Genomic DNA, 142,791 nt, shown 5'->3' on the forward strand with positions numbered 1-142,791 from the left:
TAAATAACACATCAATAAAATAAATCTCAACTACTTGATGTCATTCATTCAACTTAATATTGTGCTTGAGAATATAAAGTAAAAGAATAAATAAATAAATAAAAAGATGCCAGAGATTACGTCAACCGGGCTTTTTACATCCCATACCAAGTTATCACATCCAATGGTGCGGGATCTGTGGTCTAACTTTAATCATGAACCGGGATAACTGATTTCGGCCAAATTAAGTAACCACACCTTAAAATCTCAACTAAACCATAACCCCCAAAATTAACTTGGGTCTAGAGAGGAGAGAGAGTACTACTTAAAGTTTTGGAGAGAGAAAATTAGAGAGGGAGAGAGAAAAATATGGAGGAGAGAGAGTGGGGTATACCCCTCTAGGAGAGAGAGAGAGAGAGAGGTTATGGGAGAGAGAGGGTTTGTAGAGATTGGGGGAAAGAACCTTTATTTATAGTGAATATTTAGGTTTAGGTTTTCTTAGGGTTTTCTCAAAGTTTGCCGTTTTCATAAGATTGAATCTAGACCGTTGATCAAGGTGACTTGTGGGGTGAGAGATCTGAGTCATCCATTCCATGGATGGGCCATCAACATTATGGAAGGTGCTTGAACCATTATCCCCCTTTTCTTAAATTATTTTTCCATCAATATATTTAAATAAAATAAATATCATGCATTCCATAAAATTGCATGATCCATGTCACATATTCCATAAAGATATATTAAATATTATCAAGTAAATAAATACTACCAAATATAAATAAGATAAGATCAATATTTACTATCTATTCAAATTAACTGTATCCTTTTAAAGCAAACTTGCTATAAAACAAAATATGCCACGGTCAATATTTGCCTTTCAAGATTTTGACCACATGCCACAAATCAATATTACCAAAACTCAAAGTCTTGAACACAAAACAATTAAAGAGTATCCAAAGGGTGGGGCGTGCCACCCCTTTGTGGCACATGTGGGCCCCCACCCACATGCCACATGGTGGGCCCATGTGCACTTTGAGCTCTCATGGAATTTTATAAAAAAAATTTGAAAAATTAATTAAAACGAATTAATATATATTTGAATTTTTACAACTTTGTAAAATTGATAACTGTATTTTTATAAGTCCAAAAATCATAATTTAAATATTGAGAGATTCATAAAAATTCAAATAATAAAATTAAAATTATTTCAATAATAAAATGAACACAATTAAATTAATATGATGAGAAAATGATCCATATGGTTTTAGAAATTCAATTTGTAAATATGTGGTACTACACCTCCAACTATGGACTACAGACCACACTAGCTTTATTGAACCGATCCAGTGTTTCCCATGACCCATAGTCCAAGCATGGGCTCATTGGGTCACCAAAGTTAGGTCGATGAATCAAGGGGTTGCAATCCCAGTCTGTAGATTACAGGTCCTCCCCAAGAGACGAGTCAAAGTCACCACGACATGATGTGACCAAAGCTATATGGTGCATAGGGGTATCTCTCGCATATGCATACGCTTCACCCAAAGGTGGATATCTATCTTTTCTGAACGATCTATCAATATGCATACCGTGTGATGGAATATGGATGAGGTTTTGGCCCCCGTCTCAGTAGGCCTACCATCACACACAAGGGTCACACAGTCTCTCGACTCTCTCATCTAGGCATAAGCTCCGACCTCATCAAGGGCTAACCAAACACCCTTCTCGATTAATTCTTTATGTCCAGATACTTTGGATTTTTCAATCGACTGCCTAGATCGATAAGCACAGTCCGGTATAAACAAACATCATTCGTTTATTTTGGTCCTCAAGGGACCACACTCTCACTGAGTTTATATTTCACTATAATAAAAGTATTTCAATACACACTCATAAAACTTTTAAAGGCCACATAAACCCAACACCAACCCATTCAAGGTAATTAACCTCATGGAGCTTCATAACCATAACTATCATATTATATGGGTTGTCTGAGAAACATAACAGCTTTCTCATGTTTGCGTTAGGAATGTCAGATGCCCACAAAAGTAGAAACGTTCACACTGCCATAGCACTTTGCAGTATTTCATGAGAATGTGGATTCATGTCTCGTAAGTATAAATCAATTTGTAACCTAGATATGCTCAAAATTTGTTTCCATTCTAACAAAGAATCTAGATTATTTATTTGGTAAATTTCAAGATCTAGGTCTTCACGAACTCAAAATCATTTTTATCTTTTTTAATATTATTCATCCAATGATAATAAACCCATTTAAAATTTTTAAAAAGGCGAAATGGTCTTTCTAAGGCCCAGATCTAAGAGTCTCGTAAAAATGAACAACTTATGTTAATTGAGCTAAAAAATACTTTCTAGAGTGTGTTTTCAAATTGCTTTTTCTGATTCTTCATTAAAATGAAAATAACATACATTTAAAAATTGAGGTCAAACATAATATAATATATTCATAGTTTTTTCAAAAATGTTTCTTTATAGAGAGAGAAAGTGTAGATTTTAGTTCCATATTGAAGAACGGAAAAAATATAGTGACATTTATAAAAAAGCACTTTCTAGCTTTGCTTTCATGGAACCATTAGAATCTCAAAATGCGAAGAGAACTCTATGTGTTTGATTGATAAAAGAATACACAAGACCCGTATAAATATATGGCTAATAGTAGTTTTGAATAGATACTAACATTTAAAGTTAAATACCAACGGTTATGGATAGACACCATCTACTCTTATCAAAAGATATATACCCATATAGATACATATCCATACTAATATATATCACTAATGATGTTTATCAATATAGATATCCATACAGTTTATCAATATAGATATCCATACACTAACACTCCCCTCAAACTCAAAATGTTTTGACACAAAGCAACTGGAGTTTGAACAATAAGTTGTACAAACGAATGAGTTGGATCTTCAAGCCTTCAGGTGCATGGTGTGACCTAAAGAAGTAGTGGTCTCCCTCAGATTGCTTGAACAACAAGCACAAAAAATAGTGGCGGATCAATAAGCATCTGGAACAGAGGGCCTCAAGAACAATATACATCCTCAGGAACAACAGACTTGAGCCATCAGACAAAAAACTCCAAATCTTTACCGGAGATAGAAAAATAGTCGAGACAACTGAGAAAACAGAATGGCACTTAGAAGAATCAATAAAACTCAGTTTGGATCAAAACCAATTTAACAGCTCATGCACCAGAACAGACATGATCAAGTAACGAAAAACTCGATCATAAAAAAAAAACATTCCAGATGGGTGTTTTCAAATCGAGTTTTAGAGGACAACATGATAGAATTTCATAAGACATTATCAGATCAGATATCAAAGTGGCTGGTGATATTTCAAAAGGATCTGGACCCTGAGATCAAGATCCATAGGTTGGTGAGATTCATAGTTAGCAAATCGGCAACTAAACGTCGATTTTTTCAAAAAAACGGAGCTTTTATGAAAAACGTTTAAAACATCATCCTTTTGAAAAGTTCGGGAAAAAATCACCTTTTTTTAGGAAAAAAGTTAAAAACGAGAGTTTACGGAAAAAACGAATTATACGGGACAAAAAAATTGTATCCTGTAATTTTTCTTTTTTTGAAAGATATATTTTTTTTCCCTGTTTTGTGTATTTCTATTTTCATGCTTTCTAAAAAAGGTGTATGGTTCAGAAGAAAAATTACATATTACAGACGAAAAACAATCACCTCTTCCTTTTCTCTCTCTAAAATCAGCTCCACATCTCTTCTTGCCTTTCCAAATCTTGCACGAATCCAAAATAAGAGTACCCAAATCTCTACAAAGAAAGTATGGTTAGGGTTTCTTTCTCTCTCAAAAATCTCTAAAATCAGCTCCACAATCTCTTCTTGCCTTTCCAAATCTTGCTAGAGCCCTAAAAATGAGTACCCAAATCTCTACTTTACCCGGTCCTGTTTAGGGTTTCCTTCTCTCTCTAAATACAAAGCAACGAAGTCCCATTGTTGCCTTACCCGGGCCCTGTTTTAAGCTTTTTCAAGACATTGTATGTGAGGATAGGAGCTTTTAATATTGCTCATTTCACAAAAATGAGGACAAAAAAACTATATAGTCTAAGGATCATAGTGTATTTCTACACTTAAATAGAAAACATTATTGGGATTATTGTTAAGCTACCATGCTATTTTATGTTGTTGGAATTATTATTAAGCTAGTATGCTAGAAAACTATCGTACAAATTAAACATATATTTATTCGATTTTTTGACTCCGAATTTTTTAGCCTAGTCCGATGTATTGACGATATCTTTACATGATGTATTTTTGCCAATCCGTATTTTTTAACCGATTTTTTCATCCGACTTTTAAAAATAAAAACTATTTATTTCCGATTTTATGGTGAGCCGATTTATTGATAGTCCCGACTTGCTAACTATGATGAGATTTCAGACAGATCTGGACCATGAAATCATGATTCAAAGGCAAAAGAGGCAAAAAAATAAAAGAGTAGTTTTTTGGATGGGGCAGCTAAGCCATTTCAGATGCCATTTTTCAGAGATGGATTTAGAGATGTGTTTCAGAAAGAATAGTTTGAACATAATCGGTGGAAACCAGTGGAAAGAATTAAAACAACGGACAATGATGGATGGCTTAGATATCACAGATCTCTCTCTATTGCGTTCAGGGCAACAACAATCTCAGCAGGGCAGCAACAAAGAGGGCAACAACAAAGCGGGCAACAATCAACACTTTTTATCAATATAGATATCCATACGCTAACAAGAACAGAGAGAAAAGTGTGGAGCCTTGTGTTTATGCAACGCATTGCAAGGCCAATTCAGGTGCAATTGGTTGGAATAGTGACCAATGGGTTTTAGTCGGTTAGTGATTTGTCAGGTGCTAAGAACAGTCAAATTAACAGTCATACTACCTACTTAACAACTCTTCACTTGAAAATGTAGATCTTGCAATGGTAACTATTAAACTAATCATTTCAACCTCACTAATTATCTGTCAAAAAGAATATAAATTTTTTAGTTCTAAATAATGCATTTTGCAACATATATCATTTAGAACTTTCTGATTTATTGTGTTCGTAAATCCACTGGATCTGCAATATTTTTGGAACTTCAAATTTTATATCAAAGGGTGAAAGTACATTTAAATTAGTTGTCAAATTAGTATTTCAGCGAGGAAATATGTGATATAGGGCTGGCAATTAGGCTGTCCTGGGCTGAGCCAACCCTGGTTAGGCCAGCCCTTTCCACATAGGGCCGGACTGGCCAATGAGGCCATGTCCCAAGCCCGCCCTCCCCGGCCCTCTGCCTATAGTGGCATGGATCTGGCCCAGACCTCAAGCTACGTATTGGCCCAGACACTAATTTTTTTTACTGCCGGGCCAGGTCTCCTTGGCCCATTGCCACCCTCATTGATATTATCCATATGTTTAGAAGTAAATAGTGTGCCTATACTCCCACATGCTTTCTTACCATGTGTATCTTGCTCCAGCGGGAGCATATTATATACTTCCTCCCTTAGTCAAAAGAGCTATTTGATATTTGTTCCGTTCAAACTTCCATCTAAAATCCCCAGAATGATTATTTTGAAAAAAATTATATATTTTTAAGGTTTCTAACTCTTGGATGTCAACCTTTAAAATTTGGATGGTCTTTATTCAATTTACAGAGGTTATGATGTTAGTCGCATGAGGAGATTATATCTCAAAATTTTGGTCCGGAAGATATAGGATTGTCTATAAAGAAACTACTTTTCTTTTATATAAGAAAGTCACAATTATTCTTACTCATTAGATGTGAAATTTGGATGGCTTGGAGTGAGGCATGAAATCGGAATTTTTTTTTTTTAACTTCATATCTAATCAATGACACTCTTACAACCACCCGTTTTGAAATCTAAGGGACATGAATTATTATGACCACATTGTATGTAATTTGTATAAAGCCGATGATCTAAACAATCAAAGTAAAGCGCACCCTCAAATAGTATCGAGAAATGTGGTTTCAGTACTAGAAATCTTTGTGATAGCCTTAAAATATATTTTCATATCTAATTATATAATTTAAAGTTTAAAATATAGTGTAGATCAAACAAATCTATGAAAACTTGAAAATCTTGAAAATTGACGGTCAAAAAATGTAGTACAAGATGCACTATTTTCAAAAGTTGAAATCCATTTTTTTCTTATGTTCATGCATTTTGAGGTCGAGATGATCAATTTGAGGATATTTGAGCATCAAAACAACCCCTTCTATTAAAACTTTTGAAGTACGCCCTAATTTGGTTGTAGCCTCGCACTTATATAAACGTTTTTAAAAAATAAATGATCTTTTTACGGACAATCCCATAAAATATTCCTGCATTCAATGAAGGAGTAAAATGTACAATACTCTTAGGCAGCATCTAATAATCTCTAGGATCTCATGCTCCTTAGGATGATATTCATTTACTCCCTATATCAAAACCTAATCTAGGGTGTTTGTTAGTACCCCAAATTTTTAGTATATAACCTCCTCTACACATAGAATATACAAAAAAAAAAGAAATCCATGTTACATTCTCTATGGGCTAAAAAAACAAGGGAAAATTTTGTATAGACCCTTAAATTCTCAAATTATTTCATGGCAGACCCTCATACCATTTTTCTTTCAAGCAAGAAATCCTTAAAGATTTTACCGTCCTCATCATCTCTCATCTCTATCTTTTATTGACTTTTGAATATAAAAATTAGTCTCAATAAATCTTTTTATACTATTTCAATCCAAAAACTTTTTAATCCATTTTTTTCTCTTTCCACCTATTAAAAAGTTTTTGAATTAAAATAATATAAAAAGATTTATTGGAACCAATTTTTATAATAAAAAAATCAATAAAAGAGAAAAATAAAAGATGATGGGGTAAGACCAAAATCTTAAAGATTTTTTTATGCTGCTTGAAAGGAAAATCCAAAAGAGGTCCACCGGTGAAATAACTCCGAAAATGAAGAAGTATAGGGGCTTGTATGAAAACTTCAAAAAAATTAATTCCTCAAGATTGAACCGAAACAATCCAATTATTGAAAAATGGGAAAAGATCAAAACTTTTCTCTTTTGGATATAAGCATCTCTAGTGATTTTCATTTCCGGGTGGTTCTCAAAATTTCTCATAAGAAATCTATCCACGTTGGTATTTTGCCCGAGGGCGTATGTGTACACTATGCTCCTAAGGTTTGAAATGAAAATACGGCCCCTGAAATTTGGCCTTTGGACTGCCATTGTTGAATCCCATGCATAAAATTTCCTCCCTCTCTCTAAAACTCTAAAATATCAAACCTCTGCGACTCCCTAAAACCCCGTCGTACTTCTCTCTCAATAAAAGCTTGGGGTTTTTATCTTATTTGAAATTCTTGAGCAAAACAAACCTTTAATTCTTGTCCGAGCGCCATTATTTCTGCCCCTTTGCGAGCCCTAGGGTTTTTTATTTCTAAGTAAGGGAATAAATGAAGGTTTCTCTAAGTCCAGGAGCCATTGATAAAGTCAACCATGGAGATTTGAATCTGAAGCCTATAGTTCAGGTACTCGAGGTGAAACCAATCGGTTCGAACAAGGACCGTTACAGTACTCTTCTTTCTGATGGCGTTCGAGCTCAAGAGGCCATGCTTGCTTCCCAGCTTAATCAACTGGTTAAATCAGGAAGATTAGTCAGAGGAGCTATCGTTCAGTTGATTGATTATATATGTAATACAGTTCAGAATCGGAGGTGAGATAATTATGTCGAATTTTTCATTTTTCTTGTGTTTTTAAACTCTGATTTTGTGCTTTTCTATCGATGCCCTAGAATTTTGGTGCGCATGCCCTAGAATTTTGGTGCGCTTACAATTGAATTCTTCATGCCCGTTGCCTTTTGTTGTTCATTCCTTTCCTCTCCAAATTTGTCCAAATTTGTTTATATTGGGTTTGTTTGTGTATCCAATATGAATGGATACAATACATTTTGCCTTTTTCATTGAAATTATGGTTTTTCGGTTTTAGCGGTGATTTGATTCCTTGTATGTGGTTTGAGGATCTGGAATAGATTTTTTCACATTCTCTTTTATTTGTGACATTTTGTTGAAGATGGTGCATATTGTTTCGTATTTCTTTGATGGGTGCTTTTGTTCATTGTGTAAACTTAGGTCGTAGATTATTTCAATTTCATTTTCACCAAATTTTCTGTTCTTTTGGTTGTTAATGCAATGGTATTGGATGGCATCGGCTCTTTCTGTTGAATTTAGTTTTTCCCTTCATTGCATATGCTGGACTTGAGATGATTCTTATGCCTTATAGTTCTGAAATATGGGAATAATGATAAACTTTATTGAAAGCATTCATGTTGAAACCCAGGCATTTGAGTAGCAGTATGATGCGATTTTGGACCTTGATTTTGAACTATTGATGAAGAGGCTGCTAGAGTAATTGAACATGAAATAGAGAAATTTGTTTTTACCAATGTTTTAAACATGGCTCAAGCATCGGAGTTGGCCCTGGCCTAAGACGAGGAACTTGGCCAAGTCCAACTGGACTCAACCGAGTAATGTACAGGGCCCAAAAGGCCCTAAAAAATTCATCATCAGAGAGCCTTTTCCTAATTATTTGTGGTCAGCCAAATTCAAGATTCATGGAAAGTTTTGGCAAAGTTTTACGGCGGACTACTTAACACAACCCACGTCCTTTACCTAGGCTAGGGATGGGTTAAAGGAAAGTTTAATGCCCAAAAAAAATTACAAAAAAAAAAAGAAGAAAAAGTTGTTAAAAATTCAAATAAAAATTTCCAAAGTGAAACAAAACCAAACAACAACATAAAAAGTCGAAATAAGCTGAAAAGAAATAGAGAACATGGATTTAGAAAAAAATATGATTTATGGTGGGAGACATTCCATAAAATCACGATAATACAAAAATATTGCATTTGACAAGAAAAAACTCACAAATCATTGTACAAAAAGCATACTATCTATATAATTTTGTACATTGATCCTGCAAATGTATATAATTTTATCTTGTCTTATTCTTTTTTTTTTAATAATGCTCCCAAGTCGTGCCGGGGTTCTCGGCTCGACCAGGCGGCAAGTCTGAGTAATCTGAGTGCACTAGACCGAGCAGTTAAACACTGGTTTTTAGACATCTTTCATTGAGGAACTTAAAGGGTCATCAAAACATGGAGTTCTTGGGGTTCCCCAGGTTTTGACCTCTATAATGAGAAGGGGTTTCTAACGGTGTCAGAGACAGTAAACAGGAGGGGAATGTGTGAGTACTCCCTTTCCCCTAGTCAGCATTCCCTCTGTGGAGTGTTTGGAAAAAAGAGCCTTATTTGGTTCTAAATATACAGATGAAACCACCCCTAATTGTCTAAAGTTGGGTTCTTTTTGCATGCAAAGTTAGGAAAAGCTTCTTGTGCTGTAGAAGTTAGAGAAGTGGCAGATCAAGCAATAGTAGGAACTCTAGGCAATTGTTGAGTTCATAAGTATGACAGTTGGTGGCTTAGTTTGCTGTGTTGGCATATTAGTATCAGTTGTAGTGTGGCCTGGCATGGATGTATTTCGAAGTTCACTCATCCTCGTGGCTTTACAAGTCGGAGTCATTCTCTCTTTCTCTATTTCACAAAAATGCTTTCTCACTAGTTAAAAACTTTTAACTTCAAACTTAAAACTAGTGATGAGGAACTCAAGACCATCAGGAGTGTCGCATTATTAGAGATTGCTCGGGAGATTAAAATTTGAAAATGCTTTGTCTTGCAAGGTACAAGTTTTGTGCAGCTTGTCGTAACCGTTAAATTCTTTCTTTCTTATCAATAAGAACAAACAATAGAAAGGATCATGATTTTTTTTTTTTTTTTTTTTACTGGTTTTATTGAGTTCTGGTAGGGTAATTTTGTTTGCTCCAGCTTGCACCCTCAATATGTTTAAAACCTTATGCAAGACACGCCTTGTAATTGTTATCAATTTATGATTCTTCTATTGTTTCTTCTCCCCCATCTTCTTCCTTTTTTCCCCTGTTTTTCCTTTATCCTTTTGTTTCTGTGCATCCATTTGTGGTTACCAAGATATGCCATTTCTATGGAATCTTGTCAACATCATTTGCCTTCTTACCCTTAGTCCCTTGCTGTAGAATAAGTTCATAAAAAAATAAAATTCTTCCAGTCTGCATGTGTTGTCCTGTAAATGACTAGTACATTATGCTCTTTAACTCCATTGAAACCGTTATTGATTGCTTCTCTTCCTTTTTCCCCAGAATTATCATTGTTCTGAACATGGAAATAATAGTGTCTAACTCTGAGATAATCGGGGTTCCAAAACAGTTCACAGATTTAGATATAGGACCTTCAAATAGAGATGCCCATAATGGAAGAAATGGTTCAACACCAGTGGCGACAAATACAAGTTCTCTCAATCTTGCAAATAATACTTCAAACTGCAGTGTTGGTCAAAAGGCTAGTCCCTCATCTGATGTTTTTGGGCGACCAGCTATTCAACCTCCCTATCAGCCTCCTCCAGTATACTCAAATAAAGGCCCTATAGCTAAGAATGAAGCCCCGCCAAGAATAATTCCCATCTCATCACTGAATCCATATCAGGGAAGGTGGGCTATTAAGGCTCGGGTCACTGCCAAGGCTGATATAAGGCGTTACAACAATGCCAAGGGAGATGGCAAAGTTTTCTCTTTTGATCTTCTTGACTCAGATGGTGGAGAGATACGTGTAACTTGTTTCAATGCTTTAGTGGATCGGTTTTTTGATCAGATAGCATTGGGTAAGGTGTACATGATATCAAAGGGAAGCCTCAAACCTGCACAAAAGAACTTCAACCATTTAAACAACAATTGGGAAATCTTTTTGGAATCCAGTTCAATAGTAGAGCCATCTATGGATCAAGATGACTCCATACCAAAACAACAGTTCTCTTTTAAGTTGATCAATGAAATCGAGGGCATGGAGAGTGGCTCAATGGCAGATGTTATAGGAGTTGTAATATCTGTTAACCCTTCAGTTACTATACTAAGAAAGAATGGCATGGAGACCCAAAAGAGGGTTCTTAATCTTAAGGACACATCAGGTCGGACTGTGGAGCTTACGCTCTGGGGTAGTCTTTGCAATAAAGAAGGGCAAGAGTTACATGATATGCTTGACTCTGGTGCTTCTCCAGTTTTAGCCATTAAGGCCTCAAGGGTCAGTGATTTTAGTGGTAAGTCTCTTGGTACAATCTCCTCGACCCAACTATTCATAAATCCCGACATACCCGAGGCTCGAAGCCTAAGAGTCTGGTTCGATTGTGAGGGCAAGAGGACCATTTCTCAACCAATATCGCAAGATTTTGTATCAGCTGATTGGGTTCGTAAAAATGTGAGTGATATCAAGTATGAACGACTTGGATTTTCTGATAAGCCCGATTGGATTGATGTGAAGGCAAACGTCACATTTATAAAAACAGATAGTTTTTGTTACACTGCTTGCCCTGTAATTGTTGGAGATAGGCAGTGCAATAAGAAAATCACAAGATCAAGAGGCGGTTTATGGCATTGCGAGAGGTGCGATCAAGATTTAGAGGATTGTGATTATAGGTATCTTCTTCAGATTCAGATTCAAGACCACACTGGCTTGACTTGGGTTACTGCTTTTCAAGAAGCTGGAGAAGAAATAATGGGCTTTCCTGCAAAGGAGTTGTACTTTCTGAAGTATGAAGAAGGGGATGAACAAAGATTTGGGGAAATTATTCGAAGCGTTGTCTTTAGCAGTTTCCTGTTCAAGCTCAAGGTTAAGGAAGAGAGATATAATGATGAGCAGCGCGTGAAGATCACTGTTATGAAGGTAGAGAAGCAGAATTTCCCATCAGAAAATAAGTATTTGATTGATATGATCAAGAAGCTCTCAGTTTGAGGACTCCATGTCTGTCAAATGAGCTTTATACACAAAGGCATTGGATTTGAAAATTTTCGGAATATGAACTCGCAGGCTTTCATTTCACAATAGAAAATTGTGGTTCCAAGGTTGGACATTGGCAAAAAATTGAGTCACTTTGGCATTGTGAATTTTCTCCTTCACCATGAAGTGTCTACGAGCAACAAGAGAGTGCTCGGGGCTTGATTGGCAAATTTTTCAGAAACGAGTTGGCTATTTTACTGTCATCTGATTCTTTCATTGTTTGAATGAATGTTACAAATGTAACTGGGCAGACGATACATCTTCCAGACTCGATCTACACCACATGCATTCGAGGAGATAACTGAAATTTTATTTATATTGTAGAGCATTTAGAATGGGATTGGTTTTTGTTGTGCTTTTGATTATTAAAATCACACTAATCAATCGCAGGAGTGATCCATATGAAGTCATGGGGTATTTATTGGTCCATTGCAGCTAAAATCTGTTCATGAGTTTGATGGAGAGAGAGAGAGAGAGAGAGAGAGAGAGAGAGAGAGATTTCATATACTTTCATTACAATCTGACCGGTCCATATTATGGCGATTGCTAAATTTGAGAAAAAGGTAAATGGGAAAAATGGAAATTTGATGGACTCGGGCTATGCTAGGGTTTTTCATCCCCAACATAACTAGTCTCTATGTCTGAACTTATTTCAGTGATTCCCTAGTCGGACAAGCGATTTTTAAATTGCTGGTCTAATTGCCACTCACTGTTGATTCAATTTCCTTGAATATCTCTCTATTTCCATCTCTCTTATTTATGCCATTGAAGATTGACAATTCTTATTACACATGTAGATTGCATTGTTTTCTTTCCATTGGATATAATGAGATCATTTGTTTTTGATACAAAGCGGTAACAATTAATCTTGACCATGCGACAAACTCAAATGGTATTTCGCAATTTAGAAGTAAGTTTCTAGTGGATTTACCAATAATCAAGTCTCAAATTTCCATTAAAATTCCACGAAACTCAAGTTTATATTTTGGTTAAAAAATGGAAACAGATAACTCTCCAACAATGACTTGATACGTAAAATACTTTGAACTGAATCCAATATAATTTGAACTGAATCCAAAAATCTAAATTCTCTATATTATTTTCTACAAAAGGGCAAACCATTCTAAGTTCTGTTTATTCTAATCCAATTGAGATTGGATAAAACTTTATAAATTCATATTGCGTATCCTTTCTAGAGAGAGAAACGCATCTCTCTCTTAATTTCTTGTAGAGAGAGATTCGTAAAACTGAAACTTGAAATTCAGAAAACAAGTTCTCAAGATTAATCTAAATACAACACGACCTAAAATAACGCCATATTACATAACGGTAAGAGAGAGGCGATACAGAAAAAAAGGAACAAAGAATGTGGCTTTCGCTCTCTCCTTAAGTCCGTTTAACGGGGTCGAAGTTAGCCACTCCAATAACGGCCCCCAGTAAAACGGCCAGCACAACGCCCCCTGCCACAATGCTGAGCAAAAAGTTCTTTAGAGAGGGAGAGATGCCGGGCTGAGCAGCCTCGGCAACGTCAGGAATCACCATAATGGCTGTTAAGGCAGCGGCCGTTAGGCCCGCCACCGCCTTCTCCTTGAGTGACGCCCTGGCGATGAGCGCTCCACCATGGGATCTCTTGGTGGCCTGGGCCCGGAGTGGGATCAGGGCTATCGGACTCAGGGGCTTGATGAACGGGGTCTTGGGGGTGACGGAAGTTACCGGCGCCGTTAGGGAGAGGGTTGATGCTGCAACTGCCATGCTCCTTTCTCTCTCTTCACTGTATTGTTTCTCTCTCTTCTGGTTTTTCGTCTCTCTCTCTCACTGAAACTGAGGTTTGGGTTTTTGGAGAAAGTTTGAAATAGATGAGGGCTTCCAGGTCAGCGATGATTGGTGATTTCCAGGGACACGTGGCGAAATATGATGTGCACATGAGGATAGGCTTATCTGTGTATCCAGTGGGAGGTTCTTGAAGTGATACGTGGACAAGTTAGGGTCTGTGGAGAATGGAGCATGGCAGGCCAAAGCATTCGGTGCTCCCGCGGGAGCACTGTGAGTTACACTATCCAAGTCTCTAGCGGAGTTTACTCTGCTGGCTGACTATGGCGTTCTTTACTAAGTTACCAGCATTATCGGATGACATTCTCTACAGCCAAAAGCTTTTATGTTCCCGATCGAGCATATTGTCTATTTCAAGGTTTAAAAAAATGGATCGGTGATAGCGATCGGCCATTCCAAAAACTATATCGAATCGATGGATCGGCAATCCGGATCGAATAATGGGTCAAAAAATCACTTTTATTTTTTAAAACCCAGTTTTTTAGATTTTTAATAGAAATTATAGCAATTGCATTATGTTTTTTTATTATTGTGTTAAAAAATATGTAAATGTCAGTACTAGTCTCATGTTGAGTATTTGGGGTCTATTAAATTCATTTTAAAGTCAAAATAAAGATTAAAATGCAACATGATGATGATAAAATAAATCTCTCTAATTCAATTTAATTTTTTATGTTTATATGAAAAAATTTTATATAGAGCCTAGGCTCTAAACAATCAAATTAGATCCTACACTAGAAGATGTTGTTTTGATGTCCAAATATCCTCAAAAATTGATCATCTCGACATCAAAATGCATGGACTTGAGAAAAAAATATATTTCAAGTTTTGGAAATACTACATCTTGTAATGCATTTTTGGACCATCAATTTTTAAATTATTCAAGTTTTCATAGATATGCTCAATCTACACTATTTTTGAAACTTCAAGTTTTATAATTAAATATGGAAATATATTCTAAGGCTATCACAAAGATTTTCAGTATTGAAATCGTATTTCTGGACGTTATTTGAAGGTGGGCTCTAACTTAATTGTTTAGAGCCTCGGCTCTATACTAACTGCACCCTTTTTATATTAACTTGGAAGTTTTGATTTTATAAATAAGCTACATGGAATAAATTTAATAGAACAGGTTGTTAATAGAGGGAGAGAGAGTAGAGGACATTAGATGCCGAGGGAGAGAGATTGTTAGTAGAAGTTCTGATTTTTTTAAAAAAGCTACATGGAACAAATATAGTAGAAGAGGTAGTTAATAGAGAGATAGATGCTAAGGGAGAAAGAGATTGTTAGTAGAAATTTTGATTTTTAGAAAAAGTTATATGAAACAAGTATAGTAGAAGAGGTAGTTACTAGAGAGAGAGTAGAAGACGTTGTTAGTAGAAGGAGAGAGAGATGTAAAGCGGAAGAGAGAGATTGCTAGTATTGGACGTTGTTAGTATAGAGACACCCAAAGACAATTTGTTCCACATGGAAGTTTTATTGAAGCTTAAACATTTATAAAACCATCCCATTATCTAGTGGGAAAGATTATATAGAGTCGAGGTTCTAAACAATCAAATTAGAGTTTGCTTAAAAACTTTTATTAAAAAATGTTATTTTGATATTCAAATATCTTCAAATTGATTATCTCGACTTCAAGATGCATGGACATGAGAAAAAAAATGGATTTCAAGTTTAGAAATAGTGTATTTTATAATGTAATTTTCGATCGTCAATTTTGAAGATTTTCAAGTTTTTGAAGATTTAAACTTTATAAATAAAGATAAAATATATTTTAAAGCTATCACAAATATTTTCAATATTGAAACCACATTTTTCGATACTATTTGAATGTAGGCTCTAATTTGAATGTTTAGAGCCTATGCTCTATATAAACTGCACCCTTGTTAAGTTTGCACACTTGTTGGTGAGGGTGACATCATTTGGTATGATTGGTTGTGTGTGTGGCCCCTTGTTTTTTTTTTTTTTTTTTTCAAAAAGTGTACTTACAAAGAAAAATTAAGAAAAATGCAATTACTAAAAATTTTCCATTAAAACTGGTTCGGACCATAATCAACTTGACACATTCGATCATAGAATTGGCTAGTTTTGTCAAAGATTCAGCCGGTTCGAAAGGGGACCTAGCCAATTTTTGATATATTGAAGGATCCGGATTTGTGTCAACGATTCCCGATCTGAATTGCCAAATTTTCAAACCTCGGTCTATTGGTTTCTTTGGGTGAACCCTAATATACATATATGTTTAGGACACAAATTTTGGGACTTTATAGGGTTTGGTTCACAACCCTATCGAAATAGTAAAGCTTCATCTCACTGCTCATTGAAAATTACAATTCAAGCATTGAAAAACCTTTACAATGATCATCTCGGCTTGAACATTATATTTGTGAAAAAAATTAAAATTTAAAGCTCTAAAAATAATGTATATTGCAACAAATTATCTAGGCCGTATATTTCACCATAAAAATAAGTGTTCATGGATCCACACAATTTATACCTTTTTTATTTTCAAATTTTATTGTTGGTTTTGAAATTGCTTTTAGAGCCATGGAGATTTCCTTTTTTACCAAAAGTGCCAGAGAAGGATTTAGAAACTTCATCAAAACTTAGATTTATAAAAGAATGATAGCTGCATAAAGACTAGCCCAACATAAGTAAAGCTGCATTCATCCACACCGTCCATTACCTCGAATGGTGCAGAATTTAGTCATAGGTCAACGTTGGGTATCCCTCCATGCCTCGTAAATAAGGACATTGGATAAGGATGAATTTTTATATTTATGGATTTGTATTGTTTGCTTAAAAAAAAAAAAAAAACAAAAGATAATGTATATGTCTCTTATATTTATTGTTATGACATGTTTACTTTTAATTTTTTTGGTATTATACGTATATCTATTTTTCACTATCCTAACAAAAAAAAATTTAAAAATAAAAATGAGATTGTTCATTTTCGATTTTTTAAAAACCAAAAAATTCAACTTTTCAAAAACATAATTTATATTTCTATGCTCAGACTCTCCCTATCCAAATCGCACGTTTCCCCTCTCTCTCTGGAAATTGCACTTTGATTTTCTCTCTGAAATTGCGTATTTCCGTCTCTCTAGAAATCTCACTTTCCCTCTCATCCTCCCTCAAATTGCACACTTCCCCTCTCTCTCTAGAATCGCACCCCCTTCTCTTGAAAGTCTTTTGGCCATTGCACTTTAATTTTCTCTCTGCCCATTTTCCTTTCTCTTGAAAGTCTTTTGGCCATGGCGGTATTGATGATGAAGAAGTATATGCTAAATATAATTCGGACCCTGAAAGGAGACATTTTCATGAGCCTGATCAATACTTTACCCAAAATGAATTCATTGTTATTGATCCTGAATATGCCCCATTTACTCATCAAAATGATCAAGAGCAATTTTTATTTTTTTTTGGGTAATTCACTTCGGATGACAAGCCCCTACCCGTTTTTTGAAATCGTTAGTAATTTGCGTGCATCACGTAAAGTTCATCCTCAGATTATGATGCGAGTGTTGGGTTTACGTGGCCTTTAAAGGCCTTGTGAGTGCTTGTAAAATGAAATAATATAGTGGAATATGAACTCAATGAGAGTGTGGTCTCTTGTGGACAATATTAAATAAACGATGGTTTGCTGATATCGATCTGTGCTTAACGATCTAGACTAGTCGGTTGGGAAAAACCTATGTTAACTGTGCATGAAGAACAAACTGATGAAGGTTTATGGGTTAGCCCTTAATAAGGTCGGATAACATGCCCTGATGAGTGAGCCGAGGGACTGCCCTTGTGTGTGATGGTGGCCTACTAAGACGAGGGCCAAAACGTCATCCATGTTCCATCACACGGCATGCATATTGATAGATCGTTCGGGAAAGCCAAATATCTACCTTTGAGTGAAGCGTATGCATGTGCGAGAGATACCCCTATGCACCATAGAGCTGTGGTCGCATCAGGTCGTGATGACCTTGACTCGTCTCTAAGGGATATGACCTATAATCCTGAGATTGTGACCCCTTGATTCATCGACTTGACTTTGGTGACCCGCTAATGAACCCCTGCTTGGACTATGGGTCATGAGAAACACTAGGTCGGTTCGATAAAGATAGTATGGTATGTAGTCCACAGTTGAAGGTGGAGTACCCCACTATTACAGATTGGATTCTTAAAACCATATGGATCTTTTGCCCATCATATTAATTTAATTGTGTTCATTTTATTATTGAAATGATTTTAGTTTTATTATTTGAATTTTATGAATCTCTCAATATTTTATTTGTGATTTTTGGACTTATAAAAATACAGTTATTGTTCTTACGAAGTTATAAAAATTCAAATATATATTTTCAATTGTTTTGTTCAATTTTAAAAATAATATTTTTTTTATAATATTCCATGGGGGCTCATAATGCACACGGCCCACCATGTGGCATGTGAGTGGGGGCCCACATGTGCCACAAAATGGTAGCACGCCCTACCTCTTTGGATTCTCTTGGTTGCTTTTAAGATAAGGTTAGTTTGATTTGTGGCATGTGGTCAAATCTTAAAAGAGATATATTCACGATGGCTTTATCTATTTTGTAGCAAGTTTGTTTTAAAGAGATATGGCCAATTTGAATTGATATGGATCTTATCTTATTTATATTTGGTAGTATTTATGCATGATATTTATTTTATTTAAATATATTGATGGAAAAATGGTTTAGGAAAGGGATAATGATTCATGCACCTTCCGTTGATGGCTCATCTATGGAATGGATAGCTCAAATCGCTCACCCCACAAGTCATCCTTGATTGACGGTCTATGTTCAATCTCACAAAAAAATACAAACTAAAGAAAACCCTTAGAAACCCTAACCCTTAGAAACCCTAATCTTATTCAAAGCCTATAAAAATAGATTGTCTCTACCAAAAATCTCTGTACCTTATGTCTTGTACCTAATTCCCATTTTTCTCTCTCATATCCCAAAAAAGGGGCACATACTAATCTGTCATGTTTGATTTGATCTCTCTCCCACATTGTGAAAGAACCTAAACTGCACCACTCTATCATGTTTGATCTCTTTGCCACATTGTGAAAGAACCTAAACCGCACCACTATGTCATGTTTGATCTCTCTCTCCCACATTGTGAAATAACTTAAACCACATTGTGAAAGAACCTAAGGGTTTAAGTTACGGAGTTTTTCTCTCATATCTCTCATCTCTCAAATATGGATTTATGGCTAAGGGTTTTAGGGTTTAGCAAAAAGAGAATCCAACTCTCTCAAACTAAGTTACTAAGAGAATTCACCTAAGGTTTGAGTTTGTGATCAAAAGGGGTTTCATGTTCCATTGGTGTGGCTTGACCGAAATTTGCTTTCTCAGTTCGAAATTGAAGCTAGACCGTTGATCCCGCGCCATCGGATGGTGGTGACTCGATGTGGAGTGTAATAAGCCCTCGGTGTGGAGTGTAATAAGCGCGGTTGAGTTAATATCCGGCACTCTTCTTTTTTTTGTTTTTTGTAATATTATCTTTTATTCTCAAATATAGTACATAGTTGTTTCAATGATATCAAGTTGTTAATATTGGTTTTATTGTTATGTTGATTTTATTTTAAAATTTATCTTATTATAATGTATTTCCTGATAAAAGATCACATAGGTCTTTTTTTCAGTGAGCTCCAAGAAAAAGACCATTTGCGAGAGAACCAAACCATCCATGTGGGTTCTGAGGTGAATTTGAATAATAAATCTTCAGGTTCTCCTAGGAACATCATGCCAAACTCACAAAACTGTATTACACGCGAGAAGGAAAAGGGGGCGGTGCATGATACTGGAGATGAATGTGATGCTGCTTCCTCAATATATGGAGTGGAGACCAAGGATTCAGGGCCTGTGGATTTTGAGAATAATAGGTTATTGTGGCTTCCTCCTGAACCAGAGGACAAATAATGGGTTATTGTGGCTTTCAACATGGATTTTGAGAATGATGGGTTATTGTGGCTTCCTCCTAAACCATAGGACGAATAATGGGTTATTGTGGCTTTCAACAAGTATTTGAACAATTCAATTCAATTTCATTTTAATTTTTGAAAAATCGAAAATAGTCAAATCCATCTTTTTTTTTAAAACAAAATTGTTAGTATGATTAAAAAAACAGGTATAAGTATAATAAAAACTTTGAGGTAATTTGATAATAACGGTAAATATAACGGATATATACGTTATTTTCCCTTCAAAAAATAACAATCATGAATCTTTCAATTATCATTTTTCCACTTATGCATTCCCTTTTTTAATTATAAACGTTTTACTGATCCAAAATAAGTGATTACAAAGTGACTTTGATCCTTATAGAAGCCTCACTAATGTGGGTTCCATACTTTTTAAATTTTGGGCCGAGCTACATTTAATTTTTTTTTTTTGTTTTTTGAGTTTTTATGAGAAAAAAAAAAACTTAATGAATACGGCATGTTTGATTTTTTTTATTCATAATTACAAATTTTTGTTGTTTGAATAAAGGGTATGGTTTCTATAAGGTTGCAACCTTAAACAATCCATTTAAGGTGCACCTCCAAATTTGATCATCATATATAATTTTGGTGTAAAAAATTCTTAAGATTATCTTAAAAAACCTTTTCATGTCTAATTATAAAATTTGAAACTCCAAAAATGGATAAAATCAAGTAGATCTATAAACATATGTAAATCTTGAAAATGAACGGTCTAGATAATGTGTTGCAAGATGTATTATTTTTGAGACTCGAAATCTTCTTTTTTTTTCATATTTTACATCCGGATGTCAAGATGATCAATTAGAAGGTTTTTCAACATAAAACAACATTTTCTGATGGATTTTTTAGGTGCATCCTTAATTTTACATTTTAAGGTTAAAACCTTATATAAACTTTTTCCTTGAACAAAAGGTACGGTTCGCATAGGGTGCCATGTTAAATAATCAAAGTAAGGCACATTCCAAATTTTGGCATAATATGTAATTTTCGTATCTAAAATTCTTAGGATGACCTGAGAATTTATTTTTTCATAATTAATTATAAAATTTTGAACTCTAAAAGTGGCTTCAATCAAGTAAATATATAAACGTATGGAAATCTTGAAATAGACGGTCCAAATAATGTATTGGGCGATGTACTATTTTCTAAATTTAAAATCATTTCTTTTCATATCTACAAGTGTCGACAAGAGATGATCAACTTATGAGGAGCACATTAATTCTACGATTTAAGGTGTCAATATTATATAAATTTATTTTTCCCTGTTTAAAATGGGTGTGGGTTGTATAAGGCTGAAGCCCTAAATAATCAAAGTAAGGCACATCTTCAAATATTGTCAAAAGATATTGGTTCAGTACTAGAAATAATTATGATGGCCAGAAAAATTATTTTCATATTTAACCATAAAATTTAAGAAAAAAGTTTATAAAGAGCCGAGGCTCTAAGCAATCAAATTAGATTCCACCTAAAAATTTTATTAGAAGAGGTCGTTTTGATGCCCAAATATCCTCAAATTGATCATCTCGGCATCAAGATGCATGGACATGAGAAAAAAAAAATTTAGATTTCAAGTTTTGGACATAGTGCATCTTGTAATGCATTTTTGGACCATCAATTTTCAAGATTTCATAGATATGCTCAATCTATATTATTTTTGAAGCTTTAAATTTTATAATTAAAGATGAAAATATATTTTAAGGCTATCACAAGGATTTCTAATATTGAAACCACATTTATAGACACTATTTTTAAGGTGTGTTTTACTTTGATTGTTTAAATCCTCGGCTCTATACAAACCGCACCCAAAATTTAAAGCCCCGAAGTAGATCCGATTAAATATATGAATACTTAAAAATCTAAAAAATTGATAATCTAACAAGAGTAATGATCCCCTGAGACCCTCCCATACCTATGTGTGTAGGATTTTAAATGATCACTATTAAATTTGATACAAATCTTTAAAAAAGTTATCACATGAATGTGAGATTTGTGCCAAATTTAATGATAATCATTTCAGATTCACGGATAAAATGCAGGAGGGTCTCCCAAATTCATGTCCCATATACAATATGCACTATTTCAACTCTTAAACATACTTTTTTATAAAGCCGTGCATCTATTTGTGTTGCACTATTTTAACTCTTAAAATCTTTTTTTTTTATATCCGTACATCTATTTGTGTTGCGGCGTGCCTCGTTTAGGGCTCACCCTTGGATAAACTTTTTGCTTTTAAAATGCCTCCCAAATCCCTTTGTGTATTTGCCGCCTCTCTCTCCCTCCCTCCCTCATTTATTTCTCTCTCAAAATATGATGTATTGGCGGTATCGTAGCCTCTCCCTCCTCTTACTTCGTTTTGCCTGTTTCTCTCCATTTGCCGCTTCTCACTCTACTCTTTCTCTAAACTTTCTCACTCTCTCTCCCCAATCTTGCCTCTCTCTCTCTCTACTTGAAGTTTGAGAGGTCTAGGGTTTGGTCCTTTATCTGATAAGGTGGTTTAGTCACAGGTTTGTCTTCACTCTTTTGCTGTTTTACTTCAGTTTTCATTGTTTCTTTCTTCACTGCACATTCATAAATTCACTCAGGAAATATAGAAAACAATCATCTGTATGTATTCTACTGAAATCAAGCGAAAGCACATTTCATACGTGAGTTTGCCTCCATTCTTTGATTTTCTTGATGAATTTAAATTGTTCTCTATGTGATTTTGCCTCCAGTCTATGATTTCTTGATGAATTTGAATTGTTCTCTATGTGATTTTGCCTCCATTCTATTATTTCTTGATGAATTTGAATTGTTCTCTATGTGATTTTGCCTCCATTCCATGATTTCTTGATGAATTTGAATTGTTCTCTGAGTATAACGGAATTACATCGAAGTTCTCCCTCTCTCTCTCTCTCTCTCTCTCTCTCTCTCTCTCTCTCTCTCTCTCTCTCTCTCTCTCTAGCGTAAATTGTTTCTAAGTCTTCCATGAAAGAATACTGGATAAAATGGAGGTAAAATTCCCTTTAATTGGTTTTCTATGACCATTGGTTGCTGCCTAGTCTTCATCTCTACATCCCAATACTCAAATTATTATTCAGAGCAGAGGATTTAATCTTGTATTATGCTAAGAACTCTACGATTATGTCTAAGATTAGACTTTCTTGGCTCTGATGTTAAATTGCCCCAAGACACTAAAACTATATAGGTGATCTATCGTATAGTGATTGTTAGTTAGAATAATCTACCAATTGTTTGGAATTTTTCATTGGAAACTTACATAAGGCTATATGAGCTTTTCACTATAAATCATTTGAATTTTATCATTTGTTTTTGAAGAAATGTAAAGGGACTTTGAATTTTTCATCTAATAACTCTTGATTGGAGCAAACCCAATGGATGTTTGCTTTGATGTTGGACTTCATCATTTGTATAATCTTGCTGCATCTATTGCAAGTAAATGTTTCTAGTTTATTTTGGTATTTCATTTTAAACATAGGTTCCTTTTCAAAAGCTTTCTCAATTTTGCTGTTTCTTATTTGTCCCTTTCATTTTTTGCTCTTTGTTATTTGTAGTGCAATTACATCTTATTGTCATTGTTTGATAGTCACTTCCATTGTGCATGGATTTTTTTATATCAATGAATCTTTGTTGCAATAAGTGCCTTAAAAACTCTTGGATGAATAAGCTGAGTATTGGGAAATACTGTTAAACATGTCATATTTTCTTGGGCTGTTGTTAGGCAGTTCTCATCTTACCTGCAAATTTATATTTGGATTTCTCATTTCAGGTTTGGAACTCATCTTGTGAGGGCATTCATTCTTGATTCTTCTATAGCATATTATAAATTTCCATTCTCCCCCAATCTTCTTTCTTCTCTTCGTTTCTTCTTTAGTTGTGTATACATTTGTATTGTATCAGTCTTATTGCTTCTTGATAATTCAACGTGTTTGGTTTTCTTTAGACTTGGTTTTCTCAATAAATGCCTGTATCTGGGGTGAACTTCTTGAGAAACCTCACATTGTCCTATTTTCATTGCAGATGTCTTAATCACCTTCATGAAAATCACTGATTTTTTTTAGGGCATTTTAAGATGATGTTGAAAGATTTGCACATGATTTTGCAGCATTGGTCATGGAAGACCCCATTTCTTGCATGATAATTGCAGTTCTAATTGTATGTAACTCTTCTTTCTTTATTTTGCTTTTCTTCTTTACTTTTCCCTTTTGTAAGTTTTTTGGATGAGTGCTTCGAAATATTGGTTTCCGTTTTTTTATGTTTGAAAACAATAATGTTGGCCTTTTTCTTCTTTCTTATAGATAGTAAGGTTACATTGATGCTATTTGTGTTTTTAAAATATTGTATTATTTGTTATGGTTATATAGACTATTCAACCACCCCTTGTTTATTGGGTGATTCCTAACTTTCTTGCAGAGATTTAAGGCAGCCTCCTTTGCTTTAGTGGATATTTCACATCTCATGGTAAGGTGACAAAAATGATGGATTTCTCAATCTCCATGAAAATTTTGGCTGGCATATTTTGTGTTTGTTTTTTGTGTCTGTATGCGCCTGTGTGCGCGTGAGTGGTGTGTATATCTCTCTATGTGTGTGTGTGTGTGCGTGTGAAAGAGAGAGAGAGAGAGAGAGAGAGAGAGAGAGTGCTTTTGGGTTAATTTTGGAAGACTGTCCTGCACATTTATAATGTAGAGATGGTCGGAAAAAGTTCTGAATGTTTTTTTACATATACAACCCTACATGCCTTTTGAGCAGTTGCATACTTCATATAAAGAGAATGGCGTTATTTGCTTGTGAGCTACTGCCTCAGAGATCATGTGATTTGGGCTTCGGGTTTACCCATACTCTCCAAGATTTCAAGCGAGTGCCTTGTTGTCGTCCCCTTCAATTCCCTGAGACTACCTTGGCAAATGGCCGAGTGTTTTGTTCAACCATTATAAAGAAAAGAGTAAGGTACAGGAAACAATATCCAGGCGAGTCAAAGGGCATTGTAGAGGAGATGAGATTTGTGGCCATGAGACTTCGAACTGAGGAAACAGAGGATGGACCTGAGGGGACATGGGAGCCCACGATTGAAGGTTACCTGAAGTATTTGGTGGACAATAAGCTTGTTTTTGTAACTCTCGATCGTATTGTTGATGAAGCTTCTCATGTTGCTTGTAAGCATCATTCATTAATAAGTATCCGAATTCTTCTTGTATTTTTTCTCAATTATGGTTTCTCCTCAATAAAATTATTTATCTACTGCCTTGGTACTATATACTGGATTGACTTGGTAATTTAGCTCTGGGAGAAACCTAAGTCATTTGCCACTTGTAACATGAGATCTTGTATTGGAAACAATTGTAGATTTTGTCTTCCAAAGTCTCTGCATGTGCTACTTCTAATGTGCACATATTGAAATAAGGGTATCGTTATTACACAACAAATCATGAAATTTCACAATTACATTATTTAATAACAATTGAATCATGAAATTCAAAACAACACTAAAAATTACATATAATATCCTGCTATTGGATCCCTACCAATCTGAAAAAGACGTATCAAGTGCTGGTTGACCCACTCTGTTTGTACTTCTATACATATAACTTAATGCATATAACTTCATCTCTGATAAAGGTAGTTATGCTTAGTTATTAATTTATTTGTGGAATTCTACTTACATGTATGTTTTATTTTATTTTTGCCATTTTGATCAAACTATTTCTGGCAACCTTTTAAGAGAATGATTAAACTTCATCTTTAACCCATATTGATTTTAGATTTCCATAGACATGTATAGAAATCCTAAAGATGGTGGCATTGGTGCATCCCAAATCTTGTGCCTTCCCCTTACCAGAATGGATCCTTGCTATTAATGCGTATCATGATGCATTTGGTGCTTCTTTACCTCCTGCCCAGAGTCCAAACCTCTTGTTGTTTCTTACCCAAAAGCTCTTGATTAATTAATGTTAATCAGGCTGCTACTGCTCTTCTAGAGTATTATCACTTTCTTTTAATTTTTCATGCCAGTTTATGGCATAAAAAACTTATGAAAATGAAAAAAATAATGGAAACTATTCAGAGTTCTTTGTCATGTTGCAGATGCTGATTTCAGAAATACTGGGTTAGAGAGGTCCATTGGTCTTTCAAAGGATTTGGAATGGTTTCGATTGCAAGGATATGTGATTCCTGAACCTTCCAATCCTGGAACTGCTTATGCGAAGTATTTGGAGGAAATTGCTGAAAAGAGTGCTCCTGCCTTCTTATGTCACTTCTACAACATATATTTTGCTCACGTAGCTGGTAGCCGAGTGATAGGGAAACAGGTATTTACCATTTCTATGCAAATGTTCATTTGAGTTTTCCTTCCATATATAAACATTTTCACTCGTGCTTTTAATAGTCATTTTCTTATGAATCAACTTTTGGGACCACTTAATCAAAAAATTTAGCACCAAAAATGTTCTTTGATGGCTTTAACTTTATGAATCTTGGCTGTCCTTAGTTCATTCAAGAGACTGAGATGACCTCCAGAATTTGATATTGGTATACATCATATTTTCTTTTAGCTTTTGTTTGTTGGTTCTCACCTTACCTGTAAATTGTTACTAATTCGGTTTTTCATTTCATGTTTTTGTCCAGCTTGCTGTAGATTTGTTTTCTTGCAAGTCTTCTTGAAGTAAACTGTTTGGTTTTTCACTCACCCCACACATACAACAAAAAAAAAAGACAAAAAGATAAAAGAAACACTTGGTGACATTTCTTGTGGCCTGCAAAGTATGTGTATGCCTTTGTGCTTTTTGTTCTTTTTGTTTTGGTTGGCCTCTCTCTCTCTCTCTCTCTCTCTCTGTGGCATCGGGGGACTTAAAGCTGTGTTTCCTATTGGGTTCAAAGATCATGATTCATATCTACGATGTCGTAGGTTTCTGAGAAAATTCTTGATGGAAAGGATCTCGAATTCTACAAATGGCAGGGAGATGCGGCTGAATTGTTGGGAAACGTGAGGGAGAAGCTGAACAATCATGCTGAGGTAATTTCCCTGGTTGAAATGCTTACAAACCCAGCCTCAATTTTTATAGGAAATATGATTGTTGCACATAATTTGGTAAAAAGAACATGCATTTCTATGTCATCAAGGTTCCATCGGTCTCTCTCTCACCTAGAACCTCCATGACATAAGAGATGAGGATTTTGATGGATCATATTCCCAGAGACATTTACCATCTCTTCCTCTCCATAACGTCATTTTCCTTGTCCCCAGAACCCCCAAGATATGAGAGATGAGTATTTTGACAAATCATTCCCAGAATTCAAACCAGTGTATTTTGTTGTTGTTCATGTTCAACTAGTGCAAGTAATAGGATTCACTGTGCTTGAATTTATCCTTAAAGGTCGATTTCCTTGCACTGAAAATTGTGTGCACTATGGATAAGGCTATTTCCTGTCATATGCCAAACCCCGGATGCAATTTTGTTACTAAATCATGGGCACACGTTCTAGACTGTTCATTTGAGCAAAGTTTAAGGATAAATGTTAGCAAATCGCTATACAGCTAAGTGTCTCTTAGTCTCTAGCTAATTCTGGTAGCCTTTTTGAAAATGTCAAGTCGTTTGAGACAAGGCCAACAATTCTGGTTTTTGTGGTGCAGTACTGGTCCAGATATGAGAAAAATAAGTGTTTGAGGGAGGCGGCAAAGTCTTTCCGCTACTCTTCGCAGATTCTTCGTCTAATCGTTGTTTAGCCCTGCATTGGGACCCAATTGAAGCCAATGAAAGCACAACACCACAATTTTTGCTCTCTCTCTCTCACTCACTACCATAATTTTCATTTTAGATTCTATGACAGAAACATTTGTTTCATGAGCAATGTGACGATGGCCCTTGCTTGACTGACAAAAATCACTCAAAGGTAACACCACAAGTTCTTTCGTTTTCCTTAGCTTTTCAGATAAATAGCACAATTCTTTCTCCATGATTGTACACCCAAACAGTTTGAGATTTGGCAATGTGATGACTGATATTGTTGCATCCATCATCAAGTAGCTATTGCACTTGCCGAATGCAAATCCCCTGACCCATAAGATCTTCAACAAGCAGTCTTACTCGGCCGGGCTCTTAAAAGTTTTAAGAGAAATTGAAAACGTGATGCAACATTGTTAAGACATAAAGTGTGTGTTGACTGTGGGTATTTAAGAAAATGGAATACATGATTCAAGATTGTTAAAGAAAAATTATTGGAGAGGTTTGTGGTGTCCGTTTTGTGTGAATGTCTGTTTGTGAGGTTCAGGAGCTTCCATCTTTGAGAAGAGTTCGAGTGTTTAAGTGATTTTCATTTAGTAGAGACTTTGTCCAGTTTCTAGGTTATTTAGGAAGTCAAGGTTTTGAAGGCAAGCTCTGCTTGCGGGTTAATGAATACCCTAAAATAGCTGTCAATTTTGTTTGATAACGGGAAGCTAGAAGTTTTAGACTTTTGGGAATCTGGACTTCTTGATGTCTGGAATTTGCTAATAGTGTTTTTGATAATGTAGCTGAAAGTTCTAGGAAATTTGGGAACCTGTGATAGAATTTGGAAATTTGGAGATCTGGAAAATAGTTAGTTTTGACCATTGTTATTAATTGATGAGTGGGTGATGTTGGTTAAAGGAATAAGATTTTGAAATCATAGCTCGTCCAAGGTAGGTCCGATAAATTGCATGGTCTAGATTAAATATGGTTATATGTCATGTTTTTTTTTCTTATATATGTATAGGGGGAAAAGATGGGATTAGCCACTAGGTCATATGAGTCCAACGGTTCAGATTGAATTTGAGCCATTCTGACGATCACAGATGTTTGGTAGTGTTTGAATTTTAATTTTTTTTCGAAAAAAACAAAATAACCAAAATACCCTTCAAAACTTTTCGGGAGTATTTTGGTCAATTTATTTCATATAAAATATTTTTTTGATATTTTTTGAAGATTTATCAATTTTTTATAAACACACGTTTAAAATTTCAAGTGAATTGGATTTATAAAAAAATACTAAAATTCAAACACTATCGGAAATTCATGATCGTCAGATCAGAGTCGTTGGGCTCGTATGTTCATGTGAGCTAGTGGCTTAATCCCATCTTTTTCCATATGGACATATGAATTAAACATCTCAGATTGATTTTGGGCCGATCGGATGATCATGAATGTCTAGTAGTGTTTGAATTTTAGTTTTTTTTTTTTTACAAATCCAAATCACTTTAAATTTTAGACATGAGTTTATAAAGAATATGTGAATCTTTGAAAAATATCAAAAAAGAGATTTTATATAAAATAAATTGATTAAAATACCTCTAAAAACTTTCGAAAAGTATTTTGATCATATGGCAAAAGACTTTTTACAATTTGAAGGGTTATTTTTGTCATTTATTTTATTTGAATCATATTTTTCAACTCGTCCATTCATCAAGTGCTCACACACCTCTATAAAATAAATAAAATGACCGAAATACCTTCAAATTATTTAGTGAATTGGATTTATAAAAAAATGCTAAAATTCAAACACTATTGAAATTCATGATCGTCATATCAGTTCAAAATCAATATGAGTCGTTGGGCTCATATGTTTATGTGTACTAATGGCTTAATCCCATCTTTTCCCATATGGACATATGAATTAAACATCTCATATTGATTTTGGGCCGATTTGATGATCATGAATGTCTAATAGTGTTTGAATTTTAGTTTTTTTTTTTACAAATCCAAATCACTTTAAATTTTAGACATGAGTTTATAAAAAATATATGAATTTTTGAAAAATATCAAAAAAAAGATTTTATATAAAATAAATTGATTAAAATACCTCTAAAGACTTTCGAAAAGTATTTTGATCATACGGCAAAATACTTTTTACAATTTGAAGGGTTATTTTTGTCATTTATTTTATTTGAATCATAATTTTCAACGCGTCCATTCATCAAGTGCTCACACACCTCTATAAAATAAATAAAATGACCGAAATACCTTCAAATTTTTTAGAGGTATTTTGATTATTTTATTATATTAATTTCTTACAACGCCACAAAGGAGCACAAACTCTTCAAATTTCACTTAAATTTGAGTTAAAAAAATATAAATAAAGAATAAGCCAACAATGTACAATATGATTGGCCTGTCCAAAAGGGAGAGACGGGCGAGCTCCCGAACTTTGGCTCTCCATGGGGCTGAATTGCAAGGTTCAGTAGCTCCCCCCTTCATTGAATTCCTCGTAGGTCTGCAATTGTTCTTCAAAAGGCCTACAGAAACCATTTCTTTTATTTGAAATAAAAAATTTGCTCAATTAATGGGAAAAAAATAGACTTTTCCAATCGTTCTTAATTCATTTAGAATTGAGCTAAATTCACGAGATGGGCAGGGAGTGAAAGAGTGCGCCAAACCTTAGAACCATCAAGTTATTGGATTGCGTCCCTTATCCATCCACACCTTTTTTTAATGGACAGCGGAGATCATATCAGAATCTTGATTTTTGAATGTAATTTTTGTTTAATTTCGGTTGTTCATGATAGGTCGATGGTGGGCGCGTCGGATGATGATGCAGTCCAATCACAGTGTCCCCTAACACATAAAAACCAGACCTCTAAAAGAGTATGTTGCGTGAAATCTGCGTTGTTTGTGCAAATAGCCACAAACCAAAAAGCAATGCAGATGCATATAAACAGGTCATGGTTAACAAAGTCGATATTAGCAAGCCTATATCTCAAATTCGGTTCATACGGCTAAAAATACAAAACAAAAAAGAAAATTCTAGGAATTGGGCGTGGGCTTGAGCGGTTAGTGGTAGACATAAGGAATGTTCCGGTTCAAGTTTTATTCTAAGAATTGGGCCTGGGCCTGGGCCTGGGCCTAGGCTTAATTGGTTGGTACTTGACAATTTGCAACAATACATCTTAGACTCAATTCCTACCAATGGTAACGGCTCTCTCCCCCATTGGCTCACCCCAAAAAAAATTTCTATTAGATATTTTATCAAACTACATCTAGGATTTGAACTATTTAACATCCTACCCATATAGTTTGATCTAATATAAGATAACCCATCATTTTTTGGTCAAATTTCAAATAGCCTATCAAATGACACGTCAAAATGGGGTTTGAAATTTACCAAATTTCACCTAGACTAACAAGCTAAATATTTTAACTTTTAAAAGGGCATTGGCATTCTAACGATGGCATCACTGTTATACCATTATAATGCCAATGCCCTTAGCCATGAGCATGGTCAATAAAATATTTTAGGACCATGACTATGAGCATCAACAAGGTATTAAAGCATCCTACAAAGTAAGAAAGTAGAAAATACTACATACATGATATGATCTGTAAATATATAACCCTGATATATTTTTACATTTTTTTAAATTTGCTCCTCATGTGACTAAAATATCACTTATCCTCCAATTTGCTTTCTACTATCAACGTATCGAAAACAAATGGGAAGCAAAGAAAAAACTCACACTGAAAAATATATTAACATTCACAAGAGCAAGCATAATGCAAAAGGGCCGAAAAGTGACCACAGTAACCCCCAAAATAATGCTTACTCAAAATCAGGGTCCAACTCTTTCTTTTGGGTAGTTCGAATGTAAGAATCAAACATGAGATGTGGCATTGCCAACATCACCTATGAAGCTCTCAGGCCCAAGCCGATTCCAAATATTATATTCCACCTTCCTATGGCCAAAATACATATAGAGGACACTTTTGCATGTTCCGATAAATCAGCAATGCATTTCGTAACCTAGCAACAGCCCACATATCATATCCCCTACAAAAATGAAGAATATAGATAAGCCCATAATCAAGCATCTTCACGTGGACACCGAGCATCACTATCAATAAGTATCGAAAGTATCCAGTATTTCAGCCTAAAAAGCTTATATGGTTAGATACGTCTATATGATTATTATTTATAAATAAAATATCATAGCTTTTTGGTATATATAAACTAATTCCCCTTTTTATACAGGTGAATGTGGAGATGGTAGAATGGATGAAAGCAAGTTAAAAATGACCCAATTTCAAAACTCAAAACTCATCATGTCCCCCTCTATAATTTTAAATTAATTTATCCTCAAATCTCAACTTTCAACATGTATCGAAGTGTCGACACTAGTGTAGGGGTGACACATGGGGATAACTCTCTCTCTCTCTCTCTCTCTCTCTCTCTCTCTCTCTCTCTCTCTCTCTCTCTCTCTCTCTCAATAAGTACCTCTAAAATGGGATGCGGCCTGTCATGCTAGTGATCTCAACTTCCTGAGGCAAAAGTCGGTAGCGAATGCCAAGTTCCGCGAATATCTTCTTCAACTCCAAAACCAGGTCTGACCTCCTGCTAGTCTTTTCCGCATAGTTCTGGTGGTTAATGGTATGTGTAACATAGAGCCCCATTTTCATCTTATTTAAGTTCTCTATATCTTTTACCACTACGCTGTGCTTTGGTTGCCAGTGCTGAGGTTTGCTCTCTAAATATCTGCAATCAACCGCCCCAAAAAAGAAAAGAAAAGAAAAGAAATAAGTACTCAATCATAATTACCTATATGAATGATTATGGGAGTACATAACAGTCTTAATGGAAAAACTCAATCTCTATCATGCAAAGCTTAGGTGGATGAAACATAGGCGAGTGTAGCATAACATAATGGACCATGGAAAGCCATAGTCCAATGCGACATCACAGTCCAATGAAATAATGGACAGCAAAGGAGAGAGTGAGAAGCAATGATGCTAATGGAAGGGGTCCCAATATCTCCATCATTGTCCATCATTTCACTGGATGGTCATGACCACAATGGACAGGCTTTTCTATATTCTGCTCATCCATTGGATTATTGTATATTTTCCCTTAAATTAAATGAAGCATGGGAAGAGAGAGAATTCTTACGACTGTATCCTGGCTTTGAGAGCTCCGATGCTTTCCATGGAAGTTGAAACATCAACACAGAACTCTACATTATCCCCCATCTCTGGGCTCCTATAAAAGTTGCTGATTGGTTTTGTCAGTAACACAGCATTTGGATAGTATATTTTCTCATTGTCGTATCGCAAGAAAATGGTCGTTAAGATGTTCATCTCTTCCACAATCATCTGATTTTGCCAAAGGCAAGAACAAATCAGCTCATATTAACTGTGAAGGGGAAAAATAAATCATGGTAATTACTCATCAATAAAAGCTAACTGTGAACATAATAGAAATACTAATGCGAATAAAACAACCAAAGCTCATGCATTACTTTCGATGAAAGAACAAAATTATTCAAATATACCTGGACTCCATCAATAACGCATCGATCCCCAACATCAAAGGGATGCATCACGAACACGAAAATGATTGATTCAAACATGGTTTTGCAAGTGTTCCCGAATATGAAAACCACTAATAAGAGCTGTGAGGATATGAAAAAGAGAACTTTAGTCGTTGCAAATCCCATGAAAAGCAGGCAGACAATTATAATAATGATTATTGCAGTTGCACTCGCTAGCTTGTGCAGTTGATTAACGGCTGTATTGGTATCATTCAAGGAGTGTGCAAGAGCTTTGCGATCTAGGTACACCTTCACCTGATCAGAACACCAAATGAATCATAAGCAAGATACTTTAGTAGTCATTAATGAATTTTATGCTATCACATTGGGCCTAATCCCATCAACAGTATGTGGAGAAAGCTAAGCAACCACAATAAGTTACAAAGAATGACAATCCTACAGGTGGAAACTAAATTAACATATGAAGAATGCTAACCTTTTTACATAAGAGAGCTTAGAGCTATCAAAAGGCGGGCCAGGTTAAAGCATTAAGCATGAGAAATAACTAGAGATGAGCTTCACCTTCAAAGAACTTGAGCTAATAGAAAAAGGGAGCACCTTCAGCCAGTCACTTCTTGTATTAAGTTACAACTTCCTTTTCAATCAGCAAAGGCAAATGACCAGAGTACATGCAGAATTCTAAGGAAGATCTCTTGTTAAGTTTTTTGTCTGCGGTACAAATAACCCGCAATACTGAAATTCAGGAAGCCAGCCAGGCTCCTTTCACCTCTGTTTTCTACTCTGAATCAGAATAGACAACCCAATTAAAGGGGAAAGTACCAATCAGAAACATATTTGATCCGTTATAACACTCTGTAATTTACGTATGACTAATAATATATGGTCAGGATACCAGATTTTCTGGATGCAAATACAGCTTCGATGGTCCACTCAGATGAATTAAAATCTGAAAAAGCATTTTAATTGATGTCTGAGATTCATCAGGGTAGCCTGTGATATGGGCATTTTGCAAGAGCATTTGAATTGATGTCTGAAATTCATTAGAGTAGCCTGAGATATGCGCATTTTGCATTCCTAGAATATCACCTAAACAGGTCTTATCTTAGATTTAAACCAAAATACCATGACCTTTTCCAAGATAATCAAAACAGGACTTCTTTCCTGAAATGACTATAGTACCCATAACTCATCCAAAAATAAAAAACCTAATACCCTAGAATGGCAGACCAGGCTTCGTGTAGCCGAACCCAATTAGTTGAGAAAAGGATTTGACGATGATGAAAATCCCTCTATCAAATAATGCTCCATTACTACAAATTTTAACAAGAATATAGGGATGACCATTTCCTTTTCTTTTGAATAAAACCAAAGAATCCTCATGGTTTTATTAGAGAAGAGTTTGAATCTTCTGACCATATTTTTCATTGCTTGAAAGGAAAGAATAGGTTGTACTTTTTTATTTTTTATCTGAGCAAAACTACAAAATCCTGATATTGATAAGTTAGGAATTCAGGTAAAAGATCAATCTGGAAATCATATGTACAAAATAAAATTTTAGGAAAGCCCTAAACCAATGTTAAATCCTCTTCATATGCCGGATTACTAAAATAAAATGAAGCAAATTCAATCATTTTAACAAGAATGAGAAAAGGGGTGAAATGATTTCCTTTAAAATCCTATACGATTATATTATTTTTTCTAAAATTAAACAAACGCAAAAAACTACTAAAGAGAGAGATATCAGGGACTTTAGCTTCCTTTACACTTGCACCTTATACAATTGTTATGATTTCAAACTAGTGTAGCACACTGGGCACTTAGATTAATTAGGAAATCCCCCAAATGAATATAATATTTAAAAGAAACAACACTGACAACATTATTTTCTGTGTTTACGCTAGTGGGTATAATAAAATCTAAGTATATTTCAATCATTTGAATGAAAATGAAAAGAAGAAAACAGTGACTTCTGAATTCAATATAATTATAAATTGTTCCTGAAACTAAACAGTGACAAAGGAAAAACAGTACTGAAAAAATATCAGTGACTCGAGCTGTCTTTTCTTCTTATATACTAGTTATAGTCCCAGAATTCGAAGTCATGTCAATCATTCGGAAAAGAATTAAGAAATGAGAAAGGAAACTAGTGTAGCATATGGGTCATTTCCAGTGATGCACCCAGGTGTCGAATTGATTCCCAGAGGAAGAAAGGAAGAAAGAAATTTCAGCAAAAACCCAATAAACAACACCCCAGAATGCAAAGGCCAGAATCTCGTACCACCCAGTTCCTCAGAGCCGATTTCTTGATCTTCCCTGTCTCTATCGCCCCTTCAAACTGAGGAAATATGCTATCCACCTCATTCTTCCTCAAGAATCTAAGCAAATCCTCTTCTTCAATATACCTACACTAATTGAGACAAGAAATTCAAGAAAAATTCAAATAACAAAGCAAAAAATTCAAAACACCACTTTACTTAAAGGCTCCCATTCATTAATTTGCTCAGGCAACCCTAGTTTTTCCCTTTCTGTGATGCCATTCCAAATGTCTGAATTCCTAGTTTTATATCATGTATGGTTGAACTACAACTTTTTAAAAGCATACAAGCACATCATGCATAAGCAACCCCACAAGCAATAGTGCGTGAGGGCACCCAGACTCACATACACACTGAGCTTATCCCACATCCAAATGGGCACATGCCGTTTGAAGCATAATCTGTATTACGATATAGCAAGATAACATAGACTAGCTGCATATTTTCAAATAAAAAAAATAAATGTTGGAGACTGAAGTCATGATAGACCAAGTGCAAACCAGCAACAGAAATAGCCAAAACCACATACAACAATGCAATCAGAAGTAAAACACTGGTTTGCAAGCAAAGGAGATAAGGCATAGACTCATAAAGACCAAAGGAGTTGTCAACTAGGCCTTTGCCCCAATAGAAAGACACTGGTTTGCAAGAGAGAAGTCCAGGCTTCAAATCTCCCTAACGTAAATCATGTTAAACTCCCCAAAGAAAAAGACCTAAGAAGATTGCACATGGAAACTAGAAGCACTTGCTACAATTGAGGGTGCTCTGGATATCTTCGGATAAGAACACAAGGGAAGAGCAAGAGAAAGAGAGCTTGTATTTCTCCTCATGTGTGTTAAAATTATATAAGCTTAAGCTGCAGAGCCCATCCAAAGTTGAATAGTATGATAGCTAAGTTTTACTGTTGATCAACAGATTCAGAAATTATCCTTACGTAGACATATAACTATAAACAGATTTATCTAGGCAAATGCATTGCCTCAAAATATACAAATAAACAACACCAAAGTACATTGCTAAAATAGTATAACCACACAGAAAATGTGGTGTGTGAAGGAAGTGAAAACTCAACTATTCAACCCAGATAAAACTGATAAAATTGGTCTGTCGAGCATACAGACAAACAGATGTCTATCTCTTTGTTTTGGGGGGGAATGGACATACAAATGTCTATTGAGCACAGATACATACATACATATATACATAGAGAAAGAGAGAGTGAGATATACTCACTTGGAACCAGGCTTCGCAGCATTCCTGAATATTCTATAAGCAGCAGCCTTGGCTTCCCACTCGCTGTTGATCTCCCTCTGCTCCTCCTCATCCACTGACTCATCAAGGGCATTTGAAATAGTAGACAAGCCAGAGCTTCTTATCACATTAACCATTCTCTTCATAGTCCATGCCGATACCTTGTCCTGCTCCATCTTATGGAGCTTATCCACATCTATTACCCCATCTTCGACCTTCACTTTCTTCCCTTGTGCCCCAGTTCTAAAACTCAATTTTCCAGCACTCCTAGCACCATCACCACCTTTACTTAATGTCTCCTGTAACTCCATTACAGGAGGCCCTGAAAGAGCCTCGAGAACATATTGATGAAATATAGATTCTTGAATTCTATCGAAGAAAGTGTTCACATGAAAAGAAGACGCCAACACTTTTACCAGAAGAGTTTTAACCAACCAAAGAGCAGCAGCAATAAGAAAGGCAACCAGAGCTCTTGAAACATGGGATAGGATCTTGTGGCTCTTGGTTGTTCGCTCTACCTTGTCATCGAATAAGAGAGACCAAGCCAGAAGAATAAGCCCAAGCCAAAGGCATTTTTGAACACTTTTCCTCAGTCCATATACAAAGTATAGCACCTTCTTTCTAAGCATGAAATTTTGCTCTATGAGCAATACCAGAAGGGTGATGAACCACCCTGAAACCAGTCTTCCACAGAAGATAACAAGAACCATTAGACACCATTTCCATATTTCAAGGCCCCAGATTGTCCGGTCCTTCAATGGGTTTACAGTTAAGCTACAAATTAAGCAACCCGTTATCAGAATAAAGGCAGTCCACTCTACTAAAACCCTGATGCTTGGTTTCTTTTGCCATGGCTTTTTACCAGGAAGATCTTCATCTTTGTATGTTTCTTCTTCTTCCTCATCAATGACAGAAGGAGTAGTGCTCTTTGGTGTTCCTTTTACACCTCCTTTTGGTGAACTTCTGAATGGTGAGCTTATACGAGCCCTAATTGTACTTTCTCGAGGGGTTGAACCCCTGTATGGTGAGCTTATATATTCTTGCTTCTGTTGAATCAATGGAGCATTTAAGGTTTCTTCTGCAGAAGATGGGTAGCTGGGTTCTACAAACCTAGATTTTGGCTTTGAAAATACAGACCTTGAAAGAACTCGATTGGGAGGATTAGTAGGCTTGGTCTCTGGACTCGACTTTGCCTTCTCTTTATGGTTATCTACTTTTGGCTTTGGTTGATCATCACAATGAATGTGAAAAGAAGCAACAGAGTCTTTGGAGAAGGAGCAGGAGCCATGAGAGTACTGTGAATCTCTTGCTGTGATCAAGTTCTCAGCTTCTGTGTTTTCAACTGTTTTTTTTTTGTTCGACACATCGCTAGGTTTGTCTATGAGTAAGACTACTTCATCTGCAACTGGTTTTGTTACCCTAGAGTCCTTCACAGGCTTACAATCCCCTTCTTCTCCCTCCATTGAAGGAAGAGTCATGAATCTTGCTACTGTTAACTTCAACTTAAAGATCTAAGGTCGGAGTTTGGAGTAGTATTTAACACTGGTTAGATATAACCAACAAACTGAAAAAGAATAATATTAAGCTTCACTGTGAAATGAATAACGGAAATAATGTGTTCATAATACCATATGGGAGCTCTATGGAGAAAAGGGGAAGACTTTCAAGCTAAAGTTGCAGAACCAAAACGCGGGAGAATAAGGCTTAAAAACCATCAAATACCTTGCAGAGAAATGCAATGCTCTGTATCTTATGCTAGGACAGGAAAATGTTACATAAGGAAAAGGAAACCGACCAAAAAAACTAAGGAAAACAAAGCAAAAAAAAAAATCAAAGGAGAAAATAGTGAAAGTTACATGTTTCCAGTGAATGAAAGCATTTTCCAGAAAACCAGGGAAACAGATGCCTGGAGAAGTGGTTTTTGTGTAAATAAATGCCTGCAAAGTTCAAATCCAAGAAAGATAAATAAAAGGTGAATCAATTAGAGAAACCATCAAGAATATGCCATTTGTCTGCAAATCTGAGCTTTTCCAATATAGTTTTGACCGGAAGATGGTAGTTTTATCAGAAAAGGCAAAGGAGGGGAGTATAGATGATTTTTTTTTTCTTTTTCCCTTTTTTTTTTTTTTTTTGCTTTTCTCTGTGAATATGCAGGGAAGGTTCTTCTGAACAAAATGGCCTGGAAATTATAAAATGTAGATGGGCTTGAGGCTTAGCAAGTGTAAATGGAACAAGTCTGCGTCGTAAATTACGTCATTAAATGGAAAAATCTGGACCAAAACATAGAAAGTAGAAAGCATATTTGCTGTGAAATGTGCTGTAAAGTTGCAGAGCAAGACACAGAGAACGAGACACGGTCTACAGTTCTTTGGATGTATATTAATATTTAATTGATCGTACCTTGCCTTATTCCAGCGTTTTGCAGGAAAAAACCAGAGATGGTATCAAAATTTCATACTCCCTACCTAACACGGAAAATATGAACCGTAGTTAAAGCTCTGCCACTGTATTCCGGCTTTATCCGGTCACATAAATCTTCTGGCGATTATTCCGGCCAAAAAGCCACGAAAAGGGTGGCGGGAAAAACGGGAACAAGGATTTTGTAATGTTGCAGAGATCAGAAGCTCATTCCACTCATTTTTAGCCTCGAAACTGTAACTAACACAATGAAGAGCTCTAAAATGGCGGTGAAAGATATTCAAGGGACAATATAATGGCGTTGTTCAGGATGATTTCTCGGGCATTATTTCGCAGGGAAAATGAGATTCCAGACTTCAGAGAAAGCTTGTCGCCGATTCCCAGCATCAATAGTGTGTTTTCCGGCGATATTTTCGGGCAAAGATGCCGGGAAATGAAAGGGCCGAGAATGTGCAATGGTGAACCTTGAGAGATATAAAGAGAGAGAAATAATATGTAAAATTACAGAGAAAAGTGTGCATAGCTCACCGGCTTCGAACTGGATAGTCAAAGACAAAGACGCGCTAATTGATTAAGGAAAAGACGACAAAGTAACGTATTATTATTTGAAAGAAAAAGTTTATATAGACCCAAGGCTCTAAACAACCTAATTAGAATCCACCTCAAAATTTTCACTATAAGGAGTTGTTTTGATTTCCAAATATTCGTAAATTTATCATCTCGACATCAAGATACATAAACGTAAGAAAAAATGAATTTCAATTTTTCAAAATAATGTATTTTTTATCGTTAATTTTTAATATTTTCAAGTTTTTATATACCTGCTCGATCTATACTATTTTTTTAAGCTTTAAAGTGTTTAATTAGATATGAAAATATATTTTAAAGTTATCACAAGTTATTACGAGATTAAAACCATATTTCTCGATACTATTTGAAGGTGAGATGTACTTTGATTGTTTAAAGCCTCGGTTCTATACAAACCACACCCTTATTTGACTGCAATTTAGATTCGAAAAAGTTTGCCTTGACGTGTGGAAGTGGATAGAAATAAATATGTAAAAATACAATTAATTTATCAACTATTAACTATTTATATAAGATTCAACTTTATAATGCACTAGTAAGGTGCACTTAAAAAACCACTAGGATATATGGTGTCAACTTTATAACGTACAAGTAAGGTGCGCTTAAAAAATCCACGAATGAAGGTTGTTTTTATGCTGTAAAACCCCAAAATCATTCATCTCAACCTCAGTGATTTATGGATAAGAAAAAATAGATTTTTGGTTTTAAAAACAATTTATTTTCTAACACATTATCTTGACCGTTTATTTTCAATATTTTCAAGTGTTTATAGATCAGCTTGATCATCACCATTTTTTAAAATTTAAATTTCAATGTAAAAAGTGGATTTTGTCAAAAACCAATCAAAACTAATTATTGACCGATTCGACCAGCCAGTTTTTAATTGGATCAAGCAACTAAATGAAATTGGGTTATTTTAAAACTTTATCATTTTTTTTTTTTTTTATATTTATTTTTAACAAATTTTATCTAATCAATTCAATCAGTTGTACCAGTTTTGACTAAGAGCAATCTAACTGGTTTAGTGTTCAGTCCGATCTTGATGACTTTAGTTGTAAATAAGTAAAATGTTAAATAATCCATCTCCCACTAATATTTTGATAAGTTTCCCTTAATTCAATTGTTTGTTTATAGGCGTGTCCCTTCCTATATGAGTATCACATTTCACGTGGGCTGCACTCATTTGAGACATTCTTTCCCCTCGTGTTTATGAGGGAAACTTTGACGTATTATGGCTTTAAAAGAAGAGTGCGATTTCTATGAGGTTGAGGGTATAAATAATTAAAGTAAGCGCACCTTTAAATAATGCTAAAATATATTGTTTTAATATCATAAATATTTATGATGTCTTGAAAGTCTATTTTTATCTTTAATTATAAAATTTAAATATTAAAAAATAGTGTAGATCGAGCAGACCTATAGACACTTGAAAAACTTTAAAATTGATTGTCTAGATGATGCATTACAAGATGAATTACTTCCAATACTTGAAGTCTATTTTTTCTCATATCAGTAAATCTTGAGGTTGAGATGATTGAAAATGGAAAAAGTTTATAAGGCGCCAACTCTACACTGTAATGTGTACCACAAAAAATCACCAAAAAAAAATGTTTTTTTGATATTGGAAAATCATCGAATCCACATTTCAACTTCGATGTATAGATATGAAAAAAATAAGACTTCAAATCCGAAAAATAATACATCTTATAACACAACATCAAAATAGTATATTTTCAATATTTTTATGTATTAATGGATCTAATCAATTTACAGCAATATTTAAACTTCATAACTAAAAGTGAAAATAGATTTTTATATCATCGTAAGGATTCTCGACCCGGAGCTGCATCTTCTAACAGGATTTGAAAGGTGTGTCTTACTTTGATTGTTTAGACCTAAATTATACTAAGAGCCAAGTTTGGGCCGCCCATATTTTATGCAAACAATGAGTGGCACAATAAAAATAACCGATCAGTTTACACCAAATGGATTTTGGGTTGAATAGTATTCATGGGACAACTGGAAATCACAAAATGGCAAATTCCATGTTTCCTACCAAAAACCTATGCTAATGGGCCCACATTTACAGTGTTTATAGCTCATCCAGCCACTTTTCTTGGCCCGGAGTTTTGTGTACAAAAACGTGCACATGAACGATTGATCATTCTGGCACCTAGGCAAAGTGCAAAGAATAATGGTTTTTAATTTCATACCTTTAAAGTTTTGGTAGAATTTTGGTAGGTTTCATATTTGAAATCAAATATCGAATTCAAGAGACCCTGACCAAAATAGGTACGGTGTTTATATCTCAGGATTAGAACCGGAGTCTGGCACAGTTAGAATCAGTATGAACGTTGGTCCAACTCGTTGAGCAAAAAGGAAAAAATAAATAATACAATAAAAAATATAGATATAGCTTTCAAATATAAAATATATTTAAAGGATTTGTTCAAATTTATTATGATGTACCAAAATCGGCTACTGCAAACAGCTAATTGATCAAGCATTGATTTTGACCGTTTTAGCTAAACATTTTTTTTCCTTCAAACTAAATTAACAAAGACATTGATGGGTTGTCCGACCATACGGACTAGCCAATCGAGTCCGATCTAACTACGGCTTACATTAGTGAATAACTAAATTGTCCAACTTAGGACTTGATTGTATCCAACTAGATCAATAGACTAGAAGTTCGGCGCCAAATAACTTAAAATCACACCAAGTTTATGGCACTACAAAAAATAAAAGCCATAAAATACCATTATATCCCATTCAAAATTTGCCTCCGTTGGTTGCATGAATCGAAATCAAAATCATAGCCCTAGTGAGTCAGAGCGCAATTAGGCTTGGGCTTGAGTGATTAGCAGTTGACGCACGCTGGTAGTTAGCGACTTGACGCATCAACCCCAGCTCAATTTTGACTTGGGTTTGGGCTTGAGTAGTTAGCGACTTGGAGCTTGATTTCAATTTTTCAAACACTTTTACGCTGTAGTTAACATAATGTTATCAAGATCATATTAGCTACCGAATTGTTGCAGGGTATGGTTCAGTCAAGTCCAATTACCGATTAGACCATTTTTACAAAATAAAAATAAAAATAAAAACAATACTTAAAATACATAAATTATATTAAAAAAAATACCCAACTTTATTTAGCATGTTAATTTAGTCAAAACTTATTGGTTCAACTGGCTAAAATTAGTCAAAAAATGATTTTAACAAGCTATCGAGCAAATATGAAATTGGCTTTTGAATTAGACTGGCTGAGGCATTTGTCCCACCTTAACATGCATTTTCTAAATTGAAATTAATCTTCGTTAAAAAAATGTGAATGTCTTGTGAAACCTGGCTCTAAATTTATAATGTATATGAATATTTTTACTATTTTACCGTCGCCATTATATGGAGTTAAGGCCATATTTATTGGATGGAAAGCGCCCTACATGCCATTTGATGAAAGCTACATGTCACACTATAGGGCCATACACCGTCGTTCTAGATGATAGACTGCTTAGATCAACATTACTCTCACCTATATTCACCAAGAACTATAGCAACTCTCCACCATTTTACCACAAGCATGCTACAAATTAAGAGTGCATAGTGTATTCCCATTACTCATTTTCCAAATTATTGAAGACATCTACTTGGTTTGGTTATCGGTAGCATCCTAAAATCCGAAATGGTGGGGTCGATCGTCCATCCCACATATCTATATCGGATCTTTGGACTTGTGAGTTGAATCAGTTCAATTTGGTCAGACTCGGTGATCCAATAAATATTTAAAACAAAAGAAAAAAATCAATAAGGATTCATAGGGGGTGGGATTAGAGGGGACCTAATAAAACAGTAGATAAACTAAAAAAGTGATGCAAACAAAATATTAAAAAATCTAATTTTTTATTATTGTTTTTTTATTTTTTTGTATTGGTTAGAATTTTTTTCATGTGGGATGGAAGGTGGTGGACATTGAATCTTTTGATGCATGAGTTGTTTAATAATAGGGTAGCAATTGAGTGTTTTGGAGTTATGATTGGTTTTAATATTAAACAAATGATTAAGTTGGTTGGTTTAAAGAGATAAATATAAATTATGTTTGATTATAATAAGGCTTACAATTAGGTAGTTTGATAAAGTCTATATGAATTTTAAAAAGAGTTTGTTTTTGTGGGTTATTTATTTATTTACTTTTTCTTCTAAATGTATTTAAAGGGAAGAAACCACTCATTTGTAAACAGAGATCGTTGGTAATCGAGTAAATAATTTGATATTATGAAAAGTTATTGAGGTGTACTCCATTGCAGACCCAAATAGAAAGTATAATATTTTAAATATTTTTTATTTTAGTTTTTATTTGTCTGTTATTAGTTTCCCCTTGATCAAAAGGTAAATCAGACAAAATTACAAAAGGAAGGTTTTTAAGAGGGGAATCGGGCCGGGATTGGTATCTTTTTAGAATATGTTCGGTCCCAACGAACTCATGGTCTAGATTTGCGGTTCACAATTCGGATATGTGGGTTTTAAAGCAAGGGTTGTAAGAGATCCTATACTTTGCAATATGATATTTATAATGCAAGGAGAAATGATACATCTTTACCGTCATTACATATAATGGATGGCGGAATCCACACAATAAAAATGGAAAATAAAGTACATGATAATAATTTTGAAGGGCATTTCACATCGACCGACCTTAGCTCAGTTGGTAGAGCGGAGGACTGTAGTGGGTTGCCCTCAGATCATCCTTAGGTCGCTGGTTCGAATCCGGCAGGTCGGATCATTCATTTGATATACGGTGTTTATTTTTTTATTATGGGAAAACTTACAAATATTCCATTCCTTCTGTTTTCCATTGAAAATATCCTTACTTTATTTTGGAAAAAAATAGCAAACCAATAAATTTATTTTGTAATGAAAAAAATTGCAAAATTTATCCTTTTATTTTTTTTCCATAACGAAAAGAGCTTTGTTTTATTTTGGAAATGAAAAACTTCCAAATTTTATTTTATTTAAAAGCCCCCTGTTTTATTTTGGACGAACTTAAAAACTTCATTTTAGCACGGCATTAAAAAATAGGGAAAGCTATAACCCCTAGCATATTATTCTACATTTAATTTTAACTTAAAAATTGACATAAAAGCAAAAAATACCGGAATTTAATATAATTTTTACCATTCAAGGAAAAAAAAAGGCATATCACGCCCATGACCCAAAGGGCATTACTATTTGTTGCCATTGAGGAAGGTGTGTGGGGTGTCCATAGCATAATCCCACGGAATGATACTGTACACTTACACCCTCTACCAAACTATCACCATATCGTTATTTTCTTGATTTGAAAATTTGGGATTGATTTTTTGTGGGAATTGGTTCGTCCCAATATTCCCGATTTGAATCGACCGGTTCTAGTTCCTATATTTTTTTAAACATTGATAAAAAGGAAAATACTTCATCTCGCAAAGTATTCAATTATTTGTGTTTACTTTAAAAAGGTGACCGAGTCGGTATATGTGAAGTCGGTCTAAAAAACATTGCCCCACACGAATAAACATTTATGTATGTGTCGACTTGAGATTGAACTTCACTTTTTTTTTTACCTTAACAGTCCGATTGCGTACAATCCATGAAAATAATTTGTGGGTGATTATTTTGATTCAATAGTTTTCATTAGTGATTTAAAAAACGCCGAGTCGGCACTCACTCGCGCAGTCCGACCTAGGAATCGATCACCCCGTTCCAATTTGATCAATATATAAGAAAATAGTCAGGTTTAGAAGGGAACCGACGACTCCGCATAAAACAATAATTTTCTACAATAAAGCGGTGATCCAAACCACCGATTCACTTATTCAGACTAATTTTTTGGCCGGTACACTGTTATATGTTTTTTCGCTAGTTTACTTTTTTCCACACAATAAAATGACGATCCAGACCGCCGATTCATCAATCCAAACCAATTTTTAGGGTACCCAATCCAAATCACTGATCCGTTTTTTAAATCATTGGTTTTCATGAATCTTCACTCATTGAAAAAGCAATGATTTGGGGTTCAAAATATGATCCAATGTTAATTTTCTTTTAAGTGTTGACCGTGAACACTCTGGGGGAGGGAGGACCACATCTAGGGAGCTTAAGAGTTCAAATCATTATTTTACCATCTAAAATGTTTCATGAGGTACATCGATATTTTTAACATGCGGGCTAAGTGATGCATGCAAAACCTGTTTGGGTGATGGAATAAAGAATAAAGTACTTATAAGTCCTTTACGAAAATGTGCTACGTTGAAGGATCAATTATCTCACATCATACGCCAGTTGTTCAAACCATAAAAACTTCAATAGACCTCCAAAGGAGTTCATTTTAGAAACATGACCTTACCCTTGATCGCTAGTCTAGACCAAACCCAAACCTTAAAAACAGTAAGACAAAAAATCATATCTAATTGTTGTGCAAACTCCCATACTGAATTCCTAAAGAAATGTACCAATCCACTTTCGAGAAATCTAAACTTTTATGTCAAACTCCCTTTTAAAAAGAATGAATACATCAACCCTACAAAAGCCTCCCACAGATGATTAAATCCTGATTTGTTAGAACAAGCCAAGCAAGAAATTCATGATCTGATTAAGGAAGGATTAAATGAAACGAGTAGTTCTCCCTGTACATGTGAAGCCTTTTATGTCAATAAAAGAGTAGAACAAACCCGAGGAAAACTTAGATTAGTCATCGACTATCAACCATTGAATACCTTTCTTGCAGATGATAACTTTCCTTTGCCCAACCAGATTGCTTTATTTTCTCAAATATCTCATGCTCATATATTTTCAAAATTTGATTTAAAGTCAAGATTTTGGCAGATAGGCATACACCCATATGACAGACCAAAAAAAGCCTTTTGTCTTCGAAACTGCCACTTTCAATGGACTGTTATGTCATTTGGTTTGAAAAATGCACCCACTTATTTTCAAAAAGTTTTAACCACTATTTTCGAACCAATCTCGACACAAGCTTTGATATATATAGATGACATTCTACTATTCTCTCCTAGTCTTGAAAGTCATGTCAATCTATTAGATAAGTTTTATTTCCTTTACTGTAAATATGGTATCATGCTCTCTGAAAAAAAGTGTCTTTGCTACTACTGAAATAGATTTTCTTGGTATGCATTTTCATAATGGTATGTACATATTGCAACCCCATATAGCTAAACATCTTTTAGATTTTCCTGATATTTTGATATCTGTAAAGCAAATCCAACAATTCCTAGGCATTGTAAATTACATGTCCCATTTTATTCTTAAGCTTTATTTGTTTACCAGTCCCCTTTATATTCTGTTAAAGAAAAAAGCACCACCATGGAAAAAAAAACAGACTGAGTGTGTTCAAGAGCTCAGAAGATTATCTCAAAACCTACCTTCTTTGAAAATACCTTCCAATGGAAAAAGAGTTTTACAAACTGACGCATCAGATGAGTTTTGGGCTTGTATTTTACTTGAGCAGATTGGAAAAGACATAATGATTTGTGGCTATAAAAGTGGAAAATTTAAAGAGTCAGAAATGCATTATCATTCTACTTTTAAATAAATATTGGCTATCAAAAGAGGAATTGAAAATTTTCAGTTTCATCTTATTGGCCACAATTTTCTTGTATAAATGGCTTTATCTGTTTTCCCCAACATGTTAAAATTAAAAAACAAAATACTTCAAAATCCTCAGTTACTGGGATGGTCAAATTGGTTTTTCCAATGGAACTTTGAATACAAACACATATTTGAGAAAAATAATGTTCTAGCAGACATATTTTTAAGGAAAAAGTTTTCAAACCAGTAGCTTCTCCCAGTAATTCATTTTTTAGGTGCCATCATCAGCATTGATGATAATGAACAAGACCTCCCTGATGAAATTTATGAAGTAATCCTCAAAAAAGCTATGAATTCAATGAATGATCTAATGCAACAGAAAATGCATGAAATAGTGTTAAGAAACCATGGAGATTGTTTTCAAGGAATCCGATGCCATCCAAACTACCCGTTCATTTCCTCATTTTAGACTAGACATTACTGTAATATGCCAAAAGAAGTCAGTTGCTTTCTTTGATATCTTACCCAAAACCACCACATATGGTTTATCTTCCATGTAAGAAAACTCTTATCCTACCTTCGACATTGCCATTTCCTACAATGGAACAATTATCAACATCTTAATCCACGAGCTTTAAACTTTTATAAATTTATTATAAAGCATTAGCATTATAACCAGTGGTTTGAATCCTTTGGATATCCTCATAAACCTTATATCATTATAGCCTTCCACCAAGATCTTAATCCCCAGATTTATTCTGAACATACTTACATTGCCCAACACGCCATTATTAAAACCATTGGATGGTATGATTCTAATCTTCTAAGTTTTTTGCTATTCCAGACTGATTTATGGAAAGAATTAAAGATCATCATATGTTGTATTAACATAATCCAGTCAGAATGGATTCTTTTGGATATTTATATAGGGAACACTGTTTGGACCGATGAAACACCCAGAGAAGCAGCTTTGCTACATCAGCTTCATTTATGGCTTGCAGATCATCCCCCTTCTGTAGAACCAGAAGACAGCTCAAGTGATGACACTTATACTGGACCATCACATAGCCCTCCCTCCTCATCAAGTTACGATTCGGATGGATACCCTTATGATCTTTATCCAAACACCGATTGATGCCGAACTTATCCCTGAAGCCGTACCAGTATGAGACCGCATTTATCCCTGAAGCCGTACCAGTATGAGACCGCATTTATCCCTGAAGCTGTACAAGTTTTAAGCCGTACCAAATTGAAGCCGCACTTGTCCTTGAGGGCGCAAGGCACTGTAGCTCACTATTTTGTCGGCAGGCACTGTTCATCAGCTTTTCATTGTTCATGTCGGAACACCTGACATTGTTCATCAGTTTTTCACTATTTATGTCGGGACAACTGGCACTGTTTGTCAGCCACCGACTACTGTAAATCACCTTTTCACTGTACATAAGGCCGCTTGGGCAGGCCAGTTGTACTGTTTTATTTTTGTTTTGGAATCCGCCTTTCATGTTCGGGGCCTATAAATACCCATTCCTAGCATTTGTAATGGCCAGAGTGCTTTTAGAGCCTCCCGGCCTTAGTTTTCTTTGGTGTGCTTTACTTCTTTACTTCCTGCCTTGTTTTCTTCCTTGCTTCTGTTTTCCGCTGTAATTTTCTTTTGTGCTTGGAAGATCTTTGTATCCCTTGTATGATATTGTAATTTATAGTGCGCATGTTTAAGTATTTTCTGATCTTCTGTCTACTTTTGATCTACCTTTTGATTTTCCTTGTTATTACTGTCTTTTGTGTATGATTGTTCATGCTTGTCTACATCTATATTGTTTATGCTTGTTTTTATGCTTGTGCACATCTATATTGGTATCAGAGCCTGGATTATGTTGTTGAGATTATATTAATACACTGTTGGCTGGGTTAATCTATAATATGTATTCAGATTAGTATGCTCTGCGTCTGTGTAGCTGGTCTACGATCTCTCGCATCAGAAAACAAGATACAAATTAAAGGTTAATTTATTAAAGTGAAGTTGATATTTCATTGTCACAATACTTTATGAGGTTTATTCGACAGGAACTCTGAAATCGGCAAGAGGCATTGAGTGGAGTTCATACTTTATAAACCAGAAAATGAAAGTTGACCTTTAACCTATCTGTATCTTTATACAGTCAACTCTGTACAACTATTTTTAAAAATGACAGATGATAGTATTTCTGATACTTTTGTAGATTTTCCTTCTTCTTCTTCTTCCCCAGATTTAGGACATATAAATCTTGATGAGATTGTTGTAGAGTTTTTGTGAATAGGAAAACGTTTCTATACTTCTCCTATTGTATATAAGTTGCAATACTTTCCTCCCATCTAATCGTCAAATTTAGATCAAGTGAGCCGCTTCAAAGTATTTTATTTTTATTTATTTATCTACAATCATATGAGTATGAAATTTAGTTAGTGTTATCATAAAATTTTCCAACATTTGCATTCTTAAGTGGGGTTTCGAGATGCATAGATACATATTAATGTAAAGCCTAGCCCCCATTGCCAACCACACCCATATTTAAGTATAAATATATCCGGATAAAAAGAAAATATCGCATACTATTTCAATCCAATTTATTTTTTTATCGAGGACCAAATTTTTTTAAATATATATTAATAAATAACAATTGAAAAGCATAATATTTTTATTTTAACTAGACACTATATTTATGGGAAAGTATATAAAAAAACCATTTATCTTTTAGTACAAGATGGTCACAATTAATCTTGACCATCGAATGTGAATTTAGGTGGCTGTATTTATTTCATTGACCAAGCTCAAATTTGTTTTAAAAAAATCTCGAACTTTGTGATACATCCAAGCTATCATATTTCACATCAGATGGTGGTAAGTAATTGTGCCCCCCTATACCAAGGGTACATGCTCTCATCTTATACAATTCTTATATTTATTAAGGCTTTTAAAATGCCTGCTTTTTTTTTTGGTAGTTTAGTGAGGAAGAGGTTGTCTACACTACAAAGCTCAAAATGTTATGTTGTGGCACCCCGCCAACCTAACCCCTTATCTCCAATTTTATTTTTATACAAGTTATAATTTTGTTTGTATATGAGTTAGAAACTAGGAGGACATGAAATTCGGTCGAGACTTGGTTGGATAAGCCGAGTCATGGTGTGATTCGATTGAATCGACATACGCAAGTGGAGTTATGCAAGTCGGTTTGGTACCATGCAACGTTTCTATAGGAAAGAGCGCATATGTTATGGTTTTATGGGAGTATACTGTTCATTCACTTTTTGGCAGAGAATCAATTTGGAATGACTTTTTGAATCTAAAATTTCAGGAACTATGCAATAATTATAAAACATAAAAGTTAATTATTTAAATTTTCGGGCACTTAGACCTCCCACTCATGGTCTTGATGCAATATTGAGATATTATATTTTCAAGTAGAGGGAGGTTTAAAATTTTTATTTTTTTGAGGTTAGTCCATAGGTTCACAATGTTAACTCCCCAAAATGTCAATCCTAAATTACCTTTAAATTTGGCCTTACTCCAGGGAGTAAATGGACAACATGCTCCTAAGGGAGCATAAAATATTTTGGCGAAATATTTTGGCTTATTGGAAATTCCAATAGGCGAGGTTTGTAAAAAATGTCCACCTTATACTATATAGTAAGGCATACCTCTAAATTTTGCTACAATATGAAGTTCCGGTGTTAGAAACCATAAATTCATGTTCAATCTTAATTATGAAATTTAAAAATTTAAATATGGTATAGATCAAATAAATATATAAACTCTTTAAAATAGACGATTTATATAATTTGTTACAAAATACACTGTTTTTAAGATTTAAATTTATTATTTTATTTATTTCAAAAAATCTTTATGTTGAGATCACTGTTTTAAAAAACGCCGAGTCGAACCGGACTCGCCCGGTTCGACTCGGAAATCGCAAAAGTGGATCGAATCGGTTGAAAAATCGGAAATCGTCCGGTTCTAGAGAGAACCGGACGATTTCTGTACAGTGACTCGCCGATTCACTATACGGGATCGACGAGTCGGAACAGTGAATCGGCGAGTCCGTACGGATTTTTTTTTTTTTTTTTTTTTGTAATCCATGATAGATTTTTTTGTAATACTTGATCGATTTTGTTGTAATCCATGATCGAATTGCTTTTGTTTTTTTGTAATCCATGATCGAATTTTTTGTTTTTTTGTAACCCATGATAGAATTTTTTGTAATCCATGATCGAATTTTTTGTAATCCATGATCGAAATGTTTGTTTTTTTTTCTTGTAATCCATGATAGAATTTTTTTTTTTTTTTGTAACCCATGATAGAATTTTTTGTAATCATGATCGAATGTTTTGTAATACATGATCGAAATGTTTGTTTTTTTTTTGTAATCCATGATCGAAATGTTTGTTTTTTTTTTTGTAATCCATGATTGAATTTTTTGTTTTTTGCTTTTTTTGTAACCCATGATAGAGTTTTTTGTAATCCATGATTGAATTTTTTGTAATCCATGATCGAATTGTTTTTTTCTTTTTTTGTAATCCATGATTAAATTTTTTGTTTTTTTATGTTTGTTTTTTTTTGTAATCCATGATCGAATTTTATGTAATCCATGATCGAATTTTTTGTAATCCATGATTGAATTTTTTGAAAATTTGTGATTTTTTTTTTTTAATCCATGATCGAATTTGTTTTTGTAATCCATGATAGAATTTTTTTAAAATTTGTGATTTTTTTTTTTAATCCATGATCGATTTTTTTGAAAATTTGTTTTTTTTTTTTTTTAATCCATATTATTCAAAGGGAAAATGAGAGAGATAATGATTCTGAGGCCACCCTATCTTAGCCATATTATTCACATATCGAGTCCCAACAGCAACAGTGTATGGATGAGCACGACAATGCAGGTGAGCATAAAGGATGGACAATCTCCAGGGATTTTAGATTGGGAACACAACAAAACACTAACACTCAGGGATTTGGGAATAGTCAGACGCCTGCTAATATCGATGATTCGTTTTTAGATCGAATCAATGAATTGTTAAACGAATTCAATCAATGGCACCAACGTGACCAAGAAAAACAATAACGTCGTCTATCATTTTATTTTTAGATCATATGTTACTAATTTTATGCTTTGTTGTAGTCCATGTATGTTGATATACTTATTTCATGATAATTATATGTTTATCCTTTTGTGTGATGTAAATTAAATGCTGAATGGCGGTTCATGCAGGGAAAGAACATATCAATATTCGCATATTCATTCAAAAACATGAAAATTCTTAATGGAGTACCTTCATTTCTTATTGAATTCCTAAAAAACAATATTTATAATGAATTTTAATAAATTTTTTGGATTTTTTTGAAGCTTTATTCTGACCGATTCACCCGATTCTCGATCCGGATCGCCGATTCTCCGATCCAGATCGGTTTTTTAGAAGCCCGATCCGGATCACTGATCCGTTTTTTAAACCAGTGGTTGATATGATCAAATTGAAAGGTTTTCCAACTTTTGAACTCATAGGATCATTACTCTTTTCTAATATACACTTTCCTTTTATAATACAAGTTGGAAACCTCACCTTAACTTTTTCTTATTCCAATCACGAGAGCAAAACAATATTTATTATTTAAAGTGCTTGTTTTTCAAATTTTTTTGGACAGTTTCTATGGGTCAATGTAGAAATGAGTCACCCTTAATAATTTATTTTTGAGATGGATTTTTGGACCTAATTTATAAGGACATGTTGTCTCTAACATGGAGATAATGAATATGAAAAAAGTAGAAGTTTAAAAATTAAAAATAATAAATATATTAAATTAATGGTTCACATTATTTTTAGATGGACCACTTTTAATATTTCGGAGACCGCAAATATAGAAATGCGGTCCCGCCGCATGAAATTTGTTTCCTTTTTTTTCGAGTTTCAACTTGAATCTTCCGCATATATTGTTCCCTTTTTTAAATAAATTTATCTGAAATAATGGGACTATCTGAGCCGTCCATTCTTATATTGCCCTTTGATTTTGGCCGTCGATATGGTGGACATAACGATTCTCCCGCCTCTTCAGGGTCGAATCAGTTATTTGATGTACGAATTGGGGGCAGAGTTGGCAATTTTGGGCCCACCAAGCCAATGCGGACTTAATGACTCACTATCAAATCGAGCCTACAACTATCTGGGTTCCGCTTTGTGTAATGGTCTATGAAAGCAGTAGTAACACTTTCTCTCTCTAAAAAAGTTGCAGGTTTCTTTTGCGGAAAAATGCTTTCAAATCCGTTCAAATTATATTTCTCTCTACAAACGAGTTGAAAGGTGAGGGGCAAAGGTCAACAACAGTCCACTTTCTCTGAGTTCGAGTTCTCTTCAGTTTCTCTCTCATCAGTGTGAGGCTGCTTTTCGGGTTAATTTCGCTAAAATTTGTGCAAGTTTCTCTGCATTTTGCGATTCCAGGGTTAGGGCATTTTTTTGAGATGAAAGTAGTTTTCTTTATTGCAGAGATAATGTGGAGGAAAGGATCGCAGTAATTTGGGTTCTGATCGCTTTACTCTATGGTGTGGCTCTCTTTTCATGGATATTCACTCTCTATTTTATTTCCAGTGCCTTTACATAGAAGAAAACTGATTACTGATTATTTATTTTATTTTTGGTGTGATTTTAGGCATAAAAATTGTGCATGGTTTCTTTCATGTCTGTTTTTTTTATTTTACTGATTAAAAATGTATTTTTTCCCCCTTATTTGATGTGTTTGTTTTTTTCCCTATTTCTTAATATGCTACTTGGCGTAGTACTATTTTTGTCATTATAGTTATATTTTGCTAGCTATGCATCAATGGATTTCCAATATTTCTGAAGTTTTATTTCATAAAAAGGGAATTTTTGGTTTCTCAGTTTGAACAATAAATAAATGTAAGATTTTGAAAATACAGGAAGGACTCTGTTAACGTTCCTCCTTAAATTTCTGGTCAACTAGACAAGGGAAATAAGAGAGTATCTGCGTCCTTTAAATTTTCTTAAATTTTAGTAAATTTAGGCAGAAATAATTCCTTAATTCTCTATGTTTTTAGTCATTGTCAATGGCGATCAATTGCTCTTGCTTTGTTTCTAGCCGGTAACCACATAAGCGAGAAATTTCTGCATCTTCATGGACTTTTTGGCACATGATCTTATTTATGTATACATGCAATCATTGTTATCTAGACATTTTCCCTTATTTATGTCACTGGACATGTGAGCAGCTTTTGTATCTTATTATTTATTTACTCTTTTCATTACCCTAATTGGTAATTAGTGCAACGAATTTGATGGGCAGGAAATTATTGGATTAAAACAAATATATTCCAATTTAGGGGAAATTAGGTAGAGACACATGTTGGCAATTGCCATCATTGTTGTTTATTTTGACAAAATTTATCATTTTCGAGCAGAACATAGATATTGTAAAGTATGGCCTTCCCATATTTTGGTATAATTGTTTTGGTTACTACTAACATGTAGACAACACCACCACCACCAACTACTACTAATACTACCTACTACTAATACTGCTGCTACTTCAACCACCCTTACCATGGGTGGTACCACCATTACACTACTATGACTACTGCCACCGCCACTCCTAAGACCACTACTGATACACTACTAATATTGTTGCTGCCACAACAATGACTACTACCCTCTGTACTACTACATGTACTATCATGATGGCTACTACTTCTTCAAGTGGTAGTCTACTGCTAATACTGCTGGTGCTGCTATTGCTAACTGCCTGTGATACTGCCAAGGTTTAAAAATCTCCAAGCTCACTTGGAACCGCCCGAGTCAGTTCGGGACGCGGTGGTGGGAAGTGGTTCGATTCCTCCCCTCGAACTTGCCCAAAACTTTCTTTCTGTTTTTTGTTCATGGAAAATCCACTCTTCCATTTTCAATCTTTGTACTTCATCTCTCCACCAAAATCACAAAATTAGTGTCAAAATGTTGGCGCCAATACACATCCAATTATTTTTCAATCAAAAACCAAAATAGAAGAAATTGAGGCTCCAAAGTTTGGGAGTTTTGAACCCAATATAAAAAATCTTCTCTTTCTCTCTTTGCTTCACCAAATTTTGTCAAATTTGTTCTATAATGTTCCTATCACATTGATCTATAGTAGCCCATCTTCTCTTTCTCTCGTTGCTTCACCGAGTTTTGTCAAATTTGTTCTATAATGTTCCTATCACATTGATCTATAGTAGCCCTACTAAAAAATCTCAAATCCAAACAGAAAATCTCTGAGACCGATTTTTGTTTTACTCTTCTGCTATTTTTTCCACCATTTTTTCTTTGATTCTCTTCTTTCTTTGATCTATTTCCTTTTAAGAAAACATGATTTTGTTATTTTTCAGTTATGCTGGAAGAAAATCAGTTTTTCGAATCTATGCAACTATTAGGTGGAATTAGATGAAGATCCCCCCGTGTGATACTACCAAGGTTTAAAAATCACCAAGCCCAATTGGAACCACCCGAGTCAGTTCAGGACGCGGGGGCAGAAAGTGGTCTGATTCCTCCCCTCGAACTTGGCCAAAACTTTCTTTTTGGTTTTTGTTCATGGAAAATTCAATCTTTCATTTTCAATATTTGTCCCTAATCTCTTCACCAAAATCACAAAATTAGCATCAAAATGTTGGTGCCAATACACATTTTCCAACTATTTTTCAATCAAAAACCAAATTAGAAGAAATTGAGGCTCCAAAGTTTGGGAGTTTTTGAACCCCATTTAAAAAATCTTCTCTTTCTCTCGTTGCTTCACCGAATTTTGTCAAATTTGTTCTATAATGTTCCTATCACATTGATCTATAGTAGCCCTACTAAAAAATCTCAAATCCAAGTAGAAAATCTCTGAGATCGATTTTTGTTTTATTCTTCTGCAATTTTTTCCACCTATTTTCTTTGATTCTCCTCTTTCTTTGATCTATTTTCTTTAAGAAAACACGATTTTGTTCTTTTTCAATTATACTGGAAGAAAATCAATTTTTTGAATCTATGCAACTATTAGGTGGAATTAGATGAAGACAACCCCCCCCCCTTCTTTCTTCTTCGCTTCCTTCCAAAAAAGAAAGAAAAAGAGAACCTCGATTTTTGAATCCAAATTAAATGTATAGTTGTTTGAATTAAATCTGATTTTTGAAAGTGGTTTTTTATTTTGATATGGATTTTCATGTTTTAGTTTTTTTTTTTTTTTTTTTTTCTGTTTTTTCTGTCTTTTTTTTTTAACACTTGCCAAATCAGCTCGTTCAAGTTGGAACCATCTTTTAAACACTGAATTCCACTGCTATTAGTGTTACTAATGCTACTACCATTTCTCACTACGACCTTCCCCACTAACACCACCCATTACTTCTATGGGTGCTCTTTGAAGACTATGGACGTGCATGACTTGGTTTGGTTTGGTCCAGTGCTCAGACTTGTCAACATGTAAAATGGGAAGAGGAACAATTACAGAGAGACTAAGCTGAGTCTCATTGAGACTGTTTGTATAAAATAAGAACAGAAAAAGTCTGGAAACTCAGATGACTGTTGTCAAAGACATTCTACATTTTCTTGTTTTCCAGCCACATGGAATAAATATCCATTTTTGGTTTTTCACCATATTTGTAGGCTGTAGGGAGGATCCTGGAGCTCTGTTTTAAGATTTCATATGTTCTTCATTTTTTTGGGATTCTAATGATCTTTCTTACTTTAAGGTTCTCCTTGTTTTTTTTTTTCCTAAAAGATTTTGTTGTTGAGACTTGCCAAGTTGGAGTTTTGGATATACTTTTAAACTTTGACATGTACTGCTACTGCTTTGGTTCTGCTATTAGTAATACTACTATGCTGTTACACTTACATGGGCAGTGTATGCACGGAATTGTGGTGATGCTTTCAAAGCATTTCTGTGCTCAATCTAAAGGAGTGAAGAAGGAAAAAAATTGGCATTTATTCTACCTTTCTGCTGTTAGAGGCATGTGCTTAATTTTTTTTCCTTCATTGACATTGTCCAAACCACTGGCCCCCCTTTTAATTATTTATGTTTGTTTTTGTTTGTAGCTTCATCTCCTTTGATTTTCAAATGGCTTTTACTATCGTTTTACTCGTATGTTTGTTGTTGCCAGTATTTATGTTTGGTCGGTTTTTTGAAGATTGAAATGCCATTTCGATGCTCTACAGTTTGTTTGCTCGAGTTGTATGTGGTTGGTTTTCCATGGAAACACTTGATACTGGAGCGGGTAAGGGCGATAAGCATGTAGAAGAGAGTCGTGGTGGAAAATCTGATACTTTGACGTCACAGGATATCGTCAATCCAGTTGTTTACAAACTTGTTCGGGTAATTTATTTCCTCCGATCACTAACTTCAAATTAGAATATTTTTTTTGCTTGTGGTGCATGTACCCGCATTTGGGTATGAATAATTGAAGGCATAAGTGTATGGATTGATTTGGAGTGACCTCCTTTAGGTCCCTTGGTTCAATTTTACTATTCTTATATTGGATTTGGGCTTAGTTTAAACATTCTTCTGGTATTTGAGATATTTAAGCAAGAGATGAAAGTGAATGGATGTGGCTAGAGAATGTATTAAGGTCTTTCTTTAGGGTTTTCAGCCCAAGTGAGGTCTTCCTTTAAGGTTTACAGTCCAAGCGAGGAAATTACATGAGAAAAATAGTTTTTGGTATTTTTTTCTCTTATGCTCATATTATGAACATTGGGCTTCTTCCTGTCTCTCTCTCTCTCTCTCTCTCTATATATATATATATATATATATATATATATATAAATTAAATATGAGTATGAGTTCTGTGTTATCTAAAAGCATTAGTTTTATGGGTGTTTGCGGTCCAATATTAATTCTAATTCTCTCTTCCTCCCACCTTCATTGGCTCTTCCTAGGTTCCCTTGCCATAGAAGTGTTGGAAGAAGGTGGCTCATGCTTTAACTACAGTTTGGGACCATGCATAAATTCTGTTGATTTGGAATCAATTATTTCAAGTTTTTCTGATCTTTTACCCTGTCTTCCATGGTGCAAATGTCACATTATTCTCAAGATACTTTCAAGGTTCATCTTATCATATGTCTGCATGATGATTTCTTTTCCTTGTTTCATAACCTCATAAATTCTACACAGAGCGCTGTTTTATCTTTTCATGACTTGCGTATGGTGATAGGATCATGGGTTTTTGTAACTGTGAATTCAATACCTGCTTTAAAGTTTGTTGTTGTTATGAATTTTGTAATATCTGATAGTAGGGCTTTAAACTGTAGTTTGTTGAGAATGGGATATGTCTTTGAAGTATGTAATATAATCAAGAAGACACTTAGAAGTATGCACACGAGGTATTGATTCGCTGGCCGGCTGCTAGTGATGGAGAAAAAACTATTTTGCTGGTTGCTATTGAATATGATTATTCTGTTGAGGTTGTTATGTTGCATCAAACACTCCCATATGCTTTACGATGAATCATGCATTTTTTTGGCCATTCCATTTAATATTCCTCTCCCATATGCTTTAGGATGAATCATGCATTTTTTTGGCCATTCCATTTAATATTCCTCTCCCATATGCTTTAGGATGAATCATGCATTTTTTTGGCCATTCCATTTAATATTCCTCTATATAAATATTTGTTTCGATTAGTTAAAAAATATTTGTCTAAATGAAATTACTTATACAAATAAGTTATCATATAATTTATCAAGGATTAAACTAGAGTCTAGAGATCAGTCGCAACTGACTGCAATTGCATTTGTGTCTTTATAGAAAATAATATATGTTCTTCAAGGATTGGACAAGATATCGGATGAGGTATCCACAGAAATTGGGGTCAGTCTGGTCTCCCTAGTGTAGACACCCCATCCTTGGTTGAGGAAATTTCAGGAAGCCAAAGACCCTGTAACCACTGGAACATTGATGCCACCCCAGGACCATAGGCCTTGGGATGACATGATACTTTAGAAACCAATCCGTATACCATTTTGACACCCGAAACCCTGAATGCTGACATGAAATGCAAGCCTCATAGTCTATTGGGCCCAAATTGGATTTTATATTAAAGTAGAGGTCATAAGCTTTCCAATGGTTTTAGAATTGCCCAAATACGATATGCGGTTTGGAATTTATAGCCCGGGGAAATTTGTTTGCGGAAGTGCATTTTGGTCCCCAGCATTGGTACCACGAATGTCGGTGTCAAGGCCATCAACATTGCAACAAAGGGGCTACTCCTTGGCGCCAAAGCAACCAATGCCGATGTCAGGGTAGAAAGCCAAAAGCCTGCCGTCATCCATAGTAGCAATGAATTGTTGGTCGGAAGACGGGCCTTGAGTCTAGCTAAGAACATCATGATTGCATCAGCTTTGGAGGCGTCAACGCCCAAGTCAGGGGCAGCAATGCCGTTGGTAGCGGTGCCCCAAAATCATTGGCCTGAGCCACTAGCTTGAAGACTCGTCAAAAAACAAGGCCCGAAGCCTCATGTAAACCTGGCGTCAATGGTACCCATGCCTGTGTTGGTGTTGCCCATGTCAGGAACCAGACAACCCCAACACGTGTGGAACAATGGTTTTATTAAGTGGGGCACGACAAATTATTGAAAATTGAATGACGAGGGCTGGTTTTAGTGGTGTCAACGCTGGAGTTAGGGGTGGCAACGCTGAGCAGAAACATCCCCCAACACATGTGCAATAGTGATTTCATTAAATAGGGAAGGACCAATTATTGTAAACGGAATGATTAAGGCTGGTGCTAGTAGTGCCTATACCTATATCTGTAATAGTAACGCTTGAAAAAAGACAAGCCCAAATCGTTAGCATCGTACAACGTTAAGAATGTGGCATCAGTAGCGACCATGTCAATGTTAGTGGTGGCCTCGTTGTCAATTAGTGATCCCAATCGTAAGCTGCCCATCGAAACAATGTTTTCATTAATGGGTGGAAGCGTGTTATGTACGTCGTAATGATTTGTCAACAGCATTAGCATTGATGACATGATTTGAAATGATTAAGTGGCGCTAAAGTTGCGGCATTGTTGGTGCCAATGCTAGCATTGGCTTCAATGTTGCTGCAAATCGATAGTTTAGATCGGTGTCGTTTGATGCTGTAGCAGTTTGCCCTTCGCTGGGATAAAAATTTTGCTTTGTTTTTGGTATCCTATTTCATATATTTAAGTGCGTGAATTTTGATGAATTCAACTTGTATTTCATAGGTCCACTTTCATCTTTCCTAGTATGTGTTGTCATAGAAGCTCTTGACTATATGATGTTCTTGTGAAGAAAAGGATGTTACAGAAGTGTGATTTGGACATTTTACTGCAAAAATAGTGGATATTTGCAGTTTCAAACCCCAAAAGTTGGATTTTGATGCTAGCAGAAATCTTGGTAAGTGACTTCTTCATGCACTTAATATTATTTTACTGGGCGTATGTTGCATTTTTTTTTCCCCACTAGGGAGTTCAGATGTTTCCAATAAGAATGAAAGAGTACCAAATTTTTTCTAATGGGTTGCTTGGAGTCTTCATTGGGACTTTCCATTTGTTAGGTTGGGTTGGGATGCAGATATTTACTGCAAATGGTTTCTTAATTGGAAGCAGCTAGCAAATGATTGCATAGTGGTGGAGCACCTCCCAAGCTGAAGTATGAGTTTGGTCCACCTAGAATCTCATGTCAATGGTCAACTTTTAACATTCCTTCTAAGAGAGTGAAGGTGGTATTCAATGGTGAATGGAAATCCATGTAGACTCTCTACGTGCCAAAGTCATTATATATAAAAAAGAAAAAATACATGATCGATGCATACCAATGAAGTTGAAGGGAATGTTCTATATAGCACAATTGTGAGACCAGCTTTACTTTATGGGGTAGAATGTCGGGCGGTCTAGAAACAACATACTTGTAGGTTGAGCGTAGTTGAGATGAGGATTTTGAGATGGATGGAGTGGCAAGATAGAATTCGAAATAAATCATTTGGGAAACTTAGGTTTGGCTCCAATAGGTGATACGATGAGAGAAAAGTAGACTTTGGTGGGTTGGCCATGCGCAGCGCAGTCCCAGTACAATACCTGTTAGGAGTAGGGTTGAGAATTGACTCTATCTGGATCTGAATCACGAATTTTGGATCTTATTCGAGTCTGGTTATGGATCCAAGATTTGGATCCGAAATTCGGATCCAAATCTAAAAATTAGATCCAAATAATAATTCGGATCAAATCTAGGTTGGGGTGTATCCGACCCAAAGTTTTAGAATAATGCAATATAATATATGCGTATTATTTGTTAATTTGTATTTATAATACATATTACACTTTTATAGTTTTTAAAACCTAATCCCTACTGTACTTTCAATAAAAACTAATCCTCACCGTTGATTTGAGAACCCATAACCCTTATATATCTCTCTCAATATTCAAATTGATATTAGGGTTTCTCTCCATGAATCCATGTTCTCTCTGGACTTTGAGTCTCTGTTACTTGGGATAAACCCATCTCTATCTCATCTCTCTCTCTCTAATGAAACCCATCTCTCTCACTATTGGAGTGCTCTGTCACGACATTGGTCTGTGGTATTGTTCTGCGCTATTGCTCTGCCTATGGCAATCATCTCTACTCCTCATCAAAGTTCTTCTCCTTTTCTCTCCCCTTTTTTCCTGTTAAATATTGAGAAGCCATCTTTTTCTTTATAAATTCCTCTCAAAATCACCTCTTGTTCATTGGCAACTTACCATTCTAAACATTTGAAAGAAACCCATATGGTTGCTTTGGGACCCAAATGTCCTCAACCTCCAAACACCTAGGGTTGGTCGAGCCAACAATTGGTCTCCACCCTCGATTGGTCTTACTAAACTGAATTTTGATGGGTGTTTGTTGGGAAACTCCGACCCAGCTAGTGTTGGAGGTGCCTTCCATGACCACGGAGGCAATATTCTGGCCACTTTCTCTAAGTCTATATGACACTATGGCTCCCAGACGGCAGAATCTTTGGCCTTCTTGTCGGGCCTCAAATTATTGGACCCATCTTGGGGCCTACCTCTGATAGTGGAAGGAGATGCTCAAAAGGTTATCACCTTGGCTTCCGGGAAATCAGCCCCCCTCCCTGGTATCTTGCTTCGATTTATGACGAGATTTCGCACATTTGCAAGGGTACGACCGCCTTATGGAGGCATATTTGGAGGGAATCAAACACCCTGGAGGACCAATTGGCTAAGGAAGGTGCGGCGTCTCACGTTGCGGATCTGTAAGTGTTTGAGGACTGAATAGCTCTTTGGGTCCCACACTTATTTTTTTGTGATCTCGACTTTTTGGAACCACTGGCTCCTTATGTATATCTTTTGTAATGGGCACTTTTATAAGCCCCACTCATTTTTTGTATAGGGATTTTTTGTTGACGAGAAGCCTGGCCTGTGGGCGGTCTCGCTGTTACGATGTATTCCCCCCCCCCTTGCTCTTAATACAATCGTTAACATTTTTTTAAAAATAAATAAAATATAAGAGATTATTAAAACCCCAAAAGAATGGGAAAGTGCTTTTGAGTTTCAGGCATTCAAGGGAGGAATCGAATGTATAAATGTTATTCGTTTGGTTATTGATCGCCTTCAAAATTTCTATCGCTTTAAGCCACCCCTTGGTATTGATAAAGACAATTCCTATGCGCCTCTATCGTTGGCTTTTACGGCTGAAACTGCTGATCTTGAAGCCTATGTTGTTGTGTCGGCTGAGATTGATTCTTGGCTTTCGAGCCTACGCTTGCTGGCTTTGAAAAGACTTGGCGTGCCTAGTCTTTTTTTGCTAGCTTAAAGCCACAGGTTCGCTTGCAGTTCGAAGTTGGTTAGGAAATCCTTCTATGCTCCGTCCCCACCCCAAGTTGGGTCTCAAGTTCTTTCATTGGGTCTCCAAGCATAGTGGCATTCGTCTAGATTCTCTCTCTTACTCTGCTCTTCCGAAGTCTTTGGCGTTCTCGAATCGATTCCAAGAAGAAGAAATGGAAGCTGAGTGCTTGCAACCGACTCATGCCTTGAACAAATTGATTCTTTCTCATGCTCAAGCTGGTCTCATCGAATGGTCCCATTATCTCCACATATTTGCAAAAAGTTTGGGTTTTTTCCTCGAGTTTTTATCTGCAACTTCTTGCTTGATACTCTCAAGAATGGAAAAATGGGTATTGCAGTAAAGATTTACTCAGAGATGTTAGAGAGAGAGAGAATGAAGGGAGTTCAGTGAGAGAAAATGATTCACAAGCAGTGGCTGATAATTACAATATTTGTATAATGGTAAGAGGCTTGTGCAGTCAAGTTAAAGTTGAACAGGGTCGGAAATTGATAGAGGATCGATGGGGAGAAGGGTGCATTCCTAATGTTGTTTCCTAGAACACACTAATCTTTGGTTACTACATAAAATGTGAAGTTAAGCGTGCATTTGGGCTTCTCAACGAGGTGAAAATGAAGGATTTTTTACCAACTGTTGGAACAGATCCGGATTCGGATCGGATCTAGATCCTATGTAAATCTGAATTCGGATCCAGATCCGATGGATACTATCCGGATTGATCTGGATTTGGGTGGATCTGGACCCGATCCAGAAAATTCTCAGCCCTAGTTAGGAGGTGCAAGTTGGTTCAAGTAGTGAGAAAAGATATGGCGATTTATGTCCTCACTGAGGGTATGGCCCTTTATATAGTTGAATGGCGGACCGGGATTCATGTGGCCTACCCCAAATAGTTGAGAAAAGGCTCTGATGGTAATGATGGTTTTTCGTCTATTTTAAGCTTTAGAGCTGAACTTGAAAGATTATAGGTGTTAGTTTACTGTGACTTCTATAGATATGTGATTTTATGTACTTTTTGGTCATTGTTTTGCAAGTTCCACTTGTAGAATTGTATAACAATATATTTTTGGTTTAAATTTTCAGGTTAAAGGTGATGGAACACTAATACCTGCTACAGATGATGAGGTTATGGTGGTGGTTGAAGATTTGCTTGACGATGACAAGGGTGGAACATCATTAGCTGTGGGCCCAGACAATAATGATGATTGTACTCCTACTGGAGACTGTACGAAGGGTGCTTTAGAGGATACTGAAGGTTGTCTCTTGGTTTCTTTTTCTTCTTACAGACGAGTTTGTTTGTCGCACTTATGCCAAGTTGCACCTATGTCTTATCTTTGAAGTACTCTAGGTTGTTACCATACTTTATTTGGGTCAGTCTAATGAAAAATCTCAACAGTGCTGTGATGTAATTTATCCAAATCACCTGTGCCTACAAAGATCTCTGAGATAGGCTTGAACACTTTTTTCATGTATGCTTATACCACTGAAGAATGTATTTGATCTTTACACTGAATAATGGCACTCTAAATTTTTGGCAAAGGGCAAAGAAAATTTGTTTTTCCTTCAACCACCAAAGTGGAAAATATCTCTCTCTCTCTCCTGTGCATGCACATTCTCTCCTTGCCCCCCTCTCTCTTATTTTTCATCTTGAATCCCCCAATCCCATCAGCCACATCACTGTTGAAGGTTCAGGTACCATCATTTGCTCCTCCAGACCCTAAAATAATAGTCGTTCACCTTTGCTTTATGAATTCTAATATGATAAGAAGAGTAGAATGGATTAGCAGCTCTCCACCTCTCCAATGAGAACTGAACCAGTAACAGGGCCCCAGAAGACATGGTAAGCACTTAATCGATGTTTCTGATATTTGAAAGGGTGAAATCCCTGTTATTGGAATCATTCAGATGTTTTACCCGAAGAAGACCCTCTCGGTGAGATCGGGCTCTAGGTAGAACTGGGTGGCAGGTGCCAGAACCTGATGCCTAGAGTTCTATTCTCATAAAAGTCCCAAGTTCACATTTGAGGAAAAAAAAAAAACACATCCCTTGTGGTTGCACAAATAAGTGAATTGAACACAGTTAAGTTCAAAGGGTGCTCTAGTGGGGTGTCTGAAGTAGAATCAAGGGCTTTTACTTTTACTGCCTCTTGTACAATGATCCTTTTTTTTGTGGGCTTATTCTTGAAAGAATAATTCCTTTTGGAAACAATCTCAGATTTATTGGCAAAAAGTAAGAGCTCTCAACTAAAAGCTTCTCAAGCTCGTCATTGATGGTGGAAATGGAATCAAGATTTGATTTGATTAGGGTTTGGTTTGATGAATTTTGGTTTCTAACGCATTTCTGGAATTGGTTTTTTTATGGTTAATGAAGAGGAGGCTAATCAAAAGAAGGCGCTGGTAGTGGAGATTGGAGAGGTGCTTAATCCAGTCTGTTTGCTTTCAGTTGATAAAAACTAACAAAGTAAATATTTTTGAGAATATACTAATTTTTAGACAAGAGTAATATATAGACAAGATGGCATTGATTGTCACCCAAACAGGCCCTTATATTTCCCTGGTTTTATCAGAATTGCACATTTATAGGCAATGTCGAACGTTAATTATGTGTCACAGATTTGTTACTGGATTAGTCATGTAGTTACTTCATATGAATCTTTTCTGTGTCTTATACATGTAACATTGTAGTTTTGCAGGCATATAAATGGTCTTTATGTACTTCTATCTGACCGTCAGTTTATGTTCATTTTTATCCCTTCTAGTATTATTGATAATTTTGAGTCATTTTGGTATTTGTTTTATTCACATGTGAAGCAGGTTAGCATGTTAAACAAGTTAAATATGATAACATTAGTCAATATGATGTTAATTTCTTTTCAATTTTGATGGCTGACTTGATATTGGGTCTATTGGTGGATTATTTTGTTACAATGCAGAGTGATATTTTAATGTGATTAATTTGTTAATGCAGAATGATATTTAATATGAAAGTTATCGTATGTTTCACTAATGAATGCTGTCAGTGTAATGCATGGTTTATTATTCTTGTTATTTGACGATGCTCTAAGCTTGTTTGCGCCATTTCATGATTTGATTTAGGGGGGTTGTGTGTTGGTTTGGTAGGATGTGATGGTTGCACATGGTAGAAATTTTGGATTGGTGAGTCATATGATGGTGAGCCTTGTGTCTCCGATTTACAAGAGTAAAATTCAGAAATCCTCGGTATTAAAAGTAACATATTAATTTGGAATCGCCTTTGAATATGAGGCTTCATTTGTAATATATATTGGTAATTGGGTATAATGGGTTAGCAGCAGGGCTGACTTGCATGCCTTCACTGTTGAAAAGGAAACAGGTCCCCTTCTTTCCTCCCCTTTTTGGGTATAATGTGGGTATAATGTATATCATGGGTATTTGTGGCATTTTGAATTAGGTCACATAACTGGTTATGTCAGAGAACAGGCTGAAACCTAGTGAGAACTGGCTAGTTCCCTATATATAGTGGGAAACAGACCAGATGCCACTGACTACCAATCGGCATATGGCAATTCTGATCTAGATCGGCATTTTTTTAAACCCTGCATTAAATGATGATTCTAGCAACAGAAGATACCAAATTGGTTCTTTATTGATGGGAGCACATTCCTATAATTGTCTCGACAGCAATGATTAAAAGCTCATGACTCAGCTCTGTCGTGGGTCCAACTAGGTCAAGTTCTTATAAAGAACACAATGAAAATCCTTGACTTGGGGTGGACTTGCCCTGGGAGCAGTTAATATTGGCCTGAGCTTAGCAATTTAGCAATATCTGGACATCATAGATTGCCTGGTGATTTACTCAACACCTGCTAGCGAGGAAAAAGTATACTTATGGTGTCTGTCCATTGCGAACTAGTGGTTTAGGTTCACTGACAACTCTCTCTCATAAATAATTTGCCGGTGCTCATGGCTCAACATGCGAACCTTCTTTTTTTCGTGCATATTTATTATTAAAGAATAAGGCACCTAAAAGTATATCTCTGGGAAGATGATTCTTGTGAATGTGTGATGTTCCTGTAAAAGAGAGTAGATTCCACATCCAAGGACCTGGATAACTTTATAACATATTCTATATATAAGCAACTGGGGCTCTCAAAGATCAGTGCTGGTACAGTGATACCTAGAGCCAAAATCTGTCGTCTGTGGTGGCCATCAGAAATTGGTTCTGTTCTTAAGGCCTCTCTGACCTTGTGTGCTGTTTTCTTAAGAGATGATTGAACTTGTCATTATGGATGAATACCCAATGGGGAGAATAGATACAGTGGCCAGACATTGTCTAGGAAATGGAGGAATACGTTTATTCTGCTTTTGCACTTGTGTCATTGATGGCCATGGAAAATTATTCTGAAGTGGCCCTTGAATGTGATACAGTGGAACCCTTTTAGATGCTCCTCTTCTAATTCTCTGTTTTCCGCCCACTCTTCTCTTTCATCTGAAGTGCTACTGTTGCATTTACCCAATTCTCTCCATTCTATCTAGGAGGAAGTTGCTTCTCTTTAATTATCAGTGATAAAAATGTTGCTTCTTTTTAGATGCTGGCTCTCCTTCTGCGGGCATTGTACTTGCTTTAAATTAAAGAGACAGGCCTGTTCACATTCCGTGCTCTCTCTTTTTTTCGATACACTGCTTGGTGCATTCAGACTGATATTAACTTTTGAAGAGAATCCCTTATGAGGATTGAGCTATCCCCTATGTAATCCATTCGTGCAAAACTATATATGTATATTCTTTTCTCTCACAATTGTTAGCACCCAATATATATTAGTTGGACTATTATTTTCAATTTGTTCTAAATATATTTGTGAGTTTTTCAACTCATTTCTTTTCTAATATCTGAGTATGTTGTACTTGCTGTTCCACAATTTTTTAGGCAAACTCCCTCTGTCTATTGTGAAATGTGCTTTGGGGCTTTGCAGTTCCATGAAAAATAGCTTTATTTTAGAAACTTATGTTTGGATTTTTTTTCTTATGTGTGATATCATTCTTGTGCTGCTTGTAAGGCATTACATTCGATTGAACTTTCAGAATAATTATTGACTTAATCCGCTATATACTTGTCAGGTTCTTCACAATCCGAGGGTTTGGACATCAACAAGAGAAAACTGAGCGCTAAACTTGAGGTTTGTTGTTGAGCATGCATTATGAACAGTCATTAGATATTTGAAATGGAAATGCAAATTACTTGCTTTCTATTTCTTTGCAGTCTTGATGATTTGAACTCCTCCATATAATTTAAGATGTCATGTCCTACTGATGTATAAATCATTGTTTCAAAGAAAAAAAACAGAAAAACCAAAAAAAATCGAGAAATCAGTTCTTGAGAGTACCCTACATGTTCCTTTCAAGTTGCTTTATTCTTTTGATACCTTGCAATTCATACCCTTAGGCTCTCTCTGTACTATAGGGTTGTGGTAATGATTTGGTGGTGGCATCATGGAAGATGTGCCAAATGAGCTTTACATCTTATGGTCGTGGATGGAGCTCTATCATAGGAGCTGGGCACTTGTAGAGATTTCTACATATGATACAAAGGGATCTTTTCAACTTGCTACTTTCACGAAATGTATATTGGCGTTAGGAAGTACATATATATTACATAGTTACTTTCTCTTACTCCAAAAATATCGCACTTTCGAGATTTCGGGTCGATAATTTAAGAAAATCGAGAGATTGAGGAAGATGTAGCACATAAAATGAGAGCTGGATGGGCGAAGTGGAGATGTGCAACTAGAGTTTTATGTGATCGCCGCATACCAATGAAGCTAAAGTGGTAGTTTTATAGGACAGTTGTGAGACCAGCTTTGCTTTATGGGGCGGAATGTTGGGCGTTCAAGAAACAACATATACCCATAAGACAAGTGTAGTTGAGATGAGGATGTTGAAATGGATGAGTGGCAAGACAAGAAGGGATAGAATTCAAAATGAATACATTCAAAAGAACTTAGGTGTAGCTCTAATAGGCGATAAGATAGAAATTGTAGACTTAGGTGGGTTGTCCATGTGTAGCCCAGACTCAGTACAACACCGGTTAAGATGTGCAAGTTGGATCACGTGGAAGGCTTAAAAAGAAAAAGGGTAAGCCCAAAACGACATGGTTGGAAATAGTGAAAAAGTTACGGGGACTTATGGCCTCACTAAGTGTATGACCCTTGATAGAGCATAATGGTAGACCAGGATTCGTGTACCCGATCCCAAATAGTTAGGAAAAGGCTCTGATGAAGATGATGATGGCTTTGTCTTTGATTGAAGCGCAACACATTCTTCTCATGTGGTACTCTTTAGATATCGGAAATTGCTCAGAGTGTAGTTATGGGCATATGCTTTCGTTCATGTAGCTAATATTTTTAGTGCATCTATCATCATCATCATCGTCATCCTAGCCTTATATTGATTATTTGCGATCAACTACTTGAATTCTCTTCCTCCTTTTGTTAGTGCATCTATAATTTGTCAAAATGAAATTATGCTATTAGCCGGAATATGCTATTAGTTGTTAGGAGGTGCACGTTGGATCAAGTGGAAGGCTTAAAAAGACAAGGGTAGGCTCAGAATGACATGGTTGGAAGTAGTGAGAAAAGATATGGGGAGTTATGGCCTCATTGAGTGTATAGCTCTTGATATAGCAGAATGGTAGACCAGGATTCGTGTAGCCGGCCCCAAATAGTTAGAAAAAGGCTATAATGATGATGATGATGATGACTTTGTCACTGAAGCTAAACACATTCTTCTCATGTGGTACTCTTTAGATATCTGAAATTGCTCAGAGTGCAGTTATGGGCATATGCTTTCATTCATGTAGGTAATAATTTTAGTGCATCTATCATCATCATCATCATCATCCTAGTCTTATCCCAATTATTTGTGGTAGCTACTTGAATCCTTTTCCTCCGTTTTTTAGTGCATCTGTAATTTGTCAGCACCTTCATTATTACAGTACTACAAAAGTGCTAGCTATGCTCTAGACATATCGGCCTCATTCTGTTTGAAGATGGTCAGATTTGTTACTGCATTGGCAATTTAAGGTTACCCATCAAACTATTGTTATAATCTAGTTCACAAAGTTTGGCGGTGTTCAATACTCTAATGCAGTTTGGTTTGTACGATGGTAGCTCAGTGGATGTCCAAGCTCCAATTTATTATGAGGTCCACTTCTCTTAACACTGCAAAATTCATTTCTCGATATTTGCTTCGATTACTGGTTGCTCCATCTACTTTTCTGGTGTGAGGTACCAACTGCCTTAAAAATTCCATGATTATTTTCCTTCTAAGTACGTAAAAGATCAACTGCACTCAATCTCCTTAGTACTTGCCTTCATGTTCTTCTAGTCATGATTGATTTTTTTTATTTAATTCTTTGTGAGAAGTATATTATTTTGGCTTTTTAGATTTGCATATAGAAGCATAAAACTTCAATAGATGACCCTGAAAAGGATTTTAATGTTGTGGAATATTTATTTCTTTATGTTATTATTGCTTTTTTTTATTTATTATAAATGCAAGATTGCTTAATGTTATGCATTAGGCTTGCACTGTTAATAAAATCATGACAGGACTGTGGATCCAAATTCTTTGTATAAGATGAATGTCTGCCGGAACCATGTGCATTTGCATATTTTTGCAGTGCACTAATTCTGAAAATATCTCTTTATGGCTATATACTTCTGAAAATGTATTACTTATTACACAAGCCGTGTTTAAGATCTTTGGACAGGGTATTTTATTGGTTTACTTTTGTTTCTCAGGTTGTTTGAACTTGTACCTTGCTACTAGAATGGCATTTACCATCTGTGTTCCGTATAATGTACTTTGTATTTTGTTCCATTATGATGTGTTCAACCTCATGTAGTTTGAATAATCTGCTTTTTTACTTTGTGTACCTTTTGAGTAGTTAACCTCAGTTTTTTTAACCAGCTGTAACAATGTCACTAATGATTTTTTGTTTTTTATTTTTTATTGTTTTGTAGTATATTGAGGGGATGCTACAAAAGGTCAAAGAGGAAGAGCGGTTGCTTTTGTCGTGTGGAACTCCTGATCCTTCTTCTAAATTTATTTTGGATACAGATGCGCAGTTGCGTGATCAGAATGAGCAATTAATTGTTGGTGATGCAAACTTCCTGTCTGAATACTCTTCACAAGTAAACTCCCCTCCATTGTTGCCCTGCTTAACTGATGACCAGGATTCCAAAATTGGCAGCCCTAACCTGTGCACCAAAACTATGGCAGAGAATGAAGGAAATGATTCATCTTCTCATAATAACAATAGTTTAAAGCCTGATTTTTCCACTGTAAAAGGTGAGATTTGTTTAGATAATCTATCAATAAGAGAACTTCATGAAACATTTAAAGCTACCTTTGGACGCGAAACTTCTGTTAAGGACAAATTGTGGCTGAAGCGGCGAATTGCTATGGGCCTTACCAACTCTTGCAATGTTTCCACCACCAGTTTCATTATTGAAAATAAATCCCTTAAGAAAACAAATGATGTGGAAGCAATGGAAGGTGTGACACCTAGTGGGAGAACCATTGAAGGTTGGGGTCTTGGTGTTGGTCACATGGGTAGGAATTTCGTTTCAGGAAAGAGGTTGAGAAAACCTAAATTAGAATATGAGGTGAAAAATGATGATCATGGGCCAGAGCAAACCGCTTCCAAAAGAATTCGTAAGCCTACTAAAAGATATATTGAAGAACTCTCTGAAGTGGAGGCTAGGGAATGCAGTGGTAAATTGGTTTCCTCTGTTCGAAATTCGGGGCATGGTCAGTCATCTCCAAAATCTCGTGTCAGGCCTGCGTATGATGGTGGATCAGTGAAAGCAGATATAGTGGCTAGGCAAGATTCTCTTGGGGGATCAGGTGTTCTTGTTCCATTTGTTTCTAGAGTGCGAAGAGGACGTCCTAGGAAAAACTTCATGGGTTTCATGGTATGAAATTGCAATTACTTGTTACCTTAACACCAAACACACACCCGACCCCCAACCCCCCCCAAAAAAAAAAAAAAAAAACGCCTCACATCATGAATTACTCCTGCTTTATTTACAAGGACATCCTAGCAGTAAGGTGAATGAATCAGAGAATTCTGAAGGACATCTATCCCACTTGTTTTCTCATAAATAAAGAGTGACCTCATTCGTCCTTGTAGCTATATCTTTAGTTATTAATTAATTTATTCATTTTTGGTTGAAATTGGAGAATGGGAAACTGGATTTATTGGTTCAGTGTAGATTGACTCGTTTATATGGGCTGTCCTGGGTATTACTTTTGTATATAATTTTCCTGTAGAATCCTTACCGTTCAACATTAAGCTTCATTGAGATTTATTTCCTCTTGTTACCACCAAAAGATTTTAGGGAAAAAGACAAACATAAACCCCCTCTCTAAAGTTGTAATCCCAAAAAAACTCCTTGTCCCTTAAATATCCCATGGAATCAACAAAAGAGGACATTTGACATCCTTTTGACCTTCTCATTGTCTAAATTACAGAATTTACCTTTCTTTTTTGTCTTAAATCACCATGTTAACTAAATTTTGGAAAAGCTTTCATTCTCTTTCTCTTTCTTCCTTCTTTATTTGCACACTAAATTGGCCTTCTTTATTTACACACTAAATTGCTGTTTCATTGAAATCTATTTGTTTTGGCTACCAGAAATATAATTCCAGTGGCATGGCTGCGAAACTGGTGAAGAAAGCCCTTGGTGTCCGTGCTGCTCGCCAGGATGGTGAAAAGGCAGGAAAAAGGTGGAATTCTAGATCTAATTCAGCACCTGCTGACCACTCGGTATGACAAATAGTTCTTTTCAGAAAAAAGGAGGAGCTTCATTTTATATGTTTTCTCCTATGGTTATAGTGCTTATATCCTTCTTTCCTTCCAGATTGGTGCAAAAATCCGGATCGAGAAGGGTGCAATAGTGCCACTTGTCATTGAGGGAGATACGGAGCATTCAGATCTCGATCCTGCTGATGATGAATCCGTCGTTACTGTTCCCACTGCAAAAGGTGGGATAAGAAGGAAGCATCACAGAGCATGGACTTTGTGTGAGGTCATGAAATTGGTTGAGGGAGTTTCTCGTTATGGATGTGGAAGGTGGTCTGAAATCAAAAGGCTTGCATTTGCTTCCTACACATATCGAACCTCTGTTGACCTAAAGGTTTGTTGTAAAATTTAAAATGCACCCAAAGAAAGAAAATATAGCTTCTCATATCAAGTCAACTATATACATGCCTTGGAACTGCTCGTACACATCGTATGTGAGACGATTTTGTTTTACCACATACATGCATACTTTAATCTGTCTATAAAGTAATGATGAGTTTTGCTGTGATTTTTGTGACCACTGTTTGGTGGTTTTGGAAGGATGTGGGGTTAGGGACCAAATCTCATTCCTCGTTTAGATTTGATCGTGTGACTCTGGTCTTCATTTACGTGTGTATGTATGTGTCAGTTCTGAATCTGTAGAAACAATGTGAAAATATATATGTGAATGAATGGTCTGATTGTTGTTTACTGAAATTGGTCGGAGTTGAGGTGCACTGGCCTCTTCGAAATCTGAATTGCCCATTGAAAGACTTGTCCAAAGATCGTAGCAGCTGGGTTTTATAGCACTACATCTCGAGTTCCATTCCTATGCAACCTTGTCAAAAAAAAAAAACAAGCAAGTGCGTATGGGTACCCAGCATCTCTGTGTCTTGGGTACTGAGAGGATGAATTTGTTTATTGACTTCTATTTTTTCTCTTTAGGTTTCTGGGATTCTGTAATTTGCATTTTATACTGAATATGTCATTTGTTGGTCCTTTATGTGCAAATTTGATTAGTTTGTTGGCACTTCACGGGTTTTGCAACGTCTGACTTGCAAAATGAAACAGAGAATAATCATGCCTATTTCACAAGTTGTGGATTAGTCGGAGGTTTTCTTTTCCCTTTTGTTTTTGCTTTAGATTAATATTCTGGGTTTGGGTTTTACAGGACAAGTGGCGGAATCTCCTCCGAGCCAGTTATGCCCAAGGGCCAACAGGCAGAGAGGTTAGGAGCTTCTTGACATGTTTCTTATACATTATTTGTTCATTTTCGTTTTGTTTTCATTCCCAGCTTCTACGCAGTCTTCTGTTTTTCCCCATGTCTTATTCATCTTTCACTTTTCTGTTCGCTCTCTAAGTCTCTATTTTCGATATGTTGCTTGAATGGAGAAATTTTATAGGCCAGGAATACCCGAAAGCACACAACACTACCGATTCCTGCGCCCATCCTCTTAAGAGTGAGAGAGTTGGCGGCAACACACTCCCAATCTGCACATGATCGCAGCTCAAGTAAGCCTGTCGGCCGAAGCGGAAGAAGTGTACATAAGAAAAGGGAGCCAGATGCATATAACTGTAAATGATATACATGAAAATAATTAGATATATTCTTACGTTTGCTTTTGTATGATAATTCCAAGTCACTCGGGACTTTCCGAGCCTTGACAAATAAAAATAGAGTTGGGGCAATTTGAAAACCTCATGGGTCTCTAGAGGATTGAAGACAGGGTTATTCTGCATCAAAAAAGAGGCAGAAGAGAGAAGGATCTGATGTTTTAATCGTGTCGAATTTTTAACAGGTGGGTTGTGTAAGAAACCTCATGTTCCTGCCCTTGATAGATAAATGTATACATATAATACATGAGAATGTGTTTATTGACAAGGCAGGGTGCTAATTGTTGGGGCTCAAGGGAATAGACTGTTTCTGAGTATCTTTGACCAGAGTATGCCAATTTCGCATGGCATTTTCTTTTTCATTTCGTTTCTTTTCCTGTTTTTATTTTCTTGTTTTTGTTTTTAAAAAAATTTGGTTTATTTTCTGTTATAGAAATGGCGCTTAATGTGAACTTTGCAAATTTATTTTACTTGCTAGCTTTATTTGTTGGCAATTTGCTTTATATTTTTGCAAGCTTTTTGTTGGAATTCAAGGGTTTGTTTAAACTGGTGTTGCTTATGCTCCGATGCCTTTGGATTTATTATTGGCAATTTCTGTGTACTTTCGCTTCTTCTTTTTTGTGTGTATTTGTTAAGTGTTCCCTATTATTTTAACTCTGGTATTGCAAAGAGGCCACATAATGTAGTTGCCGGAAGGGTGCAAGGACCCATCCATGGTTTTGATTAGAAGAAAATATGGATTGTCACAATTTAATTTAGGGTTTTCATTTTTAACTGTTCTTGCTAATTGAATTTTAAAGTTGTTTGTGCAGCACCTTGGCCCTCCTTAAAAAAGTATGAAGTGAATAATTTGTGTGAACTCTTTTTGAACAATACTTTTGGGGATGTTAAACTCTAGAGATAAATAATGATATTCTAGAGCAATTAAAGCCTTTTCCTTTACATGGCTCCATGGGATGAAGTGTGTTACAAAAACCACCTTGGTTTTGTGCAGGGAACAAATTGATCTCTCTTTATGGTGGGCTGCATGGATCCTGATCCGCCATTCTGTGCATCTCTCTTTATGGTGGGCTGCATGGATCCTGATCCGTCATTCCGTGCCATGGAAAGATAGAAAAAAATGTATTAAAAGCAAGCAAAAGTTGAGAATAAGACTTTCTCGGCTTTTGTTGTTTGTGCATATTTACAAGTTTTTTTTGACTTTCTTCCAAATATTTAAACAAAGTGCTCATCTTGCATCATTAGTGCTCATATAAAGTTCGTGGCTTCTAAATTATAAACAACTTTTTCTCATCATTGCCATCATCTCTAACCACCAATATCGAATCTCAAATCCAGCTACAACCGGGACTCTTCCTCATCCCTCTGTCTCTGATCTTCCTCCTCACCCTCTCTGCTTCTGCCCACTCTTCCTTTGAAGCATATATATGAGCCAAGAGTACATAATTCCCTGTGTTATCGGGCTCCAATTCGAACAACTTCTCAGCTACAATTTCACCCAATTCTATGTTTCCGTGAAGCCTGCAAGCTCCTAAAAGAGCACCCCATATTGCACTATCAGGCGTCTCTTCCATGTCCAAAATCAACTCGTAAGCTTCTTCAAGCATACCAGCTCTTCCAAGCAAATCAACCAAGCAAGCATAATGCTCCACTGATGGCTTCACTCCATAATCCTCCCTCATAATCTTGAAATACCTGCAACCTTGTTCTACCAACCCAGCATGGCTGCAAGCACTGAGGACACTGATAAAAGTAACCGCATTTGGTCTCAAATCATTTTTTATCATATTTTCAAAAAGCCCCAAAGCTTCGAACCCATGTCCATGATCAGCTAAACCAGCAATCATGGTGCTATAACTGATTATATCTCTGCTTTCACCCATTTCATCAAACACGTTCTTTGCTTTCTCCATAACCCCACATTTCATGTACATATGTATTAGAGCATTGGCCAAAAACACAGTCAATTCAATCCCGAAAACCTCTAAATACTCCGAAACAGAGTCTGAAACCTCTGGTTTTCCAATTTTTGAAGCAGCTGAGACAACACCCACCATTGCAATCTCATTAGCTCTAACCCCACGGTTTCTCATCTTATAAAAGAGCTCAATAGCTTCTTCACAACACCAGTTCTGAGCATAACCAGCAATCATAGCACCCCATGAACCCAAATCACGGCTACCCATTGAATCAAATACTTCTCTCGCTAGACCCACTTGCCCAATTTTGCAATAACCAGAAATCATAGCAGTAAAAGCCATGGCGCTTCTGTCAGGCATTTTATCAAACACCTCCTTTGCATTACACATATCACCATTTCTCACATAACCAGCAACTATTGCAGTCCATGAAACCACATTTCTCTGAGGCATATAATCGAATAAAGCTTTAGCTTCAGCCATGAACCCAAGCTTGGCCAACCCATCAACCATCACAGTCCATGAAACCACATCTCGTTGCAGCATTTCATCAAACACTTGACAAGCCTGGTTCATCAACCCACACTTGACATACATGTCCAGAAGAGAGGTTTCCAGAATTGGGTTATGGGCCTTGTGGGCTTTGTGGAAGCATGCGTGGGCACTCGAGCCCAGCCATATGGCCTTTTGGCTCGAGCATGCGTGCAAAAGTGAGGCCAGGGTGAAGTGGGTTGGGCTCAAGTGGGCTCGAGTCACTTGGAGGAAGGTTGCTAGGGCTTTGTTCGAGTGGTGGGCTCGAGTATAGGCCCGAATGAGAAGTGTCCATAGAAAGAGAGTGGAGCTATTGTCTTGGCCTTGGGCTTGGGCTTTGGCGTTTCGGGTGAGGTGGCAATGGAGTGGTTTGAGTTGGGTCAGGGTTTTGGAGGTTTGGAGTAGGGATTTTAGGGTTTTGGGGTTGGGGTTTAAGGTGATTGGGTGGAGGGTCATGCGTTGTTTGTGGAGATTAGGGGCCGTTGTGAGAGTATTGTGAATTTAAATTGGTTAAGGCAGTTAATAATAATAATAATAATAAAGGTTTATTTGGAGAACGATTGCTAGATAAAAGATGATAATGAATATTTGGAGAAGGATTTGTAGTGAAATGTTTTAATTCAGTCTTTGCACAGTGATATCACATCTTTTATTTTTAGGAGTAGACTTATAACCCCTCTCTCACTTTTCAGGCCGCCCAAATGAGCCCCTGGGTCTATAATTTAATTGATCAAATCCTCCGTCCCACCAACCACATTTCTTAAAAGGGAAACGCTTGACCTATACAAATAAGGAAAATTTTTGTATAGAACCCTAATTTCTCGTATTATTTCGTGGTAGACTTTTTTTCTATTTTTCTTTCAAACAACATAATTTCAAACATATAAAAATACCCCTAAACTTTCACCTCATCTCTCATCTCCCTCTTTTATTGATTTTTGATCATAAAAATTAACCCCAACAAATTTTTTTATACTATTTCAACCCAAATTTTTTTTTAATGGGTAGAAAGGAAAAAAAAGGTTAAAAATATTTTTTGGATAAAATGGCCTTTTTATACCATTTCAACCTAAAAACTTTTTTAATAGGTGGAAAGGGAAAAAGATGGTTAAAAACATTTTTTGGATGAAATAGTATAAAAAGATTTGTTAGGATTAATTTTTATAGTCAAAAGTAAATAAAAGAGGGAGATAAAAGACGAGGGGGTAAAGTGAAATCATTAGGGATTTACTTATGCCGCTTGAAAAAAAAATGAAAAGAAGATCTACCATGAAATAATACGAGGAATTAAGGTTCTATACAAAATTTTCCCTAAAAATAATATACACTAGAAAAATCTACTAGAAAATAGTGTTTTGATGTTGAAGAACCTTCTAATTATCATCTCGACCATAAGATGTATGTATGTAAAGAAGAAAAAAGAATTTCAAGTATTAACAATGGTGCATCTTATAACAAGTTATATGGACAGTCTATTTTCAAGATTTCTAAATGTTTATATATTTGTTTGATCTACGTCATTTTTTGAATTTTAAATTTGATAATTAAACTTGAATATAGGTTTTCAAGCCCTAGTAAGGTTTTCGAAATTAAAACTAGATATTCTAGTAAAATTTAAAGGTGCACCTTACTTGCATAGTTTAAAGCAAACCTCAGCTTTACTAAAATGTCCATCTTTTATTTTTTTATAGCAGGCCCATCCAAACTCAAAAGTCGCTCTCTCTTCTTTGAACCCCCCTCTGCCCTATCTGCTTTGATGGTATATTTCACAATGCGATTCTCCTTTCCATTAATGCTTAAGCTCGTCTAAAATCACAACCCAAATTGATTTGACTCTTTTGACATAACAGAACTCTGATGTGCCAATGCCAATATATGATTTATTGCTTGGGATGCATCCCCTGACAATGTCCTCAGCTAGAGGTGGGAAACAGGTCTGGTTTGCTAGTGGACTTAATGGGTTGTCACCGAGTCTAATCCTTAAATTTCACTTGGTTGGGTCCAACTTGGACCTTATTAATTTAAGTTGGGATCAAACACGATCGGACTTGACACAATTTTTTTTGTGTAAGGTAATTATGCACTATAAAACATGTCATCATTTTGTCCAAAAAAATAAAATAATACAACATAATAATTTTTTTAAAAAAAATTAGACCCGGCCTTGTCTAGACCCAGTGGATTGGGTCTGAGTCCAATTGACGTCCCCCTAACCTGGGCTTGAGTCGGGTCTAGGTCTAACCTTTGCCCAACCAGATCCATTCCTAACCCTATCCTGAGCCCCACGAAACCCTAATATTGATCAGTGTAACTTAGTGCAAACCTTGAAAAATCACTGGAAGAAGGCCTCGTGACCGCATGTGCCAACAAAGCTCGAGCTTGATCCTAGCTTTTTCTTAACAAATAGCTCGAGCTCCTTTTCAATTGGAAGAGACTCCAAATTCTTATCAAAACTTGCACTATCTTTGGAAGAGAAGAAATAGGAAAAATATATTGCAACTCCTTCCATGCCTTCAATTTTCCTGAAATTTCAATATTTAAAAATTATTTTTGATTTAAAATAAGTGAAAACAGATATTTTATCTGCCCAAGTCTTAAAAAATATAGTTGTTTAAGTCCTTTGAATTAAAAAAAAAAAGTATATATAAGATTGCAACCTTATACTATTGAAGTAAGGTGTACCTCAAAAATTATAGAGAGGAAAGTGTTATGGCAGTGGAGAACCCTCAAAGTGATCATCTTGACATGAAGAAAAAAAGAATTTCAAGTCTAAAAATTACTGCATATTGTAACAAATTATCCGGACCGTCTATTTTCAGGATTTTCAATTTTACAACTGAGGATAAAAAGAGATTTTTGAGCCATCATAAAGTTTTCGACACCAAAACAACATCTCTAAGGAAATTTTGCATGCGCACCCACCTTATTTATACAATATAACGAGGCAACCTTGTACAAGCTTCACCCTTTGTTTTTTTGGTATAAAGTGGTCACGCTCACATATACCGATCAATTTCAAATAGGTTCAAAGTTTAACGAAAAAAAAGAGAAATTATAAAAAATATCATTTTTTTAAGGTTAATAGAAATAAACTCTAAATTTTCCAAAACTTTATCCATACCCTTTTTCATTACTTTTCATTTTTTATTACTAAAATACCATTTACGGAAGTGTTAGGTCTGTGAATGCATCATGGTTAACCCAAAATCGTGATAGTTGTATATGCTTCAAACACTTTTGGTGAGGGGCTTAAGTCATCGTGATTCTATTAGAACCGTGATGATGAGGTAGCATTAGAACCATCACGTTACTTAAATAACTGTGACGATCACCTTAACTATTATGGATCTCGCACCATCGTGATACTATTAAGTTCAATTAGAACCGTGATAGTTAAACAATCCATTACAATGCTTTAATTGCTGTGGTGCGTCAAACACGGTTTTAGCCTTAAACCAATACAAATTTACTTAGAAGCAACTATCGCCATCACAATTTTGGGTTAATTATGATGCCTTTATAGATCTAAGACTACCGTGAATGGTATTTTCAACAGGAAAACAAATATTAACATGGTGAAAATGGGTATGAATGAGGTTTTCAAAAATTTGGTATTTATTTTTAATAATTTTAAAAAATATATTTTTTATGGTTTTAGATAAAATAAAGTATTTTCTAAAAAGTATATTTTCAAGATTTTCAAACAAACGCTCTTTCTCTCTCTTACCCAAAGCGCTCACTTCTTTTTCTGATTTCGCTTCTCCCTCAGGTTTAACACTCTCTCTCTATCTCTCTCCTTTCCTAACCCGAAGCCCTCTCTCCCCGTCTAAATCCCTAACCGAAAACCCTCTCTACCCGTCTTAAACCCTAACCTAAATCCTTCCCTCGTCATCTCAGACCCTAATCCATAACTCTCTCATCCCCTTCCCAAATCCCCCACCTCTCTCTCTCTCTCTCTGTCATTCTTGCTGTGTTGTGCTCGAGGTTAGGGTTTCTGGTTTTGTGCAATCTTTCCGCGAAAGCCTCCGTATTCCTTCTCTATCTAAAAGAGGTTAGTGATCTTATTTCTTTGATGAAACTGAAATTATTTATTCATTTTCCATGATTTATCTTCCTTTTTTCATGAAATTGAAAATAAATTGGTATGTTTTTTTTTTTAATGATTTTTCCCCATAAATTTATTTGCAGGCTTCATTTAATATAAACTCTTCCTTCTATTATCTTACTACCAACATAGTCGGCTTGAATGACTGTTTGATCAGTACATTTGTTCTTCTCCTATAATAAATTCAAAATTACGCCTTAAGATAATTGTAATTATGATTGTCATTTTTCGGTACATTATTACATTTAATCCTATTCAAGTACTGCTTTGGGTGAAATCTTGATAGCAATCAATACTTTCACGGGGATTCTTACGTCTGGCTCTCTGATTGTTAACTTCATGTCGTAGCATTTGTTTTCATTTCTGGAACGCATGAATTATTGGTTATACATAACTAGTTTGTTTGTTATTGTTTTTACTTTTTGGTTCCTTTTATATAACATGGGTCAACATGTCTGAATTAATCAATTGTAAGCTATGTAAATGTTGTCATCCTTGATTTGTTTATGTGGTTTCCCATGAACATTTATGTATTGGTGGCTGGTGAGGAAATCACTGGAAGTAAATGCGTTGTGGGACAAGTATGTTACTTGTTTGAGTGACAGATTCAACACTTTCCCTTCAGATAAGTTGATGAAGAAAATGTTAAACTATTTGTTTTTCTTGGTGTGCTTAGCATATTGTCTTCATGGAAGTGTTCCCAAAATTGAGTCCGCTTTTAGTGATATGAATTGCTTCTTTTATCTCCATGTGTAGTGTTGAAGCTTCTTATATGGTATATTCTTTGGATTGAAGAGAGATATTAGGAACTTAATAGCTAATTTTATTTGATCCTACCAAATAAAAAGTTGGCATTGTTTGAATAAAGTGAACTTTCATCAGGCGATGTTAACTTTATCAATCTTAGTTATCAAATGCAAAGTTAGCATTTGTTTGAATAATCGATCTACAATCAGTACATATCAGGAAACTACAATCCCCATACAACCAATCATTCAATTTGTGGCTTATATTCACTTTTAATTGTGGTTATGCAGGATATATTCAACATGGCTTTGTCAGATGAAGAAGATTTAGATATTAAAAAGTACTTACGAGGAGAGAATAAGGGCTTGAAGGTATATAGCTTCTTCTGTTCGTTTGATTACATCTATAAAACGAAGCTACTCTCAATTAAGTTTCTTAGTTCCTTCTTATTTTATAGAGCATGCAATGATAGTCGTATTCATCACTCTTATATAAAAGGATAAAGGTTCCTAACTTCATATATCATCAACCTTGGGCTTCCAATTTGCAGGCTGTAAAGGACAAAAAGCTGAGGGGCCAATTAACTGTTAGAGAAGAGTTATACAGTCAATCTGCCAAGGCTGCAGCTAAAGTTGAAAAGGTCACTGTTGTTATTTTATTCACATTTTTCAGTTGGATATGGTATTTCTTTTCTTGTGTTTTTGGAAATGATATTTATGTGTGTTCTACTCTTCTTATTGATTGCCATTTTTGGAGTTTTTCTTTATTTCATTCAAATTAATGGGTCAAATTTTTTGCTGTATGCCAATTTGATGCATGTTTTGTATATTATTGTTGAAGAGGTAAGCTTTGTTGTGCTTGTGCTGCATTTATCTTGTTTCATGTTTGCAATGCATTGTTGAATGATTATCATCTTTGGTCCATTTACATGCACATAGAATGGTAGGTTGTTGCATGATATTCAGGGGTTTAATTGTTGATTGACATACTTTAGTAAAGATGAGAAATTGAGAACATTTTCGAGTCTCTAGTGTGAATTGAAAAATTCATGTATTTTAAGCTTGAGTATCTTGTCTTGATTTTTCTTTTCATTTTGGGGAAGGCTTTGTAGCTTACATAATGGTTACTTTCTATAATTGTAGATAACCAAAACACCTTGTTTGTGGCTTGCTACCATGCTTTGACCTTTTCCTTTAACAGCATCTGATGCTTTTGTGCTAATTCTCGTTTTAGAGACTAAATAATACTCATTAGCATATCTTTGATCTTGGCTTTTTAATCTTGATCTCATCTGTTCTTTGGTTTTGAACTCCACAAGTTGATGAGGATTTTCTATGAAACTTGTGAACATCTTGATTCAGGTACTTACATGGAAAGGTTAATGATTTGCAGTGGTTGTTGCCCAGTGAAGGAGGTTACCTAGAAACTGAAGGTTTGGAAAAATCATGGAGGATCAAACAAGAAAATATTGTGCATGAAGTAGACATTTTAAGTTCAAGAAAGGCATTTGATATAGTCCTACCAGGTGAGTTTTGTTTCTTTATAACCTGTTTAAAAAAAGCTATTTTCAGAAAAATTATTTCTCAGTATGGTATTAACTTGATGAATTTCAATTTGATGATGTGAACAATGCAGATCTTGGTCCGTATGTGTTGGACTATACCTCTAATGGCCACTATATGTTGGTTGGAGGGCGAAGAGGTCATCTAGCAATGATGGATGTGATGAGTATGAACCTAATCAAAGAGTTTCAGGTTTGTGTGCATTTCTTAGTTGTATGGATCCTTTCATATTTGCATTGTGGAGATTCTTATGAACACAGCCATGCAGGTCTTGGAATTCCTACTTAATTTATAATTGAGAACCTTGGACATTTGTGCTCTCTTGTTTGTTGCACATTTGGTACTGTTCATTGGATTCTTTGTTATGGTTCTTTTGTTTATAGCCATTGTCAATTGCATCACACATCAATGAAGGTAGGTTTTCTGAAGTGTCAATTGTCGCTCTAGAACTCATGCACAGAAACACTCAATAAAGGACCATTTTGTGTCATCTTGATATCCTTTCTTCATGAAAAGCATCGTTCTTCTTAAATCGACATAACATAGGTCATCATCCTGTCTAATATCTCCTTATAGAACTTTGGTTTAATTGAAATAGAATTTTTTTCTACATCAGAATTTTTGGCTGGTCACAACTTAGGGTTAGACAACTAGCAATCCTTCCCTCAACCTGTTCCATCCAAAATGAGGCACTCACAATCTTTCATAATAACTCCAATAAGATGGCGAGTTCAATTCCGCTACTTGTGTGTTTTTATCAACATTATGTGCGCCTTGTATCCTCTGTTCTATTTTCTCAGAACCATGTTCCTCTTAGGGGCCTCAACCTTCTAACATTCCAATTCACAATGTGCATGAATCCCTTATAATCAATACCTTTATAGTTTGAATATTTTTAAACTATATTTATTTCAATTTGTTTTATCGTTATTTTTTAATATTATGTTGTTTTTGATGTTCTGCAATTTTCTAGCTGCTGCTAGGACCTGTTTGCTCAGACTAGACCCCTTTACAGCATGTTTCATCCTCATAACGTTGATTCAAACTCCATGTATCAATAACAGTTGTCTTCGTTTTTCTCTTTTTCCTTTTTTTTCTTTTTGATAAATGTGTATCAATAGGTATGAAGAATGGGGTTGGGACATCGGTGGTTAGGGGGCCAATGCCTCAACATAATGTCCAACCCTCCATTCCAACCATTAACTTGTTATTAAAAAAAATTTGTACCAATAGGTATTCAATTTACATATGTTTTCACAAAAGTGCTTTGGAGAATCTGGTTATGTGGATTGGTAGTTTTCTTTTCTAGATAAATGTTTTATGATGAACTCATTGTTTCAGGTCAGAGAGACCATCCGTGATGTGAAGTTTTTGCACAATGATCAATTTTTTGCTGCAGCTCAAAAAAAGTAAAGAATTTCACCTTCCATACATGATTCATATTTTACATTAGCCTTTTGAAGAGTGCAATTCATCTGCTTTTCAGAGAGAAGCAGAGAAGCATGTCTCTAGCTGGTTATGCATCTGTATTATATAAAGAATTACAGTTATTCTTGGCAAGCTCTGTTCTGATGTTTGTTCTCATCTTGGAAATGTATATGACTTCTTATTCTCAAGAACTGTCAAAGGTTGCTGATGCGTACTAGTAAAGATTTGTTTTTGTTTTCAATCTGCTCTCTTGTTGCTATAAATTTATACTGAATTTTTGGGAAGAGAAATGGCAGTAGAAATACTGAGACTTTGTACGGTAGGTTATTCCATGATATGGAAAACTTACTAGATGGATTATGCACACAACTTTGCATGGTTTTTCTTTTCTACCTGTTTACTATTCTATAAAGTAAAGATCTACACACCATTCTCGTCATAAAAAACTAGGCGGCGCACAACTCAGGAGCTCTATAAAAATATCACCAAGAGGGCAAAAAATTGTGTACATCCAAGAAAAATCAAAGCTAAAAGGCCAGATACCCAACAAAGTGGAGGTCTCTAGACTCCTGCCATAGCTGCTGCTCCTGTAGTGAGAGCGTCTGCCGTGTGGTTCGCCTCCCGCCAAGTATGAGTTCATGAAATGGGAATATGCCTGCAAATGTGAAAAATCTCACAAACACATGAGTGAGTCTCCAGGGTGTGTGGCCTCCCCCAAGGCTGAGAGGATGGCATTTATAGAGTCTCCTACCACAACCAGTTCTGTGCTCCAGTGAGGATTGAAGTGTTTGACACCTTCCAATAGCGCGAGAGCTTCTGCCGTGGTGGACTTAGCTTGACCAATAGGTTTCGTGAAGGATAAAAGGGAGAGGCCATGGTAGTTACTGAAGATGCCCCCAATCCCCTGATGCCAGCCAGTTCTGGGTTGCCAAGCAAGCTATCGTTGAAATTAAGTTTGGTTTTGTTCAATTCTGGAGGTCGCCAAAGAGCGCTCGATGGATGGCATTAGGCTCGAGAAAGTGAAGTGATTGTCAGTTAAGATGGAGGTCTGAGGCTGAGAGGTGCTTGAAGCAGCTGTGGATCAAGGCCCAAAAGATAACTGTGGATTTGATGTTGTCCCTGAGGACATGGACTCGAGAGATGCGACCTTGGAAAATGCGGTTGTTGCACTCAATCCAAATGGCTCATAAGGTAGCCACTACTAATGCCTTCGATAGCAAAATGCCTGATTTGGCTCATGGGAGAAACTTCGTGTATTCGACGAATTGGGGTACTGATCTGGAGGTGACCCAAGACCAGTTAAACAGTAAGAATAGGTCCTTACAAAATGTGCTGGCTAAGCTGCAGTGGATGAAGAGGTGTAAATTTGTTTCCTCATCAACCGCACACATCATGCAGCGGTTAGGAATAATCAGGGCCCTCCTTTGCAATCGGTCTACTGTCAAGACCCTCCTGGAAAGGGCAATCCAATTGAAGACTTGGATTTTGGCAGGGATGAAGGAGAGCCAGGCTTTGGTGACAATGGAAGGAGATGAGGTGGAGGTTGGGATGGAATGGAGTTTGCGGTAGAAGGAAGAAACTGAGAGTGTGCCATCTGCAGTTAAGGACCAAATAACTTTATCCTCACCATGGGGAGACAGATAGACGGAGTGGAGAAGGGCTGAGAGTTCAAGGAAGGCTTCAACCTCTCTGTCATGGAGGTGTCTTCTGAAATTTGGAGTCCAGGAGTGTGTAGTGCCTGCCACTCGGAATAAATCCGCAACTGAGGTGTTGCTGTCTCTGGCTAGGCAGAAGAGGTTGGCAAAGCAATCTTCAGGGGACTGTGGCCAATCCAAAAGATCGAACCAGACGTTAATTTTGTTGCCCAACCTTGCATGGAAGTGAATGTTGGCTCTGAAGGGGTGTAAGCAATGCAAGATAGGCTCATGAGCATGAATTGTAGGCTGTGTTGTGGGGTAACCAGGGAGGATGGTGTAGGCAATATTATGGCAAAGTACAATTTTCCACAGGTGGCCCTCCTGGGTGGCCAAACGCCACCACCATTTGCCCAATAAGGCCAAGTTGTTCTGTTTGAGAGTGCGAATGCTCAGGCCACCTTGGGATTTAGGCTTGCAAACGGTGGTCTAAGTGATAAGGTGATACTTCTTGGATTCGCCATTCACCATCTTTGGACCTCAGAAAGTTGCGCATGAGTTGTTCCAGGCATGTGGCAACAACCGCAGGCATATGGAAGAAGTACATTTGGAAAATGGGGATGTTGGAAAGAGTGGCCTTGATGAGAGTTACTCTTACCTGCTGGGAATAGGAATCTCCCTTTCCAGGTGGCCAATTTTCGGTCAAATTTGTCAATGATATACCTCCATTGCCTGTGTTTATGCTTGCCGTGGCCCAGGCGGAGGCCCAAGCAGGTGGATGGGAGGGTGTCCACTGTGTAGCCCCACCTATCGGGAAGGTCCTGGGTGGCCTGCAGCTCCATGCCAATGCCAATCATTTTCAATTTGGCCATATTGACCCTAAAGCCCGTGGCCAGCTCGAAGCACTTGATGAAAAGTAAGGAAATCAAGTGATAAGTGCTCAAATTTCTAGGTAACTCCAATAATGATTTGCGAATGAGCATAATATCCATCTAATCCTCTACAGTCTTTAATAACTTTGTTGTGATTTTGGTAACTAGGGGTTTATTATACAGTTTGATAATCACTTGATTTAGTGAATTAACTCTTCCACAACCCTATAATTGAGTAGAGTATCTCAGTCCATGGCAGTGTTTTGAAACTTGGACTTGGCCCCTGAACCTGGCAGGGGCTGAGTCCGAGTCAGCGTTTCAGATTTGGCTGAGTCTTAAAAAATATAACAAATAACCTTGTGAATAGGTAAGACTTGGACTGTATGCAAGGCTTTGCACGTGGACGTCGTACCCTGCCAAGTCAAGTGACTTGCTCTGTTGAATGTGTCATTAGAGACATCCTTTGCTCCAGATTAGTCCAATTCAACTGTTGAGTGTTATTTTAGATTTGATTTCTGATTTACATTTCAGAATATTTTGATTATGGAGATGTATTGTGGGCAAAAGTCTATATAAGTCAGGTTTAGAGGTGTGGGATTCTTCCATAGGGTGGTTAGTGTTACAAAAAGTCGAAACTTGACAGAAAGTTTAAAGTTTAATGAGAAGATGATTTCTGATTTAGGGAAGACGGAAGAGAGTTGTCATTGGTTCTTTTGAGATATACTGTAGGCAAAAAGTCTACACGAGGGATAATGCCTCTGTAAGTCGAACTTGACAGAAAGTTTAAGTTTAATGAGAAGATGATTTCTGATTTAGATAAGATGAAAGAGAGTTGTCATTGATTCTTTTGAGATGTACTGTAGGCAAAAAGTCCACACGAGGGATAATGCCTCTGCCATCTTTAGCCTCTGCTGAGTTCCTTACCCTGCCCAATTATGTTTCACCTAGATAGGGTAGAGGTCCACAGGTCTGTGATCGCCTTATCTTGATAGTTTTCTATGTGCCTTTTGTGATGTTGTCTATTTTCGGGGTTTATTGGAAACGTAATCACGACTCTACTACCTGCAATTTCAACAAAACTATAGAGGACTTCATCAATGACCATATTCAGTTCAAAGATATTACCTTAGCAAAGAAAGGCAATTGCAATTTGCTGGTTAACAAACTTACCTAGCCTTCTATTTTCAATATCTTAATCTTGCATTCCATAGCACGATGCTTACCATGCATACACGCACACATGCACACACATGTATATAACATGCTTAACAATTAAGAAATGGAAAAGGAAATCATTCACAGAAATCATAGAAGTGTTGCAACTCTTGGGATATTACTTGTGTTAGCTGTTCATATCTGTGGTATGCATGAAATTAATTTTGAATTAGCATTTAGTACATGTAGTGTGACTTTTAGAACCTATGCACATTTGTGAAGAATTCTCATAGGTTGGTCTAACTGAGGACCTTAAATTTCCCTTAACCCATCCCAAGCCCAGGTAAAGGAGATTGGTTGTGTTAGGTAAGCAGCCAGCGTAAAACTTTGCCACATCTTATCATGAATCGTGAACGTAAAAAGAATGAAGGAACAAAATTCATGTAGCCGACCTTGAATAATTCGGTTAGGGCTTCGATGATGATGATGACGATGAATGAAGTTGGGGCATTGAGATTTTGGGAAAAATGCAAAAAATATATTCCTGCCATAATCTGTTAAGACTTTGGTGCCAAAGATATGAGAAAAACAATTAGAAGAAAAAAAATATATATGAGAGAAGCCTGGTAGGAAAAAAAAGCTTCCCCCCTTCCCCGACCCCCCCAGGGTTGGGCGACTGACACTCCTTATTCAACTAAACTTTTTGTTCAAGAACTAATTATGTCTAAAGCACTTGGGGATCTAGTGAGTATGACGCTTTGAGAGCATATAGAGAGCTTTGGGGCTTTCATATATTTGTCTAAAATGCATGTGAGCTTTGGAGCTTTCATCTTTTAAGGTTTTCTTTTGGCATTAACTCTGTTTAGGCCTGGCAGTGGGCCTGGCAGCCTGGCCTGGCCTGGCCTCGCCCTAAAAGACTTGGGCCTAGGCCACAAGATATGGCCCTATGGCCAGTCTGGACTGTTTTTTCTTACTTTTTGTTCATTTATTTGGTTGAATTGTGTTTGGCCCCACCCGGTGGGGCACGAACAGGGCCGGGCTGGGCCAAGGCCTTTTTGGTCTGGTTGGGTCCAGGACAGGCTCGGGCTGGCCTTATAGGGACTAGGGATGGTATAGGGCCAAGGCTGGCCCAACCCATTGCTAACCCTAGAGTTTTATTCTTAAGGTCTACTTTTTCATCTCTTAACTTTCTTTCTCTAAAAAAACTTTAGTTGATAGCGATTTTGAATCTTCAAAATTAGTAGTTGCACAGAAATTAAATTCCCTCATTTTCTTCTCAAGTTGCATCAGCCTCTTAATTGACGGCTGGGTTCCATAAGATGCTCAAAAGGTTGTTCTAGTTCTTTCTTTCTTTCTTTTTTTTTTCTGTAAGGAATTTGAAACCCATACTGATTGTTTCTAACCCCACTGCCCCCCCCTTCAGCAACTTGATCAGAAAGATCTGACGAAGATTTTAGTAGCTGCTGCATGTTCTGCACAAGTAGTTGTTAACAGTACATTGTACATGTGGAATTTCTTTTTTATCCATCAATATAAAGGAATGTATACTATGAGACCATTTATCTTTGTTACAAGGTGCTTACAATTATTTGTAGTCATTAGATGTCAAAGTGGATGGCTAGGGACATCTGTTATGAAGTTCGAGAAATTTTTCTTGAATTTTGAGTCTAGGAAATGATAGTCTTGTAACCACCCAATTTGAACTGGCGCAAGAATGTTTGTGACATCCTTGTACCAATAGTAAATGGTCTCTTATTATACTTTCCTTGATATAAACTGTCTTTTGTTTTTAAACAATGATGACAATCTTGACCATCTTGCAGGTATTCATATATTTACAACAAAGTTGGAACAGAAATTCACTGCCTCAAGGTTAGCCTCCCATGGTCATTTTTGTTTTTGTCTTTTTAATGTTTGGGGAAAAGACATTGGTGAAAATAAAATTTTGATGATGATGATGATGAATTTTAGGGAAAAGACATGGTGAGAGAATAAAATTTTGTTGACTTTTCGCTATTCCTCTTTATCTGAATGATGCAATCATAATGTTTGTGTAATTTGTTGACAATATCTAATCAGAACCTCTGCTTTTGAAATTCAGGAAAACCTGTTTCCCCTAAGTCTTCAATTCTTGCAAAACTACTTCCTCTTGGTGTCGATAAACAAATATGGCCAGCTTCTATACCAAGACACCACCACTGGTGAGATTGTTGGCCATCATCGAACAGGCTTAGGTCGATGCGATGTGATGAATGCAAACCCCTTCAACTCAGTTATAGCCCTAGGTCACAATTCAGGTAAAGTCACACTGTGGAAGCCCACGAGTGCCAACCCTCTCGTCAAAATGCTATGCCATCATGGTCCCATCGCAGCCCTAGCCTTTCACAACAATGGCCATCTCATGGCCACAGCAGGCATGGACCACAAGATCAAGCTTTGGGATCTACGAAAATTTGAGGCTGTGCATACTTTCAAAGGCCACGCCAAAACCCTGGATTTTAGTCAGAGAGGCTTGTTGGCCATGGCAAGCGGTTCATTAATAAAAATATGGAGGGATGATTCAGGCAATTCGGATTATCAACTTTATATGAGCCACCGTATGTTGAAGGGGTATCAAGTTGGGGAGGTTAGGTTTAGGCCTTATGAAGATGTGTTAGGGTTTGGGCACTCAACGGGTATTTCATCAATTCTTGTTCCTGGTTCTGGTGAGCCCAACTTCGATACTTTTGTTGCGAACCCATTTGAGACTTCCAAGCAAAGGAGAGAGAAAGAGGTTCATGCTTTGCTTGATAAGTTGCAGCCCGAGATGATTATGATGGACCAAACAAAGATAGGGGGGTTGAAATCAGGGAGTAGGGCAGAGGAAGGGAAAAGCAAAGAGGGGAGAGAGGCTGAGATGGACGCTGCTCTTGCAGCTGCCAAGGGTGAGAAGAGGAAGAAGAAGACTAAGGGGAGAAGTAAGCCTAGTAAGATAGAGAAGAAGAAAAAGGAGACGGTTATCAAGGCCAAGAGGCCATTTATCGAGGAGAGGGTGAAGGAAGAAGAGAAGAGAAAGAAACAGAAGGTTAGTGAGATGCAGCTGCCCCTAGCCTTGCAGCGTTTTGCTCGAAGTAGCTGAGGGTTAGTTTCTGTTTTTTCCTCCATTTTTTTCCTTGTGTAAATTATTACCGTGTTTTATTAACATTCACAGCATGAGTTTTCTGCTGTTTATGCTACGGGATTTTGTTTTTTCTTCGCAATTTGAGTGGAAAATCCCCTCTTAATGTCATCCTCTGTTTAGCTGTTGCTTTTCACCCAATTGCTGGTGTTCTGTTCTCTCTCTAATGGTTTCTTGTAGGTGATTGTGTGTGCGGGCACTAGCGTGTGTGTTGCCTAAACAAGAAATATCATGAATATACATTCATAAAAGAATGGTGAGAGCAAGGTAGTTGGACACGCTCTAGCAGATTCATATAATCACTTGGGAGACTTATCCACTTATTTTTTCTAAGGGGTCATGTACAATGAGACCATTTACTTTTGGCACAAAAATGTTGGAACAGCTTAGGCTGCCAGACTTACAAACCGATGGCGTCAAATTTTCATTCAGTCCGAAACTTTTGATCCTTAGCCATTGCACATAGTCATTCGATTTAACTTGGATGGCTTGGGGTATTGTTACTTTTTGATTCTGCAAATTGAATGGTTCAATTGAACACTTTCTGTTTTTTCAGTATTTTTGCGTACTCCATTTCGACTTTACTGAGATTCATGCTAAGCATACAGCTTTGGAGATTTCAAGGATATACCCTACAATTATATTATTTTATGTGAATTTTTTTGAGGGGCTGTTACAATTACAATGGCGCTGTTATTTGTATCCATACTTGTACTTACGTATCAAGCCTTCTGGTTTTTGGATAATGTTTATAGAAAGCATAAACCTTATACTATAATTTTATATTACAAAAATATAATAAGGCATACATAAAAAGTTTTCTAAAAAATGTTAAAAAACCCATGTGGATATGAAAAAATAAAATACAATTAAGATTTAAAACTACTCCGTAACAACTTGTTTGGACTGGGGAAAAGTTTATATAAGCCGAGACTCTAAACAATCAAATTATAGTCTAACTCAAAACTTTCACTACAAGAGATTATTTTGATGCCCAAATCTCCGCAAATCGATTATCTCGACATCAAAATGCATGGACATGAGAAAAATTAAAGAATAAGAATGATTGTGACATTCTTGTACAAAAAATAAATGGTATGTTTGCAGACAATCCCATACTTTGAGAAGATAAGTTGTTATTGTAACGCCGTAATAGCCCCATAAGGGATTTTACATAGGTTCAAGAAAGATGGGTAAAGTCGGCCCGTGGATTGGATGGTTCAACTCGACCTTGTCCTAGACCTAGACAATGAACTCGATAGGTCGGGTTTGGATTCACTTGACCTTGACTTGACCCAAGTTATGTTTGGGTCTAGGTCCAAATGAACCTAACCCGACTAGGTATACATTAATGTAAAATACATATATAAATAGTATTACTTTTATATATATATATATATATATATATATATATATATATATATATATATATTATTTATTTTATTTATTTATAAACCCAGATTGATGGGTTGTGTACAGGTCCAATTTTCTTAGAACCGACCCCCAACTCAGATTGGACCCGACCCATCCCACCCTTAATTTTACAAGCTCGGCTTGATGAGCCTTTATATGAAAATGCTTCCATGTTGGAGGACCTCCAAAGTCTTAAACACTGATTTTAAAAAACGCCGGGTCGGCACGGAATCGCCCGGTCCGACATGTATCGATCACCCCATTCTAGTTCCGTATATATAGGAAAATAGCCAAGTCTAGAAGGGAACCTGCGGTTCCACATAGTAAAACGACAATTCTCTATTGTGAAACGGCGATTCGGACTGCCGATTCACTTATCCGAACTGGATTTGGGCTAGTTCACTATTTTTTCATGTGTTTTTTTGCCGGCTCACCTTTTTTCTTGTACAATAAAACAGCGATCCAAACCGCCTATTCATCGATTTATACCAGCTTTTGGGGTTCCCGATCCAAGTCCCCAATCCGTATTTAAATCACTAGTCTTAAATAAGAAGACAATTTTTAGTTTGAGAAAGTTCAGATTTGAAATGATAAAGATCTGAAGCCACTTCACCTAAAAAGTTTGAGAAAGTGTCGACTTTCTGCTGCCAATACTTATCGAAACGGTTGCAGACCATGAAGATCCGAAGTTATTTCAACTTCAGACCACAATATAAAACCTTGAGTATGGACCACAATATAAAACCTTGACTTTGGACCACAATAAAAAACAAAAATTTAGAACTTTGATCCAGTCTCATGCGCATTTATCACTTTAGACCTTGAACGTATAAAAAGAGCATTTAAAAAAAAAAAAAAATTTGAAAAATGTTTGAACTTAAAAAAAATAAATTTAGGGAAATAATTTTCAGGACATGAGCATAAATTTTTTAGAAAAAACAAGAAATTCAGTCCCGCTCTATACCTATTTGAAGAAAGGAAAAGTTTATATAAGGTTGCAACCTTAAAATGTAGAACTACATATGCACCTCAAAAATCCATCGAAAAACGTTATTTTAATGTTGAAAAACTCTCTAATTGATCATCTCAATGTTGAGATGTATGAATATGAAAAAAAGAAAGATTTTGAGTCCTAAAAATAATGCATCTTGCAACACATTATCTAGACCGTCTATTTTCAAGATTTTCATATGTTTATAGATCTACTTGATTTTAACCAGTTTTAGAGTTTAAATTTTTATAATTAGATATGAAAATAGATTTTCAAACAATATTATAAATTTTTAACACAAAAAATACATGTTATGATAAAGTTTGGAGGTGCACCTTAATTAGATTGTTTAAGGTTGCAACCTTATAGAAACCGCACCCTTTGAAGAAAGGACGCCATTTCTATGAGTCCGCGAACTCATGTGGAGAAATGCAACCCCCTTAATAATCCATTTTTGAAATAAAAATTGACTTTGATTTTTTGATCGATAATCCAAGAAAATGAAGAGAGTGAGGAAAATATTGCACATAGAATTAAAGTTAGTGGGCGAGGTGGAGATGTGCTATCAAAGTTTTATGTGATCATCGCATACCAATGAATGTGAAGCTGAAGTTCCATAGGACAATTGTGAGGCCAGCTTTGCTTTATGGGGCAGAAAGTTGAGAGGTCAAGAAACAACATACACATAGAAAGAGTATAGTTGAGATGTGACATTTGGGAGAACTTAGGAGTAACTTATATAGGTGATATGACGAGAGAAAGTAGATTTAAATGAGTTGGCCATTTACAACGAAGACCAAGTACAATATTTTTTAGGAAGTACGAGTTGGTTCAAGTGGAGGGCTAAAATAAAAACATTGGTTAGGCGAAAAAGGATATGGTTGAAAGTAATGACAAAATACATGGCGACTTATGACCTTAATGAGAGTATTATCTTTGATAGAGTAGAATGATCAACCAGGATTCATGTAATCAATCTCAAATAGTTGGGAAATAGCTCTTATGATAATGGTGATATTGACCCAGATTTTTAAAAATATACAATTCCTAATGTGTCATCATCATTATCATAATTTTTTTCTGATTATTTGGGGTCAGCTACATGAATCTGTTTTGTTAAATGCCATACCCTTAGTGAGGCGAGACCCTAAGTCCCCATATATGTTTGGACTATTTCCAACCACATCCTTTTGAGCTTACTCTTTGCCATTTGCAATCTTTACACTTGAATTAACTCGCATTTTATTGTCGATGGGTGCCACACCTAAATTTTCCAGAATAGATTCATTTTGAATTCTATCTCTTCTTGTGTTACTCATCCATCTCAAAATCCTGATCTTTACAATCATTAATGTGAAAAAAAAAACAAAATAAATAAAAGTGACATTTTTTTTGTAAAGAAATATTTAGGCCATTGATTTGGGGAAAGCTTTTTATGTTCCCCTCTACAACATAGAAGTTCTATGTTCTCCCTACCATCAAGCCGTCCATTTTTTATCAAGAGAGCCACTCACCGTTTGATCTTAGATCTGACGTCTCAAAGTATTTTAGTTTTAGTTTTTTTTAATATAATTGTTTTGAATATGAAATTTGATGCGTACCATCTTCTCATTGGGATGCACCTATAAAAAAATATTAAAAATAATTTTTTGATAAAAAATAATGGCCAAAATACCTTTTGAAACTTTTAGGGATATTTTGATTATTTTATTTTATTGAAAATAATTTTTTTATATTTTTTGTGAGTGCCATTTTAATATAGTTAAAATAAGAATGGACGTTCAAAATTTGGTGTCAAATCAGTTTATAAAAAAATAAAAATAAAAAAATATATTTTTAAAAAAACAATGTAGAAACAAGACATTGTTATTGAGACAATCTTAGCCCTCCATTGAAAAATGGACAGTTGGATAAGGGGAACATAGAACTTGCGGAACATAGAAAGCTTTCCCCATGCCATTGATTTTACCATCATTTACATCCATGTTTTGATGACTCTCCCTCTCCATCCGTATTTTGTTTGCGCCATTTTTTAAAAAAGCTCTCTCTCTTGCTCCATCCATCTTTTGTTCCGCCATTTTTTCAAAAAGCGTTGACTCTTTTTCTCTTTTCAGCAGTTGCACACAACTCTGTCGCTCCCATTTGCCCTAAAACTGAACGCCGTGAGAACAAATTCATGGGCTTCTGTGGAGTGATGGCTTCTGCTTGAATTTCTGAAGCATCAAGGGTTCCCCTTGCCCTCCCTCTATCTCCTGCTCGGTTATCCAAGGTACTTAATATTTATTTTGCACCACTTAATTAGGGCTTGTTCTCATTTTTCTCACACGATTAGGTTTTTCTCCCCTTCTCTGGTACTCTTTTGTTCTCTATAAAAACTTATTTCATGGTAAGTTTGATTTGAAGTGGGTTTTAATGGCCCTAACCTCATTGCTTTGAAACCAGTTGCATCATTCATAGGAATTTATACTGATTTTTTATTTTCTTTCTAACTAAAAATTATCTGATCTCATATTGTAGCTCACATCTTTTTATTTTTTATTTATTTGTTTATATTACACGTTAATGGATGAAAGATGTGACATTCTATGGATATACGCATATATTATTTCCACTGGTCTACTTGACCGAAAAATGTTATTGGATTTGATGATCAGTTCAAGTTAGCTCTATGCCAATTGCGAGTTACTCCGGATAAGGAAAATAATATTGTTCATGCTCGCAAAATCATCGAAGAGGTTTGAGACAAGGGTGTGAAGCTTGTAGTTCTACCTGTAAGTTTCTTTACCTAGAGTTAAGAATCACTTAAAAAGAGAAAATTTACTTACCTGGAGTTTTTTAGTTAGTTGTGGTCATGCTTTATCATTCATAGTTTTCTGAGATGTGATATATGATGCTGATATGTAGAAATGGCTGTTTTTTGTTTGATTAAGCTGTATTCAATCCTTAACCATACCAGCAAGGGCAAAATATACTGTAATTCAATGGACACTGTGCAAACCATAGCATCTGGTCATTATCATTCACTGAAAAGATGCACGACGATGGAGATGGTGGACCAGCTAATAGGGTTCATGCTGCCCTGTTCTAGTGGGCTCCATCGCTATTCATCCTTTCAATGGATAGTGCTGACTTTGTGGACCTTGGTTTTTCATAGTCAACTGGACAATTATGCACTTTCTTTCGTACTCTCTCTCCTTCATGCTCCTTCATTGGAATGGATAGTCCAACATTTTAATCCATTAGGTCATCACCATCCATTGAAACGATGGATGGTCATGAACAGAGAATCTGATTCACTAGAGCATAATAGAAACCCATGTCTCTATCATTTTCTTATTGCTCATTATTTCAGTATATGGTGATGATCAATGACTGAAGGTTTTTGATGTACTCATGGATTACGCACACTCACATTTATTGATAATTACTCAAAATCCCATTTTACTTTTGAATGATGCATATGATTGAGTCATTGCCCTATGTGACAGGAGATGTGGAATTGTCAATATTCGGATGAGAACTTCTGTATATGTGCTGAAGATATTGATACTGGTGGAGATGCATCTCCATCAACATCAATGTTGTCAGAGGTTGCTCGTAGTCGAGAGATTACAATCGTTGGTGGTTCGATACCCGAGCATTGCTGTGGTCAGTTATATAATTCTTGTTGCATATTTGGCAGTGACGGGTTACTCATGGCTAAACATCGAAAAGTAAAATATCTTGAGCTTGGTTTTAGTGTTTTTGTGTACTACTGTGGATGGTCATAACTCTTAAGTTTCAAAATTATAACTAATTATTATCGGAATTTTCAATGTCCTGTTTTATTACATTCTTAATAAATGGTAAGCTATGTTCTTGTAATGTATTTTAGGATCTTTGGTTAAAGTTTAGTACTTAGGAGGGTGTGAAATGTGCAGGTCCATCTCTTTGACATTGATGTTCCTGGTGATATTACATTCCGGGAATCTGATACTTTAACAGCTGGGGAGAAACCGACCATTGTAGATACAGGTATCACTAGAAACTGCAAAGGTTATTATTACAACCATAGGCCCAATTGGTTGGATAGTGGTTGTTGAAACCTAATGAATTTGCTTATTTTATGTCGCACATTATACATATGATTAGCCAGTTAGTTTCGTTCTTGTTAATGTAACATGCAGATAGTTGCTACTGTGTTTAGATATTTTTATCTATAATGAGATGATTTGTGTGGTAGCAACACCCTTATGCCCCTCCTTAATATTGGAGGAATTGATCAAAAGAAATAGTTGATCAATTGTAAGCTTTCTCGTGTTTCCTGTGTAACTCTACAACTTACTAATGAAATAATTAATTGAACTAGAAACTTTGGTAGTAACACCGTTATGCCCCTCCTTAATATTGGTTGAATTGCTCAAAAGAAATAGTTGATTAATTGTAAGCTTTCTCGTGTTTCCTGTGTAACTCTATGACTTACTAATGAGTTAATTAATTGAACTAGAAACTGTGGTAGTTGTGAAGCAGCGTTTCACCTTAACGCTCCCAAGATTTTATGATTCTGTTCCCTCAAAAAAAAGAAAAAAAGAAAAAAAGAAAAAAAGAAAAAAAAGAAGAACAAGAACGAGAACAACATTATTTTATGATCTTGTAGTTCCTTGTATTGTTGTAAAGTTTTCCTAAGCCGTGGGACACTGTCTTCCTCAGAAACAATGCCTGGTTGAAACTTAGTTGATTTTGAATCTAGAGGATATGCTATGTGCAAAGAAAATCTAGAGAGTACAATATTTGATAGATACCTTTGGCAATTAGTCCTCATGTTAATAATAGTATGTAGCTGACAAATGTGTAACTGGCATGGCAAGAGCAGGCATGATCAAGTCACTGGTATGAATAGGAATTGCAATAGAGGTTAGGGATCACTATTTGGTAAGTATTATTCTTTACTGCTATGAATCCTACTGTATTAAGGACCTATTTGGATAAACTCCTTAGCACTGATAATTCATTGTTTCAATAAGGTTAATCCTGATAATGCATTATCTATTGTTTGGCAGTGCTCATCATCAAGTTATCCATGATAAACTTACATATAATTTTACATATACTTTAACTTTTTGAAAAGCTGTTGTTACTTTATTCAAAGTAATTTATTTGAAAATCACACATTTTTTAGCCAAAAATAGCTCCATATAACTAAAAATTGCCAAAACTGTTAGATAGCTAAACAAGTAACGAAATAATATTACTCAAGAGTATATTAATTCTAAATAAGATAATCCATTTCAGGCAAAGTTAATTGTCATCCAAACAGGCCCTAAGTTGGATATTAAGCTTGCTATTGAAGGCATTCCACCTAATTATGCAAATACTTCTACTGTTACTCCTAATGAGGTGAGAGTTGTTGTCACTAGATAAATTTATGTCTTGCTCATTAACACATTCAAAGTTATTTGCCATAGTTAGGGCGGGCTAAATGAAATTTGCTCACACTCCTACTGGTTTAATTTAATGTAACCATTGTTGATTACAATATTGTAAAAGTTTAAAAATTCATAAAATCCTTTTGCAGCCATAGCTATTTTAATATCTTTAAAATCTTTTGATATATGCATCTTGTCACATTGCCTTATTCAATTTAGTGATTACTTGTTGTTTTTCACATATCGTTCCATAATTCAATAGTTTTGTCTTGTATATTAGTTAAATGCCTTTGAATATCATGATAGCTGGACTAACTTGCTGTTTAATTTTGAATGCAGATGTAGGACGTATTGGGATAGGAATTTGTCATGATATTCGTTTTCCAGAGTTGGCAATGCTATATGAAGCTAGAGGTTTCTGTTGTACCTTATAAACTTCGTCTGTTGTGGAGTTCTTGGATTCAAATGGTGTTTCAAGAAATTTAATGATTTTTTTAAAAGTTGAACATAACTTCATCTATGTAGGAATCTCAATTCTATGTTTTCTCCTTTGCTTTTACTTTTTATTGTGCTTGTACTTGTGTGGTGGAGATGATGGCAGCGACGGTGAAATGGGACAACTTCCTTTTGCTGAAGTGTGTAGACTAGTTGAGACAAATGAAATATTAAACTGTATGAGGAAGAATCATATATGAAGGAAAAGGAAAATGTTGAACGGCTGAACCAGTGCAGTTATGATGTGTACCCCTGTCTATTATTTATAGGGTTATGTTAGGGTACTCATACATGTGAGTATTACTTAATGTATTCGACATTTTTGGACATTTAATACCCGTACCCAATAGTGTAGTAACTTTTTGTCTAGGGGTATTTTAGTTAATTATCCAAAGGCAAATTAGAAATTCAAAATAGAAAAAATAATATTTATTAACTGTAGTGGAGGATAACATCACCCACATGGAACAATGATTGCTTCTTAACCACTAATCAATGGCACTAGTTTATTAAAGAAATATCTATCCTACAACTAATGACGAAAAATACCCTTACTCAAAAAATTTTGTCTTACAAAACAAAGGTATATGAGTGTCCAAAAACGGTGAGTACATTAAGGGAATACTCATATGTATGAGTATCCTAACATAATCCTTAGTTATATATCTGGCCACTAATAATCATTTAGTATTTCCATTAGTGTTTCAAAAAGCGCCCAAAACTTGGGCGGCCCAGTAGAATTTTTTTTTTTTTTAGGTTTTTCTTTTTCTAAAATACGCTCTAATGGATTTTAGGTTTCAAATAAACTTAAGACCCATAATTTTCCCCTTTAGCATTAAAAAAATGACCCAAAAATGCCCTCAACAAGCGGCATTTCCGCCCCTGGGTAGGGCGCATGCCTTGGGTGGCCGCCTTGGCTGGTTCAGGCGGCTGCCTAGGCAAGTTCCCGGATGCCTAGGGGTATCCGCCTATGCCTGGGCGCATCGCCTAGGCTTTCTGGACCGCCTAGGCGGCCCCCTAGGTGCTGGGCAGTGCGCTTTTTAAAACACTGATTTCCATTAATTATATATCTTGCTAGAGCAAAATTAGTCATTAATTATGGCATGTCTATTTCTTTTTTTGTGGTTTGCATATCTATTTCTTGGAAAAATGGTAACAAAATCCTTGCTTTCTTTCTCTTTTAATTGCTGCCGAATTAATCTACTCTTCTATAGTGATTGATTTTTGAAAACCTAATAAATCCAATGTATAATTGGATTTCAGGTGCTCATCTGATATGCTATCCTGGAGCCTTCAACATGAGTACTGGTCAGTTGTTATGGGAGTTAATTCAGCGGGCCCGGTAATAATCTGTAGTACACTGGATTCCATCTAGGTTTTTGCCTCTGTATACATCTGTTTGTCATGCATTGCAGGCTATGGTACAAGGACATGGTACATTGTCAAGTCTAATACTACACAATGTACCACGCATACGTGTGTATACATATTAAAAACTATGTGGGTACAAATCTAGGATACGCTTGTCCAAATCACAAGACATGTGATTTCCCATGCCTGTATGCATGTGGACACATGTGTTTAGTGTGTTGGTTGTCGGATTCTCCTACATGCACACGACAAGTATGTCGTTGTGGAGATTGAAGGTGATCAAACATATTTAGTAATATATTGAATTGCTTTGCTTGTGCTTCTATGCTTGTGCTGCTGTCAAGAGACAGTGGTTGATTCTTACAAGAGATGCAGTGATTAATTCTTAAAAGTGATAGTGTTTTGGTCATTATTTGACTGAACTAGTTTTTATCATTTTTAAAGGTGTGTGATACCCAAATTTGAGCTTAATCCAATATATAGAAAATAAAATTAAAATACACTTAAATTACAATACCTAGTCTCCAAAAGTGGACTTGAATGTAAAATTTGAATATAGAGGATTGTTTTTAAATTCCGATAATAAATTGGTATCTTTCAGTAAACTTCCCTATTCTAAATGTACAAATTATATATTTACGTGGTAAAGAATGCATTGGGAGGTGAAGAAGGTTCAAATGATGACCACACAACTCCAAGTGACTTGATAGTGCTTAGAACTCATTTTTTTTCACGTTCTAGGTCCACCATCAAAGACAAATTGAGATAGGTAGAAGTCATAAAAGTGGGCAAATCAAAATCTGGCTCACCCAATCTCATATTGACTTGCCTGAGAATGAACTTTGATATTTAAAAGTCGTAAAATTTCTTAGGGTCAAATTATGGTGTCCTGGCTTTTAAAGAGCTGCTCTTTGAAATTTGCAAGCAAAAGAAGGATCTTATGAGCTGCATTGTATTCTCTCATGCTTTCAGTGTTCTAATTCTGGATGATTGTTCCTTTTTTTTCTTTCAAAAACTGATTGTTGTTTTTCTTTGAATTGATATTCTAGGGCTGCTGATAATCAGGTATCATGTGAAAACCTTGAATGACAGACTACTTTTTTCTTTTTTTTTCTCTCTGAATATTTCTGATCTTAAGATTTGTGGATAATATTTATTGTTGAGCATTTCGATTGGCAGTTATTTGTGGCCACTTGCTCACTTGCCTGTGATGTTGATGCCAGCTATGTTGCTTGGGGCCATTCTACCCTTGTTGGGCCAGTGAGTGAAATCATGAGACTCAAATGCATTTTACATTTTCTGTTTCCTGTGTTTGATCGGTAGGACTTTGGTTTTCTCTTGCAGTTTGGGGAAATAATTGCAAAAGCTGGGTACCAAGAGATAACACTCATAGCAGAGATAGACTATTATCTGATTCAACTGAGAAGGTATATCTTAGATTATACACGTATGCACTTCTCTTCGTGTCACAACTTACACATGTTATGTAAATATTCTGCAGAACCAACCTCCCACTTGAGAAACAAAGGCGGGGAGACTTATACAAGCTTGTGGATTTAGAGAGACTAGACACCCAGCAAGGACCATTAAGATAACAATTTATCTCCTTTCTGCAAGTCACTGAATTTTTCCAAACCTAAAAGTTGGTAAGTGTATGTTTTGTTATTCTCTTTTAACTATGGAACTTTGGCGGCAGTTATTTTTTCTATTGCATACTTTGCTGTCCAATTTATTTGAAGCATATTCTTCTTTATAAAATTTGGATACATAATTTTCTATTGACTGTTACTCTCCATTTTGGGTATAAGGTGTATACTTGGAGTAGATTGTGGCCATCTGGGGCCTCTTTCTCACTTTGGGCAATATTCCCATTAGCGTGCAATGAAAGTTCTGTATTGAAGGCATTGTATATGTTATTTTTTAATTATATGCAATATGTAATCTTCAACTGTCATTTAATGTTAAAATCTCTATCCATGTGTGTTATTTTTTAATTCATGGAATATGTAATCTCCTACTGACTTTTAAATCTGTCACTATTTATACATGGGTCTGTTTGATACTTGATTATAAGGGGGTTGCCAATCTCGGCTGCCATATAGGTCAAAACTCCAATCCAAATTGCTATGAATTTTTAATCCAATTTGGGTCGAATCTCGATTCCAAACTGTTACGAATCTCAATTCAAAATGCCTAAGAATCTCGATTCCAAAATATTGGAATCTCAATTCTATAAATTAAGGAATCTTGATTCTATATTGGTCGATTCCAAATAGGTCAGAAACTCGATTTTGTAGAACTACGAATCTCGATTATATCTATGTAGGGATCTCAATTCCATTTTGGTTGAATCTCGATTCCTACAAAATAAGAATCTTATTTCCCACGATTCCTCTTGTACGGATGTTGATAACGAGAACAAAAATGTTGTAGTCAGCGGTGATTCCACAATTCCGATTCCTAAATAGATTCAGATTCGGAATCAGTTCCAACAACTATGGTTTCTTGACACCCTCACAGGCTCCGAGGGCTTGCATGGCATTGAAAGGATATGGGCAAGGTTATATTCAACTAATTTATCATATCGAAAAGTTCATCAATCATCTCTGTTTTTGATCGAAATAGTGGATAAATTGGGAAGCACAAAACCTTTAGAATCACAAACTGAGAGAGCACCATTTCCTCTACAACGTTGTTTGAAATTTTGAGAAATCTGTGATGATGAGAGAGAGTGAATCAACATAGAGTCCCATTGCCTCTTGGCATATGGATACAGTGATCCAAGGCAACATCCACCATCTGTTTTGACTGACAGATGGTCTAAGACTAGCTGGAGTTGAGCCCATGGGCATGTTCACTCTGGTACACTTAAAATGGGGTAGATGGTCTCTGTGAGTTGAAGTTGAACACGTCTAAGGAGGCAGGTGATAATTGCAAATGACGGTCTTCTAGAGGCATCTTCATCCCATGCATGGCAGATGAGTTTGATGAGCTCTCCTAGTGTTCCATCATCCTCAGGTAGAGTAGGTCTGAGATTTCCCTCAGAGACCTCAAGGGCTATCTGTGGGTAAAAATTGAGACTAGTCACAAGCTAGGTATAAAGTTTCAACTTCTTGGAAGCGTTTCAGGTTGTTAGTGAAGTTTCAATTCTCAAGCAAAATATGAGAGCTATTATGATTTGGAAATCAGCAAACATCCATATCCAAATCCTAAAAATCCTTTCCTGAATAGAAGGTAGACCATAATCCAATGGGTATTGAGTAATCATACCTTAGTGGGGCAATAAGTTGAGTCTATATAAGGTTGTTGCCCTGTGATCAACTCGTTTAATATGATGGCGAAGCTGAACACATCACACTTCTCGTTGTATGGTTCACATCTTATTACTTCTGGGGCCATATAGACATATGTACCTGAAGCGTAATCAAAATTTCTTCATCTTTGTACATATCATTTTCATAACTATGCATTCTCATGCAGTCTTTACCAATTGTTTGCGAAAAATATTACCTATTTCCTTTCTCTTCTCTTTAGGGGGATTGGTACCAGTGTTCCAAAAAACGCTGGGCGGCACCTAGACGGCCGGGGGGGTCTAGGCCACCCAGCACCTAGGCGGATTCTGGGTGGCCTAGGTTAAAAAGGGGCAAATGGTGTCCAATAACCCTATTTTAGGTACATATTTTGTACAAAATATGCATATTCATGCATTTTTTATAATCCAAAAAAAAAAAACCAAAATTACCCCACTCGATGGGTATTTTTTCACCTAGTTGGGTGTAGTCCCTTGGGCACCTGCCTCGGCAGGGGTGGTGCGCCCAGGCCCCCCATCCTGCCTAGGCATTGGGCAGGCTGCATTTTGAATCAATGATTGGGAGAGAGAGAGAGAGAGAGAGAGAGAGAGAGAGAGGCACATCAACCACCCTCTTTAAGGAACCACAAAACCTTGTACCTGTCTCTCCAGTGAGTGCATGTTCACCCTCTGGCAAGAACCGTGCATGCCCAAAGTCAGCCACCCTCACATGCCCATAATCATCGAGGCACACATTGCTAGTCTTCAGATCTCTATGCACAACTTTAGGTGTCTGCTCGTGCAAGTACCTCATGGCCTGGGCCACTTCCATTCCAACTCTAATCCTCTCTCTTAATGGGGGTAGCGGTATATCTCTTGTGCTTCTCCTCTCCTTGTGACCATGAAGCCATTCCATTAGGGTTTTGCCACTCAAAAGCTCGGTCACAACCCATGCATTGTTGGGTGGATTTAGACAAGCACCCATTACATGGAGTACGAAGGGGTGGCGTTGTCGTTGAAGTGTTTCAAGCTCTTGGACAAACCAGTTCACCGCCTCGGGTTGTCTATGGAAGAGGCCAGGGTCTATGCACTTCACTGCAACATCCAGCCCTCTCCATGTCCCCCTGTGGATTTCTGCTGTGCTTCCTTGGCCTACCTTTTCATGCAGCTCTATCTGCATTAGCATTTTGCAGATATTTAAGTGTAGTTTAATTGGCGTGATTTTCTTGGAGTTTGATGCATGGCATTGTAGGCGGTTGAGGTCCTCTTCTGGACCGAAGTGGCATATGTGTGCCCCTAATTCAGCCATGTAAAAGAGGCTCCTGCCTAGTAGCCTTGCCGCTAAGCGGCCACCTCGATGACTGTGCTCAAGGCTCGAAAAATCCCTTAGGCAAGGGCAGAAAACATAATTTTAAAGGTCCGAAAAAAAAAAAACCGAAATGGAAACAAAAAAAAACAGAGAGGAAAAAAAACCCCTTGTACTTCACTTTTTTGAGAGAAACACATCAAAATATTGATTTGTGAGATATTTCCAAGATTGGAAAAACAATTTGGTGCTTTCCATTTTTTGGGAAATTGAATAGTATAACCTGAAGTGGTGGAAAAATAGGTGTTTCGGCAAAGGTCCAAAACTCAGAAGTGGCACCTCTGAGTTTTGTAGTTTCAAGCCTTTTGAGTTTGGATTTTTGTGAGCTGTGACTTCCTATTCTGAATATGATGGTCAATGTGGACAGTGGATTGGACTATGGCATATTGGCTTGTAGTGGAAGATTGTTTTATGTAAATAATTAATGGTCCATACAATTTTGAATGAATGTTGGGCAAGTTTCAATCTTCTAAAGTTTTAGACTTCTAGTTTTCCAAATTAAAATTTTAGACTCGTGTATGTATGTAATGATTCATTTTTAATTCTTCTACTTAGGTTCAATTATGGGGGCTTTGGATCACCCCCCAATAACCTCATAGAGGACCCAAAATGGCCTCCTCTCTATCTGGGCTGCCTAGGTGACTAGGGTCCCCCCTGGACGGCCGCCCAGACCCTTGGCTGCCTAGGCAGCTGATTTTGTGTTTAAAAAAACTGATGAATGGTGACTACTACTAGGAATTTCTCAGTTAAGTTTTGGAACCTTCATTTATCTCGAGAGAGTCCTGAAAAAATGAATGAAGGGGTAAAACTATGATAGACTATTCACAAAGTTAAAAATCTCGGGAGTTTCTTTAACTGTTGGTGGAGATCAGGGTCCCACACTTATTGTGTAAGTACCATAGGATCCTTGCCTAAACACATGCAAGTGTCTATCCATGCACGAAACTTTTCTATATCACAAGATTTTGGAAATAACATTGTGTGCTTGGTAACTCTTGTGATAATATCTTGATATTTTTTGAAAAAGGTTGAGTAGGCTATAATTCTGTGGACTATGATATACTCATGTTTCAATGGGTCATCACTATCTATTGAAATAATGGATGGTGATGGTGGAAGTAGTCCCACACAAAAAGGACATTAAGTCTAAGTATCCATCATTTTATTGATTGATTATGATAACCTGATAGACGGCTTCGTATATACCGTTGTCTATTGGATTTTACTTGCCCTAAAAAACTGGAGATGGTTTGTTTGCCATTCTTCCTCTCATGGCAACAACTCAGTTTTTAGACGACCCAGAGTTATAGAGCAAGCATGGAGGAATTTAAGTAGTTTTTTTTAATATATAAATATTTTAGATTTTGATTGGTAACCATGGAAGTCAAATCCAGAAGTATGATAACTATTGAAGTACCTGAGAAAACTGATATAATTCAAAGGGATTGTATACTATGAGACAATTTATTTTTGGTACAAGGCATCACAATCACTTTTACCCATTGGATATGAAATCCAATAGATGAAAATTTAGCTCAACATTCAAGAAATTTTGTTTTGAACTTTATAACTAAACAATGACACATCATCAATCACCCGATTTCAAATCTAACGGTCAACAATGATTGTGACCTCCTTGTGTCAAAAGTAAATGATCTCAGTGTATATATTTCCTAATTCAAAAGCTTCTTTATTTTGGGTAAGGTTAAAACTAGGCTATGAAAGACAGATTATAGTGACCGTGGCATGCAAATTGCCTTTCATTTTTGTAATTCTGGTTGGCATGTTCTGTTGTGACGAAAAGATTGTAGGCCATGGGGTCACACTACACTCTCTCTCTCTTTCTCTTGCACACACAAACACACTAATAACTATTTCTACTGGGTTTTGAATTGTCCTGCTACTACTGCTCTCTCTCTCTCTCTCCCGCCTCCCCCTGTGCGTGCATACAAACATAGTTTTTAGTTATCTTATTAGTACTGTGCTCTCTCTTAATTCTTATTTTACTTGATGCATGTATGAGTGACTCATAGTTTCTGGGTGTAACTAACCTCATGTTTTTGGATGTACCAACCATTCTCCCTTGCTTTATCCTTGAGAGATGATAACTCGGGATCACTGAGAGGTGGGTCTGGTTCAGGGCTCGTTTCTGGATTGAAGTCACAAGCATGCGACTGGTTGTTTGCTATTATATTGAGGAACCCGTTTTCTTGTGCAGTTTGTAGACAGTATTTGAGATATTCCTGGAGCCTCTCAAACTTTGCCCTGTATGTCATCTTCATTTCTCTCTCGTGCCGTATTTGCCTATCCTTATCAGCCAGCTATAGAAAGAAAACAACATATAACCAACTTAAGGCCTTCGCAAGCGTTGCATTCAATGGAGAAATGAAAATTGCTGATTTAATGCTTAATTGTTTTATTTCATGCACTGTAATGGCAGCAGGCATCTCTCACTCTCTCCCAGTTGTGTATTTCGTTACTGAAACCGATGGATATATCTTGGTTTGCCATTGACTATGTACCTGTTGTTGAAGTTTTAATGTTTGTTGCCTCTGGTTTATGCTGCAAATCGAGTTGATGATCTCCTCCACATACATACACAATCTGCGGGTTGAGTGATTGCGCCTCACAGGCCTTGGAGATGGAGACTGAGGCAGAGGCGAGGCCCTTGGACTGAACAATGTCCTCCTGGCGATCAGCTCATTGCCCTCTCTATTATTCATGGTGGGTGGGCAACGTTGAGAGAGAGAGAGAGAGGTTTTGAGATTGTTTTACAAGGGAATATACCGAGAGAATATTGAGAGAGAGAGAGAGGGCTTTGAGTTTGCTTTGCAAGGGAATAGAGAGAGAGAGAGAGAGAGAGAGAGAGAGAGAGAGAGAGAGAGAGAGAGAGAGAGAGAGAGAGAGATTTTGGTGGGAAGTTTTTCAGTTTGCTGATCCATGGCAATAAATAATGAGGGCCTTGTTTGGGGATAGGTATGGGTGTGAGTGGCGTTATTTTTAACACTGATGTTTGTTTTTTTGTTGGAAATGAGACAATATGGACGGCTATCTCGGTGTGAAGCATGGTTTACATCGACTGAAAATTCAGTCAAGAGCATGGTTTTGTTTATGAAGCTTTGTTTGTTTGTGTGGTTTATTTCGACTAAAAATTTAGCCAAAAGCATAGTTTCTGTATGAATAATACTTTGTGTGTGAATGAGAGGTTTTGCTATCTGCTAGCCTAGCACGAAAGCTGTTGCGCTAATGTGCATCCGTCTTATTGCAACAAGCAACGGCTAGCCTAGCACAAAAACCGTTGCACTAACAAGCATCTGTTTTTTTCCAACAAGCAATGGCTACTCTAGCACGAAAGCTGTTGCACTAACACGCAAACACTTTCGTTGGTTTGTTTTTTACCCCACGTAAACCCGTTCGTGTTTGCATTCGTTGGTTTGTTTTTTACCCCATACTTTCCTCGCACTTGCATTGCATTATACATTTTTCAACGAGGTGAGAGTAAGGTTTTGGTATTAGAATTAGTGGCGTGACTAAATCCTCTTGAATCTTCTTTGTGGGGAACCCTTGATCCTCCCACTAATGAAAAAAAATCCAAATGGCTCCCAGAGTTGAGCAGCAAAAGCCCTGTGGTGTAAGCCCATGAGGGAGCAAGCCACGCTTCTTCAATCAACATAGGGCACATCCTTCAAAACTTTTTGTAATTTGGGATCGAGTACCTCTGAATCAAAAGACCATGACTCTCTAAATATGTAACATACCCCCATGAGATCTTTTCTCCCTGAAACTACAAATGGTCATAGGGGGTTACCAGCTGGTGTTTCAAGAGTCAGAATGTCATCATCATCGAATCCTTTTCCTAACTAGTTGTGGTCGGCTTATGACCCCAGACTGTATTGCAGAAAATTCAGAATGGGCACTCTATGATAAAATGATCATCTCTCCCAATGTGTTTGGAGTTTTTTCTCTCAAATTTTGTTTTTATGAAACCGGACTAGTTTAGACAATTATCCCATTGCTGATCTATAATAGAAAAACCTCACACAACATGGTACAATGTTCCTGAAATTTGCATACCCCAGAGTGGCACTCCTTGAAGATCACTCCATAACTCTTAAACCATAAATTGGCTCCGAAAGAAATTTTTTCAACTCCATAACTCCTAAACCATAAATTGGCTCCAATTGAAATTTGGCAGCATGAAATCTACAAAGGAAAGCTGTAATTGTAACGGTCCTAAGGTAGCAAAATTCTTTGTCGGATAAGTTCCGACCTACACATAATAAAATCCTTTAAGAACTAGCCACTAATGCATGCCCAACTTATTGCTCCATAAACAACCCAAGGCATTTCAGTGCCGGTAATTGTATAACTACACTAGTGTTATAATCACTAATTATAGTGCACTATAATTATATGGGTGTGATTTGCATAAGGTTGCAACCTTAAACACTCATATTAAGGTGCGCCTCCAAAATTTTTCATAAATATAATTTTGGTATAAAATTTTTTGGCTTGAGAACACATTTTCATCTCTAACTGTAAAAGTTTAAACGCCAAAAATTATCCAAATCCAGTAGATTTATAAACATGTGAAAATCTTGAATATAGATGGTTCAGATAATGTGTTGCAAGATATATTATTTTGCACACTCGAAATATTTGTTCTTATCATATATCTCGATGCCAAGATGATCAATTAAAAGATTTTCTAACATCAACATAGCCTTTTATGATGGATTTTTGAGATACACCTTAATTCAAGATTTTAAGGTTCCAACGTCATATAAGCTTTTTCCTAATTATAATTACATGGCTTGCTATTTATAATCAGCCACATAATTTTAGGGATTAAACTAATAAACTGTAGGGACTAGTTGCAACTTGCAAGTCATATGGGTTCCCATTGGCTCATGGGTACAGCCGGTTCCCAATAATGCTCCACCATTGATTACCTTGGCTCACGGATCACCTTCTATTATTATAACTCCTTAAACCAATGGTTTTCTATGAGCTTTACACCGGCCGGTCCATAGTCTATACCCACCTGAATTGTGGTCCATTAATTTTTATGATTTTATGAAAATTGTTTCATGCAGGTTGGATTGCATTTCTATGTATAAGGTCCAAAACGTGTAAAGCATCCATTTTAAAAATGGATACAAGTAGGTGTTACATCTAAAAACAATGAAAGCTAACAGCCCAAATATCTTTTTAATAGAATTATTATTTTTAATTTTTAAAATTTATTTATTTATTTATATTCATGATCTCCATGTTAGACAGTAAATGTTTTTAAAAATTAAGTCTTAAAATCTATCTAAAAAATAGATTTATTAAAATGCCTGCATTTCTATCTGATGTACATGTGATTAGTTTGGTTCAATAATGGCGACAAGGAAATTTGAGCCCTAAAGAAATAATACAGTTGCCTCATAGGTTAAATGAAACATATTCAAGGCCCACTCGAAGAAAAATAGATTCCCCTCTTCTTCTTAGAACCCATGTTTGTAGAGAGAGAGAGAGAGAGTGACTTTTTTCTACTTTCAAGACGAGAGAAAGTCCCCACCCACCCAGTTATGAATATAGAGATTTTTTTGCCATGCAAGGAGAGATTGTTTTTTTTTTTCGAGAGTGTTCTTGAGCGAGTACACTATCTTTCTACTCCCTTGGGTAAAACTCTATATTGGATTAATTTTGAGTACTCAAAATTTGGAGATTTAACCTCTTCAATCCATATATTAACTTCAATAAAAAAAATCTTAATTGTACCCTCTATATACTTAAAAAATAACATTTGAATATTGAATAAAGACTGTCCAAGTTTTAGAGGGTGAGATTTGAGTTATAGAGGGTGAGATTTGAGTTATAGAAAACACAAAAATTATAATGTTTTTTTCAAGAATATTGATCAAGTGAATTCTAGTCGGTTCTCGAAATATTCGAGAAAATTTAGGCACGACATTAATAGTCGACAAGATAAGAGAGTAGACTTAGGTGGGCTCGTCATATGTAACGCAATATTAGAGGAGCTAGTTAGTTCAAGTGGAAGGTTTAAAAAAAATAAAAAATAAATCTAAAAAAAGACATAATTGAAAGTAGTGATAAAAATATAAAAATTTATGTCCTCACCGAGATTACGACCTTTAATAAAGCACAATGAGAACGGATTTCTAAACCAAAGTACTATGTTTGAAAAAAAATCAAACTACATACGTTTTCTCATAGACAGAGTACATGTACATTATGGGAGAATAGTCTTCTACCTCTATTTTCCTTTTGACTTTGATGGCAAACAGAGGAGAGGAGAGGAAACGCGTGTAGGGAAAGCATTTTCACTTCCAAGATGAGAGAGAGAGCGTGTGTTTTTTTTTTCTTTAAGAGACCGGTAAGGGCGGCTCGTGGTAGGAAATGGTCATTTGAAAAATCACATGATCTGCGCCATGGCTGCAACTTTCAGCAGCATATCCTTGTTTAGACGCCCATGGCTCCTCATGTTTCTCACTCTAGCTTTAATTTTGCACCTTTCCATGGCATCTGACTCTACTTCATGCCATGGAAGTGAGAGAAAGGCGCTCTTGGGACTAAAAGCTTCCTTCTTTCCCCCTAATGCGACCATAGAAGGAGTTGAAGATTTGGATTCATGGAAGGGGCTCAATTGTTGTGACTGGGAAGGGGTAGAGTGCCACAACACAACATATCATGTGGTTGGTCTCAACTTGAGTTCACTTCGGTCCAATGCCAACTTACAGAGCGAAAATTTTGATGCAAATCTGTTAACTCCATTTGAGCAATTGCAATACCTGGTCTTGAGCAATAACAAGTTAGGTGGCGAGCTGCCCGTCGAAGGTGAGACCATAATATCAGTGTTTAAAAATTGGCCGGTCCGACTCGTGGCCCGTGTGGTTCGGAGTTTCGGACTGATCACGGGCCAGGTGATTCCGGGATGAAAACCCCCTGGAATTGCCGAATCAGGCTGATCGGGGTCAGCCTTTGCTTTTCATGTTGTCTCTTTTGTTTAGGCAAGTTTGGATTCAAGCCTTACGCCATGGTGTTATGCTCTGTAATGGCCCTTAAGCTCTCCTAACCAATATACAAAGAGCTTGAACCTCAAAAAGTTTAGTGTTTTGAGCTTTTTTTTAGTTCAAATAGAGACAACTCATTCTATTTTTTTTTTTCTTAATTTTCTTTGTTGTGAACTTGTGATTGTAGAGATTTCGAGCCTGAAGCATTTATATTGGTTGGACTTGTCCAAGAATTCGTTCGAGGGCAAAATTCCCGAAGAGATCGATCAACTCTTGTCCCTGAGGCATCTCAATCTATCGAATAATCAGTTGCAGGGGAGGCTTCCAGAGTCCTTAGGCAACATATCATCACTCCAGTTTCTTTCTCTCTCCACAAACCAACTTCAAGGAACCATCCCTCTGTCTTTTGCTAATCTTTCCCTTTTGAAGGATCTTGATTTAGAGGACAACCAACTCGAAGGAACCATCCCACCCATTTTCGATAAGCTTCGCTATCTCGAGCACTTAAACTTATCTCGAAACGATTTCTCCGGTAATTTTTCATTCTCAATGCTTGCTAACCATCCTAACCTCACAATTGTGAACCTCTCCCATAACAATAAGTTGGTCATTTTGCAGACTAATGATACTCCTGCCTTTCAGCTTGTTGAGCTAGATTTATCTTACTCTGACATGTCCAAATATGACCTTAGTGTTCCTGGTTTCCTATCAAACCAAAAAACCCTAAGCAAACTCCTCCTTGCGTACTCCAACTTATCTGGTTCCATTCCCCCTTGGGTGCTGGGAGCCTCACACAATTGGCTCTATTTACATGGAAATATGTTCACAGGTCAACTTGTATTACCTCCCACCCCTACTGATCTTTTGAAATTGGATCTCTCTAACAACAGATTGAGTGGAGAACTACCTAAAGAGTATCACTCCTTTTTCCCCCATTTGTCCGAGATAAACGTGTCCGGAAATGTGCTCACTGGAAATGTAGCTTCTTACCTTCACGCGTTCCAGGGTTTGGATATGCTAGACTTGTCAGTGAATAAGATCTCAGGTAATCTACCCCTTGAACTGAGCCTTAATTTGTTGTTTCTAGATTTAACAAACAACCAAGTCACAGGAAATTTGCCTGCTAGTATAACATATGGAAATCGATTGAGGGCTCTATGGCTATCCAATAACCACTTGACTGGACCATTGCTATCTGAGAACTTTAATCTGTTGCAATTGGAATCGTTACGTCTTGATGGCAATTCTTTTAGTGGAACCATACCGAAGAATCTATTTCTGCGTATTCCATCTCTAAAGGTCCTAAACATTAGAAATAACAACTTCTCTGGTTCCATCCCTGTCGAGCTAGAAGAACTATCCAATTTGCAGGTGTTGATCTTAAGAGAAAACCGTTTCGAAGATGGGCTTCCAGTTATGTGCATGGTGAAGAGGCTAACCATCTTAGATCTCTCGAGGAACAACCTTCGAGAATCCATACCTCCCTGTTTCCAAAATATCTCTTCTTGGGTACAAAACAGTGGGCCATCATTAGAGTCCCTAAATTCCACACGTATCGGCACCGAAACATCTTATAGGGAAGTAGTCTCCTTCACCAAGGGTAACAATTATGATTACTTCGGCCTCACCCTCTCTTTGATGACTGGCATAGATCTTTCTCAAAACCAACTGCAAGGCCATATTCCAACTGAACTGGGGCTTTTGAAAGGCTTAATTGTTTTGAACATCTCAAACAATCACCTCACAGGATCCATCCCTGCATCCTTTGATCAGTTACGACGAATCGAAGTCTTGGATCTTTCGAATAACAAGCTTGAGGGAAGAATACCACCCCAACTAGTCCTCCTATACTCACTCTCTACTTTCTCTGTTGCAAATAACAATCTATCTGGGGTTGTTCCTAATGGATTTCAATTCTCAACCTTTAGTGAGAGCTCCTATCATGGAAATCCTGGATTATGTGGGTTTATGGGAAAACCTTGCTCGACCACTCTTCCTCCAAGTGAAGTCAATGAGGATGAAGAAGAAGATTCAATATGGGAGAAAGACAATCTTGTGTTATATGCTGTCATTGCAATGGGTTTTATTGTTGGTTTTTGGGGGGTCTTGGCATTTTTCTTTCTGAACATGAAATGGAGGACTCTGTGTTTTGAAACCATGGATAGGAGTATCAGCTCCCTTTCCTTGAGGGGGAAAAGTAGAGGTTATTCTTCTTTTTCTTCTAGTGGAGTTACTAGTTATTCTGTACTCGGTAAATGAAGCTAGTGACAGATATCATGTTTTGTAAATTTACATGACATAATGTATACAGATAAAGCATGCTGGTATGGTATTATTTAAAAAAAAAAACAAAAAAAAATCTTGAGAATCAGCACGAACGGGCAAAACAGGGGGCTCCTAGACTTGGACCAGCATCCCGCCGGTTTCGAGCTGGCTCAGCTTTTTTCTTTCTTTTTTTTTTTAAAAAAAAGAAATTCTGATTAAGAGTAAAGAAAGAAAAGGCTAAATTTGGTTGCAAACTAGCAGTGACATTAGCTTAGGTTAGCTTTCGAGTAGTATGATCTTAATTGGATTGCTCGGAGTATATATCATATTTTATTTTTATCTTTATTACTATAAATTATTTTCACATGAATGTGGGACTCCCCGATAGCTGATATGGCTGCACCTAATAAAAATAAAAGTATTTTTTAAAAAATAAATTAACAAAAATGTCCCTTGCATGGGGTTTTATTCATTTTCTATTAGAAATATTTTTTTTTTATATTTTTATTAGATGCACCCTTGTAAGAAATGCTCAAAATTAATTGTAAGCAAATAAATGAAAATAAAGTAGTGCCAGGTGCTCTCCGCCCTCCGTTCAAGATTGGATGATTGAAAGCATAGCTGAAGTTATTCTAGAACTTTGGTAGCTGTCATATATGGGAAAAATTAATATGAGATGGCCGGCTTGTGCTACAATATAGGTTAGACAGTTTAGATTCAATTTAAGCACATCGGTGAATTTAGAATTTTTTACTCCAAAAGTCTTGTGTCTAAAATGCCAATTCAAATAGTCTCTAAAATGCCAATTCAAATATAAAGATTACATGAGAAGTTTATCAAAAGGAAAAAGTTTATCAAAAGGAAAACGTTTATATAGAGCCCAAATTAGAGTCTACTACAAAAATTTCATTAGAAGTGGTTGTTTTGATGCCCAAATATCCTCAAATTAATCATCTTGACATCAAGATACATGGACATGAGAAAAAAATGGATTTAAAGTTTTGGAAATACTGCATCTTGTAACGCATATTTTGACCGTCAATTTTCAAGATTTTAAAGTTTTCATAGATCTACTCACTCTACACTATTTTTGAAGCTTTAAATTTTATAATTAAAGATGAAAATATATTTTAAGGCTATCACAAAGATTTACAGTATTGAAACCATATTTCTCCAACACTATTTGAAGGTGCACTTTACTTTGATTGTTTAGAGCCTCGGCCCTATACAACCTGCACCCTTATCAAAATACACGCAAGAGATCAACTATTTTATTGTTCATCCATATCTCTTAATTTAATCACAAAATACCCATAAAAATAATACACATGGTTGCAATAGATGAAAATGGGTAAGCTCTTAAATTCTTGGAAAGTTAGGCATATTTTGATGAGTTTCTCAAATTGCATTAACAACTTGTTTGAAAATTTTAAAAGGGCATATTTATATTTTTAAGTCTATTTTAAATTCAATCATCATTTAAAAAGTCAGAGTAATTTTTTAAATTTGAAACTAAATATAGAAGTACACCATTGGGAGTTCAAGCTTCTCCATAATATTACTTTCTTTCTCGTAAAATTTTTCTCCTCTTTCGTATTTGATCTCAGGCATGTGACCATCAACTTGCATATTGGTGAGAACGCTGGTAAACCCATTCATTAACATGAGTGAGAGAGAGAGAGAGAGGACTCAGTATGAGTGGTGAAATCCTCCCTAGTAGAAAAATAATTTAATGGATGGGTTTCAATTAATCAGCTGACTTATATGTACACATGTGTCTCCCCTTTAAAATTGATCTTAAATATGGATTTTTTATTTAAATTTTTAGGTATTCATGATAGGGTGATGTTTGTGTAAGGTGCCAACCTTCAACAATCACGATAAGGTGCACCTCAAAATCTCATTAAAATATGTATTTTTAGAGCCAAAACTCATGGCCTAAAAGTTTATTTTCACCCCTATAATAAAATTGAAAGCTTCGAAAATAGTACAAATCTAGCAATAAGCACTTGAAAATTTTGAAAATGAGCAATCTAGATAATGCAAAGACCCTAAAAAAACCAGCAATAAAACACACTGCAATGCAAGCATATAACACGAGTTTGTCTTTCTCCCATAAGGAATCACCTTCTTCATGCTCATTAAGTTCACTTGGAGGAAGAGTAGCTGAGTAAGGTTTCGAACCCATATGATCCAGGGTTCCCATGAGAAAAGCTCTCACTACCGGTTGAGAATTGAAATCCATAAGGAACAACTCCAGATAGATTGTTATTTGCAACAGAGGAATTAGGGAATGAGTATAGAAGGACCAGTTGAGGTGGTATTCTTCCCTCGAGCTTGTTATTCCAAAGATCCAAGACTTCGATTTGCCGTAACTGTTCAAAAGACTCAGGGATAGGTGATATTCAAAAGCCCCATTTCAATTGGAATATGGCCTTGCAGTTGGTTTTCAGAAAGATCTATGCCAGTAATCAAAGAGAGGGTGATGCCGAAGTAATCGTAATCATTGCCCATGGTGAAGGAAACCACTTTTCTAGAAGATGTTTCGATGCCGATGCGCGTGGAATTTTTGGACTATGCGCCCAATCAATGACACATCTTCAACCACTTGATTTTACATCCAACTGTCGATTATAATTGTAATCTCTTTGTATCAAAAGTAAATAATCTCATTATATACATTTCTAATACATTTATAAGCCACACAAAAGTTTTGGGCGGAGACGTATTTTTTTAATGCATTTTGATATGCAGTCTTATCAAAATATCGGTAAAACCGCAGCTCTGTGAAAACCAAACCATTGACCAGAACTAGTCTACAGCTCATGCAATGCATGATCTCAACATAATTATTTATTTTGTATGTTTAAGTTCTTATCAATTATTCAACTTCTAAAACAAGTGGGATACAAGGAAAAATTTATCACATAAAAAAATCAATGAGGAAATCTCTTCAAGAGAGAAAAAAACAATGGTAATACCATGAAAGACGACAATTTCTTCCAAGAGATGATCAATTCTTTTCTCTCCCCGGAAAATTTTATGTAACTATATAAGGCTGCAACCTTATACCATTGAAGTAAGTGCACTTGAAAAATTATCCAGAAGAAAGTGTTTTGACATTTGAAAACTCTTCAGTTGATCATTTCAACCTCGAGAATTGTGGATATGAAAAAAAAAAGAATTTCAAGTTTTAAATGCATCTTACAACAAGTTATCTGAGCCGTCTTACTTTCAAGATTTTTAAGTGCTTATAGATTTTTACTCATTATGTAATATTTTTGAAATTTTAAATTTCATAATAAGGGACAAAAAGAGATTTTCAAACCATCATAAGGCTTCAGACGCTGAAACTATATTTCTTAAAATTTTTTAGAGGTAGCGCCTTACTTCTATAGTATAAAGAGGGTACCTTGTACAATCCTCACCCATCCCTAAACAAGTCCCAGGCCCCGCCTGAACCTGACTAACTTGGGCTAAGCCCTATAAAAATATTGAAGGCCAAATGTTAGTACAAACCTGGCCTGAAAATATTTGTGGCCTACCAAGCCCAAGATGCGGGCCTTAACCTACAACCAAACCCGGCCTACCAAGCCCAAGATGTGGGCCATAACCTACAACCAAACCCGGCCTACCAAGCCCAAGATGCGGGCCTTAACCTACAACCAAACCCTTCCCAAAACTGGGCTTGTCCGGGGGACGGCCTGGTCCCATTAACAAGCCTAATTATAAACCTTCTTCCTTGGGTAAAAGGCTAGGAAAATTTTCATGATGTGAAAGTTTGGAGTCCAACTTAGAATCACCATAGTAGTTTTAAAGAAAAAATATTTGAATTTGGAGTTCCCAATTTCTTAAATATGAACATTCAAATATTACAGTCAATTTTTAGTGTTAAAACATAGTTCTTTTCATGGACTCATGAATCGAGCATTATTAGTATTATTATTTATTATTTATTTATTTATTTATTTTTTTTTTAAATTTGTAGCTAAGTTGAAGAGAGTACATCTCCATTATTTGGGGTCCTAAAACTACTCCTATATTAGAATTTTATATAGAATATAATCTCCTGACTTATATCGTATTAAAGAAAAGTGTACAATATAATCCTTATGATTATTGTAACATGTATGTGGGTTATCACTGTTCCATTGATAACTTGAACGATGATGGAGGAAAAGTAGTTTCTTTCCAAACTACCTAAAGGAAAGAAAAGAAAAGAAAAAAGTGGATCCCACCTAGCATTTCTTTCATTCAATTAAATTCTTGTCTCTTAGAAAGAGCCGCTAAACGATCGGAATAGACAGGTACGTGTAGCTCGACCGCATTACCCGTCATTGAAACACAAGATGGAGATGTATCGGCCTATATCCCCACCAATGTGATCCCTAGATGGACAAATCCATTCGGAAACTGAGCTATTTTTTACTGTTCAGGTAACTATAAAGATACCATTAATTTGGAAAAACATTGAAAAGTAGAGAAACACAGGAAGATCAGAGGAACTTACTCTATTATGGTCCACTGTGCCTCTATGGGGTATTATAGAAGCTGCGCCGTATCCAACAAAATCTATATAAATGATGGTTTGGATGCCGTGGCTTTCAAAAAAACATAGCACTTCCAGTCAACGAATATGAGAAGTAGTACAGTTTCTGAAAGTTACTACTTCCAGCTATCGGACATGCCTTAAAATATATATATACATATATGTATTTGGAATCATGCACTACAACAAATAGATATACAAAGCCTTTGCCTCAACAGGACCAATCAAATATGGGGCTATCTTAATTTCCTTATGCTTCAAAAAACTAGAAAAATACTTCGGAGAATCCTGAGGTTGGCTATTGTTTTGGGAATTATAGAAGGAGAGAAATAGAGGATGTTTTGAAGGGTGGTACTTAGAAGAAAGTAGAGTCAGAATAACAATTAGAGAAATAGTTGTAAACTGGGCTTCAGTCATCAAAGAATGCCCGTAAAATGGGCAGGGGGCCTTCTCCACCGTTGATTTTTCCAAAAAAAAAAAGAAGAGAAAGTTTCGTATAGAACCTTAATTTTTCATATTATTTCATGGTTGACCGTCGTTCCTTTTTTTTTTTTCAAGCGACATAAGGCAATCCCTAAGTATTCGCCGTACCCCCTCATCTCTTTTCTCCCTCTCTGACTTTTGACCATAAAAATTAGCCCCAATAAATATTTTTATGCTACTTCATCCCAAAATTTTTTCTAATCCTCTTTTCCCCTTTCCACCCATTAAAAAAAAATTTGGGTTGAAATGATATAAACATATTTGTTGGGACTAATTTTTATGATCAAAAGTCAATAAAGAGGGAGATAAAAGATGAGGGGGTATAGTGAAATATTTAAGGGTTTTCTTATGCCGTTTGAAATAATATGAAGAATTAAGGTTCTTTACGAAATTTTCCCAAAAAAAAGTACTAGGTATCTCTTATTTTGATTTAACACATAACCAACAATTTCTAAGTCACCTAGAGTTAAAGCTTCAAAGGCAACCACAAGAAGCCTAGCGAAAATTAAACTTATGGAAGTTTCCTCGGTAATATGGGGTTGATAGGGATTGGAGAACTGGTTAGAAGTCACTTCGGTACCATTCTAATCTCATACTTAGGCCCAGCGGGCAATGCTGTCGCAAATAAAGCAAAAGATTAGAGTGGTGTAGGGCTAAAATTGATATATTTTAATTTTTAACTATGCATGATGAAGGAGACTCTTTGAATGTGATCGAGTAGTGATAGGAGGCCCAAAAGGTCATTGGTTATTAGCACCTATTATTCAAGAGATTCTAGAACTCTGCGAGGGGAAAAATATCAACCCTATTCGTATTTTTTGAGAAGCTAATCAGGAAGCTTACTTGGCAGGTGACTAAACAAGGAGAGAAGCAAATCAAGGAGCTAACTCTCCAATTGATCATCATCTCGAGATGTATGGATAAGAAGAAAAAATATTTTTAAGTCTTAAAAATAATACATCTCGTAACAAGTTATGTAGACTGTCTATTTTAAAGATTTTCAAACATTTATAGCTCTGCTCGATCTGTACTATTACTAAAATTTTAAATTTTATAACTAGAGATAAAAATTGATTTTCGAACTATTGTAAAGTTTTCAACACCCTAAGCCATACAGATTTTACATGTGCTCCTTACTTCTACATAAGGAGGATGCATTATACAAACCTCAACCTATCATAGAGAGAGAGAGAGAGAGCATGTGACTAAAGGGCACAAGCCGTGTGGCCGCCGCTTTTACAGGCTTTTCTTTAAGGTTGAGGTTTGTATAACGTCTCAACGTTATACTATTGAAGTAAGGTGTGCCGCAAAACTATGCCGAAATAAAGTTTTGGTGCCGTAAACCTCTGCAACATTATAAAAATCTATTATTGCTCTTAATTATGAAATCTAAAGTTCCATAAATGGTGACAATCAAATATATCTATAAACACTGGAAAAACTTGAAAATAAAAGGTCCACGTATTGTATTAGAAAAAGAACTATATTTAAGATTTAAAATCCCTCCTTTTTTTTTTTTTTTTTTTTTCATGTATGTGAATCTCGATCGAAATCGAGATGATCGATTTGAAGGTTTTCTATCATAAAAACAGCCTTCACTAAAAAGATATCTTAGGTGCAACTTATCTGTACAATTTAAGATCGAGACCTTATCTAAACTTTTTCCTTTCTTTAATCTCCTTACATTCTCTTTAACTCTTTTTATTTGCACCACCAAACTTAGATTCGAATTTTTGAACTGTAGTCACTGAAGATTGAATCAAATAATAAATGGTATATAGAGAGAGAAAGCAAATAACAATAAAAAAAAGGTGTAGAGAGAGAAAGAAAGAGAAGAGAGAGATTCAAAACTCCAAAATGATGGCATGAAAAAGGTGAGATAAACACGAGTGCAATGATTAGCATGTTAGTATCTAAGCCTTCATAGACAGGCCCTTTTTATTTTGTCAACCCACAACCCGAGGAACATGTGAAAACGCAACCTCATATCACCTGCTCTTTTTCTTTCAATAAATTAAAGCCACTTCTCACCCTCTCTTCTCCTCCATGCCCAACTTTTTTTTCTTCATGACAACGTCCCAAGCATGTATCATTAAAAATAAATAATTTAAAAACAAAAATAAAATTTCTTGCTCTCTCTATCTCTCAAAAATAATATTTTAATTTAAATTTAAAAATCTCAAAACAATTCCAATTATATATATTCGAAAATGTTAACCGTCCGAATGGAGCCTAGTATATTATATTGAGGTACCTACCCCCAAACACGAATGCTTCAACCCCATCCCTCTCAAAACATACCCAATCGGGATGGGGAATTGGCTTAGATCGAATCGGTTCGGGGATGATATGAGTCCAAGCGGTTTTTACTAAAACTCCCCTTTTATTTGTTTTTCTTGTTTTTAACCTATCTAATATTTACTTAGGTCTCCCTAGATTCCGACCTCCTAAACAGGCCACCCTAGATCCCCTCCTCATAAACAGGCCGTCCTAGATCCTCTCCGTATAAACCTTCATCCATTTTTTGTCTTATTTTTATTTATACTTTAATGTTTACTGGATATCTAAATCGCCAAACCAGTAGTGCAACACATATTTGTGGGGTGAACGATCTGTCTCACCAATCCAAGATGTGAAACACTAGCTCGAAATTGTTGATTAATCACCGATGGTTTGGTTTTTGGGATGCTCTTGATGTGTTTAAAATAAATTACAACTCTAATAAAAGATTTCCCAATCTTCTCCATCGAATTACCTAAAATAAGAAATCTCACAAAATACTTTCTTAACATTTTAACATTTATTAGTCAAATACCTTCAACAAATGCTCATTTGTTATGGAGTACCTAGTTCTCCAAGTTACACAGTCTCATTAGAACATTAGAAGGGTTTGAAATCATCGGTCCAACTCAAATAGCAGAATCTGATCAAGATCAGGAGCTGAGCAATCAAGATGAGGAGCAAAGTGATTTGGTTCAAAGAACCCCCAAATCACCCCAATTCTTGCATATGCTCAATATCTACATAAGGGCTCAATCGTATACTATAAAATTGGGTGGCACCCTATAAATTCATCTGAAAAGGTTGTTCCGACATTGAAAACCCTCCAATTCATCATGATGTTAAAAGATTATTTCATCATCATTATCATCCAACCTTATCTCAATTATTTGGGGTAAGATGCATGAATCATCTTATTTTATTTTTTTTTATAAAAAATCATACCCTCATTAAGATTAAAAGTCACTGTATCTTTTCTCACTACTTCGATCTCATGTTTTTTTGAGCCATTATCTTGCTCCTTTATAGCTTTCTACTTGAACCAAATTGTACTTCCTAGCCAGTGATATTAGGTCTATGTTGCACTTGTACAACCTACCGAAGTCTATTTTCCCTCCTCTTCTCACCTATTGAAACAACACTTAAGTTATCTCGTGCGTATTCATTCACAAAAGAATATTTCAAATCTTAAAAATATTACACTTTGTAACACATTATCTAGACCGCTCATTTTTTAAATTTTTAAATATTTATACATCTCCTCAATTCGCACAATTTTTGGACCTTTAAATTTTAATAATCAGTGGTATGTTCATTTTTTTTAATAATTAGTGGTAAAAACAAAACTTCAAGTTGATTTTATTATTAAACAAGGAGAAGCCGGTGAGAAAAGAAATGATTAATTTTGGGTGGAATTGTATATGTCTATATTTTTTTTCTCTATTCTTGGAAAGGCAATCCACTGCGCATCCTCGTGTGAACCGCACTTACTTAAGTCCCACTTTTTTCACACCTGAATAAAAAGTCAAAAACCGTTGATTTCGGTAGCACGTGGATATTCATCAACGACAAATTATTAGGGGCAAAGTTGTCAAAGTAGACAGAAATTTTTCGTCACTTTCCTATAAAAATATTAGGGGTGATGTTGTAAAAAGAATAAAATATTAAGAGTGGCAATGGGCTATACCCGACCCTAGACCCGACGGTTAGACCCGATTCGGGTTTAGGTATGGATCCAAAAATTGGATCCAACGGGTTGGGTCCAAATCTTGAACCTGAGCAATATTCGGGTTTGGGTCCGATCAGATCTGGTTAGGTCTGGGTCAAGACATATTTCTCCGGTCCCAATCAATATATAGATATTTTAATTTTTTGGTCCGGTTTGCTCGGGTCCCAATCCAAGTCCTACACTATATTTTTGGGTTCGGGTTCAGGTCCGAGTTTGATGAATTTAGGTCCAAATCTAATCCGATATGATTTTTTCGAGTTCAAGTTCAGGTCCAGACTCGACTAGCTGCCACCTTGAAAAATATCTTTCTCAAATGGAAAATAAGCTTGAGATATCAATCTTTGTATTAGGCCTGCTCAAATAGTCCCAGCAAGATACTCCATTTTAAAAGTACATTGATCCTGCAAGACAAGGTGGGTAGAGAGAGGGAGAGAACATTGAGGTGGGTAGAGAGAAGGAGAGTGAACATTGAACCTGTAACACAAGGGAGAGAAAGAAGAGCGGGAACGTTGAACATGAAAACTAAGGTGGGAGAAAAAGAGAGCATTAGAACGTGCAACCCATGGTGGGTGTGTGTATATATATGGGGGATGGATGCTTGGGTTGAGTACTACAGTGTCAACCAATGGTTTCAATTGAATTTGAGTTTATTTGATGATCACGATTTTATTTCGTATTTTTTTTTTTATTTTTTTTCTACAAATCTAAATCATTTGAAAATTTGGTCGTACATTTTACTCATCAAGGCGCACCTAATAAAAATATTAAAAAAATAATTTACAATATATAATTTTACCAAAATACCTCCAAAAAATTTCTAGGCTATCTTGATAAATTTATATATTACGAATTATTTGTTTAATATTTTTATTAGATTCAATCTGAACCGTTGGTTAACACTATAGCTATCAGCTCGTACTCTAACAAGATCTTTTTCCATATATATATATACACACGAGAAAAGAGAGCGAGAACTCGGATGCATAAGCTCACATGCCAATCACTTTTGGTGGTTACATCTTTGACGTCTTTTTAGCCCAACTCTTGTTTTGTGAAGAAAACTGTATACTAGCACATCAAGGAAGTGATTATACTAACTCTCTTGGGCAAAAGAGTTATTTTGGAGAACTTTTTTTAATATGAAATTCTTGGATCCACTTAGAATAAATAGATGATTATTAAAAAAAAAAATGAATTTTGGGTTTTAAAACACTTAGATCTAATAATAAAAAAATTGGATGGTTTCCTTTCAATCTCATGAAATTATTATTTTTGCGTATATACACAGTCCATTTGAATATTTTTCCCTTTTTTTTGAGGTTGGACACAAGATTCAAGAGGTATGGGTGGTTCTGAAAATACTTTAAACCTCTGACTTTACCCGAGGGAGCAGATGGACAGTATGCTCCTATAGGACCAGGAAATCATTCGGGAGTGTCCAAGTTAATGCTCAATAGAGAGAGAGAGAGAGAGAGAGAGAGATCATTAAACTCACAAAATTGAACTTCATTTGATTCTAGGTTAAGTATGCTTGAGTTGAATAAAGGCTAAATCCTTGACATCCGTTGCGGAAACCACAACAAAAATCTTCGACTGCAACATCAAAGTTTAACAATTTATGTCCTGGATTTCAATTGGGGAAACGCACAATGTTCAATTATGAAAAAAGGGCACGCTATTCCCTTGTGCGCACCAACCATGATTAATGCTGGAAATAGGACTAGAAGCGACACACTGGACGTAGGTCTATCTTAATAGTTTGGTCCACTATAGCTTTGTGGCAATGAACCCCCTCCCATTCCCTATGAATTCTTCCTAGACTGGTCTTTCACAATAATGTCAAACGGCATCGATTTGACCTTTAGGCATACATTTTTCTCTTCTAGATGAACATTTTTAAAAAAGAAAAATATAGATAATAGAGCATTAAAAAGGTGAATTTATTATTTTTTTTTACAACAACGAACGCAGGCCGTCCATTGGATGGGGCAATTGGATTAGGAACATGAGGAAAGGTTTTGACCCTACATTGTATATGGCCTTAAACAATTTCAAAAAATAAAAAGTGATATTGAATTATGAAAGGCCTAGGTTTAAATGTCTACCAAATGAAACTTCTCTAGACTGCATATTCAGTTTTTTTTACCATTTAAGATTAATTTGATGAAGATGTTGGATGAATGTCGCTACTAAAAACCTTATGAATGCTTATAATAAAACATTTTAATATAATGGAACATAAACTCAGTGGGACTATGGTCCCTCGTGGATTATACATAGCAAATAATATTTGCTAATACCAGGCTAAGTTTGACGAGCTAGGCCAATCGGTTGGGGAAAACCTATGTTACATGGGTATAGAAAACTATCCGATAATAGTTCTAATAAGTCATCCCTTAATGAGATTGGAATATGCGCGGATGAGTAAGCCGATGGATTGTGTAACCTTTGTGGGTGATTGTGGCCTTCAGAGACGGGGGCTAGAGCCTCATCCATGTACCATCATAGGGTATGCATAATGATAGCTTTTTTGGGTAAGTGAACTAGCTTTCAGGATGAAGCTTATATATGTGCGATAGATATCCCTATGTACCATATGAACTGTGGTCGCATCATGTCTAGGTGACCATGGAACGTCTATAGGAGAGAACATGTAATTTACAAACTGGGATTACGACCTCTTGGCTCATTAGTCAGACTTTTATTGACCCACTAATGAGCCACTGTATGGATTGTTGGTCATAGGAAACACTGGGTCGGTTTGATAAAGCAAGAGTGGCATGTAGTCTACAGTTGAAGGTGGAGTGCCGCATGTTTATTGATTCAATTCCTAGACCATATAGATCCTTTTCCCATTTAATAAATTTAATTATGTTTGTTTTATGACATATATTATTTTATAATTATTATTTGAATTTTTATAAATCTCTAGATATTTTATTTATCAAATTTGGATTTACAAAAATAGATATAGTGATTTAAAGATTCAAATAAATTATGAAATTTTTTTATTGAATTTTATAATATTTAAAATTGTATAGGGGGCCCCACTATGGTTTAGTTGGTGGGGCCCATGAGATCCCCTCATGGGTGGCACACCCCACCTTTTTGAAAGCTTACTAAATTCGATTGTTTTATGATAAAGCAACTTTTGATATGAAGGGTAAGTTGCTATGTGTTTTGGAAAGAAATTAGCTTGAGGAAGCTTTGGATTTTTGGAAAGCATGAAAGGACGTATGCATTATTTTGGAATGTACAATATTATATTTGAAATTATTTTATTTAATATCTATCGATGGGAAAATGGTTTAAAAAAAGGGACAAGAGTTCGAGCACATTCCATAATGTTGATGGCATATTTATAAAATGGATGACTCAAATCTCTCACCTCACAAATCACCCAAGATCATTGGTTCATGTTCAATCTCACTAAAAGGGCAAGCCATGAAAAACCCTAAGAAACCCTAATCTTATTATTGCTCGATAGATAGAGAACCTCTACCCATGAAATCTCTACACTAAGATTTCATTTCTCTCTCTCTCTCTAGGATGACCTAAGGGGCGCGCCTACCTAGAAGGAGTTCTATCTCTCTCATCTTGCTTTGGACCTACGGGTTGGGTAGTGTTAAGAAGATGATATCTTAGACTAAGTCTTGAAGGTTTGAACCTAAGTCTAAAGTCTTGTGATCAAAGAGGAGTTCATAGTTCAATTGGAGGGTTTGGCCTAAACTTGCTTTCCTAGTTGTGATTGAAGGTTGATCGTTGATCCTGTGCTATCGGATAGTGGTGACTCAATATGAGGGATAATAAGCCCAGTTGAAGTAATCTTCGAAATACTTTTTTATTTCTTGCATATTTAATTATATTGTCTTTATATTCTCAAGCATATGAAGTAATAGTTATTTTCTTTGATTAAAAAAATTTATTTAGTAGCATCAAGGCTTTAAGATCTTGGTTTTATTTTTATTTGAAGCATGAGTTATTATAATAAGACTACTTGTAAGTGATCTTTGCCAAAATAAGATGGGTGAAAGATAAGAAAATAAAAATATATATACCCCAGCAAAAGCACATTGGTCTTTCTTTTAGAAGAAAGTGTGCAAAGTTTGGAATAATACTAATATTCCTAATATCAGCATTGTCAAAAACTTTTTCCAACTAATTGGGGTCAGCTATTACTACCCTTACCATAATTTTTCAAAAAGAAAGAGAAATTCGATTTTGGCTCTAAAGCAGTACTAAGGAATAATACTAATGTTCCCAATATCAGCATTGTCAAAACCTTCTCTCAACTAATTGGGGTCAACTGCTAATACCCCTACCATAATTTTTCAAAAAAAAAGAGCAGTTGGACTAAAGCAACACTAAAACACAAATTCCAAGCTTGACTTCACCAACTCCATTTAACTACTCATACAAATCAAAGAGAAAGAGTTATTACACATTATCCCCCCACCCCCTTACAAGGAAACTCATCTTATTATTTTACTTTTGATGCTTCTATCTCTTTATGAATAACATAATTGAAACTGATAGAATGAGAAAACATCAAAAGCAAGACATAAAGTATGCCATTCATAAGATGGGGCATGCATGAAAGGCACCCTACAACATGCACAACATCTTTCCTACAAAGGCAGGCCCAATTGCCCCTAAAAATCTAAGTTGCTATCACCTTTTATTTAGGATAGCTTAGGATTATTAGCTTGGATGCCACAATGTGGCCCCTAACACCGTCAACACCAATGGTAAGATCCCAAATCCCCTATCCACTACTAATTTTTTTTATTTATTTCTTAAAGATGGATAAGGCTGGACACAAATCCAAAAACACAGTGCCACAGCTCTTGGCCCAAACCTCTAAACCAAGAGGACCAACCCCAAAAGGCTGGGCTCCCCTCATGTGCTAACCACAAGATCAAGAGGTTGAGCCTCAAAAGCTGAGGCCCTTATCTGCCCTAACAACAATGCACCCTCATTTACAGGCAAGCATGAATGCATGGTGTCCCACTAGTGTTTCACAGGTGACGTACCATTACCATCACACTTAAAATGACATGCCCTAGGATTTCTCAAGGAAAAATCATTCAATGCAAGCCCATAAATACCATTGAGTTTCAAGGATGGTCATACAGATGCTACAATACAATAGACACCCATAGGTGCCCTTGTAAATTCCCCTAAATGAGAAGTTAGATGAAAGCACTGGGAAATATAATAGATATATGCTTTATTTGGAAGAAGTTCATATAAGGTTGCAACTTTATTCCAAGGTGCACCTCCAAAATCCAGGAAAAAAAGAGAGTTCGGAAAACCTTCCAATTGATTGTAGTGCACTTTATCAACCATACAACGAGCTTCTCTCTTTTTCCTTGACTCGTTAGTTAAGCTTTCTACACTTCGAGGCGACCAAAATGGCCTTAAAAGAGCGATTCAACGCGCTGCTAGAAAGCCATTGAAAATACTTAGTCTTTTAGAAGATATATTAAAGGGCCATGACTTGTTAATTAACTTAAGAAAACTAACTCGATTTTTGTGAAAGAAAAGTGAAATATTGAAGTATTTTATAGGTTTATAAAAAAATTCAAATAAATTTCAAAAATTGAAACTTCAAGAAATTACATTAGGTTTATTCTTCTTTGTTATTGTTGTTAAGTGAGTTATGGCTTTTGGGGATTTAAGGTACTAATGTTGTATGCTTAGATGATTACATCTATTGCCAACTAAGAGTCTATGTTTTCTTAACAATTCATAATTAACTGGGCTCCCCTTTGCCATGTACATACAAATACAAGTTTTTGACTCAAATTCAAACTATTCATTTTTTTCTTTTTTCGAATAAACTATTATACAGTTCTCCTGTTTTCTTTCCGCCATTTTTTTGGGCTTGTTTTCTTCATACCAAACCAAATTATAATAACTTTTTGATTTACCATTCTATTTTAGGCATCAAGAGGTGATATGATCTGAGACTACAGACTTAGGTGGACTGACCATGTGTAGCACAGACCTAGTACAACACCTTTTAGGAGGTAGAGTTAGATTGAGTGGAAAGCACAAAAATGGCAAGGGGTAGACCCAAAAAGACATGATTGAAAATAGTGAGAAAATATATAAGGACTTATAGCCCCACTAAAGGTATGATCTTTAATTGAGTAGAATAGCAGACTAAGATACGTGTAGTAGGCCCCTATTAGTTAGGAAAAAACTTTGACGAAGATGAGAGTAGGGAGGTCCGGACAAAATAGATGAAACAGTATGAGTGAATGGAAAAGAAAAAAAAAAAAAAACGATCACTTCAACTTTAAAGAAACACCGTATGCGTGTAGATTTTGTGGTTGTAGTCGGACTCTATTATGGATTTCTGATCACATTCTCCACAAGGCCCTCTTATCGCTTCCTTGTCTGAGTGTTGCCTTTACACATATAGCTAACTCGGGTCTAGATTCAGTCTAGGATGCAGTGGGCTAAGACTCAGACCCACACGTAGAGCTCTTAAAAGAGTATTGTGGTGTAGCCTATTTTAGCACTCTAGAAAGTGAAGTACAATTCTAAGTTAGACACTAAGAATTCATTCAGGGTCTTGGCTTTTTGTCCTAGGTGAGGACAGGATCCCTATTATATTGGGTTTGAATCTAACCATAATAACCTAAAAAGAAAAAGAATTAAAATTTCTGCATTCAAATTGAAATGATTATCTTTGGCCAAAGAGAAGGTTCTTGTGCTTTAATCTTCCCTAGAAGCCTTAATTAGATCAAGATTTTTGGTTTGAATCCATGGGACCCAAAAAATGGCTCCTAGGAATTTTGGGAAAACATAAAAGAAAAAGCAAAAGCGTAAAGAAAAGAGAAAAAAAGCACAGGAAAACGAAGAAATGGCTGATTCAAATTTCTAATTTCATTTGAGGAGGTAAAGTTGAGAATTAAACTCTTTTCCACTTCTAAATTGAGTGTGCATAATCAACGTGCTAAGTGGCTGGTTTAATCATACGGTTATTGGCGAAACTTGTAATTGTAAATAGTATATTTTTCTTTTGTCAAATAGAGAGTTTTATTTTTATTTAATGAAAAACGGGTAGGAGGCTTTATCTCCTACTGACTTGCCCCAACCAAAAAAAAAGGAAAAAAAGAGAGTAAAGAGTTTTATGCATGTTAATTCACAAGGCACTTTGTTAATAGCTTGATTATCATAACAAGACCAGATTAGCTTATTCCAACTAATTGAACTGCCTACTAGAAAGGATTGGCTCTTCCAACTTGTCAGGCTATCTATTGGTGTTTGGGCCAGTTTGGTTTAAAGAAAGAAAACCATATTTGGTTAATAAATAAATCAAAAACAAGATTTGGCTTGCTTTGGTTAATCACACCAGTCAAAGTCTTTTGTATATCCCATTTTTTAAAGCTATTATTATCTTTTCTTTATTTTTTTTAAAATCTAGTTCAACTAGTTTGAGAAAGAAAAATAATCAGATTAATTTTAACTGGACTATGCTCCTCAACCACTTGATAGTTGGTTAGATTATGATGACGCGGACATGGGTGTTTTTCGAGAAGGATTATATAGAAGGCGCCTATGTCTTTTTTTCATTATGTCGAAAAAACAGGGCGCCTCTATCCTCAATTCCTTATTGCCAATCAATTTTTTAATCAAATAATAATTTTTTGACACTTAAAGAGTGCAATAATAGCAAATTAATCATAACTTAAGGGCGCACATTTGATCATCCAAAAGTGTTAAAGCCTTGAGGGCAAATCATTTTTCTTCCTTGGGAAAATGGTTTACAACTCATTACCTCGAGGTTGAACCATCAAGGCCTATAATTGTTCTCAGGTGAAAATTTAGTAATTTTGCAAAAAAAATCTTTAAAAAATATAGAAAAAAAATCTGGCCCAATAATCATCTTTCATAAAAGATATCGACAGTATGTATTAAAAACCATTTTTGAAAAAATATTTTGTAAAGGAAGCAAAAAATAAGTCAGTCTATTTTAGAAATCAATATTTTGGAGTCAACTAGAGCTCCAGTAAATAATGGTAGGGTTCAGGTGGGACCTGAAACGCTCTTGTTACATTGAGTCTACCATCCCAAACTTTATCTTGGATTTTGACTAGGATCCAATATCTTATAGGTCTTTCATGTAAATCATTAATAAAGTCTATTTTGTTTTGTACTCTTGGATAGTTTATTTTAGTTCTTTAAACAACATCACATTTGCTATTTTTGGAGATTTAAACTCATAAATCCATGCAAGAATAGATTTACAATAATCTAGGAAGTGTTTTGAGTCCCAAATCCCTAAAAAAACAAAGTGATTGCACAAATTGGGCAACTCACCAAATACTTTCTCTCAAATTAATCTATGTCCAGTAGACCAGGCTCCATACTATAGTTTCTCCTACACCTAGCATATAATGTAATATGTACAAAGGCCATTTAATTTTGCGACCAGGAGGTTACAGTCACCTTGAGTTGTTGGATCTGAAATTGGTTGGATGGAGGTGTATCACTGACTGGGTTCATATTCCCCAATAAAAATTTTAGAATATTTTTTTTTGTGTCCAGTCTATCAAATTTCACTGATAATAGCTAAAAGTGACAATGACCTTATGCCAAAAAATATACAATCCCTTCTGTGTTCATGCCGTGGGACTTAGAGTGCCCTCATGGTCAAATTGAAAGAGGAAATCTATCACCAAAACAACCACAAATTTTATGGAATAGCTGAAAACTTGGGGGAAAACCCCCATATGTCATACCATGTACTAAATTAGGCCTAACTCCATGATTGAAAATTCAGTGTACCAAAAACAGATGAAAATGATGTAACCGTTGAATTTCAAGAAGATTTGGCACCTGAAATTTGAAAGATGTAATAATAAATTCCCTCACGAAAATGCGTGCAGTACGCCATAAAACAAGAAAAGAAAAGCCTAATTAGTCGGGCAATTGAAGGGTGCATTTTTTTTTTTTGGGTATAGATGGTGATTTATCATATTGAAATGTATACTACAAATAGACCATTTATTTTTAACACGAGAGGTCACAATCTTTTTTGTCCTTATTGGTTATGAGTGAGTCATTGACTACAATCATAGTTAAAAAAAAATTTATCGACTTCTGTAACACACCGCAAGTCATCCAATTCGATATCTAATGGCTAGGAGTAATTGTGACCTTTTTGTAAAATAAGATAAATGTTCTCATTATATACAAACTTGACCGATATTTGGTAAAGCGGCACTTTAAAATACCATCTTGAATGCAATTCTAATGCCAAAAATCCTTCTAACAGCTTCAAAGTTTATTTTTCCCTTTCATTACAGAATTTGAAGTTCCCTTTGATTATAGAATTTAAAGCTCCAAAATGTGTAAAAAATACTGATGATCCATGAAAACTTGAAATGGGTGGTTCAAAAAATGCGTTACAAGATAGATTATTTTCAAACTTTGAAATCCTGTTTTTTTTTTTCCTGATCCATTATCTAGGTCGAGACCACCAATTTGGAAGGTTTGTTTTTTTTTTTTGAAATCCTGTTTTTTTTCCTGATCCATTATCTAGGTCGAGACCACCAATTTGGGAGGTTTGTTTTTTTTTTTTGAAATCCTGTTTTTTTTCCTGATCCATTATCTAGGTCGAGACCACTAATTTGGAAGGTTTTTTTTTTTAGATAATTTAGTGGAGAAGACAGGTCCTTACCTATTTCTTCAATAAATTAAAGAATTGCATTTTGAATGTGTTAATTGAGGAGGTCAGCGGTAGAAATGGTACGGTAGGAATGGATACTATGACGGGGTAAATGGGTGTTACCGCGACCCCCTCCCTACAAATTTGGAAGCTTTCATACACAAGAACTGCATTTTTCCGGTGATATTTGAGGTGCAACTTCGTACAACGTGGCCTTAAAGTTTAGTTGGACGAAATCAAAAAGTTAAATTGAGCAAAATTTCAACGAAATTTAGGACCTTTAATTCTAAAAAAAATGCCAAATTTTCTTCGAAATTTTGTAAAAAGTCCTTTTAGATATCGGCCAACTTTGGGAGTTAGTAATATTTTGGCCACTAGTCTCATTTCATTTTCAAACATGGGCGGAAAGTATAGATCAAAATTAGGCGTATGTTTCTAATAATAGTGACAAATATCACTTTTTCTTGAAACCCCAATGAAAAGATAGCTGTTTTTTTCCTTTTATTTCCACTTTGTATTAATTTTGTAAAATAAATTTATGTTCAATTCAAAATAAAATTATGTGCCATAAATTTGTGTAGATGAAGGGTATAAGTTACATAGAAAATTAGATTCCAAAAATACCATAAAAAAATCATTCCAAATATATGGGCAGGATAATTTGTTTCTTTTTATTAAAGATTGTTGATTAACTTAATAATTCCCAGTAATATTCCATAAAAAAACCCAAATTAAAGATCTGGTGCATGCAATTCTTTATAATTAGGAGTAGTGCTGATAGTCTTAAGAATTGATGGAGAGGAGTACGAAAAATATGGCTTGAAGCCAAAGTTAGGAAAAAGTACATCAAACTAGCAAAAATTTCCACCATATGAAATACCATTTTAGAGAGAGAGAGAGAGAGAGGAAAGAAGCCCGATTTAGATGAACGTAGAGAGAGAAGGGAAATGAAGCCTGTTTTGGCATGAACCTGGAGTCGAAATATCGGGCAATGGCAACACACAGGAAGAGAGAGAGAGAGATAGAGAATACAAAGAAAAGGGAGAGAGAGCAGCTAGAGAGAGAGAGAGCATACAAAGGAAAGGAGAGAGTACACCTAGAGAGAGAGAGAGCGTACAAAGAAAAAGGAGAGAGAGTACAGGTACACACGTAGATCACAGAGTTACAACGACTTACACAGGAGGAGAGAGAGAAAGTTAGTGAGGGGGTATTTTAACTGGGCACGGAACATGTGAGACAGGAGTAGAGAGAGAAAAAGGAGGAGAGAGAAAAAGTAAAATGGAGAAAAAGAAAGAGGGATGGGAAGGTAAGGTATTTATAGCACACACTCTCTCTCTAGAGTGGGAAGCGTAGTAGGGAACTTACCAAAAGTAAGCCGCCCTGTCATGGAGCAACGAGCAACGAGCAACGAGCAACTTGAAGCCACGCTGGCGCCTCTCTACCTGTCTGCTTCAGGCGCGCATGACCACTCTCCTCCTTAAAAGGAAACCCAAGCGTGCTCTCTCTCTCTTTCATTACACCCCCGCCCCCCCCCCCCAAATCCCTCTTTCTCTCTCTACCCCCAAACCCCCCCCTTCATCATAAACTCTCCTCACTCTCCAGCCCCCATAACTCTCTCTCTCTCTAACAAAAGCCTCTCTTTCTCTCTCTAAAAAAAAAGCCTCCCTCTCTCTCCAGAAATAAAACTCTTCCTCCACTGCCAACTCTCTATACACTCCCCCGGCTTTCTCTCTATACACTCCCCCCATCCCATCCTCTCTGTCCTGTTACAACTGCCCCTTCTCTCTCTCTCTCTCTCTCTCTCTCTAGCCCCCATTGATTGCTCTGAGCTCTGCGAGAAAGAAAAAAGAGTAGAAAATCGAAATCACGCCCGCATTTCTTAAACCACACGAACGTACCTCGACAATGTCTGCCCTTCTTCACGGGATCGGACTCATCTCCTCCGCCTACCAATCGCCACCTCTCCGCAGCTTTTGATCGTCCTGTACCCGACAAAGAAGGAAACACACACATTACAATAACTCTCCCTTCTGGTGTCCATTTTCTCTCTCTAGCTTCTGTCTCGTATTTTATCTCTCTTTGACATCTATATATAGCGGCTGGCCTGTACTGGTTTTCTCTCTCTAACCCATTACCCCAAAACTCACAGAATCGAAGCATCTATCCTGTGTCTGTTTGGGCACAGGCTCCTCTCACTAGACTCTTGCCTTTGTTGAAAAACTGCCATTTTTTTCTCAGTCTTCAGACGTTTAACATACACAAAACCGGCTTTCTCGCACTACCCCAATTCGATCAAACCCAACCAGCTGTGAATCCTCTTCCTAACTGCTGTTTTCTCTCGCTAGGAAGGCCATTTTTGGGGCCTCTGCAAAATGGACAGGTGGTCTTACTCTGAAAAGCTAGAGAGAGAAAGTCGACATGCCCACCGGAACAGGAACCCCTCCTTCTCCTCCGCCCTCTTGGACGCCATCTACAAATCCACAGAAGAAGACCAGCACCTCGTCTTCTACAAAAACGCCATTAAACCCCACATAAACCAGTCCTTCTTTGAGCCTGCGAATGTCCACCAATCTGCGGTGAAGCGGAGCCACAAAGCCGAGAAAATCGTCGAAAAAAGAGTGGAGAAGACGAAGCCCCGCCGGAAAGCCACCCAACTCGGAGTATTCGAGGCGGAGCACTACTACGAAACCCTCCTCTACGGAAGAGACCACCATAACAACATCTCCTCTTCTTCGGATACGAGTGATAGCGCGACAAACTATGGGTTCTCCTCCTCCGAGGCCGAGTCAGCTTGGAGCCGCCGATCCGACCCATCGAGTCGGAAGTCCAGCAAGTCACCATCCACCCAATTCCTCGGCGTCTCAAAAGAAGAAGTCGCTGAGAAGAAGGCCATCAAGTCTCGGGCGTCGAAGCTCTATGGCGATTTCAAGAAGGTGAAGCAGCCGATTTCTCCCGGGAATCGGCTTGCGAGTTTCTTAAACTCGCTGTTTTCCTCCGCCGAAAAGGCAAAGAAGGCGAAGCTCGCACGCGTGGAGACCGATTTCCGCGCTTGCGAGAACAAGCCGCCACCTCTGCCTTCCTCGTCTACTTGCTCCTCCGCCTCCTCTTATTCGAGGTCGTGTCTCAGTAAAACACCGTCGAGTAGAGGCAAGTCCGGGCCTAACGGCGTCAGGCGTTCCGTCCGTTTTTACATGCCAGAGGAGACGGCGGAGCTCACGACATCAGCCACCGTTAGGAGGTCCGTCAAGTTTTATGTGCCTGGTGAGGCGCCCGAGCTAACGGAGAGCGACGCCTTTAGGGTGCCGTTTCATGAGAAGCTGAAGCTCCATTTCATGGAAAAGAGCCAAAAGGTGGAGGCGGGGAAGGAGCTGTTCAACGAGTATCAGAAGAAGAGTGAGATCATAAAAGAGGTTATAATGAGGGATTTTGTGGATTCCAGAGAGAGAGAATTAGGGTTAGAAGAGGAAGAAGATGATGATACAGAGAGCTGTTCGAGCTCTGATCTCTTCGAGCTCGAGAATTTGGCGGCCGTTGGAATCGATCGATATCAGAAGGAGCTTCCAGTTTATGAGACGACTGATTTAGGAACGAACCAGGCCATTGCAAAAGGATTCCTTCTCTAAATCCTATTGATTACTATGATGAGTTCCTCTCTTATTTTCTCTCTCATCTTTTTTGCGTTTTTCGGTTAATCTTCCTTTTTTTTTACTGGTTTGGAGTTCAAGGAGAATAAAAATGGAGTATGAATTTGGGGTATAATTCCATGAACTTACTGTAAATATGTTGTTTTTTAAGGGTTTATTCAGGGTATATGTTCTCTGGTTCTCGAAATTTTGAAATCCGAAACTCTTGATCCAAGAGAATTGCAATGGCGTCTGATTCAGTGAAATAACTGCAGGTGATTAGATATATCGTTTTCAGTGTTTTAATTCATGACATCAGATCGAAAGAGAGAGAGAGTCTGTTTCAAATTTACTTGAAATTCAAGTAAACTGCCATGCCAGAAGTAAAGTGGAGTCAGTGATGTTAACCACAGTGAAGTTAATGGACCGTCTTGTCTCTTGTCCAATTTACTCCAAAATTTGAAAAAAAAAAGGGAGTCTGATTCAGCTCAGTTTCAATGAATTCACCATTGATTTCCATTTAAAGCCACTTTTCTTCAAGATCAGAGCCCCCTCTGCTTCAATCCACTCGAAATTTTTAAAAAACTCCTCTATTTCGTTTTTCCATGGATCTCGGTACCAGAAGAGAGGGAAATAAAAAAGAGGAAACTTCGAAATGTAGCAAGAATAAAGCAAAAGGTAAAGATTAAGGCAAGGAGATATACCAGATCGATCTCCACACGCTTTGTCTGTAAATCTAAGGAGTAAATAATTGAAAAAGAAAGCAGAGATGGGCAAGATGTTGCAGAGACTGTAGCTTAGAAAGCGAATGGAAACTAAGCTTTTACTTTCCAAATGGGCCATGGCCATGGCGTCACTCGTATCATTGCAATGGCGAAACAATCACACAGTGATCAAGGTTAAGCAAAAGAAAAAGGGAAAAAAAATACAGAGGCCTGGTCTTGGGTATAAAACAAAGCGTTTTTTTGAATGTTAGTTTTTTTTTTTTAGGGTTTAATCAGAGAGCATAACCAGTCAAAAAGAGGTGTTCATCCAGATCTTTAAAAGCTTTTTAAAGAGGCCATACCCATTCCTTCAAATCATTTGCCCATGAATTCTTTATTTCTTTTTCCTTTTCTTGTTTTGGCTGTCTTAATCTCATCTTAATTAAGCTTTAACGACCAGTTTTGCCCTTTTCAATGGCTTAACCCAACTATTTACTAATTTTTTAGTACCACATATTATCTTATTATAGTATTTTATGCCTCAAGTTTGATTCCTACCACTGAACTACCTTAAAAAAAAAAAAAAAAAAATTAGCATAATACCTAGACTTTACGATAAAAATCGAAGGGCTCCCTCGGTTTTTGTGTGGCAATTCTAATTGGTGCATTGTAAATTCATCAAATGATCATCGATACAAAAGAACAACGATTTCAGGTCTTAAAAATAATATATCTGAAACACATTCTATAGGTTATATGTTTTTAATTGTTTATTAAGCGGCCAAATTTGTATTATTTTTTTAGTTTCAATTTTCATATTCACTAGAGCATATGCGGATTTGAGTCTGGCTCTTTGGCCGCTTCTCCGATAGGAGAGCCTAGTCCTTACATGGGTGCAGCTCCTCTTTAGGCTTTATGCCGACCCCAAAAAACCTTATCAAATTTTGATGTATATTTGGATGTTTTTGTCTAAGAATTTTAGCTTAAGGAGGCTATAATTACTCTTGTCTTTCATATTTCAAATTTGGTGGTTGTCAAGCATGTCATTAACTATACTTAAAGTTCGAAGTCAAACAAAAGTTTTTTGTACTTTGTGACACATCCTAAACCATTCAATTAGACATCTAATGGAAAAGAGTTATTGTGACCTCCTTATAAGAAAGATAAATAGTCTCATAAGGTATAATCAGATTTGTATATTCAAACCAATGTTCCAAAAACCACACTAGCTTTTCAAAAATCGGGTTCAGATGAGAAAATCGCCAATCCAGATTGGCGAATCAGACATATTATTCGGTGTTAAAATTGGTCCATAAAAATAAACAAATTGTAAAAAAAATAAAAAAAAATATATATAATGGGTTGAATTGGGTGATTCGACTGATCCAGACCACAAAATTCCCTAATGGAACACAGGCGAATCCCTCAAGGCGGATCGAATGAAGGAACTAGGTCAATACATTTACTACAAAATTCAAATCACCGCTAAACCCGATTGAATTTGGATATTCAGTGATACATTCATACTATGGTTTGTATCTCCATTTTAAAAAACTTGATTAAGTTTGATAAATAACAAAAAAAAAAAAGAAAGAAGAGAGGCTGATAATTAGGGGCTGATTAGTCTAAGTTGAGGTTAGAAACTAAGCAAATTACGGCAAAAAAGTGAGGCAAAACCCAAGCCCTGGAAAAAGGAAAAGCAAAAACAAGGAAGCAGAGAATGTCTTCAAAGCAAATGACACAGATCCCCAAAAGAACATTCTAGAAAGAAGCGATCGTTCTGTAAAAACCGATTGTGATTCCGATCGCATATAAAGACTCTCCGTGACGTGCAGTTTCACGAGTTCCCGAGCAAAAGATGCCGCGTCCCAAGGGCATCTTCGTAATTTGTGAAAAATTAGTCCCGGGTCATTTTGGTAACTGTTCATCAGAATCTAGTGAAAAGAGAGTGGGGGCATATCCTCATGGAGTGACATTTTGTAGGAATGTTTTTTATATTTTTTTATTCAAAGTTATGAAGACCGAATTAGAGATTCAATTTGGTGGGTGCGAATCGATAAGTTTGGGCCAAAGCTTGTCAGTATCAATATTTGTACAGTTTTGTTCATTTGGGTTTATTGGGGTCATTTTTCATTATATATTATATTTAAAGAAAAAAGTTTAAATAAGGTTGCAACATTAAAATGTAGAATTAAAGATGTACCTCAAAATTCTATTGAAAAAAGTTGTTTTAATATTAAAAAAAACTCTAATTGATCATCTCGACATCAAGATATATGAATATAAAAAAGTAAAAGATTTCGAGTCCTAGAAATAATGCATCTTGCAACACATTATCTAGACCGTCCATTTTCATGATTTTCATATGTTTATAAATCTACTTGATTTTAATCGTTTTTTATTTTTAAAATTTTAGAATTGGACATGAAAATAGATTTCCATATAATTCAAAAATCTTTTGCACCAAAATTACATGTTATGATAAAATTTGGAGGTGCGCCTTAATTAGATTGTTTAAGGTTGCAACCTTATAGAAACCACACCCATATGTAAATTTATTATTTATATATTTTTTATTTTATTTAACCACCTCAACCGGCGATTGGACTAGGTTTAGTTTTGCCGATAGCTAACCACATAATGATTCGGTGGCTAGCCCAATCTTGGTAATGCAAAATTATGTCAAGTCATTTTTCGAAAGGGTGAGATTTGTATAAGGTGTAAGTAAAGTGTACCTCTAATTTTTTTCAAAATCTGTGTTTATGGTGTTAAAAACTTACAATGCTTTAAAACTCATGTCATGAAATTTAAAATTTAAAAAACGGTAAAAATAAAAAAGATCTATAAATACTTGAAAGTCATAGGTGATGCTTATAACTTTTTACAAGTTCTATTATTTTTAGCATTAAAAATTTTTTTTTTCTTTATATCCATACATCTTGAGGTCGAGATGATCAATTAGAAAGTTTTTCAACTTCAAAACACTATTTTTCTACTAGAGTTTTAAGATGCACCTTACTTCCATAACTTAAGGTTGCAATCTTGTATAAACTTTTTTCTCTTCAGAATGGGTCTGCATTAAAATTTGTGTAGAAAGAAAGGGTGTTGGAACTTTTTATATTTTTTATTTTTTGATCTATCGTGTGTTTTGGTGACAAGATTCCAAGTCAAGAAATTAGAATCGAGTACAAGCTTCCTCTCTGTTTGTTATTTGGACGACTGCTATTATGCCACGTGTCCATGTACCTAAAAACATAATATATTTTAATAATGCCATAAATTGCTCGTTTTAATGATGCTTAGAAATAATTTCCCTAATAAAACAATGTCAAAATAGTCGCGCATTGATATGAAAAGCTCAAAAAATATTCGTCAGCTAGGGATATAATGGAAACTACTTCTGTGTATAATAAGTGAGAGAGAGATTCCATGAGGTGATGTCTATTTTGACACTTAAGAGTCAAGGTTAAGTAGTGATAGTTTTTAAAAGGATTTAAATATTTATTAAGCAATATTTAGGGAAAGCATGTATTACTCATCAATTGAGATAAGGCTAACTTCAAGCCGATAAGACCCAAAATGCGGCGGATAAGAAATATATCATTCTTTTTAAATATGACAAAACTATACTTTCTTATCTCTTGAATGACCCATCTCTCTCTCTCCTTTTCACTTACCACACTTATAATCTCCCGCTCCCTCTCACTCTCCATGATTAACTTATCATAATCTCTCTCTCTTAACTTATCATACATCCGTGTTCGCTAAATCAACCTGGCCTCAGAAACCGGCATGCCGAGGGCTGGGTTTGAGTAAATTGGCTTGTTCAACTCGTCTAACCGAGTAGGTCTTAGCTAGTCGAACAAGTATTAAAAAAAATACAAAAATTATGAAAAAATATAGTTAAAGCATGATTAAACAAAATACATCCTATTGAAGTTGACAAGTAATGAAAAAAGTATTTTAGAAAATTGATTTGTGTTCAGGACAAAAAAATTTTTTTAAAAAAAGATGGAAAAATATAAAATAAATATTCATGACGAAAATACTCTCTAACCTTTGTCAAAAATGATAAAAATAAAAACATTAAAAAACATATTATAAACAAATATCTAATTTTTTGAGATTTTATATATTTTTTCTAATTTTTTTTTTTAAATATCAACCGACCACCAAAACCTGCCAAATCTATATCAGGTTAGTTATTAACATTACACAAAAAAAAAAAAAAAAGGTCTCCTCTCCCCTCTCTCTCTTTGGTAGTTTCTTTACTCGTTGTGCATGATATAGGTTAGGGCCCCTAATCCTTTGGAGTTAGAACCAAGGAATTTGTTAAATAGAAATGGGGCTCTCCTTGTCATTTAGGTCTAATAAACGGTTGGTGAAGTGAAAGCTGGACACAATGATGCACCTACACTAAGCCATAATGCACTCCCTAAGACCCTCTCTCTCCACCCACCACTTCGCGTTGACCCTCACCCTCTTCCAAAAGCTCCCATAATTAGAACGAGTACCGTCGTGGAACTATACTGCTTTATTTTTATCTCATTTATATTAATTTATTTTCCTAACAATT

The 142,791-nt window shown here is 36.1% G+C and overlaps 11 protein-coding genes, 1 long non-coding RNA gene and 1 other non-coding gene across 38 annotated transcripts; 8 read left to right on the forward strand and 5 right to left on the reverse strand.

Moving 5' to 3' along the window:
• Window positions 1–2,583: 2,583 nt before the first annotated feature.
• Window positions 2,584–4,004, reverse strand: LOC148782188 (uncharacterized). Its single transcript, XR_016053777.1, has 2 exons — window positions 3,699–4,004; window positions 2,584–3,122 (listed from the first exon to the last, which is right to left on the reverse strand). It is a non-coding gene; the product is annotated as an uncharacterized LOC148782188 (long non-coding RNA).
• Window positions 4,005–7,023: 3,019 nt separating this feature from the next.
• RPA1A (replication protein A 1A) lies at window positions 7,024–13,741 on the forward strand. Its single transcript, XM_006849566.4, has 2 exons — window positions 7,024–7,721; window positions 10,232–13,741. The coding sequence occupies exons 1-2, from the start codon at window positions 7,462–7,464 to the stop codon at window positions 11,871–11,873; spliced, it is 1,902 nt and encodes a 633-aa protein (XP_006849629.2). The 5' UTR covers window positions 7,024–7,461; the 3' UTR covers window positions 11,874–13,741.
• PSBX (photosystem II subunit X) lies at window positions 13,052–13,743 on the reverse strand. The gene has a single exon (XM_006849565.4). It carries the CDS (start codon window positions 13,668–13,670, stop codon window positions 13,305–13,307), a length of 366 nt encoding a protein of 121 aa, XP_006849628.2. The 5' UTR covers window positions 13,671–13,743; the 3' UTR covers window positions 13,052–13,304.
• Window positions 13,744–21,911: 8,168 nt separating this feature from the next.
• Window positions 21,912–27,759, forward strand: LOC18439399 (heme oxygenase 1, chloroplastic). 7 transcript variants are annotated; one of them, XM_020670335.2, is made up of 7 exons: window positions 21,912–22,253; window positions 23,770–23,904; window positions 24,163–24,215; window positions 24,499–24,902; window positions 25,831–26,054; window positions 26,651–26,758; window positions 27,377–27,759. In XM_020670335.2, exons 2-7 carry the CDS (start codon window positions 23,863–23,865, stop codon window positions 27,467–27,469), a joined length of 924 nt encoding a protein of 307 aa, XP_020525994.1. In that variant the 5' UTR covers window positions 21,912–22,253; window positions 23,770–23,862; the 3' UTR covers window positions 27,470–27,759. The 7 variants fall into 7 exon arrangements, with proteins under 7 accessions (XP_020525994.1, XP_088720432.1, XP_088720434.1 ...); XM_088864306.1 differs by having other exon boundaries at window positions 24,163–24,210; XM_088864307.1 differs by having other exon boundaries at window positions 22,010–22,253; window positions 23,855–23,904; window positions 24,163–24,210.
• Window positions 27,760–31,189: 3,430 nt separating this feature from the next.
• MSL10 (mechanosensitive channel of small conductance-like 10) lies at window positions 31,190–39,540 on the reverse strand. 3 transcript variants are annotated; one of them, XM_088864304.1, is made up of 7 exons: window positions 39,048–39,524; window positions 36,565–38,093; window positions 35,295–35,418; window positions 33,017–33,310; window positions 32,635–32,837; window positions 31,966–32,223; window positions 31,190–31,521 (listed from the first exon to the last, which is right to left on the reverse strand). In XM_088864304.1, the coding sequence occupies exons 2-6, from the start codon at window positions 38,058–38,060 to the stop codon at window positions 31,968–31,970; spliced, it is 2,373 nt and encodes a 790-aa protein (XP_088720430.1). In that variant the 5' UTR covers window positions 38,061–38,093; window positions 39,048–39,524; the 3' UTR covers window positions 31,190–31,521; window positions 31,966–31,967. The 3 variants fall into 3 exon arrangements, 2 of the variants coding, with proteins under 2 accessions (XP_088720430.1, XP_088720431.1); XR_016053778.1 differs by having other exon boundaries at window positions 35,295–35,423; window positions 36,565–39,540; XM_088864305.1 differs by lacking the exons at window positions 31,190–31,521; window positions 31,966–32,223; window positions 32,635–32,837; window positions 33,017–33,310 and adding an exon at window positions 33,658–33,796 and having other exon boundaries at window positions 36,565–39,480.
• Window positions 39,541–44,275: 4,735 nt separating this feature from the next.
• On the forward strand, window positions 44,276–44,365 carry TRNAY-GUA (transfer RNA tyrosine (anticodon GUA)). Its single transcript is given in 2 exon segments — window positions 44,276–44,312; window positions 44,330–44,365. It is a non-coding gene; the product is annotated as a tRNA-Tyr (tRNA).
• Window positions 44,366–53,379: 9,014 nt separating this feature from the next.
• Window positions 53,380–74,703, forward strand: LOC18439394 (uncharacterized). 15 transcript variants are annotated; one of them, XM_088864311.1, is made up of 11 exons: window positions 53,380–53,567; window positions 53,665–53,735; window positions 57,055–57,160; window positions 57,367–57,523; window positions 64,083–64,254; window positions 68,096–68,154; window positions 70,999–71,952; window positions 72,675–72,806; window positions 72,901–73,176; window positions 73,993–74,049; window positions 74,225–74,703. In XM_088864311.1, the coding sequence occupies exons 4-11, from the start codon at window positions 57,401–57,403 to the stop codon at window positions 74,402–74,404; spliced, it is 1,953 nt and encodes a 650-aa protein (XP_088720437.1). In that variant the 5' UTR covers window positions 53,380–53,567; window positions 53,665–53,735; window positions 57,055–57,160; window positions 57,367–57,400; the 3' UTR covers window positions 74,405–74,703. The 15 variants fall into 15 exon arrangements, with proteins under 15 accessions (XP_088720437.1, XP_088720441.1, XP_088720445.1 ...); XM_088864315.1 differs by lacking the exon at window positions 57,055–57,160 and adding an exon at window positions 58,084–58,249; XM_088864319.1 differs by having other exon boundaries at window positions 53,680–53,735; window positions 74,214–74,703.
• Window positions 74,704–75,577: 874 nt separating this feature from the next.
• Window positions 75,578–77,581, reverse strand: LOC105421054 (pentatricopeptide repeat-containing protein At2g20540-like). The gene has a single exon (XM_011626994.3). The coding sequence runs from the start codon at window positions 77,339–77,341 to the stop codon at window positions 75,764–75,766; it is 1,578 nt and encodes a 525-aa protein (XP_011625296.1). The 5' UTR covers window positions 77,342–77,581; the 3' UTR covers window positions 75,578–75,763.
• Window positions 77,582–80,709: 3,128 nt separating this feature from the next.
• On the forward strand, window positions 80,710–91,656 carry LOC18439392 (Transducin/WD40 repeat-like superfamily protein). 4 transcript variants are annotated; one of them, XM_088864321.1, is made up of 8 exons: window positions 80,710–80,936; window positions 82,028–82,108; window positions 82,288–82,377; window positions 83,099–83,262; window positions 83,373–83,491; window positions 84,641–84,708; window positions 90,212–90,260; window positions 90,490–91,656. In XM_088864321.1, the coding sequence occupies exons 5-8, from the start codon at window positions 83,417–83,419 to the stop codon at window positions 91,504–91,506; spliced, it is 1,209 nt and encodes a 402-aa protein (XP_088720447.1). In that variant the 5' UTR covers window positions 80,710–80,936; window positions 82,028–82,108; window positions 82,288–82,377; window positions 83,099–83,262; window positions 83,373–83,416; the 3' UTR covers window positions 91,507–91,656. The 4 variants fall into 4 exon arrangements, with proteins under 4 accessions (XP_088720447.1, XP_006849621.1, XP_088720449.1 ...); XM_006849558.4 differs by having other exon boundaries at window positions 83,130–83,262; XM_088864323.1 differs by lacking the exon at window positions 84,641–84,708 and having other exon boundaries at window positions 83,130–83,262.
• A 4,340-nt stretch (window positions 91,657–95,996) lies between these two features.
• Window positions 95,997–108,444, forward strand: LOC18439391 (omega-amidase, chloroplastic). Its single transcript, XM_020670394.2, is given in 12 exon segments — window positions 95,997–96,218; window positions 96,604–96,720; window positions 97,438–97,662; window positions 97,870–97,963; window positions 99,694–99,768; window positions 101,113–101,191; window positions 102,270–102,285; window positions 102,400–102,480; window positions 102,565–102,647; window positions 102,722–102,866; window positions 107,977–108,000; window positions 108,094–108,444. Coding segments are annotated over 10 exon segments (957 nt in total). The 5' UTR covers window positions 95,997–96,125; the 3' UTR covers window positions 102,816–102,866; window positions 107,977–108,000; window positions 108,094–108,444.
• On the reverse strand, window positions 103,785–108,794 carry LOC18439390 (serine/threonine-protein kinase STY17). The gene is made up of 5 exons (XM_088864324.1): window positions 108,398–108,794; window positions 107,927–108,196; window positions 105,170–105,683; window positions 104,491–104,633; window positions 103,785–104,281 (listed from the first exon to the last, which is right to left on the reverse strand). Exons 1-5 carry the CDS (start codon window positions 108,596–108,598, stop codon window positions 104,075–104,077), a joined length of 1,335 nt encoding a protein of 444 aa, XP_088720450.1. The 5' UTR covers window positions 108,599–108,794; the 3' UTR covers window positions 103,785–104,074.
• A 3,283-nt stretch (window positions 108,795–112,077) lies between these two features.
• LOC18439388 (receptor-like protein 14) lies at window positions 112,078–115,185 on the forward strand. Its single transcript, XM_006849554.4, has 2 exons — window positions 112,078–112,721; window positions 113,085–115,185. Exons 1-2 carry the CDS (start codon window positions 112,304–112,306, stop codon window positions 115,154–115,156), a joined length of 2,490 nt encoding a protein of 829 aa, XP_006849617.3. The 5' UTR covers window positions 112,078–112,303; the 3' UTR covers window positions 115,157–115,185.
• Window positions 115,186–133,791: 18,606 nt separating this feature from the next.
• On the forward strand, window positions 133,792–137,746 carry LOC18439387 (DNA mismatch repair Msh6-like protein). Its single transcript, XM_006849553.4, has one exon. It carries the CDS (start codon window positions 136,261–136,263, stop codon window positions 137,509–137,511), a length of 1,251 nt encoding a protein of 416 aa, XP_006849616.1. The 5' UTR covers window positions 133,792–136,260; the 3' UTR covers window positions 137,512–137,746.
• The last annotated feature ends 5,045 nt before the right edge of the window (window positions 137,747–142,791 follow it).

The sequence above is a fragment of the Amborella trichopoda genome, chromosome 4 (genome assembly GCF_054954075.1).
Source record: "Amborella trichopoda isolate Santa Cruz 75 chromosome 4, AtrichopodaSantaCruz75HAP2 v2.0, whole genome shotgun sequence".
Taxonomy (NCBI): Eukaryota; Viridiplantae; Streptophyta; class Magnoliopsida; order Amborellales; family Amborellaceae; genus Amborella; species Amborella trichopoda.

Excerpts from the sequence above, each read along its gene's own strand:
- PSBX (XM_006849565.4), bottom strand. The coding sequence starts at position 13,670 with ATGGCAGTTGCAGCATCAACCCTCTCCCTAACGGCGCCGGTAACTTCC.
- RPA1A (XM_006849566.4), top strand. The coding sequence starts at position 7,462 with ATGAAGGTTTCTCTAAGTCCAGGAGCCATTGATAAAGTCAACCATGGA. Across the intron at positions 7,722-10,231 it reads AATACAGTTCAGAATCGGAG|AATTATCATTGTTCTGAACA; the intron begins GTGAGATAATTA and ends CTTTTTCCCCAG.
- LOC18439394 (XM_088864311.1), top strand. The coding sequence starts at position 57,401 with ATGGAAACACTTGATACTGGAGCGGGTAAGGGCGATAAGCATGTAGAA. Across the intron at positions 71,953-72,674 it reads AAAACTTCATGGGTTTCATG|AAATATAATTCCAGTGGCAT; the intron begins GTATGAAATTGC and ends TTTGGCTACCAG. Across the intron at positions 73,177-73,992 it reads GAACCTCTGTTGACCTAAAG|GACAAGTGGCGGAATCTCCT; the intron begins GTTTGTTGTAAA and ends TGGGTTTTACAG.
- LOC18439387 (XM_006849553.4), top strand. The coding sequence starts at position 136,261 with ATGGACAGGTGGTCTTACTCTGAAAAGCTAGAGAGAGAAAGTCGACAT.
- LOC18439390 (XM_088864324.1), bottom strand. The coding sequence starts at position 108,598 with ATGAATAATAGAGAGGGCAATGAGCTGATCGCCAGGAGGACATTGTTC. Across the intron at positions 108,197-108,397 it reads CATTAAAACTTCAACAACAG|CTGGCTGATAAGGATAGGCA; the intron begins GTACATAGTCAA and ends TTCTTTCTATAG. Across the intron at positions 105,684-107,926 it reads GGTACATCCAAAAACATGAG|ATAGAGCTGCATGAAAAGGT; the intron begins GTTAGTTACACC and ends ATGCTAATGCAG.
- MSL10 (XM_088864304.1), bottom strand. The coding sequence starts at position 38,060 with ATGACTCTTCCTTCAATGGAGGGAGAAGAAGGGGATTGTAAGCCTGTG. Across the intron at positions 33,311-35,294 it reads CGGCTCTGAGGAACTGGGTG|GTGAAGGTGTACCTAGATCG; the intron begins GTACGAGATTCT and ends TGTTCTGATCAG. Across the intron at positions 32,838-33,016 it reads GCGTTATTGATGGAGTCCAG|ATGATTGTGGAAGAGATGAA; the intron begins GTATATTTGAAT and ends TGGCAAAATCAG.
- LOC105421054 (XM_011626994.3), bottom strand. The coding sequence starts at position 77,341 with ATGACCCTCCACCCAATCACCTTAAACCCCAACCCCAAAACCCTAAAA.
- LOC18439388 (XM_006849554.4), top strand. The coding sequence starts at position 112,304 with ATGATCTGCGCCATGGCTGCAACTTTCAGCAGCATATCCTTGTTTAGA. Across the intron at positions 112,722-113,084 it reads TGGCGAGCTGCCCGTCGAAG|AGATTTCGAGCCTGAAGCAT; the intron begins GTGAGACCATAA and ends TTGTGATTGTAG.
- LOC18439399 (XM_020670335.2), top strand. The coding sequence starts at position 23,863 with ATGGAAGACCCCATTTCTTGCATGATAATTGCAGTTCTAATT. Across the intron at positions 23,905-24,162 it reads TGATAATTGCAGTTCTAATT|AGATTTAAGGCAGCCTCCTT; the intron begins GTATGTAACTCT and ends ACTTTCTTGCAG. Across the intron at positions 26,759-27,376 it reads AGCTGAACAATCATGCTGAG|TACTGGTCCAGATATGAGAA; the intron begins GTAATTTCCCTG and ends TTTGTGGTGCAG.
- LOC18439392 (XM_006849558.4), top strand. The coding sequence starts at position 82,040 with ATGGCTTTGTCAGATGAAGAAGATTTAGATATTAAAAAGTACTTACGA. Across the intron at positions 82,109-82,287 it reads GAGAGAATAAGGGCTTGAAG|GCTGTAAAGGACAAAAAGCT; the intron begins GTATATAGCTTC and ends TCCAATTTGCAG. Across the intron at positions 83,492-84,640 it reads ACCTAATCAAAGAGTTTCAG|GTCAGAGAGACCATCCGTGA; the intron begins GTTTGTGTGCAT and ends TCATTGTTTCAG.